This window comes from Ammodytes marinus (genome assembly GCF_949987685.1).
Source record: "Ammodytes marinus genome assembly, chromosome: 18".
NCBI classification, from domain to species: Eukaryota; Metazoa; Chordata; class Actinopteri; order Uranoscopiformes; family Ammodytidae; genus Ammodytes; species Ammodytes marinus.
This window is the reverse complement of record NC_137222.1, coordinates 20,634,842-20,756,737: the sequence shown is the minus strand read 5'-3', so window position 1 is coordinate 20,756,737 and position 121,896 is coordinate 20,634,842. Positions and strand designations below refer to the sequence as shown.

Sequence of the window (121,896 nt, the reverse complement as noted above, 5' to 3'; positions counted from 1 at the left end):
ATTTCCATAAAAAAACTGACTTGTTACTAATATTCAAATTCAAATATTTCTCTATAGAATGAAAATGATGTCATTCATTTGCTCATTATTCCATTTTAAAATGCAATACTTATACGAACAATAATTTTTTTGAAAATACTTAATAAAAAAAAACATCCAATTTATGCTAATCTTATAATTGTATAACTAATAAGTGTTAACCTCTGTGTGTGTGTGTGTGTGTGTGTGTGTGTGTTCATGTTTTTGTTCAAATCTGCATAGGCCTATATTGTATCTTATTTTATGTTTATTTTTTTACAATTGCATCATCGTTATTGCACTAATAACCTGCACTTTTTCTCATTTCTTTTGTCTGTGAGTCCTGTTTATTTACCACTATACTGACAATCTGAATGTATTAGACCACTGAATGTGCCTTTGACAAACTGTTATAAAGTAAAAAATAAACTTTTGTCTGTTTTGTCTCTCCTTCTTTCCCCCAACTTCCCCTTTGCACTGCTGCCTCGCAGGCCTCCCACCCAGCTCATCACTCACCTTCTTTCTCCTCCTCCCTCTCTCCTTCTCTCTCTCCCTCTCTTTTCCCTCCTCCCCTCTTCTCTGCTGTCCAGACACACACACACACACACACTTAAACTTCTCTGCTGAGAGTCTGCAGTGTGCTGCCAGTGCGTGAGCTGGAGAGACACTCAGACGACACACACAGGGGAAATCTTCAAAAACAAACTTTGGCTCTGCAAAGCTCTCCTGTTTATTTTTCTGTGACTGTGGATGCAAACTTAAGATCAACTTTTGCTTCTTCTTTTTTGAACTTCCTCTTGGGGTCATATGTTTTTTTACATGGAGTTTGCAATGCTTCCAATCTACCTTTTGACTTTTGCTGGTGAGTACAGCTGGTGGTGCCAGTGCTGCTTGCAGTCGCATGAGGGCATGTTTCTGTTAATGCCAGTTTTGCCATGATTCATACTTACCATTCTCCACTGTCTGACTTTTTTTTCCCTGTATGTGCACTCATCAAAGCCACCATCCAAGCCCACGTCCAGCTGTTGCCAGGCTCCTGCAACTTTGAGTCCAGCACCTGCGGATACACGTCAGATGCAGACTTCACAAGCTGGAACCTGCAGAAAGACGGTACTGAAAAAAACTTTTAATGGATGGCCACAGAGCGTCCTAACACCTCTGACCTGTCAAAGTATTATTAGCTTTAGGTTTGGCTGTGATGTTGCAAATTGTTTTGGTGCCTTTTCTTTGACCATAACACGGAAGCACAATGGTAAGAGAAGAAGACCATCTGGTACACATTGACTGCAGAAATCTCCCAACATCTGGAGCGAGTAAAATAGCATATTTAGGCATTCTCATTGCGTATTTGTGCTGCAGCCGATACAGATGAGGGTTGTACACATGCCCCATATCAAGGTTATATCAATCTCTTTTTATGTGAAGTGATGAAAGACAACAAATGAAGATTATTGTGCAGAGTTAAAAGAACATGCACAAAATACTGAGTATAGCTTCTAGGTGCAGACACATCTGGAGACATGCCCCATGTTGCACTAGCAGCAGGATTATGTCACGTTAATTGTGACATGAAGTGGGGCCTGCTTTAGGAGGTTATGTTGATTTAACTAGAGTACTTTGGTCTCTGACCTGTTTTTTTAAATAGGCCTACACATAACCTATCCCTAAGTTATTTTAAATGTTTCACCTAACACACCTAAATGTTAAGTCAAACTTATAATGAATGATGCACCAGAATAGGTCCAAGTATACTGGTCTGATGCCAGGTGACGACACTGTCCCAAAGCTGGCACAGACTCTGTTAACTGGAGTTGATTCTCAGTGTGAATCTGCCCACATCCTAATGCTGGACGAATCAGGCGGCCATATATGGGCAAGAGAATACATTTGGTCGTCGAGTGCCACAACAACAACAACAACAACAACAACCGAGTGTGCAGACTTATCTAGTAAAAATCATTACATCATAACTTGGTGTGAATATGCATCCCTTGGTTTTTTCTTTAAAGAAACAGATCAACATTTTGGGAATCATGCTTATTTGCTTTCTTTCCCAGATTGAGAAGAGAGATAATCGAATGTCTGTGCATTATCTGTGATGCACAGACAATAGCCTAGTTTAGCATTATGACTGGAAGCAGGGGGACACAGCCAGCCCAACACCCGACAATGTTCATGAATGCAAAAACAACATTTTGTTCTAGAGTGAGTTATGAGCTAGAAGTATTTCTTGTCAACCAGCACCAAGTAGCTGTGACTTCCTCTGCACAGTGTCATGAAACCACTAAGAGGTTTTCTGGTTTTTCAAAGATACAAGAATCCAGATACAATTTTGAGCTTTGTAATGAAAACCCCATGAAGTTACAGTCTTTATGCTATAGGCTAGCAAGGTGCAGGCTTTGGCTCCATAATTCACACCAATGCCTGTGGCATAGATGTGGAGGAGCTAGTTGGCGCTTGAGGAATAACTGCAACCAGCAACTCTACTCTGATGAATAAACCAATCATAAGTTCATCACACATGCACATCACAAGTAAACAGAGCGTGTAGAGATAGCCTTACTACAGAAGGATTATATCGAATGAGCAGCAATCCTAGTAGAAAAACCACAGTGTTAACTTTAAAAAGATATGTAACAGAGAAAAATCCTCATATTTAGAGGCTGGAATGAGCAAATAGCTAAAAGACCTGAGTTGGCATTAAATACATGTGATGACTGTGGAGCAAGCACTTGATGTGCTGATTACTTCTGCACTGATGAGGTAGACTTCCTCTCAGCATGACTGCAGTAGCTACTGTGTCTGCAGCCAGATCCTGTTGGAAAAAGCTCCTTTATTACTTCTCCTCTTTTTTCCTACTATAATCCTTGCTCGTACTTGTCTGAGAATTGCTCTGCTGTTGCAGCCTGTCCCACTGTCAGTGTTCCCTCTAGGAAACGTTTCTCTTTTCCTGTTTCCATCCTTGTTGCCAGTGCCGCCGGCTTTTTAAAAAGGTCAGTGTGGTGGTTGGTGAGTTAATATGGTGCACTCACTTCTTCCTCCTTGGTTCTCCTCTCTCATTCTTCCTTTGACTAGATGTGCGGCACAGCTGTGGCTGTAAGACAAGTGATGTCACATAGACAAATATATGAAGCACTTTTTATGTAGCCTACTTTTTTGTGTCTGAACCCAAACAAAGCAGTGACACTGATTAGATATGAGTTTTGAGGGTGCGCTCCAAGGTTTTGATCAATGACAGTAATTGTGTAAATTCAATGTGTAAATACTGTAGATATACATATATGCGAACGATGACAGTTTTTTGGCAGAAAAAAAAGCAGAAGAACATCTTGAATTGACCGAATTGAAGGTGGATTGTGAGTGTTGTGTGTTTGGATGCATGTGTGTTGGTCAGGATATAGCCGCCTGGGGCAGCGGGGCATTCCACTGGGACAAATAATAAATGACAGACTAGTGAGGAGAGCTCAGTGGGCCCTGGAGCAGAAAATAAGCTTAGCGTTGCTGTTATGGTGGATGCTGAGTTCCTGATGAATAAGGCCTGATTCCCTGAATTGAGGCTTTGTGTAGTTTCCTTCATATAGGAGTTCAAAACAGTATCCTGCCGTCAACATGTGTCTTCCCTTTTGTTCCTGTCCAAAACACTGTTATCAAGTGTTTTCCTAATAGTCTCTGTTTTGCAAGGAAATAAACAACACGCGTATCTATCTGGAATCCAGGTGAAGAGAATATCGCTGCTCAGATGTGGACCTTGTTTCTCCAAATATCACTTTGTAAACCGCCAAACCATTGTTTTGTGCAAAGTTTCTGGTGGGACTCTGAGGATGGCAAAGTAAATTTGGTGTTCAGTCCACCAATTAAAGGTGCTGTGTGTAATACCGGAATATATAGTGGCATCTAGTGGTGATATTCTAGATGACCACGCTCTCTCGGTAACCCCTCCCTTTTTGAATAATTATAGAAGCTACGGTAGCCTTCAAGAAAAATAGGCTAAATAGTAAAGTAATGTTAACAATGTCCTTCTAGAACAAAATGTCAATCCTAAGGCCTACACCACAGCAGCATTGTTAACTTACACCACATACCTTTTTGTTCCAGGCCGTTTCGTTACAGTGGAAGCAGCCGTGAACGATGACCAGGACCATGAGCTAGATGCTGGTGGCCAGCCCCAGAGAGAGACCAGCGGGGTCCTATTGAGCCCGGCTCTGGAGCAGAGCGAGTGGAGCTGCCTCAGGCTGGTCTACCAGATCATCGGCTCAGGAAGCCTGGAGGTCCTACTGCGCACAGAGGGAAACAGCTTCGACAGGCCGCTGTGGAGAAGCCAGGCGCCCTCTGACAGCTGGGTCATCTCAAGCATGGACCTTCACAACAACACAGAGCCTTATAGGGTAACAATCCTGCTTAAATAGTGTCTAATGTTTGTTATCAATGAGAAGACTAGCTGGAAATGAAAAAAACAAGCCAAAAGTTTCTGTAATAAACCCTTGAGGTTAGAATGTATGATTCAGTTTTCCCCTAGTTTGAACGTTTAATCAAAGATTACAAATGCACTATGTCACAGCAGAGAAGACTCATGGTAGAGTCAGTGATTCTGAGGAACGCTTGTTGTCAAAATCAGTGAATATCCCCCGACTGAGCACTGAAAAAAATCCAATACCAGTTTACAGAGCCTAGGCTGTGTATTAACACCAGATAGTCTTTTACGCACACACAGTATGGACAGGTAGCAGATTGTAAGATCACTGATTTTGACAAACAAGTGATTTTGTCAACAACCGTTCTCGAGAATCGCTGATGCAGAAAAACATCAGTTCATTTTTAAAGAAGGATGGATATTGGCGGACATTAGGCTACACATTTCATGTGTGGAGAAAAACACACACACTCACCTCCACCCATATATACACACACATTATCTAAACAGTTTATGGGTAAAGTGCAGCACATGTTTATATAAGAGGCAGAGGAAAAGCTGACTCTGACAGGGTCGCGACCTACATAATAGTGTATAGTGAAATTCGGGGTGTGTGCCATGTGTGGGCCCCTCAGAGTATAAACAGATTTCCCCCCAGACCTGTGGGGGAAAAAATCAATATGAGAGGTTTAAACAATAATGTTCTGCAATTTACTCTCATTGGACACAAACCCTCCAACATTTTCCCCATTGGCCCTTACTTAAAAGTGACAGTTTGGTTTTTCTACTTTTGAAATGACCGTGACCTCCTCTGTAAGCTATGTTACAGAGAACCTACAGCTGCTCTCCAGAGCTTTTAAAGTAAATTAGAAAATTCTAAGGTTTCAAGTGTGCACTCTTTCTGACCTTCCATACGTTCGTTCCTTTTTCTATATGGTGTCATTGTCGTGTCACTAGCGATCACTGATTGCACATCACATACTGAACATGTGTTGTCTGTTAGCTTGTCATCGAAGGTAAACCTGGACGGACCGCTGGGTCTAGCGTGGCCATCTTTGAGATCCACATCAGCCCCGGATACTGCCTGGGTCGGTGGTGATTTCACACATACATCACTCTCACATCTTTCTTCAAACAAAAAAAAAAGAAGGAAAAAATATAACCCACACATGCAAGTGGATGAAAACCATGTGTTTTGTGTTTGTTAAACTCACACACTCAGACACTCATGAACCTATCTGGTACATTAGCACGTGAAAAGCCTTGTGCACTTAAAACTGGTGATGGCAGGTCTGTTTCTGATTTGTCTTTTTTCTCTCTGAGTCTAGAGTGTGATTTTGAGGAGTCTCACCTGTGTGGATACAGTAACCAGTGGAACCCTAATGTGAACTGGTACGTCGGAGGAGGCGGGGCCCAGCTCCCTCACAACAACGTAGCAAATGAACAGACGTACAATGTTACAGGTGTGTGGAATTTCCTCATGAATTATTCCTACCAAGGTGTTTTTTTTAATCCAATCATCCACTGCCAATGCTTTCATTTGATTGCAAAAATGTACTGCAAAAACTTTTTTACACTGACCAACTGCTGTTAATCCAGCAGTAAACTGCTTTAGACTGAAATATATGAATATAACTGTTGTCAGAAAAGGTTATATACATCTAACAAATATTGCCGTAATCAAATAAACAAAATTATGAGTAAATTCTGAAATTCTAAAGTCAAGTTCCGCTGCATATCACAACCTGACTCATGTTTCAACTCCCTCTCAGGTCACTTAATGTACGTGGACTCAAACTACGCCAAGACTTTCAAAGAGGTGGCCAAGCTGGTGTCTCCCATGACGACGGTGGCCATGTCCGGCTGCCTGAGTTTTCAGTACCAGCGTAGCGAGGAGGGAGGGAACCTGTTCTCTGTTTACACCAGGGACCGACTGGGTCAGTACCAGGAGCTGTGGAGGGCCGAGGCAGAGAGCCAGGGGGACTGGAGGGGCACGCTGGGAGAATGGATACCTGTACAGGTGGACCTGAAGGCGCCATACTCTGTACAGGTCAGTACTTCATGTCAGCTTCTTGTACATATCATTTCAAATATTGACTGTGAGGATTTTTACATAAACAGATGAGAAAAGACAACTCTCTCTTTCTCAAACCTCCATCTTTCTGAAAACCCTTCCCCATGATGTCATAAGGGGAAGCCACGCCCCATCCTTACCAACCTAACCTAGCACTACATCCACCTGTGATATGCACAACCCAAGATACCCCTGAATCTGAAACAGCAGTGAGATTCAGGGCCAATTAGAGAATCAGAGAAGGGGCTTTTTGGAAGGCGGGGCTTAAAGAGACAGGCTATAAAACAGAGCATTTCAGACATAGGCTGAAAAGAGGAGATTTAGCGATGTGACTGTGAGAAATAGAAAGGGTTTTCTGTACACTACACCATCAAAACAGTTTCTAGTAGAAACCTAAATTACAATTTTGAAGCTATAAATTTGCATAACATGAGACCTTTAACAATCTCAAAATAGATACTTTTTATTTTATTTTACCGACTTTATGTCTCTTTTCTACGTGTGTTACTATCACAGAAAATATTTAGCTGATTATCATCTAATGGTGACATCTTTAAAACAACTGAGTAAAGAGAATCTTGGGAAATGTAGAGAAATTCAATGAAGCATTATTAACTGCCACAGCAGCCACTGTTAAATAGTCTCACTTTAACTTTAAATTTTTACCTGCGTTGTATTTGACAAAGGTTTTCACAAGGCAGCCTCATAACTTACTGCTTTGATCTGAGGGGAATTGAATAGTCCTCTGGTGTCAAATTTACTGCACATGAAGTGATCCAAGTTTTTGCTTATAAAAGGAGAAAAATATCAAAGCAATGCTATTGCTGATAAAAGAACAGAAATTATTAATGCAATGATGTTACAATTCTGCTTTGTGTTTCTTAATCTACCGTGATTTATTTGTTGTCTTACTTCATCCAAAGTGCAACGAACTGCAGATGGGAGTTTTGCTGGGGTCGCTCTATTGTGCCAAGTTATGACATAGAGCTTTTAAGAAAACTTTATTTTGCTACTTTAACATAATTCAGTTGATTGAAGAAATAAAACTTTATGAAAAAAAGGGGAAAGGAGACAAAGCATCCAATTGTTGATTAAAGTAAAATAAACATGAACTTTTCATTTTTGATAGCAAAACAAATAAGATAAGAACCTCTAGGGAAACTAAAAGAAAAATGTTTAAGTTTACATTTTACAAGAAAAAGTATTCCATATACTACTGCTCAATAGCTTAAATCAATAGTAGTTTCAGGGTTTATCATATTTTTCATATTTCAAAATGTAATGAAATTAACTATAATAATTAAGTAAAAATAAAGTCTCACATAAGCGGAAAGGGTTCTAGTAGGTTTCTGTTTGAAATATCTGCAGACAATCTTTTTTTTATAAATAGGCCTACATAATTGTTTCATTGTTAGTGGTTAACATTGCATTTCCCTATAGTGCATCTGCTTGCAATTGAGGCATGCAACTTTTTTATGAGTGTCTGTCTGTCTCCCCAGGTGGTCTTTGAAGTGTCCTTTAACAGTCAGAGAGGCGGACGCGTTGCAGTTGATGACATTTCCTTTTCACCAGAGTTTTGCAGCAAAGACACTGGTGAGCTGCAGCCGTAGTCACTCCCTGTCAAAAACATATATCAATCCACAGAGGTCCTATATTGCCATGCTTCTATAGCACAGAATGGACAAACTTAACAGCCTTACACGTTTTTATACCGGGTGTCCTGGGGAAATGCACATGTTGGAAGACGAAGATAGAATAAATAACTAAACACATCTTCACCTCATCACTTGATATTGTGGAAAGACTAGAGGCAGTGGTGGATTCTGCATCTTTAGTAGCAAGCTTCTTGCCCTTGAAGGCCATCGTAGCTTCTACAAATTCTCCGAACATAAGGCGTAGCAAAGGAGTGCTGCAATCTAGAATCTTCACCACTAGGTGATGCCAAAATACACCTTAACTACAAACTGTTCCTTTAAATGTCGAAACTGTGTGGCTTTCATGTTTGGTTTGGACATCTCCTCTGTAGGCCCTCTGAGAGTGTTAATGTAGACCTGATCGTGGGGCTGGAGGGAGAGTCAGGAGGGTGACTAAAAATGTCAGATTCATTCACAATATGTGGCCATCCGACAACAGCATGCTGATGCCATACGCTATTTGACCCACAGAGCCGACCTTTGACCCCTCCATTGCCAACTGTGACTTTGAGTCGGGCCTCTGCCACTACACACAGAACCAGGGGATCGGCACGTGGTGGAGAGTATCTGTCAAGCCCAACATATTCAGGAACGGAGACCACACCACAGGCGCAGGTGGGATGAAAGAAAACAAAAAAAAACAATGATGGATTTAAAAAATATATATTTAAAGCTGCAGTAAATGGGAACTCAACCGATTCATACGCATCAAAATCAGTTTACAAGGAAGGCCAAATGCAATAGACATTGAACATGTATTTCATTTGTTTCATATTTGTTCTTGTTAAATTGTTGTGTTTTATCAAATGCAAAAAAACAACAACCACCGGATATCGGCATTCAATATGGGCCATCCGCCGACCTGCTCTCTAAATATCGGCATCCCATATCGTTCGACCACTAGTAGAAATAGCAGAGGCCATAGGCTCTGGAAGCTTTGATGGACCAGAAGGGTATACTTTATTCTCAACATTTTGACTTTTTCTGTGCATTCTGAAAAAAAACATCCTCCTCTCATCTTTTCTACACCCCTGACCCTAATAGCCTTCTGCAGACCAGAGTATCTGTCAGTTATTTTCAAATTTCACGCAGCTTTTATAACATCCTTGATAAAGATGAAAAGCAGTTGCCTAAACTGTTCAATTGAAGATCAACAACAGATGCCAGTGGTGACGGGAACATTCAAGCAAACTCAGAGAGAGGGAGACAGTTTTAAAAGAAAAATAACCGTCTGTCTTCTCCGTCCAGGATCTTTCCTGTTGGCTCACTCCCGGCTGGGCCCTCGCTCTGGTTATGTGAGCCACCTGATCAGTCCAACTCTGCCTGGGAACACCAAGTTCTGCCTGAGATTCTACTTCTCCATGAGGGGTGAGTTAGTGTGTGGCACCCTTAAAACATGTGTGAATCCTGCACTGTGATTTATACAGCGCTACTGACTCACCAACCACAAATAACTCTGGCGACTGCAGGTTTCAACCAGACGGAGCGGGCCCTGGCTGTGTATCTGCAGCAGCAGCACAGCAGCAGCCAGGACAAGATCTGGACTCAGGGAGAGAGATCCAGAGGAATCTGGATCCTCACCGATGTCACCTTCCAAACATCACAGCCTGCCAAGGTTTGTGGAGAGGAAGTGGAAATAACATGGCAGTCAGAATAACGATGGAGAACCAGAAGATAATTAAAATCACAGAGAAGGAAGGAAGAAAAAAGGAAGGAAGGAGGGAAAGAGTGAGTGTGTAAGAAAGAAAAAGAACAGTAAGGAGGGAGGAGAGTAGCATTCGTTTTTCTCAGTGATCAGTCTGACCTTTCTCCAATCTCTGTAGGGAGGAGCCCAGTCATGTCCGTTAGTGGAAGGCAGCCCCTGATTGGTTGCTCACGAGGCTAGATTGATGACTACTCACCAATAAGAAGCTGCAGAGTGAAAATGCTAAAATGCTAATGTTTACCGGGCAATATGGCAGCAGCAATATGGCCGCAACTTCTGGGCTCGAGCCCTGAAATCCGTGGTGCACCAAATGCAGTTGGATAGCATGTTATTATTTGATAATTGGCACTAGACACGAAGTAACTTGTCTAGTGCCGTATTGGTAACGTATTGGACTTATACCCGGAACATATATTACCTGATGGTTAAATTCAAGGGATCCTCCCAGTTGCTATATATCATCCTTAAGGGCACTTGAATTGAGTTTCTCGAATGTCATACATTTTCATCCGATAGCCTTATAATTGACACATTTGAACAAAAAAAAACAATGGTGTCACCAAGTCATAAGGATTCATCCTTTGAGGACAATGAATGTCAATTTTAAATGAATCCATCCAAAAAGTTGCTGAGATATTTCAGTGCACTGCTGAAATTGCTAAGACAACAGAAAATAACTACTGAACAAGAAACTTCAGCTAATTTAGGAACTATTTAAATAACAAAAATGGGATGATCAAAGGAAATAAAGACAATAAGCAGGGAAAGGAAAGAATCCAGGACTGAAAGAAGGACAAACAAACATAACAGATGGGGGGGGAAAGAACAATTAAAGGAAGAAATGACTAGTAGTTTAATAAAAAGCACCACATTCTGTCCTGGTGTTGGAACATTTAAAACTCTGCCCTGTGATTTATTTGGTTTACTAAATAGCTGTTGTTAAGAATGAATGATTTCATCCCCATGTGTCTTCTGGATGAAAGTGAATTCATCTGTATTCCAAAGTGCTCACAGGCCCTTCGCTGGCACTGACACTGGCCTTCTTTTGTTCCTGGCTTTACTGGCATGAAGTTAGTTGATTTATAAATGCATTTCTTCCTCACGAGGGATTTCAGAGTCTCACACAAACATGAACAACAGCCACGCCAAATAGCTCGTGGTCGTCGTGGTCGCTCTTAATTGTGTTCAGGGCTGATGTGGAAATGGTTAGCAGTTGTGAGAATGTACAACGTCCTTCAGTGAATGGTGAAGCTAGTGAAAAGCCTTATGCCAAGCGCTAACTGTCTGCTAACCTTGATGTCGTTCAAGCTGGTGTTCGTCAGCACCTGCAGGAGCTTCTGGGACTGTGGCTCCGTGGCCTTGGACGACATCAGTGTGAGCCTGGGAGACTGTGAGCTGACAGCAGGTAGGAACTCTCAATCCTCCAGTATTTAGCCATTGTCATCTTAATGTGTTATAAGGCCTACTGTTCCAAATGGTTAAGTTGCATCAAAATATGTACAATGATGCTGTTTAGTGCTTAGAGCTTGAAGATCAGCCTCAAAGCGTTCATGAGATATTGTCCTCACAAGAATGGCCCGGACATACGGACAGACAAACGCATTGGCTAGAGAAACCATGAACATAATGCCTCTGGTCTTTGGCTATTTCTGCCACAAGACGCAGCCAAACGTAATTTAGTTGAGTTTCAATGTTGATCAAGCATTACCCACCATACATGTTCCTTGTTGCAGGTTTGTTGTTGTCGTCGCCCCTCCCGGGACACTGTGACTTTGAAGAAGGCCTGTGTGGTTACACTCAGGACAAGCACAGTGACGAGGCAGACTGGGAGTGGAGGAGAGGACCCACCCCCACCTCCTACACCGGGCCCAGAGGAGACCACACCGCTGGACGGGGTGAGGGTCTTCAATTCTCCTCTGCATTACACTCTACCTATACACGCTTCAATGTAGCCTATGCACAAGGCACGCTCCAAAAAGAGAACACAATCCACAGCACCAGTAAAAAAAAAGCCTTGCGTTTTAAACTCCCACAGCTGTGACAAATCAGACCAACCCGTTGACGTTTGATTGACAGGATACTACCTGCACATGGAGGCGTCTCCGTTGCTGTCCGGTCAGAGTGCGCGGCTGCTGTCCCGTCCTCTGAGGGGCTCCAGAGGGCCCCAGTGTCTGTCCTTCTACTACCACATGTACGGCTCCGGCACGGGACAGCTCAGCGTGCATCTCGCCAAGGACCTGGAGCACGTGTTGCTGTGGCAACGCAGCGGCGAGCAGAGCATCGCCTGGCTGAGGGCCACGGTGGAGTACCAGAGTGACAGCCAGCATCAGGCAAGACTCAAGCAAAAACTCCCTGTGTTCCAATCCCCATACTTCCGTACTATTTAGTATGCCAGAAAAAGATTTAGGGTGTCCCAATACATGCATGTCAATTGTAGTATGCTGAAAATACACAAATACCCCCACTAACTCTAATAGCATTTTGGAGTATCTCTCAACATAATGAAAACAATCTTCCTTATTTGATTTTTTTTCTCTCCTGTGGCCCTAAAACTCTTCTGTACTTTAGTATGTAGTGTAGCAAAAAGAAAAAGTATGTGATTTGTAACGCAGCCAGGGACTCTCTTATTATTCGCAGTATTTTTTTGACATGGGTGACCTTGGCAGAGAGACAATCATGACACTAGTGCAGATATCCATTTCTATTCCATAACTTCTTAAATCAAATCTCCAAAAGTGTTGCGATCGTGCCAGCCATCAGTGGAAAGTAACAAGTACAGCTACTCACTCAGGTACATGCGCTTAAGAACAATTTTGGGGCACTTTTGCTTTACTTGAGTATTTCCATCTTATGGTACTTTATACTTCTACTCCACTACATTTCTCATACGGAAATATCCCTATATTAATCAGAGAGCAAAAGTAACAGGCTTCTTTTCAGATACACTTTTAACATTCAGAACACACGAGGGGCTACAGTAGATTAAAGTGGTTCCCAACCTTTTTGGCTTGTGACTTCTTACAGAAAAAATAAATGTGGGTCTAGTTTGGACGTTATATAATAATAAATCATTCACAGTGCCATTTGCCTGCAGAACAAGGACCTTGACTCATAGTAAGAAGCTGATTGAGGAATGTGTTTTTTATTTTATTTTTTATGAATGCCTTCAAGCAACTGTTTCTCTCTTGCTGTCACTGTTCCAGATTGTGTTTACAGCAACTAGGGGTTCATCAGTAAGGAGTGACATCGCCATTGACGACATCATCTTGGAAGGCGGACCTTGCCCAGGTAAACAATCTGTTTTAGATAATAGGCAAACATTCGGCTAAAGATTACACAAAAAATGCACGGGAAGGCATCTTAAAGGTCACCTATGGGTCCCTGACTAGTCTACCAAAGTATGAGAAGAAAAAACCCTCTCACTTGTTCTCAACCTCCTCCCTCCTGAAAACCTGTTATAAAACCATAGTCCGATTTGTCCCCTAATGACTTCATAATGGGAGAAGCCCCCCCCCCCTCCATTACACATCTAATTTAGCAATTTAGCACTACCTCCGCCTGTGATAAGCCACACCCCCAGATCTAAACCGGCAGTTAGCAGACTGGGCTTTTTGAAAGGCGGGGCCTACAGAGACACGCTCTAAAACAGAGCGTTTCATACAGATACTGAAAAGACGAGATTCAGCAATGGCACTGTGAGAAATATGAAGGTTGTTTTGGACACTACACCATGAAAACAGGTTCTAGTAGAAACCCAAATTACAATTTTGAACCTGTAAAAGTGCATAATATGTGACCTTTGAAGTCGACCACCTCTCGTCTTCTTGATTCCCCTACAGAAATGGAGATCAAGGCCACCGTGGGAACGTCCAATGAGATCGAGTAAAAAGCCCTGAGGAGAGCAGCTGTGTAGGATGCATGATCCCTGTCTTTTTGTTTAGATTTTTTTTGCCCATTACAGACTCCTGACCCCTCACATTTTGAACATGCAGGGATGTAGGTCAAAGCAATTTTTTCCCCCGTAGTTTGGTTTTCATGGAGCAACACATATCGGTTATGACATTTTTTCTCTTCACCCTAGCAACAGGTGGCGTGTTAAACAGTGTTCTTCTTCACATTTGTATGCATTAGATTAATGCTCATTGCTCAAATAAAGCGAGGCGGTTATTCAACAACATTATCTTTGTTTTTCGTTTTTCTTGTCACCTGTCAGCTAGATGAAATATGGCTTATATACCTCCCTGAGGGAAATTGTAATTTGCGATATTAGGGTATATAAATAAAATGTACTTGAATTAGCATTTATCAAAATAGCAATGACGCAGAACATAGATAATAATTAAGAAGGGTCTAAGGGCTGGGTGTCGTACTGTATGGAATGTAAAGCCCACTGAGGCAAATGTCTATTTGTGATATTGGGCTATACAAATAAAACTGATTTGAAGAAAAAAATGCTCCATTTGGTCAAAACTCACCAATTAGCTGCAGTTACTTGTATCCATCAATCTTTAGGCTCACATGATGGGAAGTTATTACAACATTACTTATTACTTATTAAAGATTACTCTGTGAACCAAACCTTGACCTCTGGTTTGCTAATGCTTGCTTTTGTTTTTTCAGAATTGCGATACAGGCTTTACTGGGCATTTTACTGTTGTAAAATAAATTGCTTTGGCATAAAGTGGTCACTGCTGGATAACCTGTGAATTTGAGACACAATTTATACCTAAACTCAAAACATCTTTTTGTTATTTACGTACCTTGCTCATTTTGGGGAAACCTTTACACCGTGAAACAAAATGCAGTTGACACAAAGATAAAACCAATATATTCAGATTTAATTGAACCACATACATACATATACTGTACATTTCAATGAAAAAAAGGGACTGAGGGGGGTTAGAGAGGTTAAATTTGGTCCCACAGATGTCCGTTACATGATACACGTCCCATCTTTCAGGTATTTGATGGACTCCATCTGCTGCGTCATGGCCAGAACCTCATGAAACCCTGTGCTGAGTCCAGACATGTGCTGGAAGTACGCCTCCTTCTCCACCTGCACCGACAGATTGTTCACCCCGGCGTCTTTCAAAATGGCCGTCACCTACCAATCAGAAAGAACCACGCGGTCACCAATCACAACCACCGATAACACTGATCACAGATCAGATCAACACTGGAGTAATAAGGAAGTGTACCTGTTGTATGATCCTCTGCTCCACCACACCAGCCATGATCTGGAGGTGGATGGTCCCTGCGACCACGCTGGCCGAGTGCCTCCAGAAACGAGGGTCTCTGTACGACAACACTCCTTCAATCTTCTCGATCTGAAAGAAAACCCAGTAAAAAAAAAATCACATCAGGAAAACCGCTTCTTAAATATATTGTTGAGGCGCATTATGCTCGAAAGCTTTCTTGAACGAGTGAAAAGACATTTTAATGACTCCATTTTCAAAGATTCTCATTTGTTTCAAGTAAATAGGAAATGCACAACATATATACAAGTTGAAGTCACTAAGAAGAACTTTTGGGTGTTGTTGATTTTAGCAGCACCTTTGGATAACGGGGCCAGTGTTTTATACGACACTAGCGCCAGCTGCGTGCGAGTTGTTTAGGAAGCGAGTGAATACGTCCTTGAAGAGAGACAGCAGGTGCGTTGTGGTGAGGTAATGTATTTATATCTTATATGCGACGATGTCAGATTAATAATGTCAATATCATGACTGTTCTGGTCTGCCTGCTGTAAATCATTCTCCGGAAAAATCGGACCCATGAAAGTACATCAGGGTCCGGATAAGTAGTCTAAAGTAGTTGAGAGAATATTTATATATATATAAATACACTGAACTACTGCACAGAATAAAAATTATTCATGAATACTGTTATTTAGTGTAACACAAACACTGCCTCTTACCTCACAATTATAAAGCAAAGTAGAAAACAGTTCTACTCAATGACTGCATGGTCCCTATTGTATCCTGTAAGTGTGTAAAACCCCCATGTAAACTTGGTCCACATGACGTGACTCCTCACCTTTTCCAGCGCTACGATCACGTCCTTCTCATTCTCTGGGGGGATCCGGAGCAGCAGCACCTCACAGGCGTCTTTCAGCAGAGGGATGACGCTGAGGAAGATGAGCACGGCGATGAAGAGAGAGCAGATAGGGTCAGCGATCAGCCAGCCGAACTGACGGATCAGGATGGTGGAGATGATCACGCCCACGCTGCCCAACGTGTCAGCCAGCACGTGGAGGTAAACACCTGGCAGGGGGGAAAACATGATGATTGTATCTGACTATTGCTTCCAATGCACAAAGTTCTTAATAAAGAGTTCTATCCAAAGCTTGCTCCGTTGAGGATTTTGTCTGGAGGATGTCCACAGAATGTGCTGCCGTCTCTGGGTCAGTGTTTTCTTACGTAGGAGATAGTCATGGTGTTCTATGTATGTGGCCCTCATGAGAGGCACTTTTATATAGGGGAGAGTGGCCTAAGTTGTGCAAATTTTCACTCAAAGTGACTTTAAAGTAAGGCCTTGACAGTAAAGTCTCCAACTCAAATATGTACATATATTTCAGGGTGTTGTGCATCCCTGGCAATAAAAACTTTGGATCTGGAATAAACTGTTGAAGAAATATAGCTTTCGGAAAAAAAGTTGTCTTGATGCACAACTTGCCCCCGGTGTGGTGTAAGTTGTGCGGTTGGAGAGAATACCATGGGGTGAATTGTGCCATTGATATATATCTCATAAACTGTAATGCAAGACAAATCCATTAGACAATCACTTATTTAAGGTGTATTTAAAGTAAATAGTTGACAAAGATTGAAGGACAATTTTCTTAAACAAGGCCTAGCAGATCTAATGGTTTTACCTGCAAAGCTCACAATGACAAAGTCACCATCATCATCTTTCTGGCCATCTGAACTCTCATCAGTGGTGTCGTTAAGTGGAATTGAGATGTCACTCTCTTCTGAGCTACTGTAGACAATCACTTTCTTTTGGTGACCAGCGTATACAGCCATGCCACAACTCTCAGAAATGTACTTTGCACTAGTTGCTCCGTGCTTGTGGAACCAACTGCCACCTGACAAATGTGATTCCCCCTCCATTTCTGCCTTTAAATCAAGGCTCAAAACCCATATGTACACCCTGGTGTTTCCTCCCCATTAACTATTTTACCTCTGCAATACTATCTGTGTTTATGTGGATGTATGGGCTTTACGTCTTTTATTTTGGTTATTGTTATTTTACCTTCATTGTTTACCTACTGAATGCACTATGTACAGCACTTTGGACAGTGCAAACTCTCATAAATGTGCTTTTACTTACTTATAACTCACCCAGGCCCTTTGGCACAAATCACCCCAATCCCAGAAATTTGGATAATAAGCATGATGCAGCAATTTAGGGCTGACATCGTGCTAACTGTATAGACTCAAAATGTAGCATACCAAAGCACTAAAACATGTGTCAAATGTTTTCAAACTTGTCTATAATTGTTCAGACACAATAATCAAAAAACCTTGATCATGGAAATTGTACTTTGAAAGGCAAAACACAGTTTTTTGAGCTTAAATGTGCTTATATCTTATTCCTTGTGTCTCCCTTCTTTACAGGATGAGTCAAATGGATGGCTCTTCTTAAATATGTGGTCACATTTCCAATTTCTTCCACGGTTTTCTAGAAACAAGGGGTGGCACAACTTCCAAAATGCACAACTTAGGCCACTCTCCCCTACATGTGGATTGTTGTTATTTTTCTCTATTTATTGACTCCTGTCTTATTGTGATTATTATTGATCGTAATATAAAGTGTAAAATACAATGAAATTGCGCATGGATGGAGAAACATACCTCTCATGTTAGCGTTCATGCCTCCGCCTCCACCTCCACCCCCACCCCCTCCTCCTGAGCCGTGTGCGTGTCCATGTCCACCGTGCCCGTGACTTCCATGTCCATGCCCCCCATGAGAGTGTCCGTGTCCCCCGTGGCTGTGCTCGCTGTGGGAGTGTCCGTGGTGGGAGTGGCCGTGGTCTGCTCGACCGTGGCCCTGGTCGCTGGATGAAGAGCAGGCTTTGCCGCCGTGAGAGTGAGCGTGACTGAAAGCGCAGATCCCCACCAGGTTGACCAGTAAGCCTCCCACTGACACCGGCTGCAGCAGAGACAAACAGACAGCACGCACAGCTCAGACTGACTGATGTCCAGTGATGAATGGTATTAATATTAGGGATATCCTAATCTGATTAATCTGGTCCAAAGATAGTTATGACTACAGTGCTATTTTATCAGCTTGTGTTGTGGCACATGTGTCATGGCACACAAAAAAAGAAGTACTTTTCGAAACGCTTGGCTCTGCTAACAGTGACTGCACTGCCAGTGTTTTGCCTGGATTAAGGCACATATAACTGCTTTTATTTAATTATTATTCTCTAAATTCCTGTTTGAAGCCAATAAAGGGAGTCATTTGAAGTATTTTATCATGATATTAAAGTTAATCTTTCTGAAAATGTCTGCTGGAAATCCCAGTCTCTTTTGACAAGATTTAATTCATTTTTCTATCTAAGTAGGTTATATTAAGTAATGTCTTGTAAGACCCAAGTGGGCCGGGCAGCTTTAGGTGTGACACACTTGAATTAAAGTAGGGCTCTATTCAGTGATTAAGCATAGCATATCCACTTAACTGGTGGATTTGTGAGAGATAGATTATAAATGGTTTGAATTTATGTAGCAGAGGCTGATTCATCTGGACTTTTAGTTCTTCCGTTGGGTTAGATCATACAGTTCTTATGATGATATTTCATTAGGTCCTTGCTTTCTGATGAATACCCATGTCATATGACACGCACTCAGTTTGTAACACAGGATTTCATTTAACATTAACAGTCTCCTAGCCCAAGTCAAGATGAGCCTGTTGATAATACTAATGTCTTTCTAAGACATATAAAACATTATGCAACTGTTTGGACAGGCTGATACTAAACACCACGAATCAACAGATCTTCATGTTTAGAATTGGTGGAGTACAAATTGGATTTGTTTTACTTTATTGTTTTACTGTAAGGACTAAGGAATGATGCAGACCATTTTATTTCTCAATATAAATATTTGAATAGGACTCTGTATTAGCAGAATAAAATCACAAAAACATACACCAGGACAAAGCAAATGATTGTTACTGAACTACACAAACATACTTTTCATTAAGTGGTAGATGCAGTTTACTCACAGTCAGCATGTCTGTGTTGATATTGGGAGGATCGAACACACGGGAGACCGACTCCACAAAGACAAAGAAAGCGATGACCATGAGGAATAGGCCATTGATGAATCCAGAAAGTATTTCAACGCGGCCGTACCTGAAAACAACAACGGTCCATATTCAACAGCCAAGGTAATTTTCAACGCTGTCTTATTATTCTAATATCTCTTACACAGTCTATTTGACATGCTCTTAATGGGCGTTACCCGTAGGAGAAGATCCTGGTGGCCTTCCAGCGGGTCATGAGGGCAGCGAACAGTCCCAGCACTAAAGCCGAGCAGTCAAACAGCATGTGGAAGCCGTCAGAGATCAGTCCCAGGCTGTTGGTCCAAACGCCGTAAAACAGCTCCACAAAGGTGAACGCCTGCAACGTGCATGAGAAACAAAGGCTTACATTCACTAAGTGTCGGTGTTTCAGTCGGTGTTCCAGACTTCAGAACACCGACTGAAATAGTAGTACGCAAAAAATCACACAGAATACAAAACTGAAATTCAAATTACATCCAACATTTTTTTTTTTTTTTATCATATTAGATGTCAGAAACCATTAAAAAAAAGGTACAGTGTCAGTGTGTAATATATGAGCATGTTGAATCATCTATCAGTAGAAGTTATAGATTGCAACGCTCCCTCCAGATCGTTGAATTTACAGAAGCTACGGTGGCCTATAAGGACAAAAAGCTGTTCACTGAAGATGACATCATCCACCACTGCCTCAAAGTCTTTCCACGATATCAAGTGATGAGGTGAATATGTATTTAGTGATTTATTCTATAGCACTACTTATTCATCTTGCTACAGGAGCATTTCTGACGGACATCCACTATATATAAAACGTGTAAGGCTGCTAAGTTTGTCCGTTCTGTGCTACTGTAGGAACATGGCGGTGCAACATGGCACTCGCCCGGCTAATAAAGTTAACAACTTTTAATTTCAAACGATTATACTATAATTAAAACATTTTAATGTTATAGTCCATTTTAGTGTGTTACAAAAAGGCCAATTCCCTTTACGCACTGCTCCTTTAAATTAGATTATCTTAGGTTAAAATGTCAGAGGTATAAGTTTTTCTGCAACTTGGGTATTTGAAGAATGTTAAGTCCTCTTCAGGTCGTTAAACCCCCTAAATTCCTGGAAACAAAAACGTAGATAAATGTTTAGAAGTAGCTACGATCCTTGCAGTAAAAGGTTATTACTAGTATTATAAATATCAATTTCCAACATCACTGAGATGATGAGGGAGAGCAGTGGCATCTTACTTGGATTATCAGTCTCCATTGAACAGTTAACAAGTTATAAACTCTGAACTGCAGCTTCTTTGTGTACAATTGATGTCATGATTTGGCTGTTAATGTCATTTGTCCTGTAGGCTTCCTGTACCTGTGTCATAATATTTCTTGTGCTTTCTGTTATTGTTGTATTTGTATTTTGAAATTGGAAATACATTATTATTTGCAGTGCTGCCAATTTTAATTTTTTTTATGTTTTACTCCGTTAAATACATTTCCTTGTCAATTACTTCCTTGATCTTTCTCCTGTTGGGTCAGCTGTGTGGCTGTACGTACCAGGTTGAGACAGAGGAAGTAGAAGATCTGTCTGGAGTCGTATTCCTCCAGGATCTGTTTGAGAGACTCCTGGATGAAGCGAGGGAGGGACTGGGAGGTGTGCTGCAGAGCGTGACCCATGAAGTTATAGAGAGGGGTGCCTTCAGGGGAGTAGCCCACCAACGTGCCCCGCTGGCTCTTCTTTGACGGAGACGACAGAATGCTGGAGGCTGCAGAGAGAGGTGAGTGGTTGATGAGTGTGCATACTCCAGGACATACACCAGTGTGACACAGGAATCAACTTTTTATATCCGATGAGTCTTGTGCGGAAGAGTATGTATTAGGGCCACGGGAGAAGTAAGTTTTTTATTCACTTGAAGAATAAAGACCAAATGTCGAGGATAAAGTGGAAATACAATTTTGGGAAGCCAAATAAAAAGAATAAACTCGACAGTTCAAGACTGTGGTAAAGCTGCAAAGACAGATTTGAACTTCTGGTATCAATAAGCAAAACGTTATTAAAACTAAAATGATCCATCTTTGCTGCAACCAAATTTTTACTGAAACCTGACATACTCTAAGCTCCACTTATAACTGCACTGCACTGTATAAGAGTGAATTTGTTGAATATTTTTCGCTTTGGTGTTGCACTTTTAGACGATCCTGTGCTCTGGTCTCACAGCCCACTGCACATGTTATTATCAGTCTAGCTTAGAAGATGTCTCGTTTCGGCAACAATTAGGTTGGATGCCATTTTCTTCCTTATGAATATAGCAAAGATGCATCGTTTGTGTTTTATAACGTTTTGCTTATGAGTGAATGATACCGGCAGTTCGGATCTGTCAACAACATCTTTCCAGCTTTACCGCAGTCTTGAACTGTCCAGTTTATCTTGAAATTCGTATTTCGTCTCCATCGTCTCGTATTGTATTTCAACTTCATTCTCAACATTTCAACTTTTTTTTAAAGTGCAGAATGAAAAAGAAAACGTCCTTATCTAATTTAATTTTTTCTCTCCTATAGCCCCAATACTGTTCTGTATTCTTGGCTTTTTGTACATCATTAAATTATGAATATTCCAACTCCAGGTCAATATTACTGAACTCATCCTGCCTAACTCCATACGCGGTTACTCACCCATGATGAAGAAGACTGCACTGACGATGACTCCTCCAGAGAGCACATGCTCCGTGCTGAGCTGCTGTGGAGGTTTGCTCATGGAGCGTAGCTGGTCTGTCAGAGGGTGAGTCCAGAAGTTAGCCAGCAGCACGGCACTGATGAGCAGGGCCACGGTGCCGTAGCGCGCACACCGAGGAGCCTCCATCTTAGCGCTGCACACCGCCTCAACGTAGAACTCCAAGATCATTACAGAGAAGATGATCATCCCGAAAGGCAGGATGAGAGACGACCACGAATCCACCTTGCTCTGGTGTTAAGGAACAGACAGTTAAAATAGACAGTCAGTAAGGGGAGGAAGAGTGACCCATCTGAGTGGCATAGATTATCTTTTTTGATCACATTTGTAGTATTTTACTCAGCAGCAACTAATACATGAGGTAGACCTACAGTATAAACCGTAACACCCCACACGTTTTTGTGTGGACAGAAAGGTCTACACTTCAGGGGGCGCCTTTAGCTCAGTTGGTAAGGCGTCCCCATCCAGGGCCGGGCCCAGCAGCAGACCCGGGTTCGATTCCCACCCGCGGTCGTTCTCTGCATGTCACTCCCCTCTCTGCCCCATTTCACCTCTGTCTCTCTGCACTGTCAAATAAAGCATAAAAATGCCCCAAAAAAAAAGGTCTACACTTCTGTCTTGACAATTTGTCAATGCACTTTTCTGATTGACAAACAGTATTGGGAAAAGTCAGCAGGCAGATCTGATTCAACTGGGAAATTTCTGAGTCGGGGACAGCCCTACAGCCTATACTCTATAACGTTTGTTTTTTATTTGGTATCAAAACTAGCTATAATTCTCGAAATAATTAAAACAGACATCAAAATTTGTCACATGGTCTGTGAACTTACTTCTGTGGTGGCTGAGAGCACTATGACCCAGGGCAGCAGCACCACAGAGGACACCAGGTTGTCCAGGGCGTACAGGCGTTTGGCACCACCGATCTCCACTGACAGCTTCCTGGAGGCCGTGTGGAAGCCCACCTTCAACAGCAGGGAGGCCACCAGCAGCACAACACCACCCTGATGTGGAACAATGGGAAGGCACAGAGAGAGAGAGAATTCATTTAGAGGGGAGAACCAGTAGCTACATGGCTGTGGGCAACTCTAAACAGAACATTCACTGTGTGGGCTTTGCTTACCTTGTGATCTGCAACACCTAAAAATGAGATGGCAGTGTAGAGGAAATGAGTGAGCGCGCTGTCATGATGGCCCTCAGCTGGTAAGGGGACAGGTCAAGGAAAACACAACACAAAGGGAGGCATGTGATCAGGAACAAACACGTCAGTGAAGATAGGTGTAACTGCGATCCAATCATAAGCAGTAAAGGATACGGTGCTCCGCCATCTTGGCCATGAGATCGTCGTTGTCAAAGAGCAGGAGGCAGATCACGGCGATGATGAACAAAGCAGTGCCTCTAGTCTGTGAAAAGTCACAAAGAAACCAACAGAAATGCTTATTAACATACTTCTAGCACAGTAGTATATATTATCTTGTAGTGTACACAGCTATTTAACTTTCGGGGCACAGAACGCAGCAGAAAAACCAAAGTCACCTTTAAAATGTCTCTGTTCATATTTTTCACAACAAAGAGAGTGTAGTTTATTGTGAATAGTCATGTCATAATAATCAATAACAGGGAACAAAAATCTGTTTTATGGTGTTAAGGGCTGAAGTGTTCCTTCAAATGAAACCGTGACAGAGCTGATACTACAATACAGTTGTGATTGTAGAATATATGGGCAGCGTCCTACCTTAGACGGCCCCCCTCCTGTACTCGTGAACAGGACGCCGAGTAGAGCAATGACCACCACATCACTGTGCTCAAAAAGCAACAATGTCCTACAAAAGATACAAGCTAGAATTCAATCAAGGCCTAAACGCAACTAGGTATGCATCCACAAAGACCTAAAACCACAGTTAAAATCTAATGCATATGCTTAGACACACACACATATACAAAGTATTGATTTCTCAAAGTATTGAACTTACTGATATAAGAACTACACACTTCAAACAGTGTTTATGATGACATTTTACCTTAGCGGTCCACAGAGGGTGAGGCCGAAGAAGCCCAGGAGGGATATGACACAGCTGAAAACAGCATGCTTTAGTAACTTTATCCACTACAAAGGAAAGAGAATGAAAGAGAAAAAACAGGTTAAACATGATGGCAGGTTGACACCGTAGCTTCACAGGGGCAGAGGAAATGATTTACTCAGCATTCACAGGTGGGTTTGAAGCTTTAAAAAGGAATAGTTCAACTTTTTTTTTATTTTTAGCTTGTTGCCTCACTCTCGGGTTCAACACAAGGCGTCAGTAACATCCCCTTTAACTGCGAGTGCATTTTTGAAGAAGAGATGGGTTAAAAGTCACTCATCGCTAATTAGCTTAGCACAAATACTGTTAGTCAATGGGAAAGATCAGCCCGCCTCCGCCGACAGCCAGAGGATATACTTTATAACATCATTAAACAGTCCTGTGTGCTCGTTGGGACTTGTGTTTAATCAACACATTGACTACCAGTATTTGTGATATAAGTTAATAATAAGCGATGAGCGACTTGCCCATTTCTTCTTCAAAACTGCACGCACAGTTAAAGGAATGGTATAGTCAAAGATAATACATTTTGAACTATTCCATTATTTAACAAAAGGTTTGAGTATGTGTCCCCACATATAAAGGCCTATGTCAAATGAAGGAGAAATGGCAGATGAAGTTATCAGACGCAGATAAAAAGTTGGGAAATTTTTATTCTCTCTGTGATAAAAGAGCTGGATCTCATACAAGCTGAAGAGGAAAGAAATCCAACCCACCTGTCTTCTTGAGATGGCTTTACCAGAGGAGAAAGGCTTTTGAAAGAAAAGCAAGATAACAGCACTCCTGAGAATAGACAAGGAACACTATTAACATTGTTGTCACCATATGCGCATCCAAAGACACACAGTCATAATAACAAAACATAACAACCAGCGCAGGTTCAATAACATAGACTAAATGAAAAGCAAAAAACAAAGGGGGTACTTACCCAAATTTTAGTATAAAGATAAACTGAACTATGTGAACCACTTTTAGGATGTCGTAAGATTCAAAGATCCCAAGAGCCTTGAGGACCTTCGTGACGACCAGTAAAACGATGTATCTGGTCAACCTGAGAGGGAAAGGAAAAAGAAAAATACTGGTAAGACCTGGAGATGGGGCGATACCTCTACTTTCCTATTTGGCTCTATTGCACTTAATGTGTGAAACAATCAGTCATTGAATTGAGTAGAAAATCAATTGTTGGCTATTTTGATAATCAGTTGATCATTGTAGTAATTTTTTCTTTTAGCAAAAATTGAAAACATTCACTTGTTCCAGCTTCCCAAATGTGAGGATTGTCCCTTAACTCTCTTTATATTATAATTAGGCTATAAATTGAATAATGCCGTTTGGAAACAACTTCAAGACACTGGGTAATTGTGATAGACTATTGTGTATATAATACTGACGCAGCTCTAATTAAGTGCGTGTTGTGGACATACATGTAACATATGGACAACAGCTACAGGTATCGGTCTTGGCTGACTTGACAGCAAGATGACGCAAGCAATTCCATACAGCAGTTGAATGAGATTATTATAAGATAAAGATCAGACACATACCTAGAGTTGGGCACCTCCACCATGCCCAGCTGTCCCCCTGACAGTACGTTGCTACTGTATTTCTCTTCCATGTTAACGCACACACACTCGACCAGTTCAATGACCCCTCTCTCCTAACCATCACTGTCACCTTAATAGTGAAATTAAACAGCAGCCCATTTAACAGTGGAGTATTTGACCAGGCTTCTTCTGGCTTGTACTCATTCTTTCGTTTATACGTGACCAAATTTGCCGAATAAAATTAACACCGGTAGAAAGCAGACAGTCAGCTGCCAGCCTTATTAGCACGTTAGCTAGCTGGCTAGCCAGCCAGTAAAGTTAGATTTTACCCAAAGTGTCTTGCTGCGACAATGTTTACGATGTACGCCGAACACAGTACACTCTCTGTTATCCCGTATTTAAGTTTTTAAAGGTTGAGCTGACCACGATAACAAACAGGCTCCGTATTGTAATGAAAAAACAAACCAAGCTGGTCAAAGAGAAAAGCCATAGCACTTCCGGACACGGTAAACAGTCCACGTCACGTGCGTGTATTCGCCAGCAATGCTCATGCGCAATGCGTACGCAGTGATGACGATGATGAAGACCACGTAAATGATGAAGAAAATTAGGGTGTAAATAAATAAATATAAATATGAGCTATCTGTATTACAGAAAGATCATATTTATAGCTTTGATAGCTTTTGATATATTGATAGCTCATATAGCCTACATGAATACAGATTCTGTATAGGCTAAGTATTTGTTTTATTCTTTTTTCATTTCATTATTAATATGACTCCAGCAAACCGGTCCAGTAGCAATTCCCTTTCGTTGCTCAATCAATGCATTCACTATCGGTTGTTTTCAATCATGAAAAACCATTACAGCCTATCTAATTTAATTTTATGGGAGCCCATTCTCGCTAGGAAAGAAATGTCAGACATTGAAAATAAATTATTATAATTTTGACTGAAAAATAGTGACTTGGCAGGCCCCCTATCCTATTGACTAGCCTGAACGCTTTCTCATCATTTAGTTTCAAGTAAAAATGTCAACCTTTTCTCTTATAGTTTTACTATCAATAAATTGTGATTGGGATCTCACTTAGCCTTCAACATATTCTAAAAGTTGACTTACACATATTTCGACATTCTATTTCAGCTTATTTTGATTTCAACTATATAGCATTTGAGTGTTTTTAGTTGCTCAGCCTAAAATTCAGATTAAAATTTAGATATAGTATCGCATAATTTTGAGTAAGTTAATCCTACCCATAGGTCCTGCCAGAAGTTTTTTATTTATTTATTTAGCCTATGTCCATTTTTCCCAATTTCTTTTTGGAAATTAAATTTCAAACTAGCCTACTGTATCTACTACTGTAATGGACAGTGTAATTTGAAAACGTCATCTTAAAACAAAAATAAGAGAAAAAGTTAGAGACCCATGGGATATGTCCTGCTGTTTTGAGTGTATGAGTTTTTCTATCCAAACTGTCTAGTTTCACCTTTTTTTCACTGTTCATCTTCCTCCCTTTTAAATTTATTTTCAAAACATTATAAAGAAAATCTCATTACCGGAGAAGACAGTTGTAGCATGCAGCGGAATTCGTTGTACAAAAAGAAAACATGTGAAAACAAATACAGAAACACAACAGAAAGTTATCTAACATCAAAGTCACAGCACATTTTAATATTTTTGTATATCTTTTATTTATCACATTGTTTCACTGGAGGATATTTTTAAATAACTCATCACTGATCTTATGGATATGGACATAGAGATTTTGATAAAGACAAAGTAAAGAAACAAGACCAAACCAACATGTAACAATACATTTTTAAAGCATATATTGACTTTAAAGCTTGTTCAAAAAATTATGTAGGTTTCTCCTTTTCTTAATTTCCCTGTCTTTGTGTCTTCTTCTAGATTAGTTCCTATATATATTTAGAAGCTATACTATAGTTTACCCCAAAGTGAAAATAAATGTTACTGACGACATGTTAAGCTGTTACCATGTGACTTAGTCAGAACGAGGGTATATACAGTATTAGATGTTCTTGTTATTCTTGGTGGGGTGACATCAACTCTATGGGACAGATTGGTAACGTTATTACTAATAAGAACTATGCAAGATGTGAGATTTCAGTGACATCCGGTGGACAAGCTGGCCTTGAGTGGTGATGACAATAGAATCTCAGTGAGCTCCACACAGTCCAAGTAGGACTGCCTCATAATGTCCCTTTGTGTCCATCTGAGAAACACAGACAAAGATGTGGTCAGTGAAAAGACTCTGAGACTTCATTATCACAAATGCAGCCATTAAGGAATATGTATATATATAAATATATATATATTTAATACCAGTATGTGCTCCTGTAGGCTGTTGTCATACATGGCCCTGTACTCCTCAATGATCTTCTGGAGGTCGACCTCAGAGCGGCTGACCAGCACCCTGATCAGTGTCTCCTCACATGTGCCGTGGCCCTGAGAGAACGGAGCAGGTACAAATAAAAAATGCCTTAAAAAAAGCTTCACTCTGTAGGTTCACTACTCACCGTGTTTGGTTTGGGAGGATATCGGGTAAATTTGTGTACCATCGATTCGCTATACATTATATCTACGTATGGTTTGCCCATGACCAATGAATGCAATTACTCCAAAATCCCAAACTTGAACTACTTTATGTCTTTATGTTAGGATACATAGATATAAATAAATGTCAAAACAGTTGTTGTGGGAAAAGATTGTGGTAAGATTATGATATGGTTGCGTATGCAAAAATGAAAATAAAACTTCACACACACACACACACACACACACACACACACACACACACACACACACACACACACACACACACACACACACACACACACACACACACACACACAGAGAGATATGCACCCTGACATACAGTGAAAGAGAGAAGGTTGGTACCCACCTTCATAGCCAGATGGAGCTTCTCAGCGAAAAAAGCTGGCTTGCTCCAGGCACATTTCACTAAAGGTCAAAGAGACATAAACATTATGAATGAAAATGTGATGAACCAATGTGCCCTTGTGCCACATACCGGAGAATAGAATGTGCAGATATACAGTAGTACTGGGTTTGGGTCTCTCCATGTTGATTTTTTTTTCACTTGCACTTGTTTAGCAGGACATTTGAATTTAAATGTGTACATTTAAGGTTGTTCTATTGGTAAGAAGCTGACTGAGAAAACATTTTCAGTGCCTTTTAAATTTGTTCTGCATATAGACTGTCCCAATACTAACAAGATAATTCAATAATCCATGAAAAATAAATTCAAATCAGAGGTAAAACATATGAAATCCTCCTTTACCAATGTCAATCATGCAGTCTTCAATGTCTCCCCGCAGCTCCATGTCCAGGGCTTTAGGTAATGTGACGTCACTGAGGCAGGCGTATTGCTGGAAGGCTAGCAGGTAAACAAGACAAAAGGTATTTATGGGTAAATGGGCTACTTTTGTCAACAATGTGTGAGATCACTAAATTCCCCGCTATATGGGGCCCAGTGCTGCGGCACTTAGGGAACCAAAAGGTGTGAGGTTTGCCCCAGTTTGGTTTTTGTTTTAGCTTTGTTTTGTTTCTTGTGTATTTAGAGCTTATTTTCTTAATCATTTTGTCTTAGTTATTTATTTCACTTTGTTTCTGTATTCCTTGTCTGTTTCTGTGAGGGAGGGGGAGGGGGGAGGGGGTTGGGTGTTGTGTATGTGTTTACTTATTCTGTATGTTTTGTCCATATGTATAAACCATAATACCACAAAAAAAAAGTAAAAAAAAAAAAAAACAATGTGTGAGATCATTGCATACACCACACACATTCCTGGAATTTAAAAAACTGTCTTTAGCGGGTTTGAAAGGAGGTTATTTGGGACAAGGTTATCATTGAGCTGAACTACAAAAGACAAACAACGTTGCTGTTAGAAGGCTGTTGCTGTACACAAAAACAGCTCATGAGGCTCTACCTTAGAGGGAGAGGTTATGTTTGCTTTTATCAACTTGTCATGTAAGGTATGTGGCACAACAAAATGTTGTGAATGGGGCATTGCCATGTTGAAAGAGCATGTGTGGTTATATAAAGCTTATCTTGATACACAAATGTAATGAAAACTAAAGAATATATTGCCTCATATGTCTGTTTTTCACTTTCCTTAAAATGAACAAGCCATGGATTTTGCCGATAAGGTCTGAATATAAATATTTTGAGAAATCAAGCCAGCTTTGGGCGTGTCCCACGTGTGAGCTGCAGGTGTGTGGTTCCACCTGTTTGTCCAGGGGCATGTGATGTGTTCACTTTGAAATGAAGGTTTTGTCTGTGTCTGACTATCTGATGAGTCAAACCCTACAACCGAAGCTCTCGCACACATTTGAAACATTTCAAGCATTCACTCACTCACTCTTAGAGAGCTGCTTCCCACTCCGTTTGGTCAGGATGTCGATGAAGGCGGAGATATCCACTCCCTTTGTGTTCTCCCCTGCCTCAAACAGAGTCTGCAACAAGTACAAACTCATAGTTTATATTAATGTTCTCAAGACTTTTACATGAAAGGATAAGGCTGGTGGTGATATTCTATACGTTTCTTATTGTCAACAATTGATCCCACTAGCAAGTTGTTGTTGTTATTACGCCAATATCATCCTTTAAAAAGTGGATTGTCCTGATTTTACCTCTGCTTCCCTTCGGGCCAGATCTATGTCGACTTCAGTGCTCTCATCTTTCTCAGCTTTCAACATGGCCAGGAGGGCCGTGGTGAAGTCTCCACTGGTCTCATCCTTAATGACTTCCTCCAGATCTTTGTCATACTCTGAGAGGACAAAGAGACATTTTAGCACAAGTACACATTGTACCAACAGATCAAAATGTTGCGGTTAAAGCTGTTATTTAAATGCTTACAGCACACATGACTTGGTGATTACAGTGCTGCACTATGTAGGAATTCAGTGTTTTTTTCTAATGATGCATGCACGCACTGGACAACAAGTCAGGTAAATACCTAAGCTTAAAATGTGGAAAACGTTCAGGAAATCAGCTCAGCACATGCACACACACACCCCCAACACATAACAGAGTAAATCAACTGAATCGGTACACAAACCTTCTTTGAAGACCCTCTTCAGCTCTCTGATCTCTTGGTTGGATCGTGTTGCCAGAACCTCCACCAGGACGTCTTCATGAGTGCCAAAACCCTGTTGGAATAGTGTAAATGTAAGGTAAAATATTAGAAACATTGGATACATTGAGAGAGAGATTCCTAAGAGTGACATTGTGAAATAATATCCTCTGTTATTTAATACATAAAGTGTTGATATTTACCTTAGTGGCTGACCTGAGCAGGTAAGCGTCAAAGTGAGCGGGTGTCATGAGCAGAGCCAGAGAGACATCCTCTAAATCTGACCTGAGAGCAGATTTCAGAGCTTTATCCAGCCTCTGCAACAGGGACAACACTGGATAAATGTTCAAATTCCACACATAGTAAAGTAAAGTAAGAAAGTTTACTGATTGAGAGCAAGTAGAAAGGGACCAAATGCAGCAAACAAACAAGTACGGCTAGTTAGTTGTTTTGTACTTTTGGGTTAATACCAGTTTCTTGTGAAAGTTTTTTTTTTTTTAAGATATTTTTTGGCAGAGTTGAAATGGGGCAGAGAGGGGAGTGACATGCAGAGAACGACCGCGGGCTGGAATCGAACCCGGACCCATGGGGGGGACGCCCTACCAACTGAGCTAAGGGCGCCCCATGAAAGTTCATTTTAACCAGTTAAATGTTCCTCTGTCACTTAGATCTTAAAAAAGTAGTGCAACAGCAGCTCAAATATTGAGTCATGGGGCCTATCCGAAAACTTTTTTTTTCATAGGAAATTTCCTTTCCTATCGAGATGAACCGGAAGTACTCGGCGGATAGGTGATCCGAATTCCCAAAATGCTTAGGAAAGGCATAGGAAAGGAGCCTCGATTCATCCTTTAACCCTCCTTTAGCATAGGTTACTCCTGACCAACCTATGCTAAAGGAAAGGAGATAGTGGTATCCCATAATCCTTTACGGCGGCAAGATTTAAAGCAACAAGCCGCCGCCGGAGTTTACCGACTCTACACGAATACGAACGAGAGGCAAAACAGAAGAGAGGAGAGGAGAAGAGAAGAGAGGAAGATTTAATTCAGCTAAAATAAAAATACCCCCCCCCCCATTAAGATAATAAAGAACTCATAAAAGACCAATCATAATTTAGTTATTTTCGTAGCACATAATTTACACCATAAGAAAATAAAATACCAACTTCACATTTAATGAAGTTACTGGGGGCAGTTAATTTCAACATTAACACAAGTGTAGCCTCTTTTTATTCCACATGTGAATTGAGATATAAGGGAGTGATTCTCACTCTGTTGGCGACAACCTGATTAAAATCAATATGAAAAGAACACATGGATCAAACGAGCGCTTGTTGTAGTCAATTTTCGGAGAATAGTGTAGTTTCACGCTAGTGACTCACGTCAGCAATACTCGCCGTCGCGCAATGACGTCGGTTAGGAAAGGTGGAGTCGAATTCATTTGAAACAGCGCTGTCCTTTCCTATGTTCGATAGGAAGCACCTTTCATCTCTCCTTAACCCCGATGACGTTTAGGGGTTAAGGCATAGGAAAGGAGGCTTATAGGTTAGGAGATTGGACTTTTCGGATAGGCCCATGATCTCAGAAAACTGATTAATGTGAGTTACACGGCAAAAGCTATTTAAAGTTTTCTACTTAGCAAGCAAAACCAATACTGGTCATATCAGACAAGGTTGAAGCAGCAAAACACTTGAGTGTATTGAATTGAGTTGTTTCATAGTCATATATTTAAGTATAAATAAGCATAATAATGTTGTTAAGTAAAACAAAATAATTAAAAAATGAAACAGATCAACAATTCATACAATGATAAAATAAGAATAGCAAAAGCAGCTTTAATTTTGATGGATCTGGACTGAATGACTTGTTGCCATCATAATGTTTGACCTCATCTGTGTTGCAAATGTGTAAAATCTCAAAGCACTTCACATAGTGAGGACAGGAAGAGAGGACCAGATGGATATTTGGCTTATTGTGTTTAGCGTGTTGCTGATTTAGCATTATTGCTAAGACTTGACTGTCTTGGTGAGAAATGAATGACTCACCTCCCCAGAGGACGCTTCATAGACTACTTTGATCTTCTGTCTCTGCTCGTTGTTTCTCTTCACCAGGACTGATATAATCACGTCCTCGTCCACGTCTGTGAGGGAAAAGTCGTATTTACTTTTCTGTCATTCATGAAGGACACATTCACCCTCAGTAATTTATGAAGTTTAAAGGTCACCATTGCAACAATCACTTTTTCATGGTTTTTCAATATTACTATGGGTGTGTCTACAGACTCTCTAAGTATAAGAAACATCATGCAAACATCTCTCTTTTTCTCCACCTTCCCCTTTCTGAAAACCTGTGTTCAAAAACCAGTCAGATTAAATAGTGCTGAAACGGAGCGTTTCAGACTGAGGCTGAAAAGAGGAAATTCAGCAATGACACTGTGAGAAATATCAATGTTTTTTTGGACACTACACCATGAAAACTGTTCCCATTGAAACCCACTTTACAATTTTGCACCAGAAAATGAGCTTAATATGTGACCTTTAAATTGTACACATAACACATAGTAAATATAAGTGAGCATACGCACCTTTGCTGTCAATGGCAGCCTGAAGAACCGATGCATCACTGCTTGCGTTGAAGTTTGGATATGGGGCCACCGTTCCATAATACTTAGGTTTGGGCTTACCCTTCACCTAGAACAGACAGGAATACAGAGGCTTTACCAACTGCAGCTGCTGAAAAACACCCGCAATTTAAAGCTACAGATCGGTTTTCAGGTTTGTTGATTTTTTTATTCATTCCAGTTTCACCACAGGGCAGGGCGGGGTAACAGGAAACATGGAGGAAAGCAAGAAAAGGTGACAACAAGCAGAGCAGCCAGGGTTTAAAGAGCTACAGGCAGCTGTTAGAAAGTAAATGTACTGAAAAACAATAGACTTAATTTGGAATCCAAATACTCCTAAACACATAAAAAAACAGAATGTCCAGCTTCTCATTCATTTCCAGATTTGTGTTTGTGGTCATTCTACTCATTCATGAAAACTTTGATTTAAATTGCAAAACCTAAAACTGGATAACATTATATGTCAACGTGGCTGCAGTGAGCAGGATCTCAAACTCACTGTGACAGTGTCATCTCCTGGGTCTCTGTCATGGATGACACTTTTGAAGAATTTCTTGAAGAAAGACATGTTTCCTCGGCTTGGAAGCTTGAACCAGAAACCAAAGAACAATGCTGTAGAGTGGGGACAAAAAAGATATAAAGTATAATAATTATTTGAAATATGTTGAAAATTATTGAAATATGTGATCTTCTACATATTCAAACATCCAAGAAAACACCTTACCTGTGCTACTTGAGATAGTGTTCACACGGTAGATGGTAGACACAGTGAAACAGTCTTCAGTCACTGTATGTAACTTTCTGTGCGGTGGCTCCACCCATGTGTGTGCAGGTGATTTTCAGGCAGGGCATCAGCCAATAGCATGCCATCTCTCAGGGATGACATTCCTGTATGGTGACAGTCGGGTTTGGGCACTTGTGACTGGCTGGGTGACTCCTCTGTACAGACTTGTATTGTAAATACAGCGAGAGCCTAACCCTTTACTAAAACCAGTTCTCACGCACGCATGCACGCACACACTCGCTCGCTCCCATGCACACACACACACACACCTGAGACAACATATTATTGTTGTGGTGGCACAAATCATTTTTGCCACATTTGTATGTAATCTATATTCAATCTGTCCTGTTTGCTAATTGAAAAACCAATTAACAGATAAGAAAATAAATAAAATGATGTTGAAATAAAACGAAAATAATGAAAAGAAACCGAGATGCTGCAAAGATGTTATTAAAAGATTTAAAACTTTATTGCAAAGTCAGAATTATACCGTTATACAGTTTGTGAAAATAAAAGAGAAAACAAGACAGCACAGATGTGTCAGTGATTGAAAATCAACAGTAATTAACATAACGTACAAGATTACAAACTGACAGTGTCTGCCCAGCTTTAGACCCACATGGGCAGAACCATGGTTCAACATCACTATTCCTTCCTTCGTGAATGAGAAGAAGTTACTCAAGACTAAATTGAGGTTAATACTGCACTCTGTTGCAAAATGGTTCCATAAGTTACAGTTTGCAATAGCTATCGTTTTCAAAGATAAACCCTGAATTGTTGTCCTCGTCAGTAAAGGTGGAATTCAACTGTTCTGGAGAAAGCATTTTGTCGAAAAAACTTTTTGTCAAATTCAATGAATATCTCCTCACGATGCAGTACTTGTAAAATCTAGTGTTAATACAAAGCATAAGGTCTGTCAATGGGCATGTTGCTAGCTTCGGTTCGACCCTTTTGTTTACATACCCTTTGTGTACATACCAGATTACAGAGCCTAGGCTGTGTATTAACACCAGTACTGACAGGTTGCGGAGATATTGTCGGATTTTGACAAAAGGGGAATTTGACAACAAGTGTTCTCCAGAATCGCTGACTCCACCTTAAGGGAACATGAAGACCCTAATGACGGCCTCTTGTAACAGAAAAGCCACAATCTCAATGTAAGGTGTGTGTGCCTATTTATGTCTCCACTCCAGCTGTGGAATGAAAATACACTTGTGGCAGTGTTATCTCTGTGGAGGGGGCCCCCCTCTCCCGCGGCCTCTGCCTCGGCCCGGCCCGGGGCCCTGCCCGGGGGGTCCTCTGGGTCCGGGCCCCTGGTTGACTGGCCTGCCTCGCCCGGGAGGGTTTGGTGAAGATGCCAGGGCCACGTCTCTCTGCAGGTTCACTCCTCTACCAGCAGAGCCAGGCTTGGTCTTAGTTGGCTTTGCATCTGGCTCTGGTTTCTTTTCTGTTCGGACAGAGATATTAATGAATCGGATGAATCTTTAGATTTACAGTCCAACCTGTCAGTTTTGAATTTAGAGCCTTAAAGCAGAATCAAGGGACATATTTTTATTAATATACATGTTACATTGCTCTATATTCATACAGCAAATACTTATACTATGTGCAGGATTCATAACACATGTCTCTCAGTCACTCCACTCTGTAGTTATCGGTACAGAAACTTTTCTTGTAACTTTTCTGCCCTGCTGTCTGTTTTGATGTTTTTTTATCATGTTTTATCGTACTTGAGGATCTGAGGTGACACTAGATAACTTGTTGCTTGAAGACTGCTGTGTGTTAATGTGGGGACTTGGGAACGAGGGAGGGGACTGCTAACTGCAGTTACTGACAGGAAGTTAGCTAAAATGATCCAACCACTTACTTCTGCTTTAATACTTCAAAAAATACATCACAGCTGTTAGTATAAACACATATACTGTTATAAACACATGTCATGTTTAACCCTGGAAAACATATTGATTTTGGAGACATTTAGTAGCGTGTTACTACTTCATATGTCTGTATGTGATGATCAGCTGTTGAGGAGTTTACTGACCAGGCTCTGGGGGAGGAGCCAGGGATCGGTTGGGCATCAGGTCCTCCAGGTCTTTCATCACCTGGTTGGTGCTGTCCGTGTTGTTCCTGCGGTTTTTCTCTTCATCTCGAGCCTGAGACGGAGAGACACAGACACAGAGACAGAGAGACAGAGAGAGTAGGTGATGGTCAGAAAAGAGTGTAAAGATAATGAAAGAACAATAGAATCTGAGAGAGAGAGAGAAAATCAAGAGGAGGCCCAAAACAAGCATTTTAAAAGGTCACATATGCAAAATGCACTTTTTCATGTTTTTTCAACATTAATATGGGTCCCCACCGGTGTGACTATAGACTCCCAAAGTATGAGAGAAAAAAATCCAGTCATTTATCTCCCCTTATGACATCATGATGGGAGAAGCCACACCCACTCATTACCAACCTAACTTAGCACTTCCTCCACCCGTTATATTCAAACCTACAGTTAGATTCAGGGCAGAGCAGACACAGAATAGAAAGAGGAGATTCAGCAATGGACACTACACCATGAAAACAGTTTCTGGTAGAAACTCACATTTTAAACCTGAAAATAAGCATTATATGTGTTCATATATTACTAATTTCAACAGTCTGCTGTTCTGAAGCAGCACCCCATCACTGTATATGCACATTGTACACTTGTATCTCCATTCTTTACTTACCATCTGCATCTTCTTCTTCAGCTCATTGTTGGCGTTTTGGTAGGCCTCAGACACAGAGTTCAGATAGTAGATGGCCAGTCTGTATAGGTGAAATGACAGGATTTGTGGTTTTGCATTGGCTATTCTGCTGCCTTTTTAGTAGACACACTCAACAACAACAACTTGTCATGTGTGTAATTTGACTATGTAGCTTATTTTGTTCGTAAAAGCGCTCCAGAAATGCATTTCTACATATCCCTACATATTATTTTTTTGATTTCTAAAATAAAAATTTCACATGTATTCAAATATTTCTGAAACAATTGTATTACAAATAATAAATAGTTTTAATGTAAAATTACTTTTAATGTAAGTAATCAACGGGCAAAGTTTCATGATGATATCTACAAGTTAAAAAATTGACCCTATTCTTTTATTCTGTGTCTCCTTTACACTCACACCATGAGCAGCACAGCTGGTATGATGAGGCCTGGGTTGGCTGCATAGCCGAAAAGTGTCCCCAGGAAGGCTGGCAGGTCTAGGTCAATCGTTTCCATGATTACGTCAAACATCTTCTTCTTCCCACTGCAAAAACATCAGCAAGTACAGTACAGTCTATGGTACTCACACACACTCATTTCCAAATGTATGCTCCTATAACATACAGGTGTAGCTATCTCAAAACATTGGAATATCAATGAAAATATGTTTTTTCTTCTGTAAATGAATTCAAAATTAGAAACTTTCATATATTCTAGATTCCTTACACATGAAGTGAAATGAATCTAGAATAAACATACTTTTGACAGTAAGTTTGACAGTTTTGAATTATAAATCCTTTTTTCTATATAGGTTTTATGTTATCTAATATTTTGAGATACTGGATTTTTTTCATTCTATGAGCTGTAAGCCATAATCATCTGAATTAAAACAAGAGAGGCCTGACATATTTCACTTTGTGTGTAATGAATCCAGAAATTTATGAAAGTTTACTTTTTGAATGGACTTTTGAATGAATCCCCCCCCCCCTCCCCACAAAAAAAATGTGTATGTAAATGCTGCTACCTGAAGGGGCCACAGTCAAAGGAAGGCGGCAGGGTCATGATGGTGTAGACGACAGGTAACAGACTGAGGAAGAGGATGAGCAGCAGCAGCCCCATGTAGAAGTTGTTGGACTTGGAGGCCTTGAAGACTCTCTCGTGGGGGACGTTGGTGGCCATCACGGCCCAACACTGGTAGTACATGGAGCTGAGCAGACGCAGCACGTTGATGCCCACCAGGCCAGGAGCATAGAACGCACCCATCCTGTAATACGCCATGACATCAATGCATGTTACTTAACACATCATTAAATATGAAAGTCTTGCTTTTAGACAATTCTGTTTAGGCTACTAGTACACCACTTGATATGATATTGCTAACATTGTAAAACCAAGTTATGAGCTTTAACCTGAATGATTTCAGAAAAAGAAGAAGACAGAGGAGGAAGGGGATGAAATATAATATAAAACAATGGTGAAGGCAATTTTGTTTTTTTGACACTCAACACTGATATTTTTTAATGTAACATAAATTAAACTTGAAAAAGAAATGTAAAACAATATGTCAGTATAGTTAAAGTACGTTATCCCTTAGAGGTTTCATTAAGCTTTTTAGCATACGAACATATGAAGTACTATTCTGCCGTTAAAACAGATCATATTTAAAAATTTGAGGAACCCACAAACGGAACATATAATAACATGAAAACAGCAAAGTATAATGTATCATGATGTGACATAATGAGAACAGAAAAAATAATTATGTAATAAAAACCGTTGGTGTAACCGGGTAAGGTGATGCTCGTGACACAGAAAAATATAAAGTTCCATAATTAGATGGAGCCCACTACAACATGTAACATAACTGATGGCCATTATAAGTGCTGTTAACAAAGAAAGATGAGTGTCTCCACTGCAACCTGAAGCCCAAACACTGCCACTGTCGATGATAATGATACGGTATCCACTCAGTGATACTGGATACATGCAGCAACACGCACCCATGCATGTAAACTCACACACACACACACAAACACACACACACACACACATACACACACACACACACACACACACACACAAACAAACACACACACACACACGCACACTCACACACACACACGCACGCACACACAAAACACAATAAATAAAGCTCATACCAGATCATCCCTTGATTGAAGATCAATCCAAGAACGTTACCACTGATGTCAAACTCTCCATACGACGGCTAAAGGTGAACACAGAAGATGAACACTTGATGTTTACTGAAAACTTTGCGAAACACAAATCTTTTTATAGACAAAAAGCATTTCATACACAGTCAGTAAAACTGTTCATTCATATGGAAGACCCAAACGGACATGAAATCATACATTTTATTTCCTCTGTTTTGCTGAGATAAGGAGATAATTAACTCATCAAGAGATAACCAAAACTTGTTTCCACGCATTACTTTAAATATTAGATGCAATTCTCAAGATCATAAGTTTATTAAACCGTTATAACGAGAAAACAAGCTTTGATTTCTCGAGGTCATGAGAAAAGGCCAGGATTCCATGTCCGTTTAGGGCTTCCGTACAATATGTCCCTAGGTCAGTAGATAGAGAACTGGATTTCAGGTATGGCAGGCCTACTGGAGCAAAATTAGTAATGAAATTGTAGCAACAACATGTTCAGCCAGAATCAGACTGGTTAATCAAACAAATGATGATATATCCTTTTGATGTGATAATGCTGTTAATGAAAGGTAAGAAGATCATCAACATGAATACAATTTATCGTATGGGGGACACTTGTATCTGAAATTTAACCAAATTCCATGACATTTATCCTTTTGCCATCCCTAGAGCCACAATGCTAACACATCCTAAAAGATACAAACATCACATAGGCCTAATGGGTACCAACAATTTGTTTGCGAATAAAGTTTGATCTGTTATTTTAGAGTTAGACCTTTATCACAGCCAGCAGACATTTGGACGTGTTATCATGAAAAGCACAAGTGTAACAACCAAAAGTTTTCAATTAAGACAAGTTGATATGCCACAGCAGGAAAAGCACAGGTGTAAATAATTCAATGAATGATGGCTGCATTCCATTTAGCTGCTTTAGTTTCAGGGTATTGTGCATTATGGCTCACTGTCACACTATCATGATTTACTGCGACACGTGAATAGAACAGAGACACCGTTCATGTTATTAGTGACGCCAGTGCCTTTCAGTCAAATTGTCTGCGGACAGGCATTGATGCACACAGAAATGGAGGGGCTACTCACTTACGGTTATTAAAAAGTTCCTTTCTTACCGAGGTACTGACATGTCCAAAAGAAAACCTTTTAAATTAAAGGTGGAGTCAGTGATTCTGGTGAATTCTTGTCATCAAAATAATTGTTTTCAAAATCCATGGGTATTTCCTCTGATTCCCACTGTACTGTGTGTGCGCTGAAAAAAGGTCAAGGATAAATACACAGACTAGGCTCTGTAAACGGGCATGTTGCTAGCTACTGTGGGCCCCTTTGATTACATGCCCTTTGTTTACACACCAGTTTACAGTGTGTTGACACCTGATTTCAGCGCACACATACAGGACGGACAGGTAACTGTATTCATTGATTTTGACATAAAGTAATCTAGTAGACAACAAAATCGCTGACTCCACCTTTAACCTTCCTCCTGTGTTAACTTTCTGCTACCATCCATGGTGTTAGCGGGTCGGTTTCGACCCGTGTCTGAAATCAGCTGTAAAAAACACTAAAAACAATTATCTATCATCCTTTTTGTTTCTCATCTCTTGGTTACATTGTTAGGCTTCCTTATCCATGAAAATATTGTTTTTAATATTTTTGGTGTAGGCGGCTGGGCCTTTTTTTTGTCAGTATGCGCCTCAATTTCAGTTTAAAAAATGGTAAAATGAACCTTAAGAGAATCATATATATAAATATTTGGTTGTTGTGTTACCTGATTTATTACTGAGGGGTATGAGAACACATTTCTTAACAACATTTGTTTTATTTATTTTTTCATATTAATATTATTGACCTTGACACCATCTATGGTGTTACCGGTCAATTACGACCCATAAATATGTATTTCAGAAAAGAGCAAAATAACTTTTATTTCAGCATTATAAAAACACACAATGAAAACCAGAACAAGTCACAACACAAAATATAGATTTGTAAGGTCAAATAAACAACAACCAATCAACAAATCAAACCAATCGAAATCAATTACTAGCTCCAAAACTAGTAAAAAGAAACAAGTCTCTGTGTGCATGTGTATGTGTGTGTGTACAGATGTGTGACAAAAAGCAACACTTTCAGTGTTCTTTGCAGAGATATTTCTTGCAGGTAAACCACAATCCGTTTATCTTTCTGTCCTTAGTGCTTCGGTAGACCTGACACCTCTTATTTGTAGAATCAGGTGGCCATTTTCACCAAAAACATGATCCAGAACTTGGCTCACTGTATATCTCCTCATTTTTGAATACTGCAAATAGGAGATGTGCACTCTGCAAGTCACTAACTCTATACTGAATTGACTTCACATGTCTGGATATGCCCGTCTGTTTGTTTCGGTGTTATGCAGGTATAAGGGCAAAAAAAGTCAAAATGAGAACCCCCCCCCAGAGCTCACATGATTGGGAGAGGGGCTGACTGTCATTGTGTTGGCTGACAGTGCACTTATGATTTCAGTTTTGGCTCTAGTTATTGTTTTTTACATCTTATTCTATAACCGGGTCGAAAACGACCCTAACACCACCAGTGTTATAATTTCCACCAGAGCATTTTATAATTAAGTGAAACATTTTTATTTTTTTTTATTTTGTTGAAATAGAGGTTCCTGACAAAGTCAAGAAATTTTGATGCAATAAACAAAATGTAAGTGGTTCTTTTATGCATTTGAAAACCAAAACGGGTCGGTGGCGACCCTAACACGAGAGGAAGGTTAACACGGAGCCAAAAAACAAAAAAGCTTTTACAGGGAGACTCACAAATCCAGCCTCCAGGTCCCAGCACCAGCAGTAGTTCAGAAAGCGCACGATGACAGCTCGGGCAAAGTCACCGATCAGGATGGTCAGGTAGGACACCTGGATGTCCGACACCGTCAGCTTCACAAATTCCTGGAATGACACACATTCAGGGAAAGTGAAATGACCCCAGTTAGTAGGGGCTGTTTTTTTTTTTTAATCCATCTGAACAATTTAATCGAAATCCAGATGATCCCGTTACTAACAACTGTGCAAGAGCAAGATTTATCTCAAATGCATGATTAGAAAAACTGCTCAAGTGAGACCTGACAGAAAACTATGTCAGGATGTTAACCTTATAGAAAACACTTGTGGCTAAAATGTCCCTGTCCCTGTGTCCTATAAAAAATAAAGTATTTTGGTAAATAAGTATTTTGGATCCATTACTATGCCGACGGCGGTCTCCCAGCAGGGTCCTCTGATGACGTCAGCAGGGGGCATGGGGGCCGGGGTGGCTCCGGTGCCGTTGAGCAGGGCAGTTTGGTTAGCGTAGTACTCCTTCATGGCCCAGAGAGAGGCATTCATAATGGAGCCCTCCTGCTCTAACTGAGAGGCACATAGAAGTCACGTAAGTGGGATTGAGAGACCATATGCATGGGGATGTCACTGGAATATCATTGGACGTTGGACTATCCTGGTAAAATGGAAAAGTTATCCCAAGGAAAGTTTAACCTCAGAGCTACAACATTCCCCAAAACATGTGTGTCTTGTGAGAGAACAAATGTCCTTACAATTTGTGCGGTAAAGACATGGAACGAGTCACACACACACACACACACACACACACACACACACACACACACACACACACACACACACACACATACACTGCTGCTGCCATACCTTGGTGTTGACCTCGTCAAACAGAGCAAACAGAAAGGTGTAGAGATTTCCCAGGAAGAGGGCGAAGATGCGTCCCAGCTGCCACTTGAGGGCGATTCGAGGATGGTAGTCCTCCAGCTCGGCGATGGTCTCAAACAGGGGAGGACACACCAGACCCAGCAGGGACATGATCAGCTCCAACTGTCCCATGCAATCAAAATCACAGATAAAATCAGTTAAATAGTTAGTGGGATTGATTTATTTAGTGGTGTTCCAGACTAAGAATTCACATCGGGTCGAAATCTGATTGGTCGAATCTTGTTAAATGTCCAGTATGTTATATCACTGCATATGTCTTGTTCAATGCCTTTATTGGGAGGCCAGACTCAGGGTAACATTAGCTTTGATAGCGGTGGCGTAATAATATTTTTTTCCAATCATCACTCCATGGCTCATTTACCTCGTTCTTCTCGTACCAGCTGAGGTCGTCCCTGTTGGCGAACTCCTGTGACCTCTTCACCACAAAGTAGATGAGGTATCCACTGCCGCCCAGGCTGCAGATGATCATGAAGTTGGCCAGGACTCTGAGGAACCTCCGCAGGTGAATGTTCTCATCCTTCTGGTTCTCCTGCTCGTCCACGATGGACTCCTGTTCTTGTCACAAACGGGGAACAGAGAGGTTTTTGCGGTCATTAGAGAACTTGACCTGCGGTTGACTGCATTGCAACACTAAATGGAACTCTATAGTGGTTCTGGAAACATCCACACTGGTACTGTATGTTTCTCTTGGGTAAATGGTTGCCATAGGTACCTTGAAGCTGGTGGTGATGGAGGCGTACTTGTTGTCCGCGGTCTCTGCGTTGCCTATGAGGTAATCCCAGCTGGTGAACATCTTCCAGGCAAATGTGAACTCTCCTTCGTCCCCGTCCCCACCGCCGACGTCCGCGTTCTTGGCCATTCTGGAAAAGAAAAAAAAATTAAAAAGCCTTCTGTATGGGCTTGTAGGCAGACAAACCATGTACCTTATGAGATGGATCTTGATATTTGCATTACATAACCAAAATAAATCATCTTAATATCTCTGAGTTCCATTAGTTCCCATTTTTCAACTCAAATAAAATCAAGCAGTCGTTTCTCCGAAATCAAATTATTAAAATGGTCAAAATTTGAGTGTGACAGAGCTTTTTTGGTAACTTGAGCAGGAAAGCAAGATGTAACCATGTACGTAGTTGATATTGGGAACGGACTAAATCTGCCTTAAAAAAAATCTAAATTTTAAAAACCCATGTGCCACCACTCTAATTTACAGGGTAAGATATGTTTAATGATGGGGCAGTCTGTCCTGTTTTTAAATATTAAGAGTATGGCCTTGCTGAAAATCAACCACATGAAGCCCCATTCACTCAGATGCCGCTGCAGACTCACGTGCGGATGACGACCATCAGGCTGTAGCCGAAGGTGCCGATCCCCACCATGAGGTAGGACAGAGGCAGCCGGAACTTCAGCAGGCCGATGGTCCTCTGGTCGTTGTAATACCCGTAGAACAGGACTGAATATTTGCAGTAGCCCTAACAAACAAAAAAAATTATCCAATTATTAAAGTTTTTCCTGTCAGTGTCCATTTGAACACTGTAGTTGTGCTGCCGTTTCAGCAAGGATACTAATACTACTACTAAATAATATTCTAGTGGCGTTACTTTTTATTTTATTTTTTTAGAGATATTTTTTTGGCATTTTTATGCTTTATTGATAGTGTAGAGACAGAGTTGAAATGGGGCAGAGAGGGGAGTGACATGCAGAGAACGACCGCGGGCTGGAATCGAACCCGGGTCCGCTGCTGGCCGAGGCCCATGGGGGGGACGCCCTACCAACTGAGCTAAGGGCGCCCCCTCTAGTGGCGTTACTTGACAATATTTTCGTTTGTTATTTCAAGTCGGTCACAAATGTATTTGCTTGATTACTAACACATGAATTGTTTTAAATGTTAAGTAAATTGATTCTCCTTTTTATGTATTTCTTATGTTTAACTCTTTGTAGAATAATCTTTTGAAAATTACCCAATAATACATAAAAAATATAAATTAGTCCAAATCTCCATTATACTGTACATATGAGACTCACCTGGAAGTCCATGAGGACAGAGTAGTCCTGAGCGGTGTCTGCATCTGCTCTGGGCACAGTCTTCCTGGGAACAGACCCATAGGGAAGGCCCATCAGAACCTGGAAAATCAAAAGATAATTAAGCAAGTTTATTTGACTAATATTATTTAAAATATCACTATTTGTGATAGATTCCATCTTGCCATCAGGGCCCCAAGGCTAGGGAACCATTTGCCCATGAAAATAAAGCAGAATGAATGTTTAATTATTTAATGTCTTGTTTAATGCTCAACGTTTTGTTTGAAGTGTCTACGAGGAACTTTCAGTTTGTGTTAATTCTAGCGGCCCCTTTGGACAAAAGTGGTGCTGTTTTTAAGACGCCAGCTGTTGTTCCTGGGTAAGTGTACTCGGACAAAATCATTGATAATAACTTTAGAGGAAAAATTAGACTGTTTATTAAATACTTAAAAGTTACTTTAATTATTTTAAAACATGCTCTGTGACTACTAGATTGTATGATTGCTTTTAAATTCAAAAACAGGAGTCCATCATAGGTCCATCACCTCGGGGATGACCACCAGTCCAAAGGTGAACCCAAAGAGGACCAGGTTCATGCCGTACATCCAGCGCAGGAAGATAAAGTAAGACGCCACAGATGACCCAAAGTGACCTGAGGACATTTGGAGAGGGTTTTTGAGCTCAGCATCTGTTCCACTACATAGGAGTCGCTGTGCTGTACGCAGCATAACTTACTTTCCACCTCTTTGATCTTCCTCTCCCAGGGGATACAGGATGTGCTGAAATTCTCGAAATCCCTCTGGAACTTGATCCATTTCTGGGATAAGGGAAAATAAAAAAAGATGGAAAATTATAGAAGTAAAAAAGCACACAAACATGCAAAAAGCAGACAGAAGATATAAAGATTGAAATGTTTGTACCTATACCTTTGTCATCATCACTTTGTAAGCGTACCACTTCCTGCCTTTTCCTTTGCCCAAAGCTCCTTCAAACTTATCCACAAACTCCTGGGCTTCCCTGTGAAGATAGGTGCCCGTTAAAATGGCATGGATTCATTCATTCGAAATTACAGGTGGTTACTGGTTAGTGAAGCCTACTTCAGGTGCACGAGCCTCCGCTTCATCCTCCACGGCTTGTTCCTGATGGTGGCGATGAGTTTCTTCTTCTCCTCCACCTCCTCCTTCAGCCGGGCCATCTCGCCCTCCGACATGGACTCCTCCTCCTCCTCAGAGTTAGAGTTGGAATCGGATGAACTGCAGGAGATAAAGCCAAAGGGAAATTAGTTTGTCACCGTGAGATGGTCAAAATGATGAGCGTTTGAACTTTAGAAGTAGGCAGATGGCGGCCATCTTCGATCGGACCTCTCACGGTCCGCAAAGGTGAAAATTCTGACTCCCCTCCAAATCTGAAATAAAAACCTCATGGCATGCACTAGCTATGTTAGAAATGTTGGGTAGAATTGTGTATATCCGCTAGAGTCTAGAGACATAATACCTGTCGCCCTTCTTTTTCTTCTTCTTCTTCTTGTCCTTGTCATCATCCTTGTCTTTTCCCTTGTCCTTGCCCTTTCCTTTGGCGTCCCCTTTCTTCCCCTTGCTGTCCTCCTCTTTCTTCCCTCCTTTCTTTGCCGCTCCCTTCTTTCCTTTCTTTCCCTTCTCCACGTCGCTGTCACTGTCCTCGTCACTGTCCTGAGCTTTGCCTCCTTTCTTCTTCTTCTTGGCTGCCGCTGCTCCCCCTCTCTTCTTCTTTGGAGCGTCCTCTTCACTGTCATCGTCCTCACTGTCATGGCCGCCCTTCTTGTTGGGTTTCTTCTTGTTGTTGGCTCCCCTGCGTCTCCTGGGAGCATCGTCCTCTTCCTCATCGTCCTCGTCTTCCTCCTCGCTGGCTGGCTTCTTGCCCCGGCCTCGTCCCTTATTCGCCCCTCCTCTGCCAGCCGCCGGCCTCCTGTTTGTTCTCTTGTTGGAGGCACCATCTACAATGAAGACCCAATAAAACACACACACACAATTGTGATATTAATTTTTCTGGTAATTAAATGAGACTATGGGCTAAACTTCTTTTTATAGCCATAGTGTGTAACTTCTGTCGCTCCCCCATGTGGAATTCTGAGTAATTACAACAACACTGTCTGCGCATTTACATGAGGTAAGCCTTCAGGTGTTCGCACATGGATGTTATTTCCTTCTGCTGTACATCAAGTTTTTTATTTAGCCGTAGAATCAACTGAAACATTTCGTGGCCGCTTCTTGAGCTCCTGCAGGGGGCGACACCAGTTTCTAAATGAGGCCATACTGAGAAATACAGAGAGAGTTTTGTGGAGCTGTTTTGTGTCAACTCATTTGGCAATGGCTTGCATGTAACCGATATTCATTTATGTGAAAAAGTTACTCACTATAACTTTAAATGCTGTTTTGTCCACTTACCATCACTTTCACTGGCGTCCCCCTCCATCTCTATCCCAACTGAGGAAGAACACACACTTATAATTATGTTCTACAATGAACAATGATCAAATTCAGGTCAGGAAACTTTCATCAAAAAATAATGTCATAATTATTACATTAAAAAAAACTGGGCTTGTTCAATATCATCTGGAAGGCTGTTCAATGTCTGAGGTGCATAATAACAGAATGTTACTTCACCATTTCTTGTTCTAACTCTTGGTTCAACCAGTAGGCCAACCGAGGATATATTGCATAAGAATGTCGGAAATGTTTCTCTGGGTGACTGGCAGCCAGTGTAATTATTTAAGCATTGGTGTAATATGCATTTTAGTTCTGGTGAGGACCCTGGCAACGAGGTTCTGAATAATTTGGAGTTGCCAGAGACCATTTTTTCGAAAAAGCCCAATGAACAGACCATTACAGTAGTCCAGTTTAGTAGAAATAAATTCATGGGTAAGCTTTTCTATTGGTCTTCTTATAGCGTTATGTTTCTGACTCGTGCAATATTTTCTAGATGGTAGGCTAACAAGGATTCTGGTTTGCTTTGTTTTGAGAGATGGCTGTCAAGATAAAGGCGACATTCTGTCTTTCTTTTTGGGCTCATTAGAAAATGATCTCTGTTGTCTCTGTATTTAGTTGCAGGAAATTCTCCTGCATTATGTCTTTGATGCAGTGACACAGATAATCAATTGGTTCATAGTCACCTAGTGTAAGTGATATAGAGATTTGCGTATCATATGCATAATTATGGTAGGCTACTTTAATATTTTGTAGAATTAGGGCTGAAGGAAGCAAGTAAAGATTGAACAATATCGGACCCAAAATGGACCCTTGTGGAACCCCGCAAGGCATGGCTATCTGCTCAGACACAAAGTTTTCCAATAGACACAAAATACTTTCTGTAATGGAGATATGACTTGAACCAATTAAGAACAGTTCCTGAGAGTCCCACACAGTGTTCTAATCTAATAGGATTGCATGGTCCACTGTTTAAAAAGCAGCACTGAGATCTAATAAGCACAGGGTAGTTAGAGGTCATAAAGATCAATGACAAAATAGACAAATGGTTTAAGCTCATGTACACGGTAAAGTGCATTGTACAACACAAATTAGTCTATTCATACTAATTTGTTTGGGACACACAAAAACAGTTGTCTCTTTCAAAATGAACCAGGTTGCATCCACACATCTTTATAAAGTGCAATTCCCCCCTCTCCTCTTCAACTCACCATCATCTGCTGAAGCTGCATTACTTTTTCTCGGCATGATGGTGAAAGTTAAACAGTGTCCGTCCTCTGAGGGCTTTGCTGTGTTCACCCTGTCTGTCTCTCCCTAGCAGTCTGTCTCTCCTCTACCGGAGCTACCGGCCAGCACCCAACTCAGGTATCTGACGATGCCGTCACTATGACGACTGCTGCATGTCGCCCCGCTCTCCACAGGTGACCTTGGAGAGGTGCACTACATTCTGGGAAAGCAGAGGGGATCCACTGTAGCTATGAGGAGAGAGGTCTTTTTCTCAGGCAGCAGCTTGGACATTTATATTTCATCATTACTACATAGAGGGGGTCTACTGTTCGGCTGTGGGTCATATCAGGCACATATTGACTCATGGAAGTGAAACAGCATTCAGGCGAGCTCTATTTAGCTCAGCTTGACTATTGTTTACTGCTATATTTTCACCCTAAATGGCCAAAAGACCGCATGATCTAAAGTGGCATTAGACACTCTCTCTCCGTTTGTCATTGGAGACCACACACACACACACACACACACACACACACACACACACACACACACACACACACACACACATGAGAAGACCAGACGCCCTAAAGATTTAATGAAGGTTTAGGTTTCTCTAGGTGAGGCTCATTAGACAGTAAATACCCAGACATGCCCTTGCAAGTTGTTTGTGTTTTGTTTTGATGCTTTCAATAGAAATGCAGCAGGTATAGAGTCAGCCAACCCGCTGCGGACCCCGATAGCAGCTCCCTGTGTGTGCAGAGATAGGAACCTTACGGAGAGAAACCCTGTATATGGCCGCATTAAATAATAGAGTAGAGCTCATTTTCCACATGCAAAATGATTCCATTACACGGTTGTCGGTTCCCAAAAGTCAGACATGGATCACACCCTCACACCTGTGCTGCTGTACAGGTGAGTGGTAACATTCCTGCCCACCACATGTGGTCAATGCGTTTAGAAAGTGTATATGACAGCTCTCTAATGTTACTGTGGCAGATGCTGCTTGAGAGCAGTCAACATACTTACGCATATTGGGATCCTCCAGCGCTACTGACATTATACGGACTACCCCAAATTTAAGAAAATGTCTATGAGGGTATGTATGTGTATGCCTAGGCCTATGTTTAGGCCTATGTTAAAGGTGGAGTCAGCAATTCTGGAGAATGCTTGGTGTCAAAATCACTTTTTGTCAAAATCCATAAACCAAACTCTCGATATGCTTTCTCTCCGTACTGTGTGCACGCTGAACAGTAATCTAGTGTGTAAACGGGCATTTTTCTCCCTAAAATGGCCCCCCTTGTTTACATATATATACAGGTGGATGCCATGGTGAGGAGATATTCACTGATCTTACCAACAAGCATTCTTCCATATCGCTGACTCCACCTTTGACTGACTTCTATGGCCACTTGGTGGCAGCAAAAGAAGTTATCTAAGTGTAACTCCAGCTCCTTCAATACATCCGTAGGTGCAGCCTCAATGAGCCAAACCAATAGAGAAGCCAGAAAGAAGGCAGAGCATGTATCAAGTAAAACCCGTCACAACGACCGAAACCAACACCTTCTAAGTTGATGTGGGTTTATTCTTAAATTTCAGCAAACCTATTTACACATACAGTCTACACGGAGCAACATTAGCATTCATAATTAGTCATTTTTCTGGCCAACTGATGAAATGATGCCTACTCCAGCTTAAACGACACTGATGATGAGAGCCATGACAGTGAACCAGAAGTAGGTGCAAACTTAACCAATCAGTTAGAATAAGTTGAAAGACTGCTTAGATCTCTGGATTTGCCTATATAATTATCTGAGGGTTCATCACTACAAGCGACTTCTTTCATATTACACAGTCATTTGATCTAATGTATACAGATATTGACGATAGCAGCTTTAACCAAGTTTCTATTTAGTCTATAAAATGACAAAATGCCCTGAGTGAAGTCTGGTCTTGGATGCTCTCTGTGGGCAAGTAGTTCTGTTTGAAAAATAAATAGACAGCAGGAAACCCCCACTTTCTCTTCAAATCTGGACCCATTGGTTGCCTTGAAGCGCATGTCAAGAACCTTACATGTCTGAAGAACCATCACATGTTTCTTAATAAATATTTCATTCATGATCACCATGAAACTTGCATGGGCAATTAAAAGTTAATGGATAAGGTTGAGTGTATACTGTAATGTTACTGCACATATGTGACTGCTCAACAAAGTGTGTGTGTACAGTATATGGACAAAATAATGAAAACACATATTTAACATACTAAATATGCTTGTTTTTTCTGTGACATGTTTCAGTCAGAACTGTGAGCATCTCTACAAGGTAATGTAATGTAATAGATGTCTGTTATGGGATGGGCTTGTATGTCTGTAATGCCACCTAGTGGCTATTCACGAAAACACACTTGACCCAAAAATGACTGCTGACTCACAACTCCTGCAATAGCATTAACTGTGTATTACTGAATACATGACCTCTCCTTTTATTGAGATATTGAGAGGTCATGGTCATCTTTTTAAAAACACAATTAATATATCTTTCTGGGGGGTACTACTCCCCTTATGACATCATAAGGGATGAGAAATAACAGTTTTTCAGGAAGGTGGAATTAGAGAAAGAGAGGGTTGAAAATGTAGAAAAACCATGAAAAAGAGCATTTAGCATAACAGCTAACAGCTGGGTAATAAAATGTCCTGCTAATCAGCATACTGCCCTGTTTCTCCTTTGTTGTCCTTGTTGTGGTCAGAGGTCTCAAAGCACACACAGAGAGAGCGTCTGCACAGGCATCGTGTGAACTGAAGTCGCATGCAAAGTGAGATGGCAGTTCCTCTCACACACAGTCTGCTTGCACTCACGATTATCGTGCACAGAGCTGGAAATTGAAGCTGCTCTAAAGCCTTGTATTTCAATTTCCCTTTTTGGGGGAGAAAACAGTTCCACTACACTGTTATTTGAGTGCACAAGCTGCTGATATCTTTGCAGTGACAGGGTTTATATGCAACACATAAAGATGAAATGTTAAAATATACATTTAGACCTCACATGATAGAGGGACTTAACATGTGAATCATGTACATTCAAATGGGCAGAAATGATCTATCACTTATCTATTCACTAGTAGTGGGCCTTTTAAGCAATCCTGACTAGTCATTTTATATTGAAGGTAAATATAGATCATTTTGAGTAGTAATTTGTTGTCCTTTGTATAGTTCATTAATATAAGTACACCTGGATTCATTAGTGTGTTCCATTTATAATATGTACTGACCCTAAACTGTGCAAATAAATTTTATGAGTGCATATCATTTTAATATACCAAAGCGTCTTCAAATGATTTTAAAATGATTCAGGGGCCTAAAACCTAGAGAGGAAAAACGAAAAGTTACTGTATTTGTAATGTACCACCAAGTGAGAAAAGCAAAGAGTGTTTCTTCCTGCAGAGACACAAGATTATTTGGGGAACAATTTCCATCACACAATGCGCACGCTCAGCATGTGTGTATGTGTGTGTGTGTGTGTGTGTGTGTGTGTGCCCTCGTGGCGAGGCATGGCAGCGGGTGGGTGTCACAACGTGACCCGAGGCCACTTTCCCTGCAGCAGATCGTGTTTCCCTCTGCAGAGACATGAGTCACATGGAAACACACAGACCAGCCTGATAAACTGACAGACGACAGCCTGGACCTGTCAGCTGGATGATGCACAGAATATACAGTCCCCTCCATAAGTATCGGAACAGTGAGGCCAATTCCTTTATTTTTGCTGTAGACTGGAAACATTTGGGTTTGACACCAAAAGATGAATATGAGACAATAGCTCAACATTTTAGCTTTCATTTCCAGGTATTCACATCTGGATCTGATACACAACTGAGAAGATATAATTTTTTGAAAAAGAACACAACATTTTTAGGCAAGCAAAAGTATTGGAACAGATAGACTTTAAATAAATTAAAGTGAATAAACCGTAATATTTTGTCGCAAATACTTTGCTTGCAATAACTGCATCAAGCCTGTGACCCATTGACATAACAAAACTTTTGCATTCTTCTTTTGTGAAGCTTTTCCAGGCTTTCACCGCAGCCTCATTCAGTTGCTGTTTGTTTTGGGGGGTTACTCCCTTCGGTCTCCTCTTTAGCAGGTAAAATGCATGCTATGTAGCGTTTAAGTCTGGAGATTGACTTGGTCAGTCTAAAACCTTCCATTTCTTGCCCCTGATGAACTCCTTTGTTGTTTTTGCTGTTTTTTTGGATCATTATCTTGCTGCATGATGGAGCATCTTCCAATCAGTTTGGTTGCATCTTTCTTTAAATTGGCAGACCGAATGTTTCTGTAGACTTCTAAGTTCATTTTGCTGTTGCCATCATGTGTCACTGTGTTGTTGTCAAGATGAACCTTTACCAAAGTGATGGAAAGGCTAAAGTTTGGAGAAAGAAAGGATCTACTCATGATCCCAAGCATACAAGCTCATCTGTGAAACACGGTGCATGGAGGCAATGTCATGGCTTGGGCTTGCATGGCTTCTTCTGGGACGGGCTCATTATTCTTCATTGATGATGTAACACATGATGGCAACAGCAAAATGAACTCAGAAGTCTACAGAAAAATTTTGTCTGACAATTTAAGGAAATATGCAACCAAACTGATTGGAAGATCCTTCATAATGCAGCAAGATAATTACCCAAACACAACAAAGGAGTTAATCAGGGGCAAGAAGTGGAAGGTTTTAGACTGGCCAAGTCAATCTCCAGACTTAAACGCTATAGAGCATGCATTTTACCTGCTAAAGAGGAGACTTAAGAGAGTAACCCCCTAACACAAACAGCAACTGAATGAGGCTGCGGTGAAAGCCTGTAAAAGCATCACAAAAGAAGAATGCAAAAGTTTGGTGATGTCAATGGGTCACAGGCTTGATGCGGTTATTGCAAGCAAAGGTTTTGCGACAAAATAGTACGTTTTATTCACTTTAATTTATTTAAAGTCTATCTGTTCCAATACTTTTGCTTGCCTAAAAATGTGGTGTTCCTTTACAAATAATGATATCTTCTCAGTTGTGTATCGGATCCAGATGTGAATACCTGGAAATGAAAGCTGAAATGTTGAGCTATTCTCATATTCATCTTTTGGTGTCAAACCCAAATGTTTCCAGTCTACAGCAAAAATACAGGAATTGGCCTCACTGTTCCGATACTTATGGAGGGGACTGTATGAACCCTAATGGAGGAAGATTTGGTTTCTGTGTTATTCAAAAAACTGAAGCGGCATCACGTGCACTTTAACGATACTGCCAGAAATATACAGTATACGTGCTTACAAAATGTGGAACAACACTCTTTATATTCTTAACAATTCTAATATTTCCTCCAAATGTGTATTGGTTGTGGGGTTTATGCTGCACATTTGTTTTTGTGAGTGGTGTGTTATTCCGGCACAGAGCTATCCGGCACCTTAAGGCTCATGATCATCATACCATGGCCCTTTCTGTTGCCTGATATTTTAGCTATATTACATTTCAGCTAATGATATGTGTGTGTTTGGCCAGCAGGGTGAGAGCATGGGTTTGATGAGGTATGAAACACTAGGTAGTTGACAGTTGGGGAAATGTTTGCTGTATTGTTGCCATCTTTCTGTGTTGAATATACAACAGACTACAAGTGTCTTTTTCTTGACAAATGCTGGTCAAAATGTTTAGTTTATCATTTGTTTGCTAAATGGGTACGCCCACACAGGACGTGATTGATCATTGACTTGTGGTCAAATGATGTAAATCTTTAAAATGGAATGTGAAGCTTTAAGGAAAAAAAATTTGTAAATAAATAAATGTGCAGTTTTATTGTGCATGTTCACTCTTTCAATTAATTCATCAAAACCATGACTTAGAAAACTGCCAGATGAGTAGTTAGGGCTTGATAGTTCCTTGAAATGTGGTAGTTCCAAAGTTAACACTGAATGAACACTTATCACATTTTTCACATCAACGGATGACAATGCAGAAATAACTTTTCCAAAAAAGTAGATCAAAGCCATCATTTTCTATAGTAGTCTACTGGACGACAGTGGCATGTCAAAATGAAAGGGCCATGAACTGCCGATTTTATATTTGTGAACATAATTTATTTACATCATACAATCCATTCTGAATTATTGGAGGGTTACGCGCACTGCAGTATATAAATAAAGATGTTTGTACAAACTTGCATAACTAAAGGATAAAAATGATTAAGCAGCCAGACCAGAAATCAACTAAAACTGAAAATGATTAATATACTACGACCCACAGGTCTCACTAAGTCACTGTGTCACATAACCACATTAGCCTCGTACAACACTCACACACCAGCCGTCCACACATACTCCCACAAACACACACACACTCGTGTTCTGATACACAGTATGCAACAGTCTAACACTCCCAACGTTGTGAATTTTGTCAGCTCACATTAAAAATAAAAAGGGAAAACATTCGATAGAGAAGTAAAAGATAAAAGTATTAGTGGAGCTAAACCCTTCCAACAAGGCAAAAAATTAATACAAGTTTGAGCTACTTGTCATACAACAGCACACACAGCATACACACTGTTCTGGAAAACAAAAACAAAAAGGGGAAAGAAATGTTAACAGTCAGTTGACGATTGTCGTCATGTGACTTCAGTGGACGGGTCTAAATAGCAGGAAGTCCACGTGCCCCTCCCATCCAGATCAAGGGCACACAGCAAATTCACAACAACAGTTGGGTAAAGGAAGAAAACTGTCAAAAAACTACATTGTGTTTCTAGTGCTGCACACACAGCAGCAGGAGAGGGGGGGGGGAGAAGAGGAGCCAGCAACAAAGTCTTTTTTCATCAAAAGTCTCTTTGCATTATGTCTGACTGAGCTTCACGTCAATATGGAGGTGGGCAGAGTGGATGAGACCCAAGCGGCACAGAGAAGCATTTCAGATTGATAAAAACTAACCAGGATGTAAAGTCTTGTGTGTGGGGGGGGGGGGGGGGGGGGGAGACGATATCCATTTTGCTACTCAAGCCAGCAGAGAGCAAGCACGGCAGACGTGGCGCCATCAGCAAACAGCAGTAAGAGTCTGAGAGTCCAATTGGGCCCTAAGTGTCCAAAGCTCTTTCCAGGCAAGAGTTCAAGCGGTCTCACGAGGATCACAAAACGAGAACGGCAGCCATCAATAAGCATTTTACTAAAAAGGGCAATGACTTGTTTTCTTCTGTGATCTTGCTAAGTCACTCCCCAAGATATGAACCCCTCCCTCCCACATATATATTTTGTTTGTATGTTCAATGCAACCCCTTTCAAAAAAAAAAAAAAGTGTTAAACTCACACACAAACAAGAATGAACGCTGAAAATATACATGAACTTTCATGCACCGGCGGAAAGAAGTCCTGGATGTGTTACACACAAGGGGAGGGGGGGAAAAAGAAAGAAAACGGGTCCTTCGGGAAGAAGGTTGGGCTCAAGTCCATTTTTTTTTTAAAGCTGGCGGCTCCCCAGTATTCAAAGTCAGGCCGAGAGTCCTTTCATATTCTCTGGATCTTGTCAGCAACACACACAGGGTTCTCTTTGCGGATCTTGTTAGCAGCTTCAGCTTTGTAGTCGTATGGACAGTTGTGTTTATCGGAGTAGCGGTGGATCCCACAGAACAGATTCCCACAGCGGCAGTCAAAACCTGAAATGCCACAGCAGAGGAAGAGAGCCAGTCAGATCAATAACAAGAGCTCATAGCAGGTAAACATTCCTTAAAAAAGGTAGACGCAAGCACTGCCAGCAATGCAATATTTAACCTCTGTTTGCGTTTTCTACGATCCATTTTTTTATTTCATTTTGGACGTTATAAAAGTGCAATATGCTGTTTTGGATGAGGGCATAACCTGTAACTTTATCACTGACTGAGTAGAGGGATATATTAGTATTTTGGAGAATAACACAGACATGTCACCTAACTTATATTCACTGATAGACAAAATGTGATTCGGCAACAAACCTTCTCAACATTAACTGAGTCTACCTTAAAACTTCCTAGAAAATAGAAATCCTGCTGTAGACCGATTGTTTCAGCATTCTCAGCCATAAACATGGCTGCTACCCAGCCTAATCTCATCGTCATACACTGACTAACAACACTAACTTATAAATAACTAAATGACAGTGAAACTACTTTTAGTAAACAAAACAAAAATAAAAAAAGCCTGAGCTTGGTGCCCACATTGGCTTAACGTCTTACCTGTAAGGCCAACCTTTTTGCGACACATAAAGCAGCGGTTCTTCTTGGGCTTTGGGGGCTCAGAGTCTTTGGACTCCTCACTGTCGGCAGTGGAGGGGAGGCAGGCAGAGGATGTAGGCTGGCTCAACACTGGAGATACACAAAAAAATACACGTAACTCAGTAAAGTGGCTATCTTACCAACTTGGGCCACATATACCTTATAAAAGACAATTTTGCCATAAAGGAGTCCTGCTCAATGGTTGGTCAAATACATTTAGCACCATTACAATTTCAACCTTAACCTCAGCAATCCATACAATCACATCACCAAATTATAGTGGAGAGGTCTCTGACATTGAAAACTGAAGCCGATATTTGCCGTTAGCTTCAAATGGCATTTCTGGCAGCATTGTTGTGTTGGCCTGCATTACACAGCACACATTAAAGTGGTGTGCTTACAGTCGAGTTGGTGTAGGCTATTCTTTGCCCTGTGTGGAGAGTAACAGGTCCATGACTTGCACCCACCTGGCTCTGTGAGATCTACTTTGCCCCCTGAAGCTCCATTCTCCTCAGAGGACAGACTCATTTCAGTCAGCTGTTGTGTGACAGAATTGGCCATTGAAACACCACTGCGTAGGATAAAAAGGACCAAATTAATATAATAAGCCTTATATGTCAGAGAGAAAATGTTACAAAACAAAAAAAATATCATATAGTCAACTGCCTTTCTCTACTGAAAAGACACTGCAAATGATCTATAGTTTCCGGTTAGTTGGCGCCCGAGTACAGTTTGGTTTGGTAATGTATTCAATAAATAAATTCAATGAAGAGGCTTCAGTGTGTAGCTCCACCCTTTCATTCAGGACATCTTGGTACCCCAACAAAAGGGTGACCAAAATAGGTTCCGAAATTGCTATGCATATTTTGGTAACCTTCCCAACTTCTGACAGCGAAAATGCAAATATGCAGTTCTGTACCAAACCGAACTTAACCGCTCAGTGGAAACAAGGCTATTGTGGACTTGGGCTCTAATTTCCCATTTCAAATTGTTAGAGGGGCGTTTAATAAATCCTGGTGGATCTCCTCACCTGAGAGCCTCGGCGGCCGCGGCCTCAGCGGCGGCTGCAGCCTCAGCGGCGGCCTCAGCTGCCTCCTCTGCTCTAGCCACTGCATTGTTCAAGGTGGCCTCCAACCTCTGGATGGCAGACACGTCAGCACCGGGCCCGCTGCTGCTTACTGAGGGGGGGTTGGACAATTCACCACATGTTACAGTCACACACAATGGATGGGAGTTTTGTTTTGTCCTATGTACACATGAAACAAAGTATTTAAAAAAATGTGTGACAGGCACAGCAGTTCTTACCCATAGTACTCATAGAACCCATCCCCCCATTGTTCTGCCTTGACAGTTGCTCCTTGTGGCACACAGAGCACATGCCATTAGTCCTGGGGTTGCCATAGAAACCACAGCCGGTGGTACAGAGTATAGGGACTGGGCTCTGGTTGGTCTTCTGTGCCATAGCTGCCACCTGGTGAGCTGACCTGGACACACAAACAGAAAAAAGACACAGAATGGAGGGATGAGTGTCGGCGTCAACATACAAGAAGAAGAAAAAAGGAGGCGGAAAATGAATAAATAAGTGTTGGTGAGTGGAGATATTCACGAAGCATTGCCTTAAGACAAATCATTCCCAGAAGGCCACTAAACAGGCAAATGGTAAAAATAATAAAGAATGTTAATCAAAATGGTTCAATTTGAAGATTAGTCTGTTATAGAGATATTCGTCCTGCAATTAATTGATTTTGAACAATTATCATTTGTCAAGCAAAAATGTCAAACTAGTTCCCAAGATTGAGGACGTTTTGCTTTACTCTATTTCATCCAACTGTACCTGGAATTGGATTTTGTACTTGCTCTCTTTTCAGAACACAACAGCCCAGTATTAAAAACTGCTTTGATGATGTTTTCACATTCAATGATATCTGAAATCAGGGGTACCGAAGCTCCACGTAAGACTCATACAACCCAATGCATCATCAGATCGCAGCTTTTAAGTGACATACTCCTTATCACAGCTATATGCACACAGTCACTCACTGGCTTGTTTAGCTGCAGAGGTAGTTAATGCAATTAACAAATGATTGCTCTAATCTCATTCGGACAAGGTCAACAAACAACATTGTAAAAGAGCAGCACTGACACTTTATTCTTCAGTAATAAAAGGCAAACACCAGAACTAGCCAGTGGCGTCCATCATTTAGTTCTAAAAAACAGAATGTCCAGCTATTGTTGACAAAGACTTGCATGTGTACGAGTCCCTTCTACTCTAGACAGAGTGACTCAAGAGATCACAAACTTGCATCAGCCTCATTGTTATGCTTAACTGTTCATAGTCACTGGTAAAACATGGGTTACCAAATAGGGAAGTATTTATGTCAGGTTCCTGTGGACTGCTTCAGAGGCTTCCTCCTTTTCCTTCAACAGTCATTTCTACACCGGTGTGATCTGCACCTTCTTCACGTGTGTGATGTGTGCGTGCGCCTTCAGGCCATGCTCCACACAGCTTCAGGAAGCTCACAAGGACTTGTGTGTGGCGGCTTTTCTCTCTGTGTCACAGGGGTGCAATGTGACACTATGATCTCAATGACACACACACACACACACTCACGAGGTACCTCGATACAGTAAAGGCTGTGAACACATCTATTTATAGGCAACCTCAAGAGTCCTACACGCAGTATCATCACTAGGTTTCCCAATCAAATGCTGTCTTCACACGCTGCTCAGAAATGTCGTATTTATGAGTTACAACAAGCAAAGTTACAAGCATATCAACGGCCAGTTTCGATGATACCCGAGTTGTGACCTTTGTCTGACGTTTTCAGGGCAGCAAAAAGTGTCAACAATGTTGTTAATATATAGATATACATATTTGTTTATTAATAATAATGGGTTTATTTTGAGTAATTGCACAATGCAAAATGTTGAAGTATACGCATCTATTAGCGGAACTAAAGCATGTAGCCCAGCTTTCAAAATGTAGTACGATGGTATTAACCTTTTAAAAAGTTTACCAAGCAACGTAATCCAGTTATCACAAAATAATAGAAATGTAACTTCAGTTACTTTCAGATATTGCAAAACCAAACCTATGTAGATAAAGTAATCTACATGTAATATCGATAACACTAATCTAAATAAATACATTGTGTTTTTCTGTAAGCAATACAGTCAGAACGCTTGAATGTGTGTATGTCTTACTAGTACATGCCAAATAAAATCTACAATACATAAGTGTAAAGTACGATATTTCCGAGGAGCACGTGAAGAGAGCCAAATATACCATATCGTAAGCTTTTTAGACTTTGGGACCGAAACATATTGTGAAGACAGGGGGTTGCACAACTCTACACAGTTTGGACTGGGAAGGGGACTCGTGGGAGATGATTCTTACAAGGGCACAAAACGACGCACAACACCTGTAGATCAATTAAAGAGTCGAGCAAGTTTGTCACTCAGTAGACAAAAGCCATTTTAACTCACTGACCCCATGAACAGGCTAACCCTTAAACGTGCTATCTCAGCCATAGGTCCGTTACCCCACATCTAGTTAGGTGTGAAAAATGGGGTTAGTATAAGCATTAAAACATCGATTATGTCTGCTGTAGTCCTCTGTTGCTTCCTGGCAAATACAAGGCCACAGCACTGTCACTTCTACAAATACACTGAGTCATGCTAGCAAGCTAATGGGTGCTGCTTATGTCTTTCTTTCAAAAACTATGTTACATGTTCCCGGGACAGCATGGGAATTGTCACCCGAGTAGATATGAAACAGTTTCCAGATATAAAACACCCAAAAAAAGAGCTGTTTGGGATTATATGCATTAGTCCATTGGCTCGAATGCTAACTATAGTTAGCCACAACAACCGTGTTAGCAGACTCTCGTGATCTTGCTAACGTTAGCATGCTAGAGGTTAGCTTCAACAGAAACTGTAAGCGGTACTGTTGGCTTTGCTTTGTCTGCTTCTTTGTTTTGTTTCAACGCCACAAACGAACCAAGTAGCTTAACAATAATTTCTAACGAGATGAATATTTGGATTTGACCGTGTGAAATGAGTGTGAAACCCCAAACGTTTGGCAAAAACACCTAACAGCCATAAAACCTGGATAGAACCAACAAGATACGTTCACTTGATATGTCTACAGATGCTAAGCAGATTAACGCTAGCCAAGTTTAACACAATGTCTTTATTTTCTTACTTAGTGGACAGGTCTGTGCTAGTTTCGGTAGGTGTCAGGCCGTTATACCACGCGAAAGCTTAATCAAATTAACATAAAGCTCACAGTTGGATAAGGAAAGTTTTCAGCGACACGTGCTAACATTTTCTTTCTCTAATCCCCGCTGAGTTGGCTGACTGAGCCAGTTTTACATTGACGTCGAGAGAGACTATCCCTTTCAGCTAAAACTGTGGCTATAGGGTTGCTTATGTATGTTCACTTCAGAAACTCCCCAAACAAACACTGATGCTAGCTGCCTATGGGTTTAACAACAGTTTACTTACCTCTGGTTCGGAGAAACGTTGGTTTTTCGAGGAACTTGGTGGATGGACAGAATAACTATGTTTAGCTTGAAGCTAACTAACTAGGGCCGTCTAGGTACGTCTTTGTTGTTTGTGCGTTTGTTCCTTCTTTTCGACGTCCTTGCGCAGCTCTAGATTCCGACCCGTCTGCCTGGGAGTACCTTGTACCTCTGGTTTATTTCGGTGACGTCCTCTGTCGCTGATTTGAGGTGGCATCTGTTTTGCTTTACGTGATGCGTTTTTTTTTTTTTTTTTTTTTTTAATCAACTTTATTGAACAATTCTCATTACATAAATGAAAAGTACTCCATAAATCTTATCTTCTTACTGTATACATACAAATACAGTAAAAATGTAATATACATACATGCATATAGACATACATACATACATATATACATATATTAAACAATAAAAATAAACAGCGCAATACCATAAATAAAAATAAAAAACATCATTCCTCCTCAAAAAGATGTTTATATATATTGATAGTTTTGTTACTTTTTTTAGTATCAATTATTGCCAATGTTCGCGTCCTCCTTTTTCCCGGTTGACGTCACGGAAATTGTGACCATCCGATTGGAAGGCTTTGGAGTGTAGCCACAAAAATATTTGAGGCTTTCCGTTTCCGAGTACACCTCTTATAATATGTCCATGATGCTTATAATAGGTCCATGGAGTACACAGACCATCGCTTGTTGTTTATTTCAAAATCAGTGTTCATGCAATCAAGGATCAACCTATCAAAGATCAACACATACGTGCTGTGTCTGCAAAACAAGTTGAGGAGATATGTTGCCTTCATATGCTCCTCGTAATTGTCAGCTTTGATTGCTTGAGCTTAACTTTGTTCTTTGTCCTCCTGTAAACTGTATGAAATGTGCAGATCAGTGTTATGAATTCTTCTGATCCTTGACCTTTAAACGCTAATTCAAGTCCATTTTGAGTTTGGTGTGTAAGGAGTTTAAACATCGGATGTTTTATTTACACAAATATAGTAGGCCTATTAAGTTTGGTTACATTAGATAGGCTAAGCGCATAAAGACAAGTTTGACAGCAGTTCTGCTTGGGGTGCACCTGGTAGTTAGTTTATTTTCCATTTCAGCGCATATTGTTGTATTTTTTTGTGTGCAATGGATCAATTCTGATTACTAGAGTTAAAATAATTCACACATCCAATAACTACAGCGCCCTGTAATTATGTAGTGTCTTGAAAGTCTAGAATACACATACCTAGAAAGGCTACATATATATTGTATAGGCAACAATGTATCTAAACCATAGATAGTATATAAAAAACCAAACGCGTGAACCCCCGATTTAAAATAAAATATATTATTATATTTTTTCAACATAAACCTACCACAATTTGACTAAGAAGGACCAAGTTTATATTGTTTTTCGTTTATGTACAGAACATAATGAAAAAGTATGTAAGATTGAGAAGAAAGTGTAGTTAATAATAAACAGGATGTAACAGGAAAAGGAAAAGTAATCCACGTGACCACTAGTCGTCTGGGGAACGCATTCGGAACAGATGCGTTCGACCAATCAGATGCTCGGGGACTTCAGGACGCAGCCAATCAGCTTGCAGGGTGCGAGGATTTAAACTAGGAAGCACAATCTCAAAAGTACAATCGCATCATTCTCCATTACGTTCTGCCCTCGGTTTGTTGAAGCAACGCACCTTTCGAAATGGCTCTCCGAGTAACAAGGGTAAGCATTTTTACGCTTCTTTATTTATTGTTTTGTCACTTATATCTTGAGAAAATCTTTAAATGAAAATCGTATTTTTTTGTAATTAAAAAATAAATAAATCCTTTTCTATAATGTTAAATGCCCTCGTGCATCGCTTTGGGGTCTGCTCTCGTGTGCAGCGTTCCACAGTAGGAATTCGACTAAAGACTCAGCGACCAAGTAAAAAAGTCATATGCAGTATCTATTTTAAGGCTTAATGGATGTTTTTCTTCTTCTGCAGAACCGATTGGCTTCTACCAGGACTGAGCTGGCTGGAAAGGCCTGCGCAGGGACTGGGCCCACACTGAAGCCTCGAGCGGCGCTTGGCGAAATCGGAAACATCGCAATCAACAAAGAAGTAGGCCTACAGAAAAAGGTAACATTATGTGACTTTAATTATACGAAATAGCCACAATATTGTGTAGTTTAAAAGTCAGCTGATGTGCATACTGTAGTGCCACAATGCAAACGCTCAAAAGCCATGTATTCACCTATAATAGTCAGTGTATGTTCCGGGATATTGCTGTTCCTATCCTAGTAAAACCATGTATGCTAAAATCCATCTCATGCATGCGTTTGACTGACTTTAGGGCCATGAACTAATTCTCATCAATGTTTGACTCGAAAGATTTCAAAATGGCCACAGGTGCTTTAACATTGTTCATAGGAGTTGAGACACTCGACCAGCATTCAACACCCCATGTCAATTATCTTCCCTTGAGGGGGGGGGGTCTTCACATTTAAAAAGTGAAATCGTCCTGTGTTTGCTCAGCTACTTAATTTTTTTAAACTGACCATTTACCTCTTGACATTACTAAATCCATTCCTTTTTAATTTTCAGACTGTCAAGACAGAGGCCACCAAGAAGACCAAAGTCGTCGCAGCTGCCAAGGTTGAGAAGGTGGCTGTTGTACAACCAAAGCCAAAAAATGTTGTTCCGGTTCTATCTGTGCCAGAGGAGCAGGTGTGTTATATGCCAGCAGCAGTTATTTGGTATTTGAGGCCATCCAAGGTGTGGTGCCTCCTGTCTGTTTAAACTGATGTTGTGGGGTTATTTCCACTTTCAGCCCCTACCAGCTTCTCCCACCCCAATGGAGACTTCTGGTTGTGAACCTGGAGACCTCTGTCAAGCCTTTTCTGACGTCATCCTTCACACCGCCGTCAGGGATGTGGATGCCGACGACTACGAGAACCCCATGCTCTGCAGTGAATACGTGAAGGACATCTACAAGTATCTGAGACAACTTGAGGCAAGCAAAATATTAGGGCTGTCCCTGACTAAATGTAAATAGTCTAATTTGTTTGGTCAAGTGTTGCCTGTATTAAATTAATCGTCAATTATTTTTTTCCCCTGCTTATTGAGCCATGTTGTCATCTGTGACATTGGCTTCCTTATTTCTACACCAGCCGAAGGGCTGAAAATCTCATTGTAGTTTGTCTTCTTGACTTGACATGAGAATTAAATTTATTGCAACTTAAGTTTACCATTCACATACTCTTGGAAGATTTATTTATTTCATATTTTAGTAACAGTAGTATCTAATAGGCTGATTTATACCACTATATGTTAGGGCTGGGCGATTAATTGAATTTCAATTTCGGTTACAATTTTGGCTTCCCTCGATCATGAAAACAAGATAATCGTAATAAAACGGTTATTGTGCGTCACGCCGGGTCATGTGTAGTAAATGCAGCGCACCCTTCTGTCTCCACCTGCGCTCCGCCCCGCCCCCGCCCGAACACTGTCGCTTTCAGCGATTCCAGTGCAATTGTTTATTCAGCATAAAGTTAAAATGCTGGTCCAGGATGTTACACCGAAACACAAAAGCCTTGCGCGATTGAAGCAGCGTTCACTCGGTGAAACATGGTGTGAGTGAGACACTGTGATGGCGGTGGGTAACGGTGTCATTCACTGTGAGAACTTGCCGGTGTGAGCCGCCGCGCAGAAAAGCTCTGTGGCTTTACGGGTAAAATGATAGTCGGGGATTCCTGCACGTTAACGTTGTTGAGGGGAAAGGCTTCCGCTTTCTGATTGCATTTCTCGAGCCTGAATATATTGTGCCATGTCGGCAAACTATCTGCATGACAAGAGCAAATATACAGTGAGACGCACCCCCTCCGTTAGTTTCAGTCTACAGACGAAAAGTTACAACCAGCACCTAAGCATGGACTTCGTTTAAATAAAGCATCTAATTTTTATGATCAGCGCTCTGATGCAAATTCTGAAGTCTGAACATTACGGTGTCAGCTGTGGTGTAGTTTTTTTTTTTTTTTTACAGCAACTCAACGTGCACTGCAAAAACATAAGGCAATAAGTCGATCTTTTTGTAGATTCATAGCCTACCTCCTCTTATATGTCGAAGTACAAATCAATGAATGGTTCACAATCACATCCCTAGTAAAATATTAATTTTACTCTTAGATTTGAAGGTTTTACTGATTATTTATTTTGTGTGGCTTTTTAGTTGTAGGCTATGTTTGAGGAGCACAATTGGGAGTTTTGTTTATAATGTTGAAAGAATTGGCTGAATTTTAATTTTGGTGCATCCCTACAATGAATAATCGTCTTTAATAACCGTGACTACAATATCAATCAAAATAATCGTGATTATCATTTTTGCCATAATCGAGCAGCCCTACTATATGTGAGGTATCTTGCTTTATTGGGAGAAGCAAGCAATCAATTCAATGTAAAATCTGACATTTAGCACCCCAATATAGCAAGACTGGAATGATACTTTCATGAAACCATTTTGCGATTGGCAGTCCAATCGGGCTCGACACACCCGATAGTTGACTATTTGTGGTCATCCCTACTAATCCCTTTTCCCCTAGCTGAATCTTTGACTGCTGTTAAACTTGTTTCTTATCTGCTCAGGTGGAGCAGGATATCAAGCCCACTTACCTGCAGGGTCAGGAGGTGACTGGTAACATGCGGGCCATTCTCGTTGACTGGCTGGTGCAAGTCAACCTCAAGTTCAAACTGCTTCAAGAGACGATGTATATGACCGTGGGGGTCATTGACCGCTTTCTTCAGGTGAGCCACTTGTCTCAAAGCTTCAGTCTACCAGTTACCCGCGAGCCCTGGCTATTCATGTCACTAAAATCTGTATTATCGTTCCTCCCAACAGGACCACCCAGTCCCCAAGAAGCAGCTACAGCTGGTCGGCGTGTCTGCCATGTTCCTTGCTTCTAAATACGAGGAGATGTATCCCCCAGAGATCTCAGACTTTGCCTACGTGACTGACCGGGCCTACACCACCGCCCAGATCAGAGACATGGAGATGACCATCCTCCGCACGCTCAAGTTCCAGCTAGGCCGCCCTCTTCCCCTGCAGTTCCTCAGAAGAGCCTCTAAGATTTATGAGGTTTGTAACAGTGTCTTAATTGGCAGATGTGTGCATGGTCAGGCCCTTGTTTTATATCTGATTTGTCTGCCATCAGGTTACTGCTGAGCAACACACCCTGGCTAAATACCTCCTGGAGCTCACCATGGTCGACTACGAGATGGTTCACATCCCCCCTTCCATGGTGGCATGTGCTGCTCTGGCACTTACCCTCAAGGTCTTAGACGCTGGTGAATGGGTGAGTTCCATGTGGCGACTGTATTATTCATGTTAATGTTGCCTAAACTTAAGCATTTCTGTATACTGCAATTTCTTTGCTCTAATATCAGCCCCATGGGTTGCCCTCAAGGTCCTACAGTAGTTTGTAGCTGTACAAAATTGTGTCTATGATCTTTTGAGCACAACTTTTCTGAAATTTCTCCTCAGGATGTGACACTGCAACACTACATGGACTACACAGCAGAGAGTTTGATTCCTGTGATGGCACACATTGCCAAGAATGTTCTGAGGGTGAACGAAGGACAGACCAAACACTTGGTAAGTTTAACATTTGCCATACCCTTGTTGGGATTCCCCTCAACCGGTTTAACTAGAATCTTAAACCAGTACCATATTTAAAAATTCTAACGCAGTCTGTTTTTTTTTTGTTGCAGGCCGTCAAAGGCAAATACTCCACTTCAAAGCAGATGCGGATTGCCACCATCTCACAGCTCAAGGGTTCAGTGGTGAAAGATTTTGCAAAGCAGCTCACCCAGTGAGATGACTATTTTAGGCACAATGTGCTGATTTGTACAGATGTAACTTAAAGTTTTAATGTGACTGAAGGATCAGCATGCATAGGACCATGTCAGTGGTTTGCATGTTTTGACCATCTGAAATCATGTTGCTGACTATCTTCCAAGAATGCCACAAGTTTTAACGTCCAATTGGCCATAATTTTTTATTCTGAAAGCTGGCCCTTAGTGGCAGTTAAGTCTTCCATTACTTGCTCTTCAGTGATTTAAACCACATCACCTTAGGTATAATTTACTCCATGATATTCAGTCAGCTACCAGTGACTACTGTAATGCAGGCCCACTAGTGTCTGCTTACAACAGTGCTCATTAATGCACTACTGCCAACTGAATATCTTAGTCACAATTGGGTCAAGCATTCAGGTCTATGCAAGTCATTTTTACAGCATAATATAAGGAGCTGCATCCTAAAACCTTCGGCATGCATTGAAATGGTCAGCGGTGCAAAAGGGCCAGTGGACAGTCGTGGCCTCAGTTTTTTTTTAATGGCAATTTTCTTAATGTGTGTAAAATGTGTACAGCAATACAACTGTTTTTACTTTGTATGTCGTGTTTTTTAAAGCCTCTATTAAATGGTTCAGACCAGATCTTTGTCACTTAATTTGATCACCACTAGAGGCTGCTCTAAGGCTGGGCTTGCCTTGGACCTTTTCTATGTGCAGAGACTCTACAAAGACTAGATGGGGCTGTTTCTTTAGCAACTTCTCCCCTCTCCCTGAACTTTGCCAAGCTCACCTTTTGCACGGGGCTTAATAATGCAGTCAAAGCTGGGCTTATTCACTATATGCACAGATGTAACTACAAAATTTTGATTAGTGTAAAGGACTTGAGACACTTTTGTTTCCCTTTACCTTATTTGCCATCTAAAATCTGGGGACTCTTTGCAATTGTCAGTCCCATGACATTTCTCATCATGCATGTCCCATTAGTTTTGCTTTATGGTCCCCAAGTAAATATCCAGAACAGCCCAGTATATTGACTTATTGCACATTAATTGGTGATGTGAGTGTCTTGCATAGTTTGTCCACCAGAGTGCATTGACAAGTGTCATTCAGCTTCAAATGTCCTTAGTAATACTCTGGTAATACTTGTTTACTTCAATCTTTTTGGCAATACTTGTTTACTTCAAACTTCAAGCCCTGTATTGCGAAGCCTTATGCCTCATCACAGCAGTTTGACTGTGAAATCCTTATTTGTATATCACTTTAAAACAAGTTACATTTACAAAGCAAATTGAAAATGTTTACACTTAAAAACGGTTCTTTAAGTAGCTATCAACTTTAACTCTAAAACGGTTTTATTTTTCCTCTGATAAATTACATGTAACAGCAAACGAGTCCATCATTGCAAAGAAAGCTATTTTTATAGTTCGTAATGCCTTTTGTCATGGGTACGCTCGCCCAGGAACTACAGCTGACATAGTAAAAAGACTACCACTTTTGGTCCAAAGGCTGCAAGAAGGTTCCTCAGCACCTTAAGTAAAAGCCTCTAATAGGAAAAGAACAAGTGCTGCTAAAAACATCACAATCAAATCAAGTGCCCCGTTGAGCCATCATGGACAATACCAGGACCCTGAAACTAAAGCAGCTTTTTGGCCATTCATTGCATTATCTACATCTGTGCTTTTCCTGCTGTCACAGGTTAAAGGGCCAGAGGCAGGACTGTTTTTTAGTTATATTGAAGTTGCAGGGTAATTGTCATAAAATAAAGGCTTGTCTTTTCAGGTGTTTAGTTCACTCGCTTAGCAAAAACACACTTGGTATTCAGTTTGTTTTATTTACATCAGGAAATGTCTAATTCATCCCTAACCCATAACATTGAGTGGCAACTGGCAAGACACTGGTCAGCATCCTAACCCTACATGTTAGTAGGTCTCATAGAATCCTCACAACTCCACTAAGATCACATCAAGCTACAAGTATTTAAAGCTAATGGACAGAGCAGAGTGGGAGCTATTATCACTTTAACCCATTCACAGCTGAGACCCTGGGGGGGGGGGGGGAACAGCCCCTCCGGTAAAAAATAACCATTTATCCTCCCTCCCCCAAGGGAGAGCCTTCCCGTACAAAGACCACCTGCCATCTGCATGACGTGAGTCACTGTGTACATAGAGTCACAGGGCCTTTGCTCCTACATCTGTTGCTGTTACAGGCCGAGACCAGAAATCATCTCCCACTCAAAGGGCAAAATAATGATTTGGCACAATGGGAGTTTGGGTTTAGTGTAGTTCATGCACAGAGGTCATACAGCGTAATATAAGGAGTAAGATTAGTGGTGCTTCCATCGACTGTCTTGTTGGGTAGAAATAGCCAAACCGTGCTTTCAACATGTAGTTGTAATATACTAAAATTGTTTGAAATAACACCAAGCTACTGTTACCTGACATAATGACATGTAACACAGACACCTTCAGAGCACACCCCTTTAATGCATCCAGCCCTGAGCCGTCTGTTGTTTTCCACAGAGACACACCAATGATTAGTCTCAGTTATCCTGCAGAGCCGGGGCTTTTAAACCCACAGATCATACAGAGGATTCATACTTGGAGGCTGAGGTCATGACTGGGCAGCCATATCGGTTTACAAGACGGATTCCTCCTGTGCGGGACTGCAAACCATACACTTGCAGCTGCCTGGAACACTATTTGGCCCTTTTTCTGAAAAAGATTCAGCTGTGAGACATTTATTACGATGGAAAATTGAACATAGCGGCTGTTGAGTTCGAGACAACTCAGCTCGTTTGCGAGCGACCTTAAAATGCTTTGAGGGTCAGTTCACCCAAAATGACCAGAAAAGACACATTTCATTACTCAAAGCTTGTGGTGTCTTGCTGTGCAAATAGTTTGGATTTTATGTGTGGCGTTAAAAAAAAATGCATGTAATATTTCTGCCTCCAACTCCAATACAATATGTTGTGGTGCTCGAACCATTAAAAAATTACATTTGAAAAATTTAACAAAACGCATCTTAGAGGCAACTTGATGTGCCACCAATTTATAGGAAAACAGTTGGTTTGAATAGAGAAGGAATACATGTAATTTATTCTGGTCCTTGACACCCGATTGTGACTGATTAAATCCCCTACTGTATTAGGCATTTACACATGAATGACTCACTAAAAGGTGTAGTAAGCAATGCTGGGGAATGCTTGTTTTTAGAATCAGTGAATATCAAGATCTACTACCTATAGGTACTTTATGTGCACTGAAAATAAAATAATGTGCTAATAAACATAGCTCAAACTGGTGTGTAAACAAAGGGGCCAGCTTTAGCTACCAACATAACCCGTTTGGATGTATTTGAGTAAGTTTGGCGATCAGGTAACATTGCATCTATCAAGTCAAAATCTCAGTGAGGTAAACATTATTCATGCTCACCGTCAACATAACAAAATCTGTGTGCTAACAGAATGCTACATATGCTCATATCACTGCTGTATTGAGGATCACAGAGCTACTGGAGCCTAAACCTTGCCTCCTGGTCTGTGACTTTCACCCATTCTCAGTCGATATGGCGCCTGGCGTTGGTCTGCGGCCTGCCGCCAATGTTCAATCACCTCATTCAGTTTTCATAGGGACTAGGACTACTATTCCTTTGGGAAAAAGTAGTTTCAAGTAAAACTGCTCAAGACAATGAATGAGTTATCCAAAGTAATTGAGACTTGGGTCAGTGATCTTTAATGGACTTTCTTTCACCTCAGTTGTACTGACTCACAGTGCCATCAGAGGAGCCATGTCTGCGTGCCTAGACACCACCACAACTGATTGATAGATTATGTCGGGTGTACCAACTTCTCCATTGACATGTAACACACGTTCTGTGACGACAATTTGAGAACGTTTTTTGCCTTTGTGCACATTTCAGTGTCCTTAAAGCCCAGACGCTTGTGTCCTTTTTTCATATTTATTCAAGCTCTCTCCATTAAATGAATTTGCGAGTCAGCACTGAGGTCCAGAAGGAATGCAAAGCTCGGCTTCATACCTCCAAGTATTTCAGCCGTACAGATCGCGCCCACAAGCGGATCGTCCAAGACCAGAGTCTAGAGTTTGGAGCTCCTTCCCCAGTCTAAACACCGTCCGAAGATGGCCGGAGATTGAACAAGTGCACCCTTCAAAAATGAGTCAATGCTCGTTCTCACCTCCCGTCCACCAAGTCTGCATGTCTCAATTCAATATGACAAAGTCAAACAAACAGCGGGCCGTGGCAGCACTGTTAGGGTTTCTGTGGGGTGCTAATAGGTTGGCAGCTGGCAGGCAGAATGAGGCCTCTGGGCTCGGGAGAGAAGAGAAGCACAAATAAACACAGGGGCGTTCATTTTTCACAATTTATAGAATTTCAAATAAAAAATCATGTGCTACCTGAACTTTGCTGACCTCGGACGCCTTATGTCACATGAAGGGAAGAAAGGCTCCCATTGTGGCCCCCTAACAGTGCAGTGTTTGAGCCAGGTGTGAATAGGATTTTCCCCAGACCCACCTTTCTGTGTACGGTCTGTGAGTGGGTCGTCTTCCCCTCACCATCCAGGTCACACTGACACGTCTGTTGAATGGTTGCAGCAAGACAGCGGCGAGTTTTCTTTTTCCAAAGACAGTGCATTGTGACAGGACTTCACAAGGAACTTCTCTGAACACTTCAACGGTCACCTATTATGCAATATGTTCTTTTTCATGTTTTTTCAACATTAATATGGGTCCCCACGGTTTGACTAGAGACTCCAAAAGTATGAGAAAAAACAACCCTCTGTCTTTTTCTTCACCACCACCTTTCTGAAAAATAATTAGCGCCACTTATGACGCCAAGAGGAGGCGCCACGACCCCTCATTAGCAACCTAACTTAGCACTTCCTCCACCTAGGATAAGCACTCCCCCAGATACCCCTGAATCATACTGCCCATTCAGGGCCAGAGCAGAACTTGGGACTTAAAAACAAAAGTCAACAGCAGTTCCATTTAGCAGCTGTTCTGAAACTTTCTTACTTCTATCAAATCACATCAGCACCATTAGCAAAGTGTACACGGATTGGAAATCCTCAATGTATTTAGAATGAGAATAAACACAGAAAAACAGACACAGACGTCAAGTTATAATAAAACAAGACACTGTAGAAATTCAACATTTTATTACATGCATGCTTTGGCAAGAGGTTTTTTTGGAGGGGAGACAAAAATAAGTTATCATCTTGTTTCAGCCCACGGATGGAGATTGTTTTTGGCCATTGTGCAGCTCCACTAGACCCGTCCAGAGAACAATGTGGTTTCAGGGATGCGACGGCTGTTGGTTGTTCACTTCCCTCCACCAAGATTTTTCCATTGGCCTTCACTACACCAGTTCTGGGTGCTTGATAGGTTTGGTCCAGGGATTTTAAGGGTGCCAGCAGACTGTCTCCCAGGGAGAAACCGGCCAATGACGTTCTTTTAAAGGCAGTAGAGGTTGCTGGGTGGTATTTAAACTTAAAGGTCACATATTATGCAAATTTTCAGGTTCAAAATTGTAATTTGGGTTTCTACAAGAAACCTTTATATTCCTCCCTGTGCCACTGCTGAATCTCATCTTTTCAGTCCTCCAGTCCATACGCTCCGTTTTAGAGTCTTTTCTCAAAAAGCCCAGTCTACTCTGATTGGCAGGGGTATCTGGAGATGTTCTTATCACAGGTGGTGGTAATGCTAAGTTAGCTTGGTAATGTGGGGGTGTGGTTTCTCCAAAATATGTTATAACATAATTAGGGAATTTACAGTAGGCTTTGGTGAAGTATTGCTGTTATATAAGTTACGAAGCATCCTTCGAATCGGTTTTTGGAAACAGGTTTTCAGAAAGATGGAGGTGGAGAAATACTCATACTATGGGAGTCTCTAGACACCCCAGGGACCCATATTAATGTGGAAAAACCATGGAAAAGTGCCTTTTGCAAAAAAGGTGACCTTCAAATAGGAACAACCACAGTGCCAGATGTTACGTCAACATTGTATTCCAATCGAGGACAAAACTGTTGCATTTTAAACTTGTTGAGAATGTTCCCTAATATAGTGCATTACTGTCACCCATGACAACATGGCATATTTGTAGGCTGGTTCCAGGCTGGTTAGTGGTTATCATGCTGTTTTGTTGTCATTGATAAATAAATGGTTTAGAATAATGTTTCAGAGATGTCTGACTATGATTTGGCATATGAAGTATAGAAAACCGTAATCCAGGGGAATTTCCATATTTTCCTTACACTTTTCTTAGAGCCACACTCACATTCCCAGATGTAAAGTGAAGGACTTAAGTGGTTGATGGAATAATTCCTCTTGTCTGCACTGAATGTACAGAGATCTCTGCCTGGTGCTGCTCCACCATTTACTAACAACAACGTCCTGACAAGCGGTCACGTACAGTACCTTAGTATCTTGATCTTGATCTTCACATTACGTCATACTGATTGGAGCACCAATAGTTTGTTCTTGCCCAACTGTGCCCTGTATTTTAACCTAACATCACCATGCAGCATTATAATCAGCAGATGGCTATTAAGTTAATGTAGTCACGCATAGTTACTATCAGAGGTTATATCACACTGTTTCTCTTAGAGGTAACCAGGCCAGTGTTTGTTTTTTGATTTACGAGATCAGTAATAATGAGAACAAGACTGGCCATGCTTGGTGCCTTGATTGGGCTTTTGTTAATACATCCTTCCTTTCTGTGATGACTGGAGGGCTGCGGAGTTGGTTGATGATTTGTTGATTTTTATTGTATATTTTCAAACACCCTTTGTAATAGAATGCTGAAAAATAATCAGACAGAAAAAAACAAAAACAGCAACAACAACAAAAACTGTTCCGATGGAATTAGTGAAATGTTTGATGACTTTTCACAAAAAGAAGTAATACACACATTTCAGCTTTTCTGTAATTCATTTTAAAGTTATATAAGCACCCTTGTATCCATGTCTTTAGAAATGTCTCCTGGTATCTACAGTGTATTGTAATCTGACCTGTGTGGTGAGTCAGGCTGCCTGGCAAACCTCACCTCTGAGCTGGGATAAATCCTTAGTGTGCTGGGAGGAGGAGGAGGAGGAGGAGGAGGAGGGCGGGGGGGGGGGGGCTGCTGCTACTGCTGACACATTGTAAATCAACCTCTGGGGTTACTTGGCCATCTCTTGTGTTGTCTTCATGGCACACAGAGATTGACAGAAAGTTGTCTGTCACCAGACCAGGACACCTCAGCACCTCGGCTGCTTTCTATCTACACCAACCTGTTCGGCCTGAAGCCAAGGGGTGCGCTCAGGTGCGCTCGTAAAAGTTGTGTATGATAAAAATCATTACTCACAATCAAACCTCATTAAGTGATGATGTGATTGTCTGCAGACCTGATAAAAAGCTGTTAAATTAACTGCATAGCTGGATCTGCTGTTAGCAGAGCCCAAGGGCCAAGCGTTTTATGAGCCCTACTCAGGATTAAACTCCACCCAAATAACTATTAATTCAAATTGATGACAGTCCATAAATTCCCAAACCAACACTTTCCTTTGTTAAGATGCCAAAATATGTTATAACATAATTAGGGGATTTACACAAGGGTTAGCGTTAGGTCATGTGTTGCTGATATGAGTTACAAAGCATCTATCATTTAACTAAAAAAAATAATATCTGGAAATCTTTCCAGACTCAGAGTCTACATGCTCTGCGAGGCCGTACCGATGCACAGAGGTAGGCTACTTTAAACTGAATGCTAACGTCAACATACCAACATGGTAACATGCCGATGCTGATGTTCAGCAAGTGTTTAACATGTTTACCAGCTGTGTTTAACATGTGTGCATGATGACATTTGGACTGGCTGACTGGCTGACTGGCTGACTGGCTGACGTTGCCATCCCTAAAGTAATGTGGCCAGTATGGTTAAAAACGCAAAGTCATTTAACACTCCAGTTTTAAAGCCATTTCCTAGTTGCAGTTAAATCTAGGCCTACAGCATTTTGTATTACCGTCATTATTATAGGCCTAGGTAAAAGTATGGATGTGGGAATAATTTGAATGTATATTACACAAAGTTCTACTATAGCACTTATTTGTCTGGCAGTCACCAAATCAAATACAGTATGTATCAGTGCAAACAGGCTCAATTTCCTGTTGCCTGTTTCTAAAATGGTAACAACAGTGTTGCTCTGTGTGTGTGGCGCTGAGTAAGCACTTTGGTAAATTAAAATGGAGTCATTTTTTTCCCTCAGCTTTCACCTCATGAAGGTGAGCTCCTCCTCCTCAGAATGTTTTCGAGGACTCGCCTCTCACTCAAGAAGCCTTGGGTAATTGGGCCATTTGTCACGTCACTCTCTTCTCTGAAACGACACCGCCTTTACTTGATTATAGAGCTTCTTAATGCATATAGTCTGTGGAGCTGCTTTGGCTTGGCGTGGGGAACTTATGTATCTGAATGTTAGACACACGCTCCTCACTCAACAACGTCAAGAAACGAGTGAATTAATAAAATGGTTGCAGTTATTTTGAAGACGACACCTGCTCCTTATTTCCGCAGAATTTCTAGGATAAATCAATATTTCCTCACAGCGTAATAATGTGAGTGTGTGTGTTACAATTTTCTCGTTCTCATTGGTAGTTTGATCCATCATCCTACACGCTCAGCAACCTCCAGGGACTCAACAACAGCGAACAGAAGCACAGTTATTGATCCTATTGGTCAATAAAGGCTAGTTTCCTCCCTGACTATTATACTAATGCACTTAGGGTGAATGTCCCGGCTAGCCTTGCAGGCCAGGTTATAAAGTGCACCAGAGCTCCTAAATTATTCACCAGGCCCCTTCACCAGCCCTGGGCCTCCATTAGAGACAGCATGGGGAAAAAGGGGAGGGGGGTTGGGGGGGGGCTGACGATGATGTCACTCGGCCCAATGGAGCCAGACAAGGGCACCTGGGACTGAATGATGGAGTCAGCTGTGTAGGACCACAGCTCTGCTAGAAGAGTCCGTCTGAGGAGAAGAGGGCTCACTTCACCAGCAGCAGGCCCCTTTCGGTCAACAGGGGACACTGAATAATGTGTGTGCATGTCTGTGAATACAAGCGCATGTAACCTCGGTTCATGATTTCAGAAGAAATTTAGAGACAAACATTGTCAAATTTGACAAGAAAGAGAGACCACAATTTAATATCATATACTTAAGCTATGAAAGTACGGATGATTGAATGTCAAATTAAAGGAAGAACCAACATAAAGTTATGATGGATGACCTCCATTATCATAAGATAATCCCATTACTTCGGGTTTTGATGATTGTAATGGAAATCGCTGTGAGTGCTAGGACCTGCTAGGACCTCCTCCGTGATCACTATACCCTGTTTTCAGAGAACACAAAAGGACCACTTAAACCTAAATGTGGCAGCTCAAAATTCCTCAGTAACCACAAGAACAACCTACAGTATAGGACCCAATCGAACCTCAACCAGCACAACCTTTCAGAACAGCTTTAGTACTCCTTGTCATGGATTCCTTACGTCTCTGAGCTCTGCAAGAGGAAAGAGCACCATTCTTCCAAATGCTTGATGGAAAGTGCTAATGTCTAAGACATTGCAAAATCTCCCATACTTTTCCATAGGTTGACATTTGATGAATGTGAAGACCCTAACACATTAGGTCTGTCTCATTGATTCTTCTGGAGATGCTTCTACATCTAACTCCATGTTCAATAGGCCAAGTGAACTTTGGTGTCCTTTGATTACTATGTGCTGTTTGTACTGTGTGTGGATTAGCTAGCTAATAGTGTGATAAATAGTTGATGGAATAGTTTGACAACACTTTCACTGACATTACCCTTGTATCAATCTTCTCCTCTCATTGTATATTACGCACTCTCTCCTCCTTAAGGCCAGGACACACCAGTCCGACTACCCGAAAATGGAGACTGCCGATTCAGGGAGCTCCAGTCTTCCCGTCGCGGCCGAAAAAGTGCAAAGAACACACCAAACCGACTGCTGACTTTCCGTACGCTCTGCGCTTGCGCGGGATGTAATGTCTCCATAACAGCAGGCGGCGCTAATCTGTATTGTGGCCCGAAAAAATACGGAAGCCGGAAATGATGGGACGGCTCTCTAGACCATAAACATAGGTAGAAATACGTATCTATATTTATGGACCATAAAGAGCACCATTTTTAGCAGAGAGTGTCGAGCATGGTGTCGAGCAGTCAACAAGGGTTGATGCATGTGAGTACTCGCTGAACGAAACAAACAAACACATTAAAACAATGGCTAAGTGTTGTTAGCTGTTTGTGCTACCCGCCTCACTTCCGGGCTTCACTGATTCGCTAGCCCTCCACAAATCAAATTGCTCCAACTGAAAGACTGCCCGCCGCCCCTGGGTGTAGGAGCAAAGATCACACATTTCAAAATCCAGTCAGACTTAAAGCTGGGGCATATGATTTGGGAGAAAAATAGCAGTTGGGATAGAGATTTGAATCCAAATACCTCAACCGAAGCCCGACGACATCTACGACGACCGATTTCACGGCACACACCAAACAGATTCGTGTCCCCGCCCCCTCCTGACTCTACGATGCCGATTATCGGGCCGGTGTGTCCTGGCCTTTACAACTGGTAGTTTTCATCGGTCTGATAATGACAGCCTGCCAGTAGTCTGATAGACTTTAAGATTGCATTGATCCAAAGTAAAATGCAATCATTAACAATGTGCTCTGGCTAACTGTGTAAGATGTGAGAGAGGACAAAGTGGATGAAAGCTGAAGATATAGAGTCATTATCTGGCATCACCGAGAAGATGGCAGCTCATTGCCCTGTCCTGATGACTGCTATTAATTGCTTACAGCTTTTTAATAACCTTCACCCTACTTCTTTTCAATCGATTCCGACTCTACGGGCACCTGTTGCATGGTGAACCTGGGTTGCAAGATGCTATGGAAATAAAAGATGTGGGCAGTTATGTTGAAACAGAGGCAATACCTTGCAGCTCGTCGGAACTTTAAAAACACATGAAATAATCCAGTGTTTTCAGCGCAGTGTGAGGTACTTCCCCCTCTCCCACTGGTCTGCTTCTGTCATTTTTGGGAAGTTCAGCTCATAGAATAGACAGAAAAAACACCGACACGCAGAGGAAAATCAACACAGTCTTCAACAAAGTCAAGTCACAAGAGAGTGGCCCCTTTGCCAACAGTCATCTTTCCTTTTCTCTCTCTCTTTCTTCCCATCACTCTCTGTCTCTCACCCTCTGGGCAAAAGGTCTCCATGAAGCCTGGAAAGGTCTTCAAATCACTGGCACAGGCTGACATGTGGTGCGTCACTGCTGTGATATCTGTGGGATATCCGAGCAAAGGCTGGAAGATTGATGTAGTACTGGGCCTATGGTGGGGGTTCATCAGAGGGGGAGACCCCTGGTGGTCAGGGGGCCCCTGGGTGTAGGAGCAAAGATCACACATTTCAAAATCCAGTCAGACTTAAAGCTGGGGCATATGATTTGGGAGAAAATAGCAGTTGGGATAGAGATTTGAATCCAAATACCTCAACCGCTCCGCGTGTGTTCTCTCTGGTCCTTCCCTGACACACTCTACACCAACAACGTCGTTCCAAAGTGAATGGACAGTCCCAACATAAGAACGGAGAATCGGAGCCTCGCTCTGATTGGTCAAAGTGTACATGAGCAGTGGCAATGTTTGGGGGTGGCACACAGAGGCAGGGGAGAGCAAAGTGATGAGTAGATATTCTCAGACCACTTCACCTACATATAGCTGAATGGCTAATATGACATTTTTGCCAAATATTACTGTGAAGAAGTTACCCACCCCAGCTTTAAAGGTAACATATTATGCACTTTGCTGTCATTTTTATATGGTCTAAGTAGTCCCTAATACTTATTTTTTTAGATGTTTGCTGAAAAACCCATTCAGATCATTTATTGTAGCAAGCCTCTATACCCTGATTGTCCTCTGGTCTCAGGATGACCTATATTTGTGCGATCTGGCTGGCCCCTCCCACCTCTCTGCCGGGCTTTCTTTATATGGCCATGGGGCTCTCCCACCGTCTCTGCCGTGCTCTCGCGATACTAGAGAGACACTACGTGAGTCGTGAGTGTTTACCCGGAGGCTCCGGGCCGGAGCTAAGCTAAGAGAACAGTTTGACATGACCTGACATGATTAAAACCAGTGAAAACAGTAGCTTCAAAGTTTGATTTCAACAGGAATATCTTCCCATCCTTTGTCATGTTAAAAACGAGTCATTTTCAGACTGCTGTGGGGAGTATAAACAGCGTGTTATGAGCAAAACTTGGTGCTACAACAGAAGCTACAAGGGCGCTAACGCTAAAAATAAGACTCAGACGATAAAATAAACTAAAAGTAGGCTACCACACAAATCAGTGAAAGAAATATCTTCAAAATTGACTTCCACACAATTAAGGTACAATCCTTTGTCCTGTTAAAAACGAGGCATTTCCAGACTGGTGTGGGTAAAAGAATTATGTTTTTATGACCAAAATCTCAGTGCTTGTCTCGAAGCTAGCCCGTGAGCTACCGGCTAAAAATACCACACAAATCAGTGAAAAAAATATCTTCAAAATTGACTTCCACACAATTAAGTTACAATCCTTTGTCCTGTTAAAAACGAGGCATTTCCAGACTGGTGTGGGTAATAGAATTATGTTTTTATGAGCAAAAGCTGAATGCTTGTCCCAAAGCTAAATAGCTATACACCAGTCAGGCAAAAATACCAATAAAAACATTTCTTTCAGTTTCACTGTTTGCAAAAACCCACAAGTAGCTTCCTATCCGTTGTGTTATTAAAAACGAGGCTTTAACCTCTTAAGCCCTAGGCCTCTGGCTCAGGATTCCACTCGAAAATGACATGGCCATATTGAATAGAGTATATCTCTGCAACTACAAGGTCTATATGAATAATACTGGTATCATAATAAAGGTAACACTTGTTAGATTGCTGAGAAGGTGTAAGCATAAGTATAGATGTTACTGGGTCAGAGTAAATGAAGATGGAACACAGCATAAACAAAATATTTAATTTCCGCCTGACAGAACTGTACACTTTTGTGAGTGAATATCCCCTTTGAAACATGCAGTTGCAGCCCAAATCCTCCAGCAAATAATAGCAAACAATCTGAACATTACCTGTGCCAAGATTGGTGCTAATAAAGTAAAGCAGAGCAAAGTTAGAGAGGTTTTAGTAGAGAAATTTTTCAGGCGGAAATTAGCCACCCATCTAAATACTGTTCTAAAAACTGTTTTGGCTTTGTTTTGAAAAATAAACCAGACCTACATTTTCCCATTCAAAAAAACACCATACAAAGGAACTGAAGTTCATCTCCAACTGGAGCAGATTTAATAATATATAGCCTATAATTAGGTAATCTGATTACTGCTGCTGTCCGGATCCAGTTCTCGCTGCAGTAGGTCCTCCTCCTCCTCCGACGGTGAGTTGACAGGACTAAGCCGGGCGCCGCTGTCAATATGTAGTAGGCTATGTCTAGTAGCTCCGAAACTGTGAACCATTTGGTTTTATTCCTGTCTGCCATTATTCCTTGTGGTGGTGTGCGGAAGAAAATGGCAAGACAACCGACAAAAATTGTCTATTATCTAAATAGTCAAAAAACGCTGTTTTGTTACGGAGCTGTCGATTTTCGCGGGGCTGTCAATCACCCGCAACGTCTTCATTCAATCCATTGGACAATGTAGATGATCGTCAGAGCCAATAGGATCGAGGTACAGTCCCCAGATACACGACAACAACACTTATCCGCCAATCACAAGGAGGCAACACTGTGTTCATATGACTGTTTGTATCGTTAGCATGAAGTAGCATAATCGCTAGCACCGATTTTTCGGACATAAGCCGTTAGCGTCTTTTTTTTCTACCAGCTCATTTAGTTGCTTGGTGTGAGACTTGTGTTTAGATTAGGTCAAAATAGATATCATGAGCTTTTAGCCGAGCTTCTTTCCGTTAAGTGGGTGTGCTTCATGATATGTTGCTACATAGTTAGCATGCCCTTATATGGTGTATGTTGCAAAAAGCGCAGCTGCCCCCGGTACCGGGGGCTCTCGGGCTGAAGAGGTTAATAGACTGCTGTGGTTAAGATAAATTAGTGGAGTATGAGCAAAAGCATTCTGTGTTGGTGTATGTAACATTCAGGCTGTAGGCTATGGGCATCTTGTCGCTTAGCGGGGAAAGCAACATGGCTGTCGCTCGGAACATTTTCAAGAGGATCTCATGGGATCTCGGGCACGGGATCTCGGGCCGTGGACCAATAAGAAATGGGGGGGTGGGGTTATCATAGACTACTGCACTGTGGAAATTTCTGGTTACTAATGTGTGGGGGAAGCATCGGAAGCATGGACATATAAAGAAAATATGGAGATGTGGCTGTGCCGACTATTACGTAATAGTCGGCGAGAATTCTGACTGGAGTATATTGGGGGGGAGGGGTGGGGGTTTCAGAAAGGGGGACAGTGAGAAAAGGAGAGATTGTTATTTTTTTTGATATTTTGGCAGTCTCTAGGCACACCGTGGCCCCATGGATATGTTAGAACACATTTAAAAAGTGCATTTTGCATAATATGTGACCTTTAATTAGCCATACAGTGCAATGTGAAATAAGCTTGTCCTGTATATTTCAGCTGAGCTGGCAATGAACCTCAAATTGCTCCTGGAAGCCTAGACAGGCCTGGTGATTTAAAGGCGAAGTAAGCGATATATAATTTTTTAATATACGTGTTAAATCACTCAATATTCATACAGCAATCTCTTAAACAGTATGCACAGTTATAACACGGGTTTCCCAGTCATTCAGCTTTGCAGTAGCTGCCAGATAACATTTTGAGTATGCCGCTCGTTTTTATCCAATCAGGAGACAGAGCACTATAAAGAGGCGGGTCTCTGTGCGCGTGAACGATGACTGTGTCACTGACAGGAAGTTCACCAAATCACTTACTTCTCCTTTAAGTACCATTGGTGTGTGGGTACGAGCTGTTGTGAAACCTTTTGTATGAAAGATTTACTTACATAAGTGCAATTTATTTCAAACGGTACAGATTCCTGAAAAATTGAGCATCGTTCCAGATAAAACATTGTTTTAATCATTAAAACTTAATTTGATATTTGATCTGATGCCGCCAGCCTCGGCTGACTAACAGCTAGTCAGGCTGAGACATGTTGAGCTGTTACACTGATCATTGAAACTGCCCAGAGAAGAATTCAATTAGCCGCGGACACCAGAGAGCCCTCGGGCGCCAGATGCCATGTCACTGGTTGACCAAACTATCAGACTGATCATGTTAGGGGACAAAGAAATGAGAAGGACCAAATAAAATTTCAATATCAGGTTTCATTCACATCGAGCCAGTCGTTGCCACTGCACTTAATGCAATAAATCTAGAGATGATAATACGACGTGTATGGCTTGAGACAGATGGTATAGCAGATGTTCAAATGTACCTTCTCTAAGATTTATGTCACTTAAGTAAAACGCGCTGTGATTATTAATTCCAGTTAAAAAGTCAAATGACAAACCTTTTCTGTCGTTTTTTTTAATATTCCCTATTTCATATGAATCTATTCTATCACATTTTTGTTAAAGAAAATAAGTTGTGCATTTCTTAATTTACTGTGTGCTGACATTTTATTATAAAGTTGTTTTTTCATATAAAAATGCACCCATTAAAAATGAATATTCAAGACCTAATAGTTTATTTAAAGGAAGCTAGAATCAGGCTAGCATTTGCAAGTGTGTCATTTAGTTACACTTCTGTCCATCTACTCAGCAGACTTTCTGAGGTCCATCTGGAGGTGTTAAACCCCACCATTATCAGATTGGAGACCTGACACATCTGAATCCACAAATGACTTCCTGTTGGCCCCCAAGTGATTTCTGCTGCCAAACAGTCCTCAGACTCCAACAGCTGACTCCCTCCCCCTCACTCGGGAGGCCCTGTGGTCAGACCAACCCCATTCACTCTGTGCTCTCTCTCCCTTCAACAAGAGAGAAAACTTGTATTTCCTCCTCCGGGAACAATAATGCTAGCCTGGCACCGCCCACCCACCTACTTCCGCTTGATTTTAATTTCCCTTCAGTAGTCAAATAGTCAAACTTCTGTACAAATGAAATGAAGTACAATGATATTTGGCAGAGGAAGAAACTACGATGACCATAGTTGTTCACTGTGACCTGCTGCATTATGGCAAAGACATAAAGTAAAGGGTGCCCCAATTGCCTCATCGGACACAATCTTTAAGCTTGATTCTTTCAATAAATATTTTGAGAGAACTTATTTCCCTAGAACCTCGAAATAAAATAAAAGTAAAGATAGAAACAACGCCAAGTGCATCTGCTCCTTAAAAATAAAAATAGTGATTGTGCTGGTTATACACTGAATGAAAGAGGAGGGATGCTCACAATCTGGTATTGGCAAATCGCACTGCCACTAAAAAAACGGACCTTGATATCTGAATTTGTTTTATTTGTATTGGTCAAATTGTCCGATAATTAAAAGTGTACTAATTGGCTGCTGTTTATAGGGAAAATGTCCCATACGTTTTTCCAGCTTTCTGGCCAACCCAGGCCCACCCACAGCTATACGTCTGAGAGGAAGGGGTTCAGTATTGTCATACCGACATAATAAGTGGCGTGGAAATGTACCTTTGAGGAGCTGAACAGATGCTGATGCGTCAACCCAAGCAGGTGCCTGCACTACAGGAAAGTCATTTCACTCTGTTTCGTCTAAATGATCCTTCTTCAAGGTAGTAACTATATCCAAAATCACACAATGTGCAGTTTTATAGATGTGATCCAGATTATCAACTTAATGAAGTTGCAAAATATGAAATATGTAGTTATGGATTCTGACAAATCCAGGATCAAATAGTTGTATTCATTTTCATGAGCTAGACTAAATATATCAGGGGCATGAATAAATAGAAAAAATCCTGCTGCTGCAATTTGGTAAAACAATGCACTGATTTTTATCTTGACAGCCCAGACAGAATAATCACTTTGCCAAAAATGGGTTCCAGATGTTAGTTTTTCCCCCCCTAGGTACCCCGTTGAGGGTGAAAGCCATTTGTTGTAAACTGTGCAAATGGAGCACTGTTGAACAAACAGAAAAGTGTAGAAAGCACACACACACACACACACACGCACACGCACGCACACACACACACACACACACACACACACACACACACACAGATGACTCCTTTTCCGCCTATAATTAGCCTTCATGTGTTCACCTTCCTTTCACTGTCAGCTGTTTCAAACCATTCCAGACAATTGCAGACCTTCGCTGCCACAGCCCCGACCGAGTCTGTCCCGCCAAAACATTAGCATGTTAAACCATCCCTGCTGTCTGCCGTGATGGTATAATACCACTAAATTGGCTCTGTACATCAGAGGGCCACATCAGGAACTAATCGAGATTTCCGATGAGCAACAGGCGTGCGCAATAATTCATTTTTCTGCTTTGCTGCTATGTCTGATGCAGCAACACGCATCATGTTAAATGTTTCTTCTTTTTTATTATTCACTTTTGTATCATCTGGAACTACGTTGATTCATCAGACCCACCAGCGTTCACTTTGGAGGAAAGGCTTTATGTGTGTGCATGCATGTTTGATTACATGTGTTTTGAATAGTTTCATCTCTTTTTTTTTTTTTTAAGATAATTTTTTGGCATTTTCAAGCTTTATTAGATAGTAAAGAGTTGAAATGGGGAGACAGAGAGAGAGGGGGATGACCTGCAGTCAAGGTCCCCGGGTCAGATTCGAACCCTCGACCACTGTAACGAAGACCGGAGCCAATATGATACGCGCTCTATCCACTACGCCACCGGAGCGCCCCATAGTTTCATCTCTTTCTACAAATTTCTTTTCTTTTCTAGACGTTTTGCAATTCTCATGAGGATTTTTTTTCAAGACTCTAAGGCCTCTTAAAATGATTAATGTGCAAATAATAATCATAATCTAAATTTACAATAAAATGTTTTTATGTTCTATTATAAAAAGGCATACAATAAAAAAAAAAAAAATACAATTTAACAAGGATGAATCAAAAGGAAATAATAATCCATGCATACGGATATGCTGAAACAACAGCTAGGCTAGTAGTATGGTCTTTAGTACGTATACAAAACTTTTTCAACATCTCGATTCCATACCACTTTTAGTAACTGAATAAAACATTCCTTACATTTTTATGGAAATAAAATGCAGTTTGTAATAAAAGAAAAAGTGGCCACACAGTGTTTATTATTCAATATTCACTTTTGTATCATCTGGAAATACATTAAAATCATCAGCAAGACATCGTTCTTTGACGCACAAGCATCCACTTTGGGGGACATGCTTCATTTCTATGCATATTTGCTTACATGTGTTTTTTATTTACTTCACTTTCTGCCCATTTCTTCTTTCAAAACATTTAACAATTTATCACAAGGAAAAAAACTGGGAGGTTTTTAACCCTCAACATATTTCAAATGCAAATAATATCAGAAATACTGAGGCAATAATAATAATGAAAATTATTCAAATTAAGTTATTAGAGTATTAGACTTTTGACCAAAAAAAGTCAAAATCAAATAATTGTGCACACAGAAATGCTGAAACAACAGCTCAATGGCACAATCTTCAGGATATGAAAAAACTGTACAACATCCCAATCCCATGCTACTTTTAATAGTTGCATAACTTGTATTTTTACGAAGATAAAATGTAATTTGTAGTTAAAAAGAAAAGCGCCAACAGACACTGTTGCTTCTGTTTGGATGTCTGGACTAATGGACACTTTGGTTAAGTTCTTATGTCATATCATAGCACTGTTGAATACAAACAATTTCGTCCATTGTAATACTGAATATACTGCATTTTATCCTGCATACTGTTTATCCTGCCTTGCAACTTGTGTGTAAATTGACTGTACTCCAATGTCCCTTATTCTAATTTTCTAAATTGTTTTGTAATTCCAATTATCTGGTTTAAATCCTCTCTGGAGAAGTATCCTGCTCATTAGATCCACATTCACTCAGTGAGACCTTCCATAGGCTTCTGAAGAGCCTTTATCGTCCTACATGGAATAGTTCTTGGGGGAAAAGGGGGACAGAACAGCACGAGGCAGACAGCCGAGCTGTGTTTTCCACCCTTTGATAATAAAGTCCGAGACAGTTTCAATGAATAGCTAACCTTTCTCCTGCTGTTCCTGAACTATTAATAGTGCTTTTCTTCCAGACCAAACGACAGGCAAGGCATGCGGGCCTTACAATGCCTCCCTGCAGAGGATACAAAGTGCCGTTTAATCCCTCAATTAGCTGTAACACTGTTGAGCCAAGCGTCTATTGTGAAGTGATTGAAAAAGGAAATGGGAAATCACCGATAATTAATGGCTTTGATGAAGGAATTTGCTGCGGTTATGCAATAATAAAAGGTTTAATTAAAAGTTTAAACTCACATTTCTATTAGTTGAAATATATATATATTTTGGTCAAGAGGCTGATATGATATGGAGGCTATCATTTGATTGGATCCTCAAGGTCAGATACAACAACATTGCATAAACAAAGAAATGCAGCAGGAAAACACACAACAATAATATGCTTATTTGGCTACATATAGATTGTTGTAGCAGCAGTGTTGTAATCAAAGTACTTTGAAATTGCTATTTTCACGTTTCTACGTCTGTAGTTTAGAGATTATAAATGTATTCATCCACAATAAAATGCAGCATTGTGATATATGATGTCATCCTCCTCCTCTTTTGGTAAAAACAAAAAAAGATCCTGTACCATTGGGAGGTGCAGAAATCATGAACACAGTTCACATCGATGATCATATTTGTCTGCAGACCAGTGATGCACCAAGAATGTTCGTAAGGCCCGATATTTCATCGGCCTTTCTGTGAGTCAAATTTTTGGTATTTTGGCTACAATTGTTATATAATATACAATACAATAATACATCTAAAAGAAAAACTAATGAGAAACATATCAGGGACGGATTTGAGATCAATATGACTGATAGCAATTATTAATTATTATGGTCAAATTAAAAAGCACATATAATCATCACCGTATTAAAAACACTTGTGTAAGACTTTCCAGATGTGGCTTTTTCACAGCTATCGGTAAAACAAAACACCTTTCCCATAAAGCATTTATCTGAATTGCGTACGTACTATGAGGTATGTGTGATGCCAAAAAGCTCTCCTTGTAATTTGTCATAATTTTACAGGGCAAGGTTTTAGTATTTAAAGCCAAGGACTTGAGGCGTTATGGCAAAGTGTTAGTAGAGCATGCATGTTGAACCCAAGAAAAAAAAACACTGCGGTAGGTATTTCTATCCGTTTGGAAATAGTTCATGCAACATGATTCGGCTTACACTACATTAGTAAATCATCTCAAAGTTATGACTCATAATTACCCCTTTAAGATCCATCAGTGTTGGTAAAGTCCACATGCTAAAACCATTTGTCCACAATAATACAAAACTGAGTGTCTGCAGCCAGGCTAGAAGCTCTGGCACTGGTGTCTGCAAATTGAATCTAAATTGAGGTTTACGTACAAGTTTTTATTTCTTCTTTTTTTAGTACTCAGAAGTTGTGTTGTTGTCATGTTGACATACTGATAGTGAAAATGTTATTTGGTAGATAGTCAAGCAAAGTAATACAGTGAGGTCGATGAATTTAAATGTTGACATCTTGGTGGCAGTAACAGGTCATATTTGAGCAATATAGCATAGCGGTCACTACAGTCTTTAGCTATTCAAAAGCAGTTGTTCTTGTATATGCATGTTTTGATGGTATTTATACAGTATATTGTAATTTAAAAATGTATTTAATTAATTTATTTAAACAGATATTACTTCAGTAGAATAACTCTAAAAACTCCTTGAAAAAAGGGCCTTGTTGTTGCACGAAGGGGTTAAGAATGTACACTTCAACCCCTGTATGAATGCCTGTACAACATATAACGATAATCCATCAATTAGTTGTTGTTACATTTAACTCACAACCCAAAAAGTTCACCTGTTTGGGGCATTAACGTCTGTACAAAAATGTAATGCCATCCATTGAATAGCTATGGAGATATTCCCACCTAGACAGAAGTGAATGATCCCCCCGGGGAGAATAATTCACCTCTTCTTCTTTGCTGAGGCAAACCATTGTGGACATTTGCATTCTGTCATTTACATAAACTAGAGGATTTAATTTAGCAAAAAACTGCTCTCACCTTGCCAAACGGGGCATTTAATAATTTGATAGTTTACGAGTAGTTTTGTCATGGTAGGCATTACATTTTTCACATGCTGGATATCGGCCGACGGCTTCAGCTTAAGTGTTTTTCCAACCAGAGGCTCACTCCAAAATACCAAAAAGGTGCAGACTTTCCCAGAAACACGTTCGCCTTTTGTGCTGACTCACTGCTCTCACTCTGTATTTTGTGAGGAATGTTCTGCAGTTATTGGCAGAGTTATTGGCTGAGCCCGCTTTGACAGCCCCACAACAATGGAGCACCAAGCAGGAAATCTTGACCAGTGACTTTCTGGAAGGGAAAGGTGCTGCAAGGTATTGACAAGTCACAGCTGGAACTCACATACCTGCACGACAGCACACAATGAATTGATTTACAATGTGAACTCATATGAACCAACAGGGTCATAATTCTGCACCAGCAGCCCTTTACTGCACCTAAAGGGGTTATCTATCCTTTCTGCTGGTGTCAGACAATCACAATTTAAAGGTGCACTATGTAACTTCGGTTGTGTCAGAGACGTGAACATTTTGTATAGATTGTGGAATATTTCTCATTACTGAAAAAAAAACCTGGAACACTGTTTGAGGTTAGAAAGCTACCCAAAAAGTTAAAGTTTCACTGTTGGTGTTTTCAGCAGCAGGTAACCACAGTTTGGTTTATAACCATAATCTAGTTTTACGTTTGGTTCCAGGTACCTCAAAATGTATTTGTTTAGATTTATACTAGAATTATTCAATCGGCTACTAAGAGTTACATGTTAAGAAAATATATTTTGTAAGCTAACTGCAGACTCCGCAAATATTAACTTCTTCCTCCCCTCAAACTGCATAGTCCTACTTTAATAAGGAAGTATGAGCATTTCTGGATTGGATGAAAGCACAACTGGCCCTTATATGTCATAAAAACACAAAGAAGAAAAATAGATGTTTTGCAAGAATGTTTCACCAAATTTAATTTCAACAAAGTAACATGTTTATGTCGTCCTTACAGACAAACAGCTTGGGAAACAACTCCATAGAGATTAAAATACTCCATGTACAGTTTCTTTATTCCTCATTGCTAAAAGAAAATTGCACAGAAAGTTGTCTGTGTTAGAACCTGTGGATCTTCATTATCAGCGGTTCTTGGCAAGGCAGGAAGCCACAGCAGCTGTAACAAGCCAAATCATCTTTAATTGGTGTTTATCGAGCATCAGGAAGCTTCATTTCCAACCCGATTAATTAAAATGCCATTTCCTATTAAATCCATGCCTTTGCTAGCTGGAAGCAGATGTGTCCTGCACAAGCTCAGGAAATCTTAGCCTAATGCTTTGGCATTATCATGAAGCACACCTCAAACCTGATGGAAGATGAGCTCTTGTGCGTTTAGAAATACTCTCCCACGAGCTTGCCTTTTGTTCTGCAAGCAAAAGGACACCGAAACACGTAAGACAGCAGTCATTTACCAGTATGCAGGATCTGATGTAACACACTCTGAGAAAAAGCTGTTTGTAATCTTGGAATAAAGAGGAGCTGCTGAAAAGTGGGCAAGCCATAGGGGTTAACAAGGCAACTCTCCACCCATCACAGATGTTTTTGTTGATCCAGACCTACAACACCTCCAGAAGAAGCCAAACCACAGCCTGAACCAGCCTGAATAGTGAATACATCGACTACTACAGCTATTTGAAGTGTTAAGCTGCTGCGGGAAGATACTGTATATTGAACATTTTGAATGGCCCCTGCTTTAAAAAAAAAAGCTGCTGTTACCTGCTGTAACTATTTCCTAATGACCAATCGTTGTTCCGTCCTCCCATTTCAGCTATAAAAACCTACCATCTCTTAACAGAAAGTAGAACTCTACACCTCACAACACCTCAGTTTTAGTCTTTAGAAGTCATAAGCATTAAGTAGAAAGACAGAGATACCAAACATGCACAAGACATAAGGCAGAATTCAAGGAGTTTATTTCTCAGATCTGCAGTAATTTAGATATATATATATAGATACATAGATTTTAGGATTATGTTACAACTCATTGTGAGACAGGAAAAGATGTGGCGATGGTGGTTCTCTGTGTTGGCGCATCGAGGATCAGAGCGAACTGGCCCTAGACTTCCCAGCACGGCCGGTACACCCTGCCCACCATGCACCTCATGGTGTCCCTCCTCAGGATGGGGATGTCCAGGTCCGGGCTGGTGCCTCTGTGCTGGGTGGGCTGGCTGCCGTCGTCGGCTCTCCGCTTGTAGAGGGGCAGTCCGTAGTGCAGCGCCCTCAGGTCCCTCAAAAGGCCCGGGTCGGCCACCACTATAACCCTGGGCCCTCTGGCTTTGCCCTGAGCAGACAGATCTGCCTCGCCAAAGCTGTTTTCCCCTGCCTCGTCACCCAGTAGTGAGTTGAAGGTATCCACCTCCAAGGAGCCGTCGTCGGTCTTGCCCATGGGTAACGCCGCCGACAGGGTATGGCATTCGAACAAGAGTGCTGCGGCAAAGATGACTGGAACCAGTGACTGTCTCATGGTGAAGATCTTTCAGGAGGTGTTTCGCAGCGTTGGCTTTCGTAGATGAGTTTCTTTCCAGAGCTGTTGCTTCGTTGTTCTGATTTGGAGATTGTATCGTCTGCTTTTATATAATTTTGGACGTGCTGGATTGGACACGTTAGACGGCCTTTCGTCATGGCTTCTCCCGTTGCGATCAGGAAATGAGTTAAAAGCATTAAAAGGCAGTTTGGTAGAACTCTTGCAGTGTTCAAGAGAGTTTTCTTCCAGAAAGTTAATTAAAATCGTCTCCAACGTGGTGGATGATAATAGGACTGTTGATGATGAATCAGTGGGGATGCTTTGTACAGGTGACACCAAAGAAAAACATTAATCCAACATGACTGCCCTTTAAAACAACAACGATGGATGATTCACCCGTGGAGCTCTTTGTGGTGTCAGATGCTCAGTGATAAAAGCCTTCTTCTTTGCCATTGTTACAGCCATGCTCAATAAGGGATCTGACACTGGATTAGCCTGAAGTGTTTGTGTGTTTGTGGCAGCTTTGCCACGACAACGCGCCAAAGATAAAGTTGAGTTAGAAGGTGTTTCTTTAAGGAGAATATAACGTGCATATGCTCCTGAGGTGCAAGCTGATTTGATATCTTGCTGAACTGCAGCATAATTATAATCCTATCTAATTAGGGTTGCCAGGTTGGTGCTAAAGAAGCTCACACCTGTGCTTGCATAAGAGCCAAACTGCATTAGTCAATACATGCAGGCGGCATTTGAGTGAGATCAAAGAGGTAGACAAATTAACAACGTTTCTATGTGTGATTTGGATAATTTCGTGTCATCTGCTGTTCCAGGGAACTTTGAAAATGTAAGGAGCAGATGCCGTCCAGGGCTGAATATTAAACTCTTGGCCACTCAAAGCTCATTCACTTATTGGTGTTGCACACAGTAGTTTGACGAAGAATGGATGTGAGATTTTACTGACATGACCTGAAGCACTTTATGAAACTGATGGCTAGACGTATAATGTAATGTCATTAAATTGTTAAGTTTATTTTAGTCTTTGTAATGTGCAGCTGGGCAGCTCAGATGGGAAGTACCGTGGACCATTCCTATTGAAAACCATGTCTGTGGTTTTCTTAAAAGTCTGGCATTTGAGAATCATCTACACCCTGTTTTTATTGCTGTCTGAAAGGCCGCGTGTGGTTTTTCTGGAGACAGACAGTTTTGTTAAGTCTTATCTTTCATTCCTAGATGTATGATAGTCATGTGATGGGACCCACAAAGTGTTAATGGTGCAAAAGAGCTTGAGGCAGTTTTGGAGGAAAAAGCGTATGGATCTAATAGAGGGTGTTGTTTGGGAAATGAAGAATCCTGAAGGATAATAATTTATTTTGCCAATACTTTGAATCCACATAAGCCTGCCAGTAACAGGACTAATGAAAAATACCATGTAATCTCTCCAGCTATTGTAGTTTCTCATTTTTCCCTTTCATATAAACTACTTACTGTTTCTCCATTTACATTGTACAAAAAAGAGCACTTATTTGAAGTTTCACTAGAAACTGTTTTCATGGTGTAGTGTCCAAAAACCCTTTATATTTCTTACAGTGCCATTGGTATATCTACTATTTTCATCCTTTGTCTGAAATGCTCTGTTTTAGAGCATGTATCTATAAACCCTGTATTCCAAAAAGCTCAGTCTGATTGGCCCTGTGTGAATCTAACTGCCAGTTAGATACAGGGGTATATGGAGATGTGATTATCACAGGTGGAGGTAGTGCTAAGTTGGGTTGATAATGGGGGGTGTGGCTTCTCTATGATGTCACAAGGGAAAATACATCTGACAGGGGTTTTTGAACAGGTTTTCAACAAGGTGGAGGTGAAAAAATAGAGAGGGTAGTTTTTCCTCATACTTTGGGAGTCTATACACACCAGGGACCCATATAATGTGGTTTTAAAGAGGGCACATTACATAAATGCTAACCACTCTACGTGCTTTCAGACTTTTTTCCCTACCTTCTTTCTGATACAATAATAACCCAGTCATTTTCCTTTTATTCCTGGAAAGCAAAGAAGCAGAGGCAGGGAACATTTTCCATGTTTGCCCTCAAGTATAAGGGAGCAGGTGCCCCACTGAAGGTGTTAGTGTGCCACAGACAGTGCTAGAATGCAAAAGAAAAAAAACGGTTTTCTAACCGCAAGAGGCCAAGATGTGCTGACCGTCTGACTACATTGATGGGCGCCAAGTAAAACACTAAGCCTAAGCTCTGGGATTTGAAGGGGGCATAAAAAGAGCCAAACCGTGTGCACAGGGAAGACCATCATACCATAACAGCCCCTTCAGTACAGGGGAGCTTCTCTTTAGTGGGATTACTGAGCGGCGGGCCACACGGCACAAAGCTCAAGTGTTATTCCAGCTAGGTAAATACAGGACACAGACCTTACAGCAGCGAATGTATTAACCGGCCCGAATTTAATTATGTTTTTTTTTTCCAAATCCAACACGACGTGTCCTGCCAGCCCATTCTGAGGTCTGACCCACTCAAATCTCAGTTTTCGTTAGCTCACAGGCAGGTTAAGGATTTCTGTACCGCAACGTGCACCACCGTGGACTTCCCTACACGGGGGCAGGAAGTGCTGGTTGAAATTATCTAGAGGTTCTTAAATAAGCAACCAGAGACTTCTGTTTTCACACAAAATAACTTAGTAACAATGTACTGGTGTATTGTATTTAAAATACTTTAGCTAAGTGTTTCCAGTTTGAAGGACTATATACTTTCCCTCCATAATATTTCTTAGGGGAAAGTTTTGCTTTTTACACTTGTGAATATTTGTTTTTAATTGTTCTGTATTTGCCCATTAACAGTGTAAATAGGGTATCAAACCAATGTTGATTGCAGTTAAGAGGTGTGTGAATAAACCATTAAGCTACTGGGGTTGATTTATCTGAATTAAAGGAAAACAGTCACTTATTCTAGTGGGGTGCTGACTTGACAAATAAAGAAAATTAAAAAAAAAAACGAAAAAGAGTAATTGCATCAATTTAGAACTATTAGACCAGGGGTGTCCAAACTTTTTTCACTGAGGGCCACATACAGAAAAATCTACGAAGGGCCGGTGTTCTGACATTTTCTGCTCCCTCGTCAGATTTTGCTACCTATCAGAAAATGCTACCTTACATCATTGGTAGTGTATTTGATCTGTAGACCCATTAACTCTATCAAACGATGCTCCCAGTACAGAATCACGTTATTTTACACCACTACTCATCCAATGTACACTGTAGGAATATTGGGAGCATATTTTGATGCTGCTTTATAACGTGTTTATTGAATATTTCAGGGGTACAGTAAGCTTTGTGAGACCCATTGTCTTTATCAAATAATGCTCCCACTACAGAATCACGTTACTTACACCACTACTCACCCCTTGTAGCCTATACTGAAAGCTTGGGGAGCATATTTTGATGCTCCTTCATAACGTTATTATAGATTTAGTAGGGTATAATGTGAGATCAATTGTCTCTATCAAATAATGCTCCCACTACAGAATCACGTTATTTTACACCACTACCCATGTACACCCCCCTCCCACCACCGGCGAAAACTTTCTCCACTCTGAGTCCGGTAAAGTTAACACTAGCCTAGCCTATCATTTTATTTCTATATTCAGCAGCAAAGCTAGTATCTACATGCACATTTGTACATGCTCACAGGTCAAAAGGCGCAATTTAAACATATCTGTAGCATAATTGCGCAGTTAAATTTTTTTTTAAAGAAAATACCATCAGCCAAAAAGGTAGCAGAATCTGACGGCTGCTCACGCAGGATTATTATTTTCGGAATGCGCATGTGCAAAACCACTAGGGAGCAAAATCTGATAGGTAGCAGAAAATGACAAGTCACCGGGCCACTTTGCAAAAATAACACATTTATCAGGACATGTAGCTGCTCTGATGTTTAGTTTCATAGTGTCTTCGTAAATTGTTATCCTTCTTCACGGCAACACTTTACTTGCACATTAAACAGATACATTCCCCATCTTGTTAAATGCCTTTGATACACCCAGTGTTTTCTGCTTTTGCGTCCAATGTCCAGCTGGGTGAAAATCGTAGCCAGCTGAGATCCCGCCCCTCCAAGGGGGGTGCGGGGTATGCCCCCCCCCGCCCCCCCCGGAGATTTTTTAAAGTTTTTAAAGTGAAATGCATGAATTTGGTGTACTTTGAGAGGGAAATTAAGAGGCTAAAGCTGAAGAATTTTGTATGAAAAAAATGGAGACACTGTCAGATGAATTAGAAGCTATTGGAGAAGGACACATGGATTTTCCATAATAATATTAATTTAAAATAAAATATTATGCAGGGTCCCCTGGGATGGGCTTGGTGCTCTTTTTCTTTTATGGGACATATTTCTCTGTAATATAATGAGTGCATTTAAATTATTTAAAAATTAAAAGGGCCATATTACATTATATTTTTTAAATGTGCCACGGGCCAATCAATCAGTTTTGACACCCCTGCCCTTTTTTTTTTTTTTTTTTTCAAAGGGCCATATTACATTATCTTTTAAAAATCGGCCGCGGGCCAATAAAAACTGGGCCGCGGGCCGCAGTTGGCCCGCGGGCCGTAGTTTGGACACCCCTGTATTAGACTGTATCATACTGTATAGTCTAAATGAGCAAAAGTGGTTATAATGTTTCCAAGACCAGCTTCCCTTTCTCCTCTCATCCATTTGTCCCTGTATTTCAATCTTTTTCTCTGTTTCTATACCTTTTACTTTTCTTCAGTGTCTCTGCTTCTCCTGATCTGAACTCATTAAACATTTTTAAAAAATCCCCAACAGCTAAACAAAACTCTTCTCTTCATACTGATCTTGGAATTGAAAAAGCTTAATTGCTTCATCTCTAAAGAAGTCACAGTTATTTTGATTCAGTAACATTATTTCTTGATAACAAGCAAGTTGAGCTGTTAAATTGACCTTAACAACCTAGAGCTCTAGTGTCTATCATTTCTCAGCTTATTTGCTTGCAATCAGTTGCCTTTCTACACACAGCAGAAAATGATTAACATGCCACTTCCACACGTACACAGGTATTTTCGTAACTAGAATTTGTGCGTTTTGTGCTTTTGTCTACACACAAACATCGCAACCAGACACTAATACCGGGGCTTTTTGGAACCTCTGCCCAAGTAGAGATTTTGGAAAACTCTGTTCTGCCTGTATATGTACTGATATGTAATCCAGAGGTTTTTGGAAACACTATCATCATGACCTCCATTTTGTGCATGGCCATTGTTGTTTACATGCACCATGAATCCAAGATTTCTGCAAACGAGAGGAAAGTGCTTTTTATTTGTTTTAATTTTAAATATTTAAATATAAGCGTACAGTTTATGTGTAGGTGTGGACATGGCCTAAGTAATAATTTACATTTTTTATAGCTTTGTGTTTGTCCCACTATCTCCTGAGAAGAATATCCGTCTCCTTGCACTTTATTCACTAGCTTGTCACTTACTTTGTCTGTGTTTTGTGGACAGGTGTGTTTATTGGAGCTGATTGGAGGTGGCGATGATAATGATGATGGCACACAGCACGACTTCCCAACAAAAGCCTCCAGATGACAGCCTCACACTGCTAATGGTAGAGTCGGACGGGGGGGTCAGGATGTAATCTGCAGGGGAAGATCAAAGTAAAGAGATGAAAGCTGGATCTTTGATCTGCTGCTACATCTAGGAGTGATTTGGCGAGAAAAAAAACTCCCACCTAAATGGGCATCTCGGAAGCGATCGCCCATCTGATCTGTATGACACAAATGCGGGGTTTCTTATACCGAGAAGAAAAAAAGGAGAAAAACGGTCCAATACGTTCACATCTCATCGGTGTATCTGCAGAGATGCTTGTCGTCATGGGGATGGTTTAGCAACATGTAATCACAATGTGATACAAAAATAGCAACATCCGTGCTCTGCGGTGTGTTAGGAAAGACAGAGAGAGAGAAAGCCCAGTGAAGAAGTTCTTTCAGCATCATGTTTTTCGATTGGAATGATGGAATAATAAACTACATGGACACAGGACTTGGAGAATCTGAGCCCCGTCCAGCTCACACTCGCCTGAGTGACCACACATGAGCCCACAAGGCTAATGCTGTGTGAGGGGAAATTTGCTCCAAGTTCCAGGGGTTTGAGCTTTAGAGAGGTTCATTGCACTTTAGTTCTGGGGATAAAACTGTATGCAACTTTAAGGTTTTTAAAATCAGTACTCTATGAGCATATTATTACTGTATCTGGAAAAGTCAAAAACAAACTGGGTATTTCATCCATTTCACATTATTTGTGTTTTCTTTTTGGCCTACGATGATTGACATTAGACCTTCTAAATCTGCGCGTGTTAGCATTTTTATTGGGCGCATGTTAGCGTGCTAATGTTAGCATTCACCTCGCGACACCTGTGCGCCTTCGTACAGCTTCAATGGCTGTCAACTCTTGTTGATAAAGAAACCCAGCTTGCCTTTAAGTTGGAAGTTCTTCTCTTTTTCATACTATTTTTTCCTTCTTTTTGTTTTGCCTTTTGCATCCGCAATCAAATAATCACTGAATACAAATGTTTTAGAAAAATAGAAATGTACTGTATGTAGTGACTGCCTCAGACAGTCAACAAGTAACAAATATTTGTGTTCTTTTTTCCAGCATATTCCGGAGTAATGTTCATGTGGCGTTTACTGCCATCATAATCACAGATTGTTGTGAAATGATGGGTGGACACCTGTTAGTTTGCGTGGCACAGTTTGACAGTCTAGCGTCCATATAACAATAATTAGATTTCTGCCTGTGTCTCATGCTGAGGTGGTAGATTGTTCCAGACACTCTGGCAGTCTGACAGTAAAAAATAAATAAAACTAAAAACAACTCCTCTGCTGTTTCTCAGCAACAGACTTAGTGTTTCTTTCTGTCACATCCCTGGTTAAAGAAAATGTGTTACATAAAGTGTTACATTCAACAGGGTTTGCACCGATATGTATAAACAGTAAGCCTATGTGATTCTCAATCAACAAGTGATTCAACAATGTGACTGAGTTAATAAATACATTTTTTGTTTTGTTTTTACCAGAATTGACGATGATACTTGGTTAGACAGCAGATGTCACCTTCAGGGTTTAACAAGAGAGCTACAGCACAGACCCACTGTGAGGTGAGAGGCTGCTTCAGACATAATGTGTGGCAGGTGGTTGGGGAAGAGAAAAGAAAGCACGATACAATCCAGTGCAGCTAGGAATACTTGGCAAATAATTAATGTCAAGTCAGTTTTATTTATATAGATAGAACATGTATCACAAATAACAATTTACCTCAGGGGGCTTTGAAATCTGTAGAGCACCCTCTGTCCTCAGAGCCTTGATCAGGACGAGGAACCACTGGAAGAGGAGGGATCCCTCTGTCAGGACAGACAGACAGACAGACAGACAGACAGACAGACAGACAGACAGACAGACAGACAGACAGACAGACAAGAGTTAAATGTCATTTTTACAGAACAGACCGAAAGAAAAACCCCACAGTTTAACATGTTTTCATGACAAAATGATTACATGTAAATTGCTAAACATTATGTAAATAATACCGGGGAAAAACTTCGGGTGTTGCTGAGTAAGTAGGACCTGAGTTACATGACCTCCATAGAGAACTAGTAAGAGAACAGGCCACACAATCAGAGCAACTAATAATAATATAATAGTAAATAAAAAAAAAAATAAAAAAAAAATCAGGTTATGGTTAGCATGGTATAATGTTTAAGTGTGTTTGGATGCTGCTAATGTTAATGTTATTTTGATTTTGCAAACCTTTTTGATGGGCGGTCACCTAGCATACATGAAAGGGCTGATATTGTATTCCAAGAAAGCAAACTATTGATTACTACTAAGACATGTTTTTCTCACATGTTTGGAATTCATGCTTCCCTGGGTTTTGCTCTTCATATTTAGGAATGTTTCCCTTTGACCAGAGCACTGCCTAATGTAATGGAGGAGGAACACTAGAGTTCAACAAAAGGGACAAGATACAGTATGTGCTTCTCCAGTTGCCAGTGCTACCCTGGCTCAGCGAGGAGGTGAATCAGTGTTGATTGGACGGATCCATTAGTGGGATGCAAAGACATTTTTACCAGGCCATCAAATGAAAGGAGTGTCATCTTTGTTTACCCTAATTGCACCTCAGGGGACAGTGGCTCTACCCACAGCTGTCTCCTGGAGACCTGTCGATGATGTGCTACTGTGCTACCTGAAAGAATGGAAGAAGGCTATGCATGTCACCTCCCTATATGAAGTTAACATTTAACTCATCTATATCAGCAGCATGTATTGAGCATATATGGACAGTTACTGCTACAGATTCAGAAAATAGAAGAGCAGGTATATGCACTCTGATAAATAGCAGACCATACAAAAAGGTAAACGATTGAACCTGTTTTTTTTTGTTTTTTTTTACTTGTGCCACAGAGCATATTCCACTGTGACAATTAAAAAGGCGAGGTAAAGCAAATTTCTTTCTTAACACAATGCAGGTAAATTCAGAGTGGAGTTAGCAGCCAGGCATGATATAAACTGTTAGCGGTGGCGCTGATTCTCCTGTGTGTCATTCATGGATTAGGTTTATTGCGAAGCATTTTACAATGTCATCGTTGTCACTCCATAGTCTACAGAATGCGTTTATTCTCTTCAACGAAGCAACGTTAATTTAAAATGCTTCATGTATGTAATCATGATTTATTTGTATGTTTATTCTCTGTTTCCTTTGTACTTTGTCCCATTTTTATATACTTTTTTTAACCTAACAACTTTTTTTTTATTACCTCATCCAAGAGGGTTTCCTTTTTTTGACAAGATATTGTTTTGGGAGATGAGATGGATTTTGCAATAGGTGAGACACTGCAGGCAAAAAATATCGCTTTATCAAGCACTGGTCAATAGTAAGATTATATAGCTTTGATAACAGGAAGTATTTCATAGCTACAAGCCTATAAATAAAAGTTCCAAAATTAAGCTATAGGTTTTTATTTAGTTGAATTACCTGATTTGATAGACCTGTAGCCCTACAATAGCCTATATTTATTTAGTCGTCACAATTAAAAAAAGGTTTGTAGGCCTATTCAAAATCTATCCAAAGATATTTCCTTTAAAAGAGAGCAAATGTTGGCTATAATTAGCCTAGTTAGATATTGCCAAATTTGCTTATTAATTTTTGAAAAAGTTGAGCCCTACAGAAAATTATTGTTTTAATATAGGCTAATCAACTGGCATATTTTAATGATGATAGGCCTATGATATAGGCCTAAGTTAAAGATATTACCTTATTCACTTGCAGTGTCTCCATGTGTGATATGTTTGCAAAATAATTAATTCCCTTTTAACTTACAACAAATAGAAATAAATGCAATACCGAATTTTATGTGACGGAAGGCCTTTCGCCTTTCTTACACGTCGTTGTCATGGTTACCTTTCCGTCAACTGAATCCTGTTGCTAAGTGTGGTTCCTTTTTCACTTTGCTCACAGCGGACTGGATACATAAATAGGTTTCATTGTATGTTATTCACCTTCTAGTCAAGTGCACCATCTCTGCGCCACAATGACCGTGCAGCCGGCCATCGGGAAACATAATTTAGGAAAATGTATGTTGCACAACTGGGCAGAAGAGGTAAGTGGAGTTAGCCTCGCTGATGCTACCTAGCATCCAGACGTCACTCAAGACTGCTTTGGGTAAACTAAACATATGGGCTAGAAATAGAAATGAGAACATACGTAGGCGTATAAAAAGTATAACTTTGGAGACAAGGTAATGTTTGTCGGAACCTAAAAGCCAACTCCAATTAAAATTTTTCTTTTTCAAAAGTGGAAAGTCTAACGAAAACTGTAGCCTACCTTCATATAACCGGCATGCGGTGTCCTGCTTTGTTCTGTGGCCCGTCCGATTCTGTGACGTTTTTTTTTAGCAATAACATCAATGGTGGTCTGACCCCTTTTCCCATGTGGACTTGTCATAGCAAGAAAAGCTCAGGCTTCCCCGTGTGTCAGTGAACCAGCATGGAGGGGCAGAGATGCTGGTGCTGTCACCTGGAATTCAGTTATGATTAATGATAGGCCTATTCGTTACACCTGTGTGAAAAGTCAAACTGACTGCTAGCCTATGTGAAAGGTGTATTACCGCTGCCAGTTTTTTTCCTCCTTTTTTCTTTTAGTTTTTAATAATGACATGCTGTAGTAATTCCATAGCTTTTATGAAAAAGTGTGACCCATTATTTTTGACAGAAGAATAACATATGCCTACCTCTCAGTTTGTAGCTTGTGGTTTTATTGTGTGCAAAGGCCTACAAATTTTAATTTTTTTCATATTAAAATGGCTGTGAAAAAAAATTAGAGAGTGAATCTATTAAAGCTGACACAAGTTTCCGGAAAGCTATTCCACCTATTCATTCATTAGCTGATTATACACAATACACAAGATAGACACACACATATTCTGATAGGGCTAACAATGTGGCATGCAAAATGCATTTAATCATTGATCATAAATCATTAATCACTTCAAAATTCGAAATGTAGTTAGACAGACACTGATTAATCAACAAATTATGCTATTGCTTTTACAATAATACCATGTTTGTATTTTTTCATACAAATCCCTGTCTGTCCATCTCTCCCAGAGGGCCGTTGCAGCTCTTGACACGGAGCAGACGAGGGCACAGATCCAGAAACATGGACACAAAGGGATTCTCACCATGGACAGAGGCTCTAAAGTGGAGACGGTCACCACTCATAAAGCTGTTTACAACCTTCCCAAGAGTCCAGGGGTGAGGCTGCGGGGTACGTGTATTTTTGTCTATAAGCATTATAAGCACATTATATAAAATATTCATTTTATTTAGGACATGTCAGACACTCGAGGCAAGGCTGCTCCGACCTTTTATTTGATCTCTGTTCCATTTTTTTTTACTTCGTCTTTCAATAAATATTTTTTTTTAAATATTTTTTGAGGATTTTCTATTCATGCTCAGATCATCTCTCCTTTTATGTTTTCACGGTACAGGCATCAGAGGCCAGCTGTTGGAGAAATACTTCGCTCAGATGATAAGGTAAGTCGACTATCAAACAAGTGTTTTGAGGCTAAATAAATTATTGTTAGAAGTGGTTTGTTTATGGAAACGTGTAAAACCTGACCTGACCATGTCTTGAGCGGAAACACGTTGGAGGGAAGTGATGTAATATTTACACGTCTGGGTTTGTTTTACTATTCAATCGCCTAAGTAAGGCCCTTTAAATCAGATTTTATGGTGTTATTTTACATCCAGTCATCCTAATGGGCTTTATAGAGTCTGTCTCCACAGATGTGGTTATGAACAAGTTAGCTGCTCATAAACAACACAAAGCATCATGTCTTAGAAAATGGTTGGTAGACGGTGCCTCATCACTCAGCCTTGAGCCGTGGACTGAATTTGCAGGACTTTAAAAGTTAACGCCAAAGCTCTTTGATTCATTCCTGTCCAGCAAAGAGCTCAGAGTGCTTTTCTAGGCTGACCCTATTTGTGTTGTATTATCCTTTTTTTCTGGCTTTACTATCAAATTCTTTGTTTTCACACAATTGTAAAATGTAACTAATTTATATGGTGACTTTTTATCCACCAAGTGACATTAAGTGGTGTTTGCAAGAGTTAGGACCTTGTTACATCACCAGTCTTAAAGACCCTGCCTACCATTGTTTCACCCACACACTTGTTTGCACTGATTAGACCTCTCAGGACTGTGTGGGCATGAGCAGACTGCCTCACTGTTCTGGTGGTGTTCTTTACACTTTTTGCATGGCTGTGGCTACATCCTAATGTTAACCTCAATGGCAGTGTCTGGACAGTGGGAACAAAATGATCAATTGTTATAAATATTTTTTTTCAGGTATATTTTTGTATATAAATAAATGCATATTTATTTGCTTAAATAAATGGATAAATACACAAGTATATAATCCAATAAATAAATGAATGAGTAAATAATTATATATTTCAATGCTTAATAAATGTATCATCATTATATAATTAGTTGACAGTTTTATTTTGTTATCTGCAGCTAGTTACACTAATGATAAATAAAGGCATAAATTAAATTCTTAATATATAAATAGATGTGTTGAAGAATGAATTCTAAGTAAATGTAAATACTAACTAAACTTGGGATTAATATCATACCGATTTTGGCGATTGGGCTTCAAAGCAGCCTGATTAGCTTCAGCGTCCGTCCAATCACTAACAGCTTTCTAATCAAGGGGAGTGATGGTCAGATGAAAGACTTCCTGTAGAATGTATCTTTACTTCAGCTCATCAATCCCCTGAAATAAGAGCCATGGAGCTTCCTTAATGATGGCGGCTGATTTCCGGATCATGTCAGGGTCGAGGACTGATCACAGAAGGGGACTGTCACGTACCTTATTAGTACATGAACTGGCATCACCTCACCCAAATCAGACAGAAAAAAACTTTAAAAATATTGGAGAGTTATTAATAAATATCTTTATTTAGATAATTTTCTTGTTTTATGTAAGTCCTTTGAGAGAGAAAAAATACACTTTAAATAGTCAGACTGGCCAGTGCAATTTTGAAGTGTCTTTCTTTGAGTATTACTTATTATTATAATTTAGAGTAAGCACATTGTAGCTACTACACTTATGTGATACCTTTAGTAAATATTTTCTTTCACAGTTTGTGTATTCATCAAATAAATGATGATAAGTATGACTATGGCCTAAGTGATATATCAATATGTCATCTTGTTTTCACAGTGAGACGGTTAACACTGAACGGAACCCGCCCACTCCCAGAACTGACTTCTGCTCCATCACCCAGAGGGATTTTGGTGCCGAGGGATTTGAACCTCAGAACCCCGAAACAACACAACCAAGTGTATGTATATTGTATACGCTATACACATCTTCATGGACAGCCATGAGATGAAATGCAAAAGATAATAGACAGCCAACACAAACAGCATGGCCACATTGACTAATCTGAATATACAGTGCCATCGATTCAAAATGAGGACATTTCAGAACATTCATTTTATATGACAGAAATGTCCCATTACTATTAATATTTTCAAGAAAAAAATGTCCTAATGAAAGAGCCAACTCAACAAAGCAGTATATTTCATAGAGCCCAGGAAAGCAACTCAAGGCTCAACTGCGGATAGCATTACTGCCAGAGGAGTGTTTAAAACTCCACACTCCCGCAGCACAGAATAAAACTGAGCCTTCCATTGAATCATAAAGTTTTTAAAATGTTGAAAAGCAAAACGTCAGGAAATAATTTCTTTGTATATGTCCGAGGCCCTGACGCTTTTCTAGCTGACTCTGCAAGAGCTTTTCTTCCCTCTTTTATGCTCCTGTCCTATTTCTTTTTATTAAGATATAGAAGCGGTGTCCTTTAAAGGCACTGATGAAATATACGGCCGCTCTGCTTTTGTAAACGCCACAAACCGCCAACTTTAATACTGGGACTTGTATTAAATAGCGGTCCAGTTTGTTGTATAAGTCCCCAGACACATTTATTTAACCTATGATTGACTAGAACTGTCTCACGTAACTTTGGTTGGTTTAGCACCAACTCTACAACTGGTTCTGACCCGAGGAAACAGTAGGTGTGAAAGAGAACTGGACCTCTTGAAAAAATACACAATATGTCATTCTTTGATCCGGTGAAAACCAAGGAAGCAAACTAGAAGCAAGCTATGAGGGGTGAAAGCGCCCTTAGAAACTCAGCAAACTCCCACTGAGGTGTTGACAGTGCAGTGCAACTATGACTGCATTCATGTGAAAGAGGCAGAGTAGTTCATTTACAAACCTAATCACAGGCAGGATCATCCAAACCACCAGTGTAGTTCTTCATATGACATGACTTACCTGTTATTGTCTTGAGCAGCAGTGATGGAGTGGTATACTGTAAAGTTTGTGTAAACCACGTATTTCTGTCTAAAACAAGAGTTGACAACTGGTGGTTTTTTTCCAATACTAACTAACCAGAGTGATTCTCCTGACCTGTTCAAATCCCACAGTACTCTTTATGTTAAAATCAAGATTTGAGTGGGGGCGCTCGTGGTGTAGTGGTTAGTGCACCCCCCTAGAGGCTGAGGCCTCATCATAGCAGACCTGGTTTGAATCCGACCTGTGGTCAGTTCTCTGCATGCCCTCTCCTCTTTGCCCTATTTCATCTCTGTCTCTCCAAATCTTTCTAATAAAGCCAAAAACGCAAAAAAAAAAAAAAAAAAAAAAAAAACCTCAAGACTTGATTCCAGGTCAAGGTCTTATAGTAATAATTTCAACTGATCATCTGAACTTAACCTACTCCATAGCAGGATAGGTTACCATGGTGATATAAGCAGGTTATGAGCGAGACAGCTTTGTGTTGACAAGCTGATGTAAACCCACATTATGTCCTGTTTCACTTACATAGATGTGACCATGCAGTGTTTTTGCAGTGTAGAAGGAGAAGGCCACACATTGTCTGAATAGTGTTTTTTTGAGACAGCTTTCTTCAGACCAAAAACAATGACATTTTCTGTTGTACCTGCTGTAGATTGATATGAGATTCACCATTAAGGAGACGCAGCTAAAGTGCCTAGATTTGCCTTTGTTCCGCCTCTGTTGTACGTCAGTGTAAATTATATAATTTTATGTTTTTGTACTTGCTGGCTAAAAGCACTTTGAGGACCTGTGGGAACATCTGACGGGCATATGTCATTGTTTTATTGTATACTCAAACAATTCATGGTTTGAAAAAAAAAACACAAATCACCTTACATGTTATGCACATAATGGCCCTTTAATATACAGAGTTACACTTTAATATGAGCAGGAAGAAAATCAAACTCACAAAGCCGTTCATTTGACAGTTTCCTCTTGTTCCAGGTGCATGATTATAAAACTGACCAGGCCATCACATTCTGGAGTGAAAACTTCCATCAAGTACAGGTGTGTCATCATTGCCATTATCCTTTTGTTTGGGCAAAAAACTTTTTACAGATTTTTCTTTTGTGTGTGTGTGATATTTTCGTATGGCCCTGAAACGTTGTGAAGTGCAATATTCTTCCTGATGCTGAACACTAAGAGCTGTAGCCTGTGCTTAGTGCTTTCTTTAAAAAATAAGGTACAGTTACTAATGGAAGCACATAATGTCAGAGGAGAATGCAGCAACAGACACAGCAGCTTTTAGAGGAGCCTAGATCAGGAGGAGGAGGATTAGAGTGTGTATTCAAAGCTCTTTCCTCCATTATTCCCTCTTTGCTATGTCCAGAGTGTTGTATACATATATAACTATGTATCAGACTATTCCATTCCCATGTATGTAGCGTAGCTCACTTACTAAATGCACAATATGTTCATACAAACATACATGTGCATCTCATACATTTGAATATCAATGAAAAGCAAAAAAAGATACGTAATGTAATTCAAAAAGTGAAACTTTAATATATGTTAGATTTCTTACACATGAGGGGAAAACTAATCTAGAATAAACATACTTTTCAGAAGCTTCATACATTTCTGTTATAAATACTTTTTCGATAGGTTGTTATATTCTAGATTTCTTTATTCCATTAGCTGTTAGCCGTACTGATCCAAATTGGAACAAAAGAAAGGCCTGCCATGTTTCGCTTTGTGTAATGAATCTAGAATATATAATCATTTCCCCTTTTTGAATGGACTTTTCCATGACATTCAAATGTTTTGTGATGCACCTGTACATACAGCAATATCTCAGGAAAATGATTAAACATGGTTATTCTTGTGTTTTTTTGTGTCACAGGGTGAAACAAAAAAGGCACCATTCAGGAAGTCAGCCCAGTTCAGCACACCCATTGGCCATCGGCTGGATGAACTGGAGCTCCCACTTGATAACTGAGACACTGTCACATTATTACATCACACCACTTCACTATGATATTAAAGCGCTCCACCTCTTTAATGGTTGTTGTTCTTCTCCACGACGCTGACACCTCTGGTCATTAGCGCTGAAACGCGTATTACTGCCAGAAAACCACTCAGCTGTTGTCATGTTGATACAACACAGCAGTAAGCTGACATCTAAACTTTAAACCTGACGAACAAATTCTCTGAACTTCAAACACAGCCACAGGTTTCTGTCATACAGTTTTGGCTGAGAAACATTTGCCTCGATGTTTGGTTTTTTGAAAAATAATTATTTACGGTATCTGTAAGTGCTCACCCCATTAACTGACACACAGTACAGACCACACGCAACCAGCAAACAACATGCAACGAGGTAAAGAGATGTAGCCTCCTCTCTTATAGTCCTATCTGCTGGATTTGTGTGAATGCCATATGTCCTCTGTCTGTTAGGCCAAGCTACCACTCTCCTGCTGCTGCTGCTGCTGCTGCTGCTGTCACTTCTGAACTGACAAACGTTGCTTGCTCCAAAAGCAGATATACTGTATATGAGCAAGTTAAAGTGAGTAAGGAATGTGGATGACATTTTTGACATACAGGTGGAAGTGCTGCTTGAATGATGGTGGAAGTTACAGTGTAGCCAGTCAAACTACACTCAACAAAAATATAAACGCAACACTTTTGTTTTTGCTCCCATTTTTCATGATGGACTTAAAGATCTAAAAATTCATTCCAGATACACAATATTACCATTTCTCTCAAACATTGTTCACAAATCTGTCTAAATGTGTGATAGTGAGCACTTCTGCTTTGCTGAGATAATCCATCCCACCTCACAGGTGTGCCACATCAAGATGCTGATCTGACATCATGATTAGCGCACAGGTGTGCCTTAGACTGTCCACAATAAAAGGAATGTGCAGTTTTGTCTCACAGCAAAATGCCACAGATGCCACAAGCATTGAGGGAGCGTGCAATTGGCATGCTGACAGCAGGAATGTCAACCAGATCTGTTGCTCGTGCATTGAATGTTCATTTCTCCACCATAAGCCGTCTCCAAAGGCGTTTCAGAGAATATGGCAGTACATCCAACCGGCCTCACAACCGCAGACCACGTGTAACCACACCAGCCCAGGACCTCCACATCCAGCAGGTTCACCTCCAAGATCGTCTGAGACCAGCCACTGAGACAGCTGCTGAAACAATTGGTTTGCATAACCAAACAATTTCTGCACAAACTGTCAGAAACCGTCTCAGGGAAGCTCAACTGCATGCTCGTCGTCCTCATCGGGGTCTTGACCTGACTCCAGCTCGTCGCCGTAACAAACTTGAGTGGGCAAATGCTCACATTCGATGGCGTCTGGCACGTTGGAGAGGTGTTCTCTTCACGGATGAATCTCGGTTTACATTGTTCAGGGCAGATGGCAGACAGCGTGTGTGGCGTCGTGTGGGTGAGCGCTTTGCTGATGTCAATGTTGTGGATCGAGTGGCCCATGGTGGTGGTGGGGTTATGGTATGGGCAGGCATCTGTTATGGACGAAGAACACAGGTGCATTTTATTGATGGCATTTTGAATTCACAGAGATACCGTGATGAGATCCTGAGGCCCATTGTTGTGCCATACATCCATGAACATCACCTCACGTTTCAGCAAGATAATGCACGGCCCCATGTTGCAAGGATCTGTACACAATTCTTGGAAGCTGAAAATGTCCCAGTTCTTGCATGGCCAGCATACTCACCGGACATGTCACCCATTGAGCATGTTTGGGATGTGCTTGACCGGCGTATACGACAGCGTGCACCACTTTCCACTAATATCCAGCAACTTCGCACAGCCATTGAGGAGGAGTGGACCAACATTCCACAGGCCACAATTGACAATCTGATAAACTCTATGCGAAGAAGATGTGTTGCACTGCATGAGGCAAATGGTGGTTACACCAGATACTGACTGGTTCTGAGTCCCCAGACCCCCAATAAAGCAAACAAATGCACATTTCAGAGTGGCCTTTTATTGTGGACAGTCTAAGGCACACCTGTGCACTAATCATGATGTCAGATAGCATCTTGATGTGGCACACCTGTGAGGTGGGATGGATTATCTCAGCAAAGCAGAAGTGCTCACTATCACACATTTAGACAGATTTGTGAACAATGTTTGAGAGAAATGGTAATATTATGTATCTGGAATGAATTTTAGATCTTTAAGTCCATCTCATGAAAAATGGGAAGTGTTGCGTTTATATTTTTGTTGAGTGTATGAAGAGTGGCAGCAATGAAAACCTAGATGAAAAGATGGGTCTTCAACAAGTCGTTATTCAACGCACTAAGAATCTTGTAGAAACTGGCAAGATTGACATAAATTACCACAAAATGGCTCAGGTCTTTGAAAATTCCCCATTTCCTTTTGAATAATCTTACTACTTCACATTGCTGATTGTTTTGTGATTGGCTACAGAAGTGTTCTTTATTAACTATGACATTAAGCCTTGTTGGTGCAACCTGATTTATTAAATGACCGATTTGAAACAAGCTACGTACATGTTACAAAGAAAATGTCAAGGACTTTAGATACAAAAGTCCTTGGATTTACAAACGGGTCCAGGCAGGGTGTACTCCGCCTCCTGCAATGTAATCAAAGTCTAGATGTTGATTTGTGACTGCAAATGCAATGCTCCCTGTAGCTGGACTGTTTGGACTCATTTGTACTGCTGCAACATACTGATTTTGGAGTGTTTACAGGCTCCATTCATCAATAGCGATCATTTATGTTGCCTTTTAGCAACCTCTCATTATTGCAATCAAGTGGTACTGTGCAACAAAAGAGCCACTTTCCTCCTACACCGGGTAAATATCTTGCTATTGTACTTGAAGAAAAAACAACAAAGAAAAGCTATCAGGATTCAGACAGTGCCTTTCTACCATTACAAAGAGCAGCACTCTCAAGCCCACACATGCAGTTGTGAAACCCAATGCATAGTAGGAAATCGCACAGCGTTTGTTTGCTACTGATTCACATACGGTATGTCTTCTGTCAGAGGACACTTCCAGGGGCTGTCGATCCTTTCTGAGCTGTCAGCAGGGATTTGAAGGTGGTAGCTATGGCGACAAGTCATTTTAGCTTACATATATGCATCTTTTTTCTCCATACACTTTCATAATCTCATTGGATGATAAGAAAACCAATTTTATCTTCAAACACAAGGGCTGGGAGAAAAATGTGTGATTGACATTTCAAATCGAATGCAACACGGCAATTTACATGTTTGTTTCCCCATTTTCATTCCAGTTGTGCCTCTGAGTTGTTTATGTCTGTTTTATTTTGGTCTTTTTTGGGGGAAAATTCAGAACTAAAATACGATGTAGAAGGGACAACTCGTCATACTCTCATGTACTACCAGCACATTCCAGTCACAGCTGAAAATAAATATCGTTGATCTGCGAAACATCCACTAGGCTTAACAGCACTTACCGCTGTTCTGAAGGTATTCCCAGAATCCTTAAGACCTTTCCAACCATCTGGATTAATAAAACAAATCAAAACTCTTTTTCCACGTTGCATCTCTATTTCCTAATCCAAACAAAGATGGTGGCCAGAAATGACGTACTGTATTTTCTCCTTAATTTTCTTTTAAATTTACAAAATCAAGCAAGGAAATATGTTTCTTCAGGCTATTGTAAAGTTGCAACTTTGCAGCTGAAACTATTTTTGATCTTGTAGCAGAGGGTTAGACTTGACGAGTATTTAGGATTGTGGAAATATCCTCACAGTGATTGTGGAAATATCCTCACAGTAGCATAAAGTGATTTTATTAGAAAGGATACTCAAATGTTATCTTGAGACACTAACTGGGACTTGGCTCTGACTACATGTTGTAGTGTACAGAGTTAAAGGTCACCTAGTGCAAAATGCACTTTTTCTAAATCAGATTTATCTCCCCGTATGATGTCATAGGGGGTAAACCACCCCCACATTACCAACTTAATTTAGCACTACCTCCTGAACCTTAAAAAATTAGCATAATGTGACCTTTAAGTAGTAAAAAATTAGCGCGTCTTAGTGGCCTTAAAGATCTGACCACGACCATCTAATGGAAACATTCCAACTTTTAGCTTAATATTGCATGCCATCCTCTCCCATGGCACCCCTCCATTACTTGTCAAACCTCCACTGCTTGCTATTTAATCAAGGGAACAGTGCCCCAAAACAAACTAAACAGACGTTTTCCCCCTCAGCAATTCCCCAAACCAATGTTTCCTTGGATCTACTCATTTTCCATCACCTATAAATTGGCTCAAGTGACATAAATTCACCCAACGATTCAACATGTTCCAGTCATTTACAGTGCTTTTGAGAGTTATTTGACTTGTGCACACTTTGGCTCCGTGTGCTCGGAGGTTTTGTAGGCTACTTCAAGGTCTGGGCTGCATGATAAACCTGGCCTGGTGGAGAAGATGTTGTGGGGGTCAGTGTGGGGTTCAGCTACGCACAGACCTTCACTGTGAGAGTGGGCGGTAAACACAGCCGCACAGGAGGGCAAGATAGATGGTCTCCTGCAGAGATGAAACACACACACACACACCAACACATAGCCACACACACAGTGCTCCTGCCCAGCCCCGTATAAAAACTGATAATGAGCTTCTAATGAGCGGTGATGTCATTACAACACACACACACACAAACAGCTGCCTGCTGCACACTGGCTTCTCCCCCTTATCTGTCCACAGCTACTCCCAGTTAATGAGGCTGCAGACGTTTAATACTCTGTTTCTATGGCACACTTGTTCTATTTTAAGTCATAATATTACACTGTGGCAGTTTGTCTAAGATGTAAAGCGACAGTGGGCTAACACATTACACACAGGAAGAACCTGAATTAAAGGTGGAGTCAGTTCTGGAGAATGCCTGCTTGTCCAAATCAATGTTTGACTAAATATGTGAATATATCCTCACGATCCGCTACATCCGTTTATGCACTGAAAGAAAATCCAATGTTAATACACAGCCTAGGCTCAAAAAGAGATTTTGACAGCAAGCCTTCTCCAGACTCACTGACTGCACCTTTAATTGTCAAAACTAGCAAGGAGTGGGGGAGAGTGCAGAGCTGATGTTCAATAGAAGGTAAAAATAGAAACATAACAATCTTCAAGGTGCTATATTTCAGCACACGTCCCCAAAGAGGTCACAGTGGACAGACTGTCCCTGTGCAGAACTGGCTCCTGTACTTTCTGCCTTCTGAAATGTGGAATATTAGCGGTACATTTTGGAGTGGTGGGGAGCACAAGGTCATTTATAAATGATTTTCTGGGTTGAACTTGGATTAAAACATTTGAGTGAGTATTGTCAGGAGGAAATGGCCCAGATATATTTCAAGTTACAGACACATCAGAGCTCTGTCCTGCCTTTCTCAAGCAAAAGCATTAAAAAAATACATCTTCCTAAATGGAAAAAGAGTGTTTTACTCGGTTTATTGAACAAAATATCTTACAGTATCTTGGATATACATATATACATATTATCTTGTACTTGTGTAAAGCGAGGTTAATGAACCCCTGCATTGCATTGAAAATAAATTGTTCACACTGTGCCTCCAATACTTCAATGGATGAAATATTAATACCTCATTGACTTCCAAACACATTATACAAATCTTAATATAGAAAGCACAAAAAATAAAAATGTATCCATGAAAAGTACTCACTCTGGGGGACGGACATGGTTCTTCATACAAAAAAACAACATTTTTACAATATTTTTTTTCTCTTTTAATTTTGTTTTGTTTTGTTGCAGTTACGTTATAGGCAGGTAATAAATATACCTGGAATTATCTTCCTTTTTCGTGGTATGGTGGTGTGTTGTCTTTCTCCTCACCAATAATGGACTTATTCTAGAACAAATAAAGAAAGTGGCTCATCATGTCCACCGGAGCTCCTGCTGTCGTCTCCACCGCTGCTGGCCACGTGGTCAGCAGGCCTTCTCAGATAACATACACATCGGTCTTCTCCCCCATAAGCCAATACGTTCTCATTTTGCCTTTGCCCTGGACACACAAGCACACACAAGCACACACACACACACACACACACACACACACACACACACACAAACAAGAAATCAATAGGTTCATCAATGGAGATGTTAGTGGTGGGGGTGGGGGTGATCTTTGTTTGAGGGTGACCCTGATGGTCACTGCAGCTCAGTTTATGCCTCTATATTTCGCCACAAACAAATACATAATCAAGAGTAAAAAATAACCACGTCCTGATACTTGTCATTTCAGAATGCTCATGGCATGTCGCTGTTGTCAGAGTGGAAAGCTTGTCATACCAAAAGATTGAAGTATTAACCAACTTAAAGTTAACATTCCAGCTTAAGCTGAATGAACTTGAATGTCTAAATGTAATTGTTCAGTTATGATGTTTGTAAATCTGATCTCCTTATATAATAATCTAAATGCCTTTACTTTGGTGGGAGAACACTACATCCCTATGTTTTATTTAAATCTAACTTTTTTTTGTGATACATTTTTTAATACAATCTCCATCGGGAGGAGCCTGTCAAAAAATGCCCAAGCCAATCAGGACCAGCGTTCTGACCTAATGTCTGTCCCTTATTTTGAAAGCCAGCTTCTGATTGGTTCATGTAGATGTCAATCTATCCTTTTTTGTGTGACTAGCCATCTCATGAGAACCAATCAGGGGCTGCCTTCTACTAACAGATGGAAAGTGAGGAGGGCCCGGTTGACTTGAGGCTAGCTTGACAAATACATGTACCAATCAGGGCTGCCTTCCACTAACGGACTAGGCTGGAATGTGCAACATTGTGTGCTCTTTTTCTGGTGTGTCCACTTAGTGCGTATATTTCTGAAAAGAAGTGGACGGACTTGCTCCTTACCTTCATTTCTACCTCTCCTCTTGACTGGAGATCAAAGTAGCCAAACTCATCCAGCACTTCTTTGGTAGCAGAGGATAAGTGGATCCTCAAGGCTGCGAAACAGAGCACCACAGACAAGACTGAGCAGTATTCAGACTGATACAACATTTTGAATTATCAACAGCACACTGCTTTAACCTAAGGACACTCAGCAGAAGATAAAACTTAGGAATGAGACGAGCCGGTGCGTTCAGGGCCGTCAGACCTTGGCTGCTGAAATGCTAACAGTGATAAAAATCAGTATTGTTTTGTCCAATTAATGCAGACAGTGCAGAGATGGTGAGACGTGATCCCCGGCCCTGTGAAACTGCACGCTGCACAGTTTATCGCTGGCTAAGGGTCCTTCGCTGTAAGTGCTCTCAATTATTTACCAGTAGAGGCACAATACAGGAAGCGGCTCAGCAGTTAATCAATACACGTGATGATCCTGCTCGCAAAACCTCCCACCACACTCTCATAACACTCGTTGCTGTCAGCGGCAGTTAGGAACAGGAATGTCAGTGTAGAGAGGATTGGACTGGGCAGGTCAATACGTCTTGTGTTCAGCTTTGAAATCATATGTTAACCGAGGAGAATGTCCATCCAGACACATTAGCACATTAGCAGAAACTCTTTTACACTCTCTGCAGTGGAGGCAGAAAAAAATGTCAGCTTACAATTTCAATACAGATAGAGATTCAATCATAGAGAGTGTTCTGTGCACTGACAAGAGAACAAGATAGAATAAAAACAGTTCAAATAAGAGACTTTTTTAACGGTTTGTTTTAATTTGTATTAAATGTTACCTTGGCAACAATGACTAATCGCAGAGGCATCGATTGCTGACCGGTAAAAGTACAGTGGTGGAAGACAACGCTTTAAAGAAAGGTAAATCTCTTTAGAAGCCACAACATGGTACAACGTCACTGTGACCTTTGGCCTCTACAATCTAATTAGTTCATTTTTGAGTGGACATTTGTCCAAACTTTGAAGGATATCCCTCGAAGCCGGCATGAGATATTGCAACAATATATCTTTATAACAATAATCAAGGTCACATTGACTCTGACCTTTGATCTCCAGAATGTATTCAGTTCATCTTAGTAAAAGTGTGAGTTTCTGCTAAATTTGATGACAATCCCTCAGACCTTGACCTTTTGACTTATGACCTCCAAAATGTACTCAGTTCATCCTCGCATTAGAGTGGACATGTGTGCAATGTTTGAAGAAAATCCCTCGAAGCGTTCATGAGATATTGAGCTCACAAGAACAGCCCTGATTTACGGTAGGATGGGGATTAGGGGCTGAGAGCCACAATGTAATTATGTATCACAAAGTCTTAAAGGGCATTGTATCTTTGTGGATATGGAAAAACTTCTCATATCCCTCTACTAGGACACTGTGTTACAATATGGTGAACGTGAATGACAGTGCAGGGCAGACATGGCACCGGAGAGAAAATAAAAAATATTCTGGCACTCACCCTCTCCGTTGGACTCCATTCGAGACGCCGTGTTGACAGTGTCTCCAAACAAACAGTATCTGGGCATTTTCAAACCCACCACGCCGGCACACACCGGACCTGGGAAACAAAAGAGAGAAATACAGTCACATTTTAAAACGAGACGGCGGATGTGTGAGTGAATCGAAAAGCTATGCTCTGAATGCCTCCAACCACTCTGACTATGCTAGGTAGTAGGAGCCTACGCACGCTGGTCCATTTACTGCTGAATGCCAATTGTCTGAATAGGAATATATACACAGTGCCGCCATGAGCTGATACGGTCTAAATACGTGCGTCATAGTTCATTGCAGACAGTATTGAGATAAAATATCCCCAGTGTTTATGTCCGGTCAGTACGTTGGTATCCAGAGGTGGGAAGTTACAAATGACAGCTGCCCCACACACAGTATTTATACCGTACCAGGCTAAAGCTAATACAGGCTAATAAAGCAGCCCTGATTAAGATGAGTTACCATCTATCGTATCAACATGTCTTTTAATGAGACAGTTTGAATGAGTATTATTGGGACGTATTTACTCAATCACGTTTAAGTAGTGTGTCAGGATTCTGTGGGGTTTACGACCGTGTGATCACTGGCATATGGCCCTGGATCCACAGCTCAATCAGGTAATGTACACACACCCCTCATGTACTCCATCCATCTATTTATGGTTCTAATCCTGAAACTAATGTCACGGTGATAAGCACATTGAACTATTCACCGGTTATTACACAATGTCACATTACTATGATTCGTTTTCAGTGTTGGGAAAACTACTTTAAAACTGCATAGCTTTGCAAACCACCAATTACTTGCAAGAATTTGAACAATACAAAAAAATAAAGGTAAAACTTTACAATAAGGTACACAAAATTGTAGTACCTACTACATATATATGTGTTACCTACTAAATGTTTTTTTTTGTGTGTTACCTACTACATAGGGTAAGAAGTAGAACATTTAAATAAAATAAAAAGTACAGGTTAAAATGGAAACAGAAAAGTCTTCAGACTCGATTTAAAAGAACTGAGGGTTGCAGCAGACCTCAAGTTTTCTGGGAGTTTGTTCCTACTACATAGGTTTTTTTTTTGTGCTACCTTATTGTAAAGTGTTACCAAAATAAAAAGTAGTTGAAAGGTTGAGAGTCACCTGTGTGTATCCCTATCCTGAGCCGGAGCTGGTCGTTGGGTCTGTGTCTGATCTTGAAGGTTTTGACCTGCTCTAACAGGGCCAGAGACATCCCACAGATCTCTCTGGCGTGCAGCTTTCCGTTCCTCACCGGCAGCCCTGACACCACCATGTAGGCGTCGCCGATGGTCTCCACCTGAGGGGACGAGGTTATAAGACATGTAAGCTTGGAGGAACAGAAATATATCTAGAGGTCCAGAATGCACAACTGTGTGTGTCACAATGTTGAGACTGATGAGGTTGCACATTTGAGCATAAAGTAAGAGATCAAATAAATGCTCCAATTATTGCGACACAATCCGACAATGTAGACACCCCCCACTGCCACTGATGACCCAGACTTACCTTGTACACATCAAAGTTATCGATGATGGCATCAAAGCAGGTGTACAGGTCATTGAGCAACGTGACAACCTGAAGAGAGAGACACAAGAGTTAGAATTGTATGATTGTTAGAAAATAAATACTTAAAGAAGGAGATATACATATGTTAAGCTCAAAGTGGCTGAGGCACTTTTTTGTTGATTCTAGCGGTCTATTTGTACACAACTAGTAGTGTCTTTACAACACCAACCCTGCTGTCGTAAAGATCTTTGCTAGCGTGTGCCGGCGGCACATTCATTTGTTTAGGAAGCGAGTGAAAGACAGACGGCAGGATGCATGTCCATGAGGTAATGTATTTATATGTGACTATCATATTAAAAATGGTCCCGCCTGCCTGCCATAAATAGTTTTGTCTGAATTTGGGGGGGATTCAGACCCATGCAAAGGCATTAATAATAACTATATAAAAATAGAACTGTTTTCACTGATGGTTCGCTGTTTCAGGTCATTTATAGTCATAATTAATCATAGTAAAAAATGGTATGTTTCATGAAAAAGTCCCTCATACTCCCTGTATGTATGTATAAAGCCTGTATGTCAAAATAATTGTTATATATATAACATTTGTACTTTTCTTGAGTTAAACAATCATAGATAAGAAGGCTAGTGTGTCTCCAACATTATCTGTCTCTGGACGCTGAGGCTCACTCACACACATTAACAGGATGATAAATCAAATACACATTCTGCATTAAATTTACCAAAATGTTAGGACGTGCTACGATTATAATGTCACAGTCCTGTCCGAGGCTGGCTGATGAATCAAAGAGCAATTTATTATCTGTTGTCCTCATTCATTTCTAATAACTCTTTCTGACGTTTAAATGAAACCCAGCTGGCTCTTTATCAAGCCGGGACATTCTGTGCTGTGTACGGCGAGAGTGAGCAGTGTTAAGTGAATGAGGACAAACTGTGATGGACTAGGGTTTGAACTGTGAGAAACTTCAAGGATCGCCGTGTCCTGAACTAAACTGGTAAAGGCACAACTGTGGACTACGAGGCTGCTCCGTCACCAAACTCATGTTAAACTGCCATTCAAAAGTGACAAATTAATTAACAAAAATTATTATGATTTGTCATCAAAAAGCACAACTATTCAGGGACATACAGTAAATGAACAAACCTGTAAGGTATATCTTTCAAATATAACAGATTGGACCTTTAAAGATCCTTTGTAAGGTATACATGTGTGCTGCTGTGTATCTTTGACGCCTAACAAGCATCTTCCTTCTTCATAAAATCTTTGCAAAGCAGATCTTTTTTTTTTAATATTTCTAAATCTCCATTGTTACAAAATCCTCTCAATTCCTTGTCATATTTCAACCTTTGCTAGTGCGTTATGGCCACCAACAGTCAATCACAACATCCATAATGTAGTGTAAAAGAGATGCAAAAGAAAAACATTGTTCCATAGCTTTAATAATCCCCATGTTAAATAAAGGTTAATTTGAATATTTTTTCTTTGTGGTATTTCCACCTTAAAAGCATTCAAAATGGAAAATCAAACACAGGAGTTTGTTTGTGTGGGTCTTTGGTAAAGAAATCCCAAATGCCTGACTGTGCAGATTGTCTCATATCAATATGTGTCACTGTCATACATTTCAGCTGGATACAGTATAATGTCCTACACACAGCCACACCTTAGTGGTAAACAAGGGCGTAAAACCTTCTCTGACGGGCTCATGTGACGTCTTTACTATGTTCCCAAGCAGCTCTGTATTAAAGGGAGTGATGGGTCTCACTAATGCACTGCAATATTTTCAAAATGGCTGTTTAGGTTTACAAGGAAAGGGCCACTACAATCACAGGGCCCAGCAGCACATGGTCAAGTGTTTGATTGACTGGCTGGCTGACAGGGGGGACCAAGGGTGTAACTCTCTACTGACAGGAGTAGCTGCACACTCTATGCAGGGCCGTCGCCTCTGTATGTGCTTTATTTTTGGGTGAAAAAGGGAAAAACGCGTGATCTATATTGTGATTTAAAGGAACTATTTAATGTGTTACTATAGCCCATACCTTTATTTTCTTTTTTTTTATTCTTCTTCTTTTCTTTTTTTTTACTGTTACAGTCCTTCGCAATTTGCTCGACATTAAGTCAGGTAAATTGTGACCGCCTACCTAATTACTTTTATGTTTTTTGAATAATAAATCCTTGATATTAGATGGTAACTGTGACTGTATTAGACAAGCATAAAGTGTTAGGTAGGCAATATTGCTGTGCATCGTTATTCCTGCAGACAGACACATTTTACATTTTCATATGATCACTATTTGTAGCGCATTAAATGATTTTCCCTTGTTTCTAACCCACAACTGACGAAGAGAAAAGAGCAAGTGTTGTTCTTCAGTGATCCCACTCCATCTGTCAGTGTCAGATCGTCCCAACACTAGAGACCCTCTGCTTGGATGCAACAGTATTAAAATGTATTTGGTACAGACACCTCCCTCTGCTATTCAAGAAAGAGGGAGGTATGTGGTGGTGGTGGCCTAACGTGACTCAACTCTGCGTTATAACACTCTCCCATCTAACAACGGAACTATTTTTAAGTTTCAGCCCTTGTGTGGGAACACCAAGGCAACTATGAGACAGACCTGATACTGGTGAGTTCTTCAATACATGAATAGATAGGGGAAAAAGGAATTCACTGCTATACTGTGAACATGAAAAAAGTCAGCAAAGGGCAAATGTGTTTTACGTCAAATTCTGACTACCAAGGTGCTGTACAGAGGAGTGAGTGGGAGTGATGGCAGTGCAGGGGGCGCTTTTTGATTTGACTGTGTACCTGTAGCGGTGTGCTCTCTGCGGACAGGTGCGTGAAGCCAACGATGTCACTGAAGTAAATGGTGACGCTGTCGAACGCTTCCGCCTGCACCGTCTCCCCGCGCTTCAGCTGCTCTGCTACTGAACTAGAGAGAGAGAGGGAGAGGGAGAGAGACAGAGAGAGAGAGAGACAGAGAGAGAGAGAGAGAGAGAGAGGGAGGGAGAAAGAGAGAGACAGAGAGGGAGAGAGAGACAGAGAGAGACATGAGGGCAGATGCTACAAGAGTTAAAATCTAGAAGCAGGGGAGGATCAGAGGATTTTTAAGGTGAGGCAATGCAGGCATACCATCTTTTTTCAATTACACATTTTGAGATTTATTTCTATTTTGCATCTATAAAACGTCTTCTTTCATACTAAATTAAAGGTCCAAAGTGTTCATTATGTTGTTTATTTTACTAAACCCTAGTCTGTTTGCGTCTGTATATACAACCGTCTTTAACTGCCATTATCTCAACATAAGTTGAGATGCAAGTGTACACATAATTAGTTAGATATGACCAAATGTGCATATTTCTCCAAACATTTCTGATACAAAAAGTATAGTTTTAATGTAAGTAATTAACTTGCAGAGTTTCATGATGATATCTATCATTTATAAATGTTACCCTATTCACCTGCAGTGTCTCAATTAATTAAACATTCTGGAAGATTTCTAAAACACAACTCCAGAATGCCTGGAAGGTTAAAATGTAATGGGGTGTCAGTTTACATTAGCTAATTCTGCTCAAATCAAGTTGTGTGTGTGTGTGTGTGTGTGTGTGTGTGTGTGTGTGTGTGTGTGTGTGTGTGTGTGTGTGTGTGTGTGTGTGTGTGTGTGTGTGTGTGTGTGTGTGTGTGTGTGTGTGTGTGTGTCTTTGTGTCTGTGAAGGGGGCTAAATGAGTGAGAAAGATGGGATCTGCTCCTCTGCCCAGCCTTAATGAGCTCTTTGCCTGTCAGCTCAGCTCTCTCTCCACTTCCCTTTTTATCTACAGTGAGCTGGCACTGCGGGGGAAGAAATGTGTATCTGTTAATAACGTGTGGTGTGTATTGGGAGGGATATCCAAGTCTTTAATTAATACGGGGAATTTAACACAATGGACAAGGTGTGACTTTGTCCCGCTGGCAACACTCAAGTTAATTGGGAGTTATAAAGCTTTGGACAGGAAGGACGAAAAGCGTGTGTTAGTGTTTTTTTTCCCTTTTTCTTCTTCCCCTGAGTTCCGAATTGCATACTCTTACTTTATTCTATTCTACATACTACATCTGACCATAAAAAGAATCCAGTTAGGAGGATGTAGTAGGCATACTATTTGGACATACTTTTACTTATTTATTTCATCATAACATTGCGCCTTGATCTTGCCTGTTGCTTTTGTATCCGTCGCATCCCCGTTTGTTTTCATACGGAGGCTCTGTTGATGTGACGTCACTTCAGGTGCGCACTGGACTATGGGTCAGAATCGCCCAAATAGGATTTTGTTTTCGACACCAAAAATCTCGGCCGGATGTAGTAGACATCATGGTCTTTCTAAACCATCCTAAATCTGGCCACAAGAATCGGGACATCCTAAATCTTTTTTTCTAGCATACTAGATAGTAGATGGTATGGGTATTGGAACGCAGGGTTCTTCTTACTGTGGTAATATTTGATAGAGGAGGTTCTCAGCCTTCCTCTTCTCCTCTAGGTAGGCTTGTGTTCGCTCCTCTACCAGGTTCTCCAGGTTGTTGGCGTACTGCTCCATCCTGGACAGCAGGTTGTTAAGAATACTGGTGCTGCCCTCCCTGTGGAGTAAACACACACACACACACACACACACACACACACACACACACACACACACACACACACACACACAGTAGAATTAGGTAATGGCTACACAAACCTCCAGTCAGTGAAAAGTTCAGGTCCTGCCTGAAACACCACGATACAACACAAGAAAAAAACAAAATAATACCAAGTGCAATTAAATTAGCACCTTTGATGTCATTAAGAATATCAGTATTTAGAGGATAGTTCTGCTTAAAACCTTTGATTGACACTTGTTATATACCACAGATCTCAGTCAATATATTTGTATACTATTTTTCTTAATGTGGCTATGTTTCATATTTGTGTTTTTATGACTTTTTAAAAGTACTTCTATGGACGGGTATTGGAAGTTAGAAATATTTTGCTGTGATGCTGTACATTGGATATTTGTGGTTCAAGTGTCTATGTGGTAGCATTGGTCCCTATCAAATAAAAATTATTGATAGAAATTATACAACTGTGAAAATCCAATTGGAATAATGTGGAATTGTCCTTTATAAGAGTTCTCCCCGACTAAGCAATTGTAGCGCTGTCAGTCCCACGATTAAGTA

At 40.7% G+C, this 121,896-nt stretch overlaps 8 protein-coding genes across 8 annotated transcripts in view; 2 read left to right on the top strand and 6 right to left on the bottom strand.

Moving 5' to 3' along the window:
- Positions 1-639: 639 nt before the first annotated feature.
- Positions 640-14,079, top strand: LOC307265477 (MAM domain-containing protein 2-like). The gene is made up of 15 exons (XM_080047224.1): positions 640-880; positions 1,018-1,128; positions 4,114-4,403; positions 5,433-5,517; positions 5,758-5,892; positions 6,202-6,479; positions 8,003-8,096; positions 8,669-8,812; positions 9,446-9,565; positions 9,667-9,812; positions 11,211-11,307; positions 11,636-11,797; positions 11,979-12,232; positions 13,106-13,190; positions 13,742-14,079. The coding sequence occupies exons 1-15, from the start codon at positions 826-828 to the stop codon at positions 13,786-13,788; spliced, it is 2,103 nt and encodes a 700-aa protein (XP_079903350.1). The 5' UTR covers positions 640-825; the 3' UTR covers positions 13,789-14,079.
- Positions 14,080-14,719: 640 nt separating this feature from the next.
- slc30a5 (solute carrier family 30 member 5) lies at positions 14,720-26,026 on the bottom strand. Its single transcript, XM_080046788.1, has 16 exons — positions 25,519-26,026; positions 24,903-25,025; positions 24,691-24,757; positions 23,915-24,000; positions 23,629-23,716; positions 23,209-23,296; positions 23,017-23,093; positions 22,727-22,897; positions 21,839-22,127; positions 20,723-20,931; positions 19,364-19,521; positions 19,125-19,254; positions 17,753-18,050; positions 15,936-16,162; positions 15,101-15,229; positions 14,720-15,006 (listed from the first exon to the last, which is right to left on the bottom strand). The coding sequence occupies exons 1-16, from the start codon at positions 25,587-25,589 to the stop codon at positions 14,836-14,838; spliced, it is 2,382 nt and encodes a 793-aa protein (XP_079902914.1). The 5' UTR covers positions 25,590-26,026; the 3' UTR covers positions 14,720-14,835.
- A 1,164-nt stretch (positions 26,027-27,190) lies between these two features.
- On the bottom strand, positions 27,191-34,050 carry LOC307265108 (annexin A1-like). Its single transcript, XM_080046687.1, has 12 exons — positions 33,973-34,050; positions 33,748-33,860; positions 33,213-33,318; positions 32,674-32,768; positions 30,836-30,949; positions 30,618-30,708; positions 30,190-30,326; positions 29,919-30,012; positions 28,841-28,936; positions 28,442-28,500; positions 27,862-27,984; positions 27,191-27,751 (listed from the first exon to the last, which is right to left on the bottom strand). The coding sequence occupies exons 2-12, from the start codon at positions 33,814-33,816 to the stop codon at positions 27,695-27,697; spliced, it is 1,041 nt and encodes a 346-aa protein (XP_079902813.1). The 5' UTR covers positions 33,817-33,860; positions 33,973-34,050; the 3' UTR covers positions 27,191-27,694.
- A 1,205-nt stretch (positions 34,051-35,255) lies between these two features.
- Positions 35,256-47,189, bottom strand: tmc2a (transmembrane channel-like 2a; the record flags this gene model as incomplete). Its single annotated transcript, XM_080046652.1, has 19 exons — positions 35,256-35,479; positions 36,074-36,185; positions 36,750-36,828; positions 37,188-37,313; positions 37,794-38,033; positions 38,929-38,996; positions 41,763-41,891; positions 42,186-42,344; positions 42,642-42,821; positions 43,081-43,269; positions 43,432-43,579; positions 44,046-44,188; positions 44,742-44,840; positions 45,284-45,390; positions 45,474-45,555; positions 45,665-45,755; positions 45,836-45,991; positions 46,233-46,710; positions 47,162-47,189. 19 exons carry the CDS (start codon positions 47,187-47,189, stop codon positions 35,256-35,258), a joined length of 2,838 nt encoding a protein of 945 aa, XP_079902778.1.
- Positions 47,190-54,332: 7,143 nt separating this feature from the next.
- Positions 54,333-61,396, bottom strand: LOC307265534 (AN1-type zinc finger protein 5-like). Its single transcript, XM_080047288.1, has 6 exons — positions 61,196-61,396; positions 57,995-58,173; positions 57,720-57,867; positions 57,157-57,260; positions 56,651-56,779; positions 54,333-56,095 (listed from the first exon to the last, which is right to left on the bottom strand). The coding sequence occupies exons 2-6, from the start codon at positions 58,149-58,151 to the stop codon at positions 55,947-55,949; spliced, it is 687 nt and encodes a 228-aa protein (XP_079903414.1). The 5' UTR covers positions 58,152-58,173; positions 61,196-61,396; the 3' UTR covers positions 54,333-55,946.
- A 1,454-nt stretch (positions 61,397-62,850) lies between these two features.
- Positions 62,851-67,645, top strand: ccnb1 (cyclin B1). The gene is made up of 9 exons (XM_080046671.1): positions 62,851-62,928; positions 63,191-63,325; positions 63,791-63,913; positions 64,017-64,199; positions 65,828-65,986; positions 66,081-66,317; positions 66,394-66,534; positions 66,723-66,833; positions 66,950-67,645. The coding sequence occupies exons 1-9, from the start codon at positions 62,908-62,910 to the stop codon at positions 67,052-67,054; spliced, it is 1,215 nt and encodes a 404-aa protein (XP_079902797.1). The 5' UTR covers positions 62,851-62,907; the 3' UTR covers positions 67,055-67,645.
- Positions 67,646-90,417: 22,772 nt separating this feature from the next.
- Positions 90,418-90,825, bottom strand: pmchl (pro-melanin-concentrating hormone, like; the record flags this gene model as incomplete). Its single annotated transcript, XM_080047073.1, has 1 exon — positions 90,418-90,825. The coding sequence occupies one exon, from the start codon at positions 90,823-90,825 to the stop codon at positions 90,418-90,420; it is 408 nt and encodes a 135-aa protein (XP_079903199.1).
- Positions 90,826-112,210: 21,385 nt separating this feature from the next.
- Positions 112,211-121,896, bottom strand: part of npr2 (natriuretic peptide receptor 2) — a 62,713-nt gene continuing 53,027 nt past the window's right edge. Inside the window, exons 16-22 of the mRNA XM_080047131.1 lie at positions 121,171-121,317; positions 119,517-119,640; positions 116,695-116,763; positions 116,311-116,485; positions 115,139-115,237; positions 113,638-113,729; positions 112,211-112,783 (exon numbers count right to left, since the gene is read on the bottom strand). Coding sequence (XP_079903257.1) covers positions 112,721-112,783; positions 113,638-113,729; positions 115,139-115,237; positions 116,311-116,485; positions 116,695-116,763; positions 119,517-119,640; positions 121,171-121,317 — 769 coding nt within the window. The 3' untranslated portion in view covers positions 112,211-112,720. The remainder of the gene's footprint in view (positions 112,784-113,637; positions 113,730-115,138; positions 115,238-116,310; positions 116,486-116,694; positions 116,764-119,516; positions 119,641-121,170; positions 121,318-121,896) is intronic.

Coding starts and splice junctions, on each gene's coding strand:
- LOC307265534 (XM_080047288.1), bottom strand. CDS start 58,151: ATGGCACAGAAGACCAACCAGAGCCCAGTCCCTATACTCTGTACCACC. Junction 57,868..57,994: donor GGGTTCTATGAGTACTATGG/GTAAGAACTGCT, acceptor ACCCCCCCTCAG/TAAGCAGCAGCGGGCCCGGT. Junction 57,261..57,719: donor GCGGCCGCCGAGGCTCTCAG/GTGAGGAGATCC, acceptor TATCCTACGCAG/TGGTGTTTCAATGGCCAATT.
- LOC307265477 (XM_080047224.1), top strand. CDS start 826: ATGTTTTTTTACATGGAGTTTGCAATGCTTCCAATCTACCTTTTGACT. Junction 5,518..5,757: donor CAGCCCCGGATACTGCCTGG/GTCGGTGGTGAT, acceptor CTCTGAGTCTAG/AGTGTGATTTTGAGGAGTCT. Junction 5,893..6,201: donor ACAGACGTACAATGTTACAG/GTGTGTGGAATT, acceptor ACTCCCTCTCAG/GTCACTTAATGTACGTGGAC.
- LOC307265108 (XM_080046687.1), bottom strand. CDS start 33,816: ATGTCTTTCTTCAAGAAATTCTTCAAAAGTGTCATCCATGACAGAGAC. Junction 32,769..33,212: donor GGCTGCCATTGACAGCAAAG/GTGCGTATGCTC, acceptor TTTCCCTCACAG/ACGTGGACGAGGACGTGATT. Junction 30,709..30,835: donor TGCTCAGGTCAGCCACTAAG/GTAAATATCAAC, acceptor CTATTCCAACAG/GGTTTTGGCACTCATGAAGA.
- ccnb1 (XM_080046671.1), top strand. CDS start 62,908: ATGGCTCTCCGAGTAACAAGG. Junction 63,326..63,790: donor AAGTAGGCCTACAGAAAAAG/GTAACATTATGT, acceptor TTTAATTTTCAG/ACTGTCAAGACAGAGGCCAC. Junction 63,914..64,016: donor TATCTGTGCCAGAGGAGCAG/GTGTGTTATATG, acceptor TTCCACTTTCAG/CCCCTACCAGCTTCTCCCAC.
- slc30a5 (XM_080046788.1), bottom strand. CDS start 25,589: ATGGAAGAGAAATACAGTAGCAACGTACTGTCAGGGGGACAGCTGGGC. Junction 23,297..23,628: donor CAGGAGGGGGGCCGTCTAAG/GTAGGACGCTGC, acceptor GACTTTTCACAG/ACTAGAGGCACTGCTTTGTT. Junction 23,094..23,208: donor GGCCAAGATGGCGGAGCACC/GTATCCTTTACT, acceptor TCCCCTTACCAG/CTGAGGGCCATCATGACAGC.